General features: G+C 40.6%; 8 protein-coding genes across 12 annotated transcripts; 5 read left to right on the top strand and 3 right to left on the bottom strand.

The window, feature by feature from the left end:
• Nucleotides 1–8,032: 8,032 nt before the first annotated feature.
• On the bottom strand, nt 8,033–52,270 carry slc20a2 (solute carrier family 20 member 2). Of its 4 annotated transcripts, none has more exons than XM_040155351.1 (12): nt 52,123–52,270; nt 51,432–51,703; nt 24,881–25,459; nt 21,760–21,900; nt 20,971–21,056; nt 19,627–19,723; nt 19,276–19,395; nt 17,614–17,847; nt 16,647–17,283; nt 16,189–16,374; nt 11,252–11,336; nt 8,033–8,262 (listed from the first exon to the last, which is right to left on the bottom strand). In XM_040155351.1, the coding sequence occupies exons 3-12, from the start codon at nt 25,167–25,169 to the stop codon at nt 8,098–8,100; spliced, it is 2,040 nt and encodes a 679-aa protein (XP_040011285.1). In that variant the 5' UTR covers nt 25,170–25,459; nt 51,432–51,703; nt 52,123–52,270; the 3' UTR covers nt 8,033–8,097. The 4 variants fall into 4 exon arrangements, with proteins under 4 accessions (XP_040011285.1, XP_040011282.1, XP_040011283.1 ...); XM_040155348.1 differs by lacking the exon at nt 11,252–11,336 and adding an exon at nt 13,067–13,151 and having other exon boundaries at nt 52,123–52,269; XM_040155349.1 differs by lacking the exons at nt 11,252–11,336; nt 51,432–51,703; nt 52,123–52,270 and adding exons at nt 13,067–13,151; nt 51,290–51,402.
• Nucleotides 52,271–58,433: 6,163 nt separating this feature from the next.
• On the top strand, nt 58,434–72,136 carry mthfd2l (methylenetetrahydrofolate dehydrogenase (NADP+ dependent) 2 like). 2 transcript variants are annotated; one of them, XM_040155519.1, is made up of 8 exons: nt 58,434–58,604; nt 60,358–60,542; nt 60,739–60,861; nt 61,765–61,917; nt 64,155–64,262; nt 68,908–69,000; nt 71,165–71,290; nt 71,656–72,136. In XM_040155519.1, the coding sequence occupies exons 1-8, from the start codon at nt 58,462–58,464 to the stop codon at nt 71,769–71,771; spliced, it is 1,047 nt and encodes a 348-aa protein (XP_040011453.1). In that variant the 5' UTR covers nt 58,434–58,461; the 3' UTR covers nt 71,772–72,136. The 2 variants fall into 2 exon arrangements, with proteins under 2 accessions (XP_040011453.1, XP_040011454.1); XM_040155520.1 differs by lacking the exon at nt 58,434–58,604 and adding an exon at nt 59,136–59,235.
• Nucleotides 72,137–73,837: 1,701 nt separating this feature from the next.
• Nucleotides 73,838–75,740, top strand: epgn (epithelial mitogen homolog (mouse)). Its single transcript, XM_040156107.1, has 5 exons — nt 73,838–73,965; nt 74,306–74,437; nt 74,642–74,762; nt 74,944–75,096; nt 75,637–75,740. Exons 1-5 carry the CDS (start codon nt 73,932–73,934, stop codon nt 75,689–75,691), a joined length of 495 nt encoding a protein of 164 aa, XP_040012041.1. The 5' UTR covers nt 73,838–73,931; the 3' UTR covers nt 75,692–75,740.
• A 1,644-nt stretch (nt 75,741–77,384) lies between these two features.
• Nucleotides 77,385–86,849, top strand: LOC120805450 (proepiregulin-like). The gene is made up of 5 exons (XM_040155688.1): nt 77,385–77,607; nt 82,037–82,120; nt 83,695–83,821; nt 83,930–84,076; nt 85,840–86,849. The coding sequence occupies exons 1-5, from the start codon at nt 77,568–77,570 to the stop codon at nt 85,970–85,972; spliced, it is 531 nt and encodes a 176-aa protein (XP_040011622.1). The 5' UTR covers nt 77,385–77,567; the 3' UTR covers nt 85,973–86,849.
• A 5,660-nt stretch (nt 86,850–92,509) lies between these two features.
• Nucleotides 92,510–100,047, top strand: areg (amphiregulin). Its single transcript, XM_040156106.1, has 6 exons — nt 92,510–92,639; nt 93,532–93,708; nt 94,098–94,326; nt 94,742–94,912; nt 96,671–96,784; nt 99,958–100,047. Exons 1-5 carry the CDS (start codon nt 92,603–92,605, stop codon nt 96,762–96,764), a joined length of 708 nt encoding a protein of 235 aa, XP_040012040.1. The 5' UTR covers nt 92,510–92,602; the 3' UTR covers nt 96,765–96,784; nt 99,958–100,047.
• Nucleotides 100,048–106,479: 6,432 nt separating this feature from the next.
• LOC120805272 (granzyme A-like) lies at nt 106,480–109,632 on the bottom strand. Its single transcript, XM_040155368.1, has 5 exons — nt 109,413–109,632; nt 109,139–109,280; nt 107,814–107,952; nt 106,793–107,068; nt 106,480–106,707 (listed from the first exon to the last, which is right to left on the bottom strand). Exons 1-5 carry the CDS (start codon nt 109,474–109,476, stop codon nt 106,549–106,551), a joined length of 780 nt encoding a protein of 259 aa, XP_040011302.1. The 5' UTR covers nt 109,477–109,632; the 3' UTR covers nt 106,480–106,548.
• A 1,472-nt stretch (nt 109,633–111,104) lies between these two features.
• LOC120804917 (cell division cycle 20.3, cofactor of APC complex-like) lies at nt 111,105–123,041 on the bottom strand. Its single transcript, XM_040154647.1, has 12 exons — nt 123,030–123,041; nt 122,694–122,756; nt 122,384–122,600; nt 121,377–121,480; nt 120,789–120,840; nt 119,972–120,088; nt 118,545–118,756; nt 118,295–118,389; nt 117,784–118,012; nt 116,617–116,742; nt 116,405–116,528; nt 111,105–111,663 (listed from the first exon to the last, which is right to left on the bottom strand). Exons 1-12 carry the CDS (start codon nt 123,039–123,041, stop codon nt 111,419–111,421), a joined length of 1,596 nt encoding a protein of 531 aa, XP_040010581.1. The 3' UTR covers nt 111,105–111,418.
• Nucleotides 123,042–123,486: 445 nt separating this feature from the next.
• Nucleotides 123,487–125,947, top strand: gpx8 (glutathione peroxidase 8 (putative)). The gene is made up of 3 exons (XM_040155369.1): nt 123,487–123,834; nt 124,004–124,265; nt 125,354–125,947. The coding sequence occupies exons 1-3, from the start codon at nt 123,628–123,630 to the stop codon at nt 125,515–125,517; spliced, it is 633 nt and encodes a 210-aa protein (XP_040011303.1). The 5' UTR covers nt 123,487–123,627; the 3' UTR covers nt 125,518–125,947.
• The last annotated feature ends 5,369 nt before the right edge of the window (nt 125,948–131,316 follow it).

Genomic DNA, 131,316 nt, shown 5'->3' with positions numbered 1-131,316 from the left:
ACGGGATGTTCTCATGAAACCGAAGGAGACGACAGAACCTGGGATTTACCTGTGTGCCGTAGCAGAAGAAAAAGGTGCAGTTTCATTTCGGCTGGACTTTAAAAACATGATTCTCAGTCTTCGTTGATTTTGCCAAAAGGCACCTGACATCTGGATGGATAGATTTTAACTGGAATCCTGCTGCTTTTAGCAACATGCCTGCTCACCTAAGGAAGTGGTTCAGATTATCGACGCGTGAGAAAAAATCTGTTTTAAATGGTTGTGAATGTCACTCAATAACAGAGGGGTTGATATACTTACATTTGCTACATAGGACAAATTACATCGAATGATTAAAGTTCAAAAAGACATTGAAGATGGCGGAGGAGGACGTCAGGAAAACTACTGTATTAGTCGGAATGAAAACACAAGCTTCTCCCTGTTTAAGTTTTTTTGTTTTTCTTTAACCAATTTATATCTTAAAAAGAAGCTGTTTTGAAAGTAACTATAAACCGCGAGCTGGGTTTAAACAGACATCCAGCCTGATCCCCGATGAGACTTTTAATTGTGTGCAGGAGCCACACTTCATCACAGCTGAAGGACTTTCTGTTGTCAATTAAGATGAACCACAAATAAAGAAGTCAAGATGAACAGACGCCTTTCACAACGCATGACCAATGTCTCTATTACTGAAAAACTGCAAATCCCTGACTGCAGGGAGGTAACCCTTTCCATTTCTTGCTGGTTACTGATTAAACCAACATGAAATGGAAAACCATTTACCCCACTTAATGTAAAATGGTGTCACCCGCCATGCCTCAGCGTCAGACCCACATTTTTCAGCGTTGCTGTAGAGACTTCATAAATTAAACCCAGCACAGACAGCCGCAGTGCTGGGAACTTGAGGTGCAATCGGTGCCAAGTCACTGAATTATCATCGGAGCTCAAAACCCTAAATAACAGTGGCCTGAAAGAGATCTGGCAGATTCTTTCTGGTCTTCAAAGAGGTCGGTTGCTGTAGGAAACCAAATGCATGCAAAGTGGGAGGAAATGAGCAGAGACACAACCGCAACACTGAATGTCTTGGGGCACAATAAATTGCAGATATATGGTTACAAAACCACAAATGAAGTTAATATCAGATGTCTTAAAAGACTATACGTTAACAAGCACGATTAAAGAATATCTATATGTTTCAATATATATTAGATTATATATATATTATATATATATCCCAAATGATATAGAATTTTTTGAGGCTGATGCGAATATTGATATTTCACGGACTTAAAAAATGTAGTAATGATATATCGGCCAGTATTCATTTTCTTAACAACCCATAACATAAATAAACGTACTAGGCAGGAGATTTAACAGTTGAAAATAAACTTGTCGCTACTGTCTTTTGAACAAACTACATAAAATGGTGTTTTATACACCCACGGGATAAATCTGCAATGAGCTAATATCGGCCGATACATGTCGGCCTGTTCGATTTATCAGTCGGGCTCTTGTCAAGAGGAGGTGGGGGTTAATATACAGCAGCTGCCAACGAAACATTTAGTAGCCAAGTAAAAGGGATATATCTCCCACCAATTATCTTTACATTGGCGTGAACCTCCAATTAAAGCTGATACTTGGCACTTTAATGTCGTATCCACTACTTTGTTTCAAATTGAATGCGCTGAAGCTCAGAGCCTGAAGAAAGAAAAAAAAAAAAGTAACCGTCCAAATACTTAGGGTCTGTATTACCCGTCCCCAGGACTGTAGACCTGGACCCTCCCTGTACATACTGTATGTTGGGGGGAGGAAAAAAAAAAGTACCAATGTGGTCGTTTAAACAAAATTCAAAAAGTGGAGCAGAAGTAGGCTCTATAAGAAAGCTAGGAGCTCAATACATTCTGTGTTGAAACGTATCAGTTTGAGCAGGATTTTTAGGGATTATCCTTCATGCTGTTCTACCCGGTTTGCTGGACAACACCTTCGTTTACGTGACCATTATCATTGCTGCAGATTTAGTGGAAGGTAAGTGGACCCACGATATCTGTAATGTTGATGCGTGGCTATGTTATATCACCTTGCTGCACCTGTACAGCGTATATGTTTAAAGTATGTGATAAAACAATTGCAAGGTGATCACAAACATACACGAAAAAAAAAAGAAAAAAAAGATTAACAGTTTCAAGAGTTCCCAGCTGGGTATAAGCCTCTTGTCTTCAACTCACACACATCTTTCCAAAAGAAAGACACGACTCATTGGAATTTAGGTATTCTTTGTAATTTTAATTCCCATAATTTAGTTTAAATGCAGACATTTTTTCACTAAAATCTTAAATAAAACATTACAGTACGTTATATGCAAATCAGAAGAGCTTTAAGATTTTGTAGAAGCAGGCTACAGTTTCTTTTGATTTTTTTTATTCAGGTATTATTATTTTTTTCTGTTACTTTTGAAGGACCGGACAGTTAAATAGCAGTAAACAGTAAAAAGACAACACAGCGCTGTAAAGCCTGCAGGCCAGCCAAGGAGCACATTCTATTACAAAACAGACCGGAAAACTAGAGACAGCACGCCACATCCGGATGAGGGTCTGAACTGATGCCCCCCTCCACCTCTGCGAGGTGGTGCCAGTTCCACACACACACACACACACACACACACACACACAGGGGAGGGGCGCTATCCCACCAGGGCGGGTGGAGCTACAGGACCACAGAGTGACAGCGATGGAGTCGCAACCTTCACATGAAGCAGCTTGTATTGCACATTCAGGGAGAAAGAAATGGCACATTCTGTCTCTCTAGTTTCTCTCTACATAAAATGTCGCAGAGCAGCTGTGATGCAGAAGAAGCACAGCAGCTCCCTCAATGGCAATTACACCAGTCGTTGATTTATACGGATCAGTTGAAATGGTCTGGTCTAAGAAAATGCTGTTCCTCTCTACGGGGAGGGAAAGAGTCAGACTACGCCATCTAGTGGCCGCGCTCATACCTAACCAATTTTTAAGAAAAGATTATTGCTAATTCAGACCTGCAGAGTCATAAGAACTACTGGCTCTTGGGATGCAGGTCTATAATTGATAAGGTAAATCAGACTCAATAAGGTCTGACTCATTCAAAGGCCCTGAAAACATTGTCTCCATGAACTTTCTGCTAAAGCTAAAACACAAAAGTGTTCTGTATTTGTGTTTCTGTCTCTGCTCTCTCACTCAAAAACGGAGATGTGGAGTAAACAGCACCCACACAGTTCTGATAAAGCAGCTCGGCAGAGTTTTCCAGTGTTCAACACGTTTTTTTTTTGTTTTTTTTAAATGGATTTGAAACAAAGTTCTCAGGGGCATTAACATCGGAATTTCATTGCTGCCTCGATATCTCCCCCGTAGCCCTTGCTGTTTTAAATAAAATTTTGGAGCCAAATTTTGCGAGTTTGAGACATTTCTGTCAAAAGGCGCTCAACGAGACCACCAGAGGGCGATTTTTCACTTTCCCTCCCCATCTTGAGCAGTGCATCCCTTTTGGCCTATCAGGGCTGAGAATGCAGGGGAAAAAACCAAAAGTGACAGTGTGAATTACAAAGGGGGCCCAAGGAGCGTGGTGGTGATGCACAAACCAGATATCTGAAGCTTGCTGGCCGACTTCACTCCATTCACAAATTAACCTCATTCCCCAACACGAGGAGAGCGGATTCAGTCTCATCTCACTGTTTACTTCAACTTACACAAGGGCAACAAACGTCTGCAGGCCTCGGTCAGATAATGCACCTGGCCCAAGAGAGTTTCTGTTTTCTAAAAAAGCCAAAAATATGACTGCGGTTTTCTGTCCGTATTCTAAGAATGGGGTTTCTACTTCTGTTTTAGACTTCAACAGCTAAACACTTATGTTATTTTAACCATGATTAGAGGTTTTTTTTTTTCTTTTTTTTTTTAAAAGCATTCAGCAATAACAGCTACTACCATGAGGTTTTAACTGCACCCTTATGGTTAAGACTCAAAAGAAAAACAAAAAAAACCCCCCACACATTAAGAACTGAAGGCTCGTGGAACATTTTTACGTGTTTACTGACTGTTAATTACGGCTCTGTGCGGATGACTCTTTCCATCAAGTCAGCGGTGGATTTTGCAGCGTTTTAAGTTTACAGCGGCTGGGCTTAACTTCAAGCAAAAGTGATTCCTCAATTAAAGCGGGACTATGTATCTTTTGAAAGAAGAAATAAAAAAAATCTTCCTCTTACAGATAGCACGTTGAGTTCTTAAGCAATAAAACACACTCCTCTTGCTCAACTCAGTGCACTCAGGGGGTTTGCTGCCACAGCCTGACTTGGTCTGGTATGACCAGTAGCCTGTAGTGGCCAATGCTAGCTAATGTTGGCAAACCTTAGATAGGTTTTGCCGTGTGACGGACTCCTTTCTTCTTGTGCTTCTGTTACAGTATGCTTTTGCACATTTACCATTATCTCGTAGTCGTCACTTGTGGCCACGGTTGCCGCTGTTCAGCGATTAGAAGTTAGCGGTTACGTTGGCTGGCTTTAAGGACAGTGGGGAAAAGTCTGATCCTCTACAAGCTCTAGATCTTTGATGTTCTGGGAAACAAGGCTGGACCTCTTGTGCATCATGATTTTAAAAAAAAATCCAGGCACCCTTACTATAAAAGAGTACAAAGAGAATTTGAACATATCTGCTCCATGCAGCCCCCTGTGTAACACACAGCCTGGCAGAGTGAAAGGGTATGAGCTTCAAGAGTGGTAACCTGCCAAAACAAGGAACAAATGTCCTCACAGTCCAGTTTTTCCTGGACCAAGTTTGGGGATTTTCGTCTCTCAACTACACAGATTTTGCTTCTGGATTTCGCCTTCGGCGAGCAGTTGTCCTGGTTTTAGCAAGATGCTGTCCTGCTCTCACAGCCCATGATCAAAGCAGTAGGGAAACAAAATTACAAAGCATTTTCATCTAAAATTCAAAAATAAAAATGGTAATTTAAAAATCTGATCTACTCGCAACCGACACGTCAATCTACATGTTAGGAGAACACACTGGGCTCAGAGGGAGCGTGGCACGTGGCACCAGCAAGGCGAGACACCCTGTAATAAGACCGTCTCTCATTATCACTGTGAACTAGGCCCCGTTTTACCAATCTCCCCATCGACCCAAGAGTGTGTCCTCCGAAGTGTCCGGAAGCTCACCCAGGTTAAAACTCAGATATGGTAGAAAAATATATAGTCTTGATGAGATTTCTCTAGTTAGTCTCTTCATTACTGAATTGCACCCATACATGTAGTGTTAACGTATTGTAGTAGCAGTGTAAAGTGACGGGGATCATGATTAGCACTACTACCACTACAACAAAAAACAAAAAAAACAGGTCACTGCGTGCACACTTGCTCTTGCTCTCTCTCTCTCTAGACACTTCTGGTTATTTTTTTTTTACTTGCACTTTAAAATTCATGGTTAATAGTTTGTCTTTCATTGGCATCATTAGGCAAAAGTTTTTTTTTTTTCCCCCCCAGATACTCTACAATATGGTTACGATGTAAACACCACAGTACTTAATTATTTTACGGTATCTGTACAAAGTAAAACACAATGTTACAAGGCAAGTGGCTACTTAAGCATAGATTTGTTCATGAGGAAAAAAAAACAAAAAACAAAAAAACAATTAGGAAACACACCACAAGAAGAAAAAGAACTTGCAACACCTGGCATTGAGTTTGTTCAAATAAAAAAAGCTTTAGACTTTGTTCATCTACAGGTCAGGTGACCCTGTTAAAAAGCTGGTGATGATCAGTACTATCCCCCCTGATACCATCTCATTCAAACATAATGATCCGAAGACAAGAGTCTCGTGATATTTTTGTGACATGAGCGGCCTTAAAACCCCGGCCGGGCTTCGATTCAGCCCCCAACTTGACCCCATGATGTCTAGCTAACCTTTAGCACTTGTATTGAAACCCAGGTGATCAATAGACTAAATGCTTCTACACTTCAAACAACAGCCAGCCCATTTTGAGGAGCTACAAGTGTGGCTGGGGTTGAATCCCCCTCTCCTTCCACCTGTGTATAACTGGCTGAGCTATAATACAACAGTTTCAGTTTTTAGCGTTTCATATGACACATAATCGCTGTCTGACACGACAAGGCTTTAACGTTCGGAGGCATCTTGAGAGACATACCTCAGATTTGTCACATGATGGATATGAGAATGAGGTTCAGGGCTACTGAAACAGATAAGACGTGAAAATCTGATCGGAAAACAGGGCGGAAGATCTGAAATGACCTGAACATGGACAGTGCAGAGGTCCATCGTTGGCAGGGAGCCTTCAATATGAGGAAATTACTCCAGTAACTGAGCTCTATGTATGAAAATAAAGGCATAAAGATGCAGATATGTGAACATTTTATGGGACCATGTCAGTGTGTATTTGTCTCTGTTCAGTTTTAGTGTTTTGGCCTCTGCCACACCTAAACCTCATTACTCTACTTTAAATTGGCATGCCGACATGGCGACAACACAGCTTACTTTGGCATGGCGCCGCTCTCAAAAGAGCGACCTCCCTCGAAATATCGCCATCCGAAACCCACCCCAACACTTTCCTCAAGGGAGAAAACCTTTAACTAAAGAACTTTCTGTCAACACTGGTGAATTCACTGACGTGATAAAACCAAAAGGAACTGAACATCTCCAGATTTCCCTGTTGAGAATGGGTTCGATTAATTACTTTAAATTTAAATACTGTTTTCCCATCAATATACTTCTGCCAACCGCCGAAAAACAGCAGCCTGTCAAGTGTGTGTTCATGAGTGTGGTGTGTGCTCTACTGTGAGCCTCCGGGATGAAACACACTGTATAATATGACATCATGAAGAGGTGAAGAGAGCCCCCCCCCCCTTACGACATTAAATACAAACCATGATCCCCCACCCCACCCCCAAACTCTTTAAGGACAGTATTTACAGTACAAATTACAGTATAATACATCACTAAAAAATATGAGATTCATCTCTAAAGACATACAGGAGCTTTTTTGACAAAAATCAACTCTTTAGCAAATCAGGTTTCTATGGTACCATGTGGAAAATAAAAAAAGCAGAGTGACAGTCTCACTACCCCTCTCTGAGGCATCCTTTCCATTTGGCCCCAGTTGTACCTGGCTAGCATGTTAACAGTGAGATGATGGATGGATGGGTTGGTTGACCACACGCACATCTTTTCTTCTTCTTTTTTTTTTTTTTTTTTTTAAACTTTAAAGCAAGCTGCAATACAACAAATCACATTCAATCTAATACAACTATATGTACAGGGTTTTTTTTCTGGCATTTTGGAATAATAATAATAATAATAATAATAATAATAATAATAATAATAAGCACTTGACCAACTATGCTACCTGGGATTGCAGGCAGAAGGATATAGTTTTACTGCAGGCATGTTTGTCAGCGTAGGTCAGCAGAATTCACTGTTTTTTGACCATTTTTAGTCATGTGCTGTCTGTATTTTTTAATTCATGATTTTTTTTTAATGAAAGACAGTAAGTGACTGCCACAGTTTCTCCAACAACAAAAAATTTGTTAGAAGTTTTTGAACTCACTATCGTCATGTCATATATGTCAGCAGATTGTTGAATGAAGTGAAACAAGCTGGTTACACACTTCCTTATGCATAAAAAAGAGAGAATAAAAAAAAGTTTCTCCAACAACCGAATTCTTGTTAGAAGTTACTGGAAATCTCACTATCCTTGTCATATGTACAGCAGATGAGTGACAAGCTGGCACGTGAACAAACTGGTTACACAAAAAAAAAAAAAAAAAAAAAAAAAAAAAAAAAAAAAAAAAAAAAAAAAAAAAAAAAAAAGATCTGGACTATGGCAGGGAGCATGGAGCCAAACACTCCTCCAACCACACACACACCAACACACATCCACTCTACAACTCCTCCCTCCTCTCCTCTCTCTCTTCTCCCTTCTCTCTTCCCTTCACCCTTGCCCTTTTCCTTTTCCTTTCTTTTTTTTCCTTCCTTCCTCTATCTTACCCACCGACACTTTTTGTGATTTTTTTTTTTCTCTCTCTCTCTCTCTCTCTCTCTGACTCTCTCTCCTCCTCTCTTCTCCCTCCCAGCAGGGTGCCCTCAGACAAAGGGCAGGATGCCGTAGACGAACAGGGCCATGATGGCAGCGCTGAACAGGCCGGCCACTGGCACCGTGACAAACCACGCCAGGAAGATGTTTCTGAAGAGGCGCCAGTCCACCGCCTTCTGGGAGCGGATCCAACCCACGGCCACGACCGAGCCCACCTGGAGGCCGCAGCCGGAAGGGAAGAAAAGAAAAACAAATCAGCAGCAGAAATGTTTAAAGTGGTAAAGCCAAAAGACACTGAAGAGCTGCAGGTTGTCCAGGCTTTCCTTATGATGGAGGGTTTTCAGGAGGAACTGATCATTTCAGGCATCTGTTTCCCTGTCCAGTTTGCATGTTATGTTAAGCCATTATTTGTCTGTCTAGCTTTAATGGACCTGACAGCTGAGAACAGCAGCTGGCGAATTAAACTGCCAATGGAGACTGGTGGAAATGATACAGTATGTTTGTGGCCTCTGGTTTTGCCATTGAGGGTGGTGGAGGAAGTACTCAGATTCTTTACTTTTATTAAGTAAAAGAATCAATATCACAGTATAAAAACTTTTTTCAGAGCATTATAATAAACTATATATGTTGTATTATTGGAGGGCTATTACTGAAGGATAAACTGTGTGACTGAAATTAAAAATTTTATATAGTTTTTTGGTAGTCTCATCTATAAAAATGATCAGATCCTATCATAGCTCACGTTTTATGTGCAAACCAGCTAGTAAGTGTAGCTGTCAGACAAATGTTTTGGAGTAAAAAGTACAATATTTCCCTCGGCTCAAAGTGTTTAGTAGCAGAAAACTGATAGATTCAAGTACCAAAGGTCAAAATTGATCATTAGTACCGTACCTGAGTGAAAGTACTTAGTTACATTCCACTAGTGATAATAGTTGAGCTGACCAATAAGACACACAGGTAGGGGAGCAGAAGGTGTTAACACCCGATATTAGCATCTGAACAGAAAAGCCTGTACACAGCCTTCAGCACTTCAAGACCAGTTCGGTCCAAAATGTCTATGTTAGTTAGAGCAAGCCGATAATAATAGTTATCATGATCTAAAATCCATTTGTGGGTGTGGAAGTCTGAAATTGGCAGGTCTAGTGTACCAAAAATCCTATATTTTCAGTTCTATTAGGCTGTAATTCTTAAAAAAAAAAAAAAAAAAAAAGCTAATTGAGATTTTTTTTTAAAAGTTTTCTTAGATAACGCAACTATATCTGCAAATGTCAGACTTCCACTAATGTATTCTTCACTCACCTTTATTAAAAGAAATCGAAACAGAATACGACTGAATGAGAATTAATTTTGGAGAAGACTCAAACACATTTCGGACACCTCAGTGTTTTGGAGCGGCTAGTGCAGCGACTGGTTTCAGCTCTGTTGACAGTACAGGTGGGCGGGAATTAGACCACGTTTGCCTGCTCTTGTACGGCCAGAGAAACACGATACACCTTCTGTCACACTCTCAAATAATTGTGGCAGGTCAGGTCAACAGAGACCAGTCATGTTTGTAGTCGACAGGTCAGTCTTACTAAAGGTTACACTAGTGCTAGACAACACAAAACACATCTTGTGGTGAGAAGATTCTTCTCAAGTAGGCTGAAAGTTACTTTGTAGTCTAAAATTTCTCAGATCGGATTCTCCTTCCTTTGGATAATTAGCAATATTCTAAAAGCAGCTTTTTGAAAAGCAGAGCCTGTGTGGAAGAATATCTAAAATTTGGTGGCAATGATGTTTGTTTCCAGCTATCTGTAGTATATCAGGCATGCAGCAACGCGGCCTGAGCTAAGTGTGACCTCAGTGCATATGCTGCTGACTGCATGCAGAGCTTTTGAAACAACGAGTCACTGTACATGATCACACCATAGCGCCCCACACATCAGGGCTGGGCATCAATTCAGTTTAACCCCTGTAGAAGTTAAAAAGAAGAAGAAGAAAAAAAAGAAAAGCCAAATGCATAAAGAAAATGGACACTTTGCACTGACTGAACTGAGACAAAACCAAATGGATGCCCGTTGCTTCTCATTCAAAACACACACACTCTCACAGCCATCTGGGAGATGTGGACAGATGTTGTTGGCTGCTTTGTGACAACTTCAGCGTCACTTTTAACAATCCTTAAATTGAGAAAGAAAAAAAAAGGCCTTAGAATGAAAAGCTGTATTGCAAGTTCAATAAAATACTTGCTTCGTCCAACAACGTCTGTGGATCCCCCAGACCCAATCACTAAATCAGTCAAATCACCACCATGACTGTACACCTCTAAGAATCAGTAGATTTAGCATTTTGGCATAGCAGCTGATTATCCAAGGTTTTAGGGAAGAGACAAGGGTGTTTGTAGGTGAGAAATGTAAGGTATGGATGGCGATGTTGATGTTTAGACAAATTGATCATCAGTAATTAAATGCCAGTTTTGAGTCTTGTGCAGTTTCCCTTAAGCAGACTCGACATTTTTTTGAAGTATTTATCTAAATCAAAAACACACGGTTGCTTTTTATGTTACTTTTAAGTTTTCACTGATACAGCCATTATCCACTAAAATCCTATCCCATGTTTAGACTTAATGTGTTCCCCCACCCTCCCCCAATACAGGCTACCAGTCTGAGGGTAAAACTGGAGGCTGCACAGTTAAAGGAACAGTTTAATATTTTCCCATACTGTTCCCCAAACTATTCCTTTTAAAATCTTTGCTATTGTTGCCGGAACAAAAATTCAAGTTTGACCTTTCCATAATCAAAATTCCGTTCCACTGAGAAAAAGATAAGTCTGACTAAAGAAAAATTTGATACTTTTGATTGAATTAACAAAAGGGAATGTGGACATTTAGATTGAGATCTAGCAACAACAAAAAATGGAAATTAAAAAAAGGAAAATATCAGATGATAAATTCTCACGAGCCTCTCTACTTTTCAAAAACACTTGTGACACACTGCTCTATATCTATTAAGCTTGCATTGAGCTTCCTCAAATTTTTCTACAAAGCTCCCGTTACGGGCAAACTTGGGAGACTTTGCTGCCGGAGGAAAACTGCAAGAGAGGTCAAAACTTCAACTGCGGGAGTTGTGATTGACTTCTGCGATTGAGTAAAGCTACAGGTAAAGCGATGAAGTGGAGCTTTGGGAGGGCTCTCTAGCACAGCTTCACTACCAATGACTCCAATACCTTGCAGTGGGTGGAGCTTATTGGGATGCCCACATTTGATGCAACAAGCACTGTTAGCGCACTCATTACTTCAATGCAAAATCCGCTGTGAAGACAGATGAGTGGAGAGACACAGAGAAAGATGGAGAGGGAGAGGTAAAAAAAAAAGTGGAAAACAAGTGTGACAGGTTGGTGGTGGGGGGGAAGAGTCTGCTTGCAGCCAAGCACAGGAGGGTGGAGGATCCACATACCAAACCATGCCAGTGCTGACAGGGCAAAATGGAAGAGAGTTGGTGGAAATGAAACAGAGGATGAGACACCATGTTGATGTGGAGGGGGCAGGGTTGGGGCTGGAGGGGTCCGCTATGTCTTCCAGCCTGGATCCGATGCTCCTGAAAAGAACAGGGGAGCGGGGCTGCACACTGCTGCCTGGGGATGTCTGTAGCGGGCTGGACACGGCTTGAACGGTTTGTCTTTTTATGCGGTGAAAAGACCAATTGTGGATTGATAGTAGTGATTGCCAGATGCAGGGAGTTCGATGATAATTCTGGTTTATGACACTTGGGGTCTTATTTTCATAGTTTTGGTAATCATTCATGATAATAATGCTATTGTACTCACCAAGTCCATTGCTAGGATTGGAAAAATTGTGACATTGCACGAGTGAGAGGTTCTTCAACCAAAGAAATTTCTCCTTTATTAATGCCCTAACCCCACTTAAAAATCATGTTTAGTTTCTTTCCTTGATAGAGATCTGATGCTTTATGATAAATATTGCTAGACACATATGGATAGATAACAATACTTTGTTTTAAATATGTTCCATCTCAACTAAAAGGCACACTGCACTTTACTGGCTTATCTTCGATTGTTATTCCATTGCATATTTTTAGGAGAATATAATTATAGTAATAACTGTAAATAAAAACATAAATTATTTTTTGTTTTGTATTTTCAGCCCCGAGTAGTGCCTGCAGAGCTTCCACTTAGGTTGCCGTACAGCCCCAACATCGCTAGCAGTACGGTACAAAAAGATAATTGTTTACCTGAGAGGCAAAAATTGGGAACCAAAAAAAAAAAAGAAAAAAAAGAAAAAAGTAAAGTCACTCTCTACTGCTTGTAGAGCTTACTGCTATTTGCGCGCAGTAAGAATTGAAGGCGATTCAGATTAGTGTGTCAAAATTTTACCCAGGACCTTGTTTCTCTCTGGATTTTGGCAGGATTTGGACAGTCCGAGGACACAGTTTACAGAGACTGTAGTCAGGAAATCTAACTGACACTGTAAAAGCAGTGGGAAAACAATTATACTTTGAAAAGTAAGTTGGACATGTTCCTCCCATGTTCCCAGTGGAAATTACACCTTCACTTGTTTACAACATGCCTGATTACGGGACCACTGTTGTTTCTTGCCCCGTCTGACTTTGTTGTAAGCAATGTCGCCATGTTGCCCGATTCCAGCAGTTACTTGAATTAGTACAATGTTATCATAACTGAGAAATGATGGCCAAAAAGTTGTAATAAACCGGAACTATCCCTTTCTGCCACAAGAATCTGAACATAGCTGTCTCTGCTGATATACATTTTATCAGGGCATTCTTCTTCCGACTCGGAAAAAGAGATGGACACAGATTGACCGACAAAAGTGGTCATGATAATGTGGATAACAGATGGAAAATCCACAGACATTAACTGATTGAAAAAAAAGTGAAACTTTTGAACCGAAGTGGTGTGCGTGATTCCAGCCCGGTGCCCTGGGAGGCAGTGTGAGCTCCCCGTCCCCCCAAGAGATGCCTGGAGGGGAGTTGAGAGACCAGATCGAGGTCCACTCAGTCATACCTTGCAGTGTGTGGTACTGACAGGGATTCCGATATTGGAAGCCAACACGACTGTGAGTGCAGAAGCCAGTTCAATAGTGAATCCACTGTGGAGTAGGGAGGGGAGAGGAGGGGAGAGGAAGGGAGGGGGGGCAAAGAGACATTCTTCATTGCAATGTGTGGGACATGCTGCTGGTGGCACGGCATTCCAGCATCCACATTAATTACAGCAGGTAATTCAACAGCTGTTCAAAGTATGCATAACACACAGACACAAAGGACTAAGGTACAGTAATCTCACTTTATCGCTCTCCGAAACACACACACACACACACACACACACACACACACACACACACACACACACACACACACACACACTTTGGGTCCTAAATGTTGGTAGATAATTCCTAAAGACAGAGTAAAGAGTATGGCTGCATGTGTACGAAGACAGGGTGTTGTGTGAGTGTTTCTGTATTGCCTTGTGCTGAGTAGGAGACACTTTGTCTGAAGCCAAGTCCTGTTTCCAGAACATTATTCACACTTGGACACCAGACCAGTGGGTGCACTGGAAGAGAAAAACCATTCCCAAGAAAATGTCTCCAAGAGACAGAAAAATCAAGACAAACTGGATGAGGGAGAAAGCAACTTGAAACTTAATCACTAGCTAGTACTTCTTTCATTGAAGTTACACACTGAATAAAAAAAAATTAGCAGCCAGAAAAATTTTCGGGAGCGCTAACCTGAACATAACCTGAACCCACCTGTTAATGGGCGCTCACCTTAAGTGTGTGTGTAGAAATATTTCAGACTGCATAGGTGTGGGATTAAGATGACCATGTGATTGCAATGTAGCCGGTTCAAGTCTGGTCGGGGGACCTTTGTTGCATGTCATCCCCAATCTCTCTCCCTCTACTCATTTCCCGTCAGCTCTCCACTGAATGCTCTCTAGCATATGCAAAAGAAAAGGCCCAAAAAATAATGTCTAACTTTCATAGAGCTGTGAAACCTGCTCCGTGTGATCAGAAATCAAGATTTAATTCCAGCTCTTGATTTTCAAATAGTTTTTTTTCACAGCAGACATTTTGAATTGTCAGAGAAGGAGAAAAGCAGAGTTGTTCATCACAAAGAGACAGGACTGTTTGTGTTTCTCAATGTCCCACTAAAGCAGTTTTTACTGCTGTGATACAATGTACTGTTCAAGTGTTCACTGTGCCCTGTAAACTAGGCCATACACACACAACTACAACTACACGCACATACACACTTTCCTGTCCTTGTCCCAAATAAACTTCTTTGTCAGACTGATGCATGGAAACAGAAACTAGAGGAAAGAGAGCCCTTAGAAAGTGAAGCAGAGAAAATTTGTCTTTGAGTCCTGGAAAAAAAAAAAAACTAAGCTGGTGTTAGAAAGACTGATTAAGAAAGAAAGAAGGCACACAGGGAGAAAAGGGTGAAAAAAAGAGGAGAAATGAGGAGAGAGGGAAAAATAAGTAGATGGGAGTGAGCGTGAGAACGATTGCAGGGTTTTGGGGAAGAAAGGAAGATTTAGAGGTGAGACGCCTTCAAAAAGAGGACAAAAAATTGCAGTGAGGAGAGGAAAATGAGGAATGAGGAAAAGGAAGAAGCGAGGGAAGAAGAGGGTAAACCGCAAAAACACAGATTTACAGGAAAGAGCAGGAAGGGATATGAAAAGGAGGATGACAGACAGGGAAAAGATAAGTACAAGAGGAGTCAGGCTGGCGTCTCTCCCTTCGGTTGGAGAAGAGAGGCCATGGTTCCCACTGTGGCTTTGCCCCTCCCTCACCCCTCTTGCTCTACTGCTCTTCATCCAGAATGCCAAACAACTTTCTGTTACCCTGTGTGATGTTCCTGCCAGGCAACAGAGCACACACACACGAAAAATTTGCTGGAGCATTTAGACCTTATCATGCATGTATGCTCACACACATACAGTACATTCACGGCACAACGACCTGCAGGCACGGAGCCTGGCTTCCTTAAGCTGACACGATACACACAAACATCCCCAAGGTATGCACGCACATGCACGTGCACTCACGCACACACACACACACACACACACAAACTCTTCAGCTACTGCGTGGGAAGATGAGAGGACAGCGAGAGAAAGAGAGAGAGAGCGAAAGAGAGATATTGATTTCAAGGACAGAGGAGCAGGAGCAATTGGTTAAGAATGCATGATGTCCATTACTTAGGTTGTGGGACGAGGTGAGCCCTAGTGCTTTATGTGTTGTGGTTATTTATTCATAATTATTATGTAATAAGTGAAAGGGCAGAGAAAAAAAATAGAAAAACAAATGTTTGACTGCATTTGTTTGTTTTAAAAAGGACAAAAAATATCTTTTCATTTTTGTATTGTCCTTAATAAACTCAAAAAAAATTCATTCAAATGTACAAATTTTTCCATTAAAGTCGAAGAATCACAATCGTTCAGGATGCTGTCTTGATTAGAAAATAATAATATAACTGGCTTCCATATATATTCCTCTACAGATGTAACCAACATAGAAGAGAGTGAAAAAACGACATTGTACTTGTATGTTGTTTGCGTAGTAGAAATGCATTTTGCCTGCAGCAGTGGCTCTGTTTGGGAAGTAGAGAGTGGTTAACCAGAGCACGCTCGAGACAAATGTCCTTTACTGTGTTGTTTACTGTGCCTGTGAACACGGAGCACTTGAGGCAACAGAGCAGGTACTCTATTGTGTGATTGTGTTGGGTTAGGTGTATGAACTCTACTGTCAGCGCAGTGGGGATTTCCGAGTGTGAGCTGAGTTACAATTACTCGTTCAATAATATTTAATAGCCTTATTAAATACATTCTGCGCGTGCATTCTAATACGGCCGTGTGCTGTGTGTAAGTACTCACCAAGGAAGCTGAAGCCCCGGAGGGACTTGTGTGTGTCAGCATGTTGGCACTCTTTGGAGTAAGTGAAACTGAGCATGTTGGAGAGTTCACCTTTGCCACAAATACTCCTCTTCTCTCTTTCAAAACACACTCATCCACATACAGACACACACACACACACACACACACACACACACACACACACACACACACACACACACACACACACACACACACACCCTTCCACTGGCTCTCCCACGCGGTGGCTTTCTCACCTTGAGGGGGTGATGGGAGTCAGGTCCTTGCCCATGGTCTGGATGACGCGTCGGCCCCACACCCACAGGCCAATGCAGATGCCTATACCACCATACAACAGCAGCCAGACGGGAGTCGTAGCATCCTGCATCACACCACCCTGGTCATAGATCATCCACAGCGCTACCAGAGGCCCGATGGCATTACTGCAAAGGTGAGCAAATAGATCATAACCTCATTCAGTTCCTCTTGTCCCTATGCTAGACTGAGACTAAATGATGTCAAAGCAGCACAGTAAAGCTAATTTCTCTATTCGTTGCTACTGAAAAAATTACTTACATGGTACTTACATGTAATTTAATAGGGAAAAAAGCTTCAAGAATAAATAATATATTAGCAGGTATAATCAAAACATATTTTAACCAGTGCACCAGCCATAGACGATGCTATCTGTCATGTAAGCAGCAGGAGGCAGCACCTGACATCGTTGCCTCCGTGGGCAAAGGACCCGAAGCACGCAGTGAGGATCTGCAGGAAGTGAAAAAGCTGGAACACCTCAGGCTTGTCCTTCTCCTCATGATCCTCCTCGGCCAAGTCGTCCAGAGGCACAGGAGCTGGAGCCCCTTCCTCCTCCACCCCCTCCAGCTCCGTGGCCAGCTTCATCTCCACCCCGCCCTCCTCTGCCTCAATTTCAGCCTCCGCAACAGCGTTACAGTACGATGAGTAGCTGTCGTAGCGCACCCTCTTCTTGGAGTAGGACACGCTGTTGCTCCTGCCGCCCCCTTCACCCACCAGCTTTTCACTGTCCTCCCGTGACTCTGTGCGTATGAGCGGCTGGACGGGCATACCGCATATCGCCGCTGTGTAGCAGGTATAGCTGTTGTTGCGGCGCAGCAGACGGTAATTGTTGTCAGCCGGGCCGGCGTTGGAGCCCGAGCGCTCGCTGTCATCCATGCGGCCCAGATGGATTTTGTGAAGCAGGTCTTTATAGAGACCTGAGTCCTTATGTACCGTGTGGTACACCTGGCCATCGCTGCGCATGTGGCCATCGAAGCTGAAGCTGCCGTTAGAGATGGGCGACTTTAGGCAACCATTGGTCATTGAGTGTGTCCGACCTGAAGGAGACAGGATACGAAAATAGGCTGTGGATGATTAAAGTCTCTGATAACCAAAACAGTTGCCAAGTAGTATCCAATCCTTCATTTGCCCGGAGATTTCGTACCCGCTGGCAGACAGAATTGAAAGCAAGGCTTATATAGGGAACCAGTCTAAATGCAGATGGTGTCATTGTTCTATAGCCATTACATTGCACAATCAACATTTACTCCGTAATAATAAGTTAAAGCAAAAAAACCTGTCTATTGCCACTTTAATATCCTGACCTCTCTCTATTGGCACATCTCAAATCAGCGGTTTCAATAATTTCAATAATATTTTAGTTTTACCATACACCCTGCCATTTGGCAGGACGGTGCCTCCATTAGCCAGGTTGGTGAGCTCTCCACTGGAGTCACGGGCGCCCCGTTCACCGCTGCCCCCCGTGAGCGGCAACACAGCCTCATCTGTTCCCTTGGCCCCTGGAAGTTCCTTGAAGACGGGACTCTCCTCCTCCTCTTCAGGTATCTTGTCCAGGCTCTCATCAGAGATCCTGGACAGGGCCTGCTCCTTCTTTAGACGACCTGAAAGAAATCAAGGTGGAAGGTTTAGTTGAGAAAAAAAAGTCCAGGGAAAGACAAAGTATCACCACCGGATAAAAATTTGAACCCTCTTAGCAATTCTGTGTTTACAAGGCCTTATACACTAATTATGAGGAAAATACCACAACTATATTTACATGTCAGACTTACATTCTAATATGTCTGAGGAATGATCATTTACAGTATATCAGCGAAGCATGAAAACAAAAAAATTTTACATAAAAGTTATCTAGATGATTTCCAATTACGGTAAACTGATGAAATCAAGTTAATCACTAATTTGGCACACATAATTTTTTTCAGTATAATTTTTTCATGCATGTTTTTGTTGAAACTACGTTGTTACTCTGCACTAATATCAACAGTGTCAGGTCAGAAAAAGAGAAATCTATGCAGCAACATTCCTCAAGAACAAGTATAGCCGTCAGCTGATCCAAACTAATCCCAGTGCTGATAGACTTGATGCCCCCTACTCCTCAAAACACCCCTCAGTACAAACGCATAAACAAACTCAGTCATCGCCTGTTTCATTTTTGATGGATGCAGTAATATCCAGATTAGGACCGATAATATCAGCCATAATCCCCGCAGGCATTCAGCAGTCACGACACATTAAGCAACAGGTCGAGCTGGCCTCACTCGTGTGCAGGGTTGAAGGAAAGTTCCAAAAAAAGAATCATTCTATTTACAGCCTCAACATGGATATTATCGCTCAAAAAAAAGCACTCCTTTTTTTGGTTCAAGGTCAATAAATCCAGTTAAAATTAAACTTCTTCAGTTTAACCCCGATTTTTGTTTTCATATCAGCGCAAAACATCTCAGGAATCTCAGACTTGGGTCTTAAGATTGTGCAACTTTGTCTTTGGATTGTTGCAGTAAACAGCAGCTCTTATTTATCCTTCATGACATGAAGATGAATTTACTTTATTTACAGACTGGCTGCCTTGCTAATGTCCACTTCCCAGACATTCCACTTACTGCTCGTTCCCCTGTTTTATTTTCATGTGTCATGGGTTTTATCGCGATGTCGGCCCTGCTGCAGGCTGATTTTCCCATTAGGGAAACAATTCCTGACCTTGATCTGAAAGCTTTCTACACTGTGGGCTATAATCTTAACCCCTTGCGTCTGGCCAAGTAGCTATGCACCCAAAAATCTAAGTGTGTAGGCAAAGCAACTGTAGAACTACACAGAGTTAACAGGGTTTTTTGGTGGCTTTAGTGGCTTTGGCAGAGGCCAATGAGAAAACACATCCGCTGGCATCCAATGTTTGGTCTCAGAGCACAGAGTGTGCAAGCAGAGGCATAAGCTCCGTTGTTAGGCCCGGGTCAGAGCGCTGGGCTTTCCTTTCAGATGGCGTGAGAAAGACTGGACACACACACACACACGCACGCATGCGCACAGGTACCTACTTGCTATTTTCCTCTTCATCCAAGGACACACGAGTATCCAGACCAGAGCTGCACAGACCAGCGACCCGGCTAAAGTTATGAGAAAGATGGCCCACACCGGTAGCATCTCTATCCCAAGCACTGCAACGAATGAAGACACACACAGGTGTAAGAATATAAAATCTTGCAAGTAGTTTTGAAGTGTTCAAATCTACTTATACTCCTGGCACAACTTCAGAAGGAATTTTGAGCAAGCGAACGATATTGGCAATATCACTTTGACTAACATGACAATTTAATCATAGACTTGGTGTCAGACTAAAGAAACAGAGACTAGGTATCTATCAGGATTAACTACCGCCCAGCACTTACATGGGGCTCCAGTGTACATGATGGAAAATGTGTTGATCCCGATGGTGGAGGCATAGAAGAGAGGCAGTGCTCGCAGGCCATTAGGGACAGAGTCGTCCTAAAGCGAAACCACACACGGATGGATTTTTAGTTCAGTTTCTGGTAGGACGATAGACGAGCTAAAACTTATGCTTGATTAATAAGTTATGAGAGTTTTTTAACTTCAGTTGAATTTCATTGTGCTGTGATTATATCCTGTTATTGTTTTACAAAATGCTGCTGATTGACAATTCACGATGGGAAAAAAAAAAATAGAAAGAATTATTGTTTTGGTTTTATATGTGTGAAGAGTTTGGTCTGATGTAATCCATAAACACTGGGACTAATAATAACTATTATAAACTTATTTATTTATAAATATAAATAAAAATGTACACACGTGCACACACACACAATATTATTTATATATATTGACCAAAAATCATGTGTGTGCATCAAGTGCGAACGGGTTCACTTCAGAACTCCAGTAGTAGAAAAGTAAAATACAAAGAAATATGAAATATTTCTGTAGATTGATCACTGATGAGCTGTTGTGATTCATTTATTGTGACTTCAACATTACTTAACATGAGCTGACGCCTAATGAAACACAGTTTACTACTGAGGTCAGCAGTTTAGCTCAGTTGTGTTCTTACACAATGTGTGGTTTAATATTACGAGCAGTTTGATATGATATATGACCCACCTACTGATGTAAAAGCCTCACATCTGAAAACTAAACCCGCAAAATGTGGACTTTACAAAAGTACAAAAACTCAACAAAGCACAGATATAACAGAGAGATCAAGTATTCTGACCTAGCTGATGCAAGCAGCCCGCACAGGCAGAGATGTACTCGTCCTGAATTTGACCCAGCTTTACAGTAACTCTAGACCAAATGACAAATCATCCTATGAGTCAGTCATGCATAATCCTGCAGTCGTGACCTTGGGATGATCCTAGAGCACTTTTTTCTTCCTAGTTTGTCAGAGATTGCCTGTTACGTAACAACAGATCTGTGGGTGTTGCCTAATTCAAAGGATTTTATGTGTGCTGAAGTTCTTTGGACAACTTTGTGTGTACACGTGTATGTTTGTGTCTGAATTCTAGTAACTGAACTCGTTGACAAACAACTCACTCCTTATGCGGAGAATTTGTATTCCAGTAACCAGATTTTAAGGCCTAAAACGCAACCTTTTCTGAGGTTAAAATATTACTAAACCAGAAATAAAATAAAAATATAAATGAGAAACTATGAATTCCATGCGGAGGCACCGTCTCAGAGTGTGGGCGAGTAAGTGCAACTGCACAGTGATGTGAGCCCACCTTGTTCAGGATGAAGTGTCTGATGAGCATGAAGAGGAGTCCAGACATCAGTCCCGAGAGCAAGGGGGAGATGAACCATGATGCCACTGGAGAGGGAGGAGAAAATGTAAATCAGAAAAGAACAACAAAAATCACATATGATACAGTTCATCGGCCATTATGATTTAGTAATATGATTGTCTTTTTTATTCCATTCCACATTTTTACAGCATGGCTCATCTTCTGTTCTTCACTCACCTCCATTAGTAGTTCCCTACACTTCCCAAAACGTTCAGATCCTCTGGAAAAGGTGTTAACATTTTAGATTTACCTGAGGTAATTATATCTACATGTAAGTAGTTGCAATAGCAGGAGTTACCTTCTCTGAGCTTACTCCTTTTTCTTTACAGGCACTTTAAGATGTGTTTTGTGGCTGCATTACATGCTGGACTATCGAGGCTCCTAAAGGGGGAGAAATTGGTATCTCTGCCTCTTCTGAAATAGATTACTTGCTGTGTAAAACGGCCAAGGGAGTCATCCTTACTGGCTGTTATCCTTACTTACGGCTTGTTTTTCACAGAGCTAAAAACCTTTCTGGAGTCAAACTCCACCGTAGCTGTACAGGAAATATCTCAGTGTGGTATTATTTAGTCAGTTTTCAATGGGAAAGTTGCAGTTATGCAAGTATGAACAATATTATGTAAAAACAGTGCACTGTATGTGTATGCTGTGGATATAAAATTAGAAGACATAATGATATAAGCATTGTAAATACACACAATCTGGTATCAAACAACACTTCGTCATTACCAATCTTGACAAGCTGCATCCACTGCACGCCCCTGGTGCCAATGGCCACCATGGAGAAACCGATGGTGGCGCCAACAATGCAGTGAGTCCCAGAGATGGGTAGTTTGAGGAAGGAGGCGATTAGCTGCCAGACTGCCGACCCTGTGATCAAAACAGAGACACAAATCTCAGATGTTTTTCATATTTAATTGGCCACTGTTTTCCATCAAAAATTTAGTTCTGGAAAAAGGGGAAATTCAAGCAATAAACTGGCGAAAACAATACCACATGCATCATTTCATCATTTTTGTGCTCAATTATGTAAAGTAGTGAGACTGTGTTACTGTTTGTGGTTTACTTCACTAAACTGAAGACTTGAAAAAGAAAAAAATCAAACTGTTATGTCAGCAAGACATTTTAATTGAGGGTATGAGTACTGTTTAAAATTGAAAATTACTACTTTGAGTTTGCATTGTTTGTAAAAGTTGGCACAAATGAACCTGTATTTTAAGTTTTAGTCTAGTCTTAAAACTGAAGACATGTTATCCTCCATCCCCACAGACTAGTTTTCAAAAGGCTTTTAAAAAATACCTGCACTAGCATCATGAAAACATCACCATGAAAAGACCTTGGATCGAAAATTGCTAAATGTGATACAGTAATTGCAAAGCTTTTAACATGTGGGATTACGCATCTCTGACAAAGGTATATTTTAAGATTCGCTGAGAGTCTCCAGCAAATATGAACCTGAGGACAGTTGCTGATAATGACAAACAGAGAATAACGGTTCATTTATCAAGACATAAATTTATTTATTGAAACACAAATCCCATCAGGTCTGTTAAAACAATGGTTTCCTGCTGGTACATTTATTTTTATTATTCTTTGGGAACACAGTCCTTTATTTGAATAATAAGTCCTCAGTCTCATTGTCAGGCTTGCCAGGTTTTTTTTTCAAAGCCTTAAATTTGGCACTGACAAGTATATACTGTAGTGTGCTGCATTGTTTCTGAGTACTACTGTGAAACACCATAACCTGCTGGACACAATAGCAGTATTTTCCTGCTGTTATCAAATTAGATCAAGTAGTTAAAAATTCTGTACGAACAATATGGCAGTGAAGAAAGTTTCCTGTTTGATGTTAAGAAAAAAAAACTGTTCAGTGTTTCCACAACATTCACTTTGTGTCGGTCTACCACACCTGAATTTTCAGCGACACGGGAATCCCCTGTGCATGACATTGCCTCATTCATCAGCGTTTCCCAACACTAACGGTCATGAAAATGGCACTGTCTCAACTGGGGCCCCATTGTTTTTTGTTCTGCGGCATTCATTTCCTGAGATAATCTTAAGTTGATGTGTAAAGCTACTAGCAATACTCAACCATTGCTGTCAACAGTTGTGCTTCACTGTAAATGTGTTTTAATGTGAAGGCATTAGACGGTCTATTCAGTGAAGCAACTCATGAAATGCTGCTAGGTCAGCTCTGTTTCCAAAGCCTGACTTTTTAAAAGTACCTCTGCAAAAAGATTTACACATTTTTCACACTGTTATTCAGGAAGTTGCCTTGAAACTTTGCAAAACAAACTTTATAACATTTGTCATAAAGCCGGTAAACAAAAAAAAAGGGGTTTGGAAAACAGCAGCAGATGTTCTTCAGATGAATAATTATGAACATTTACCAACTGGAGTACAAAAAACCAACCCACCCTGCCAGGGTTATGTAATTTAGTCGTTCAGTTTTTGTTTATGAGCAAAAACAGGTGGAGCCGTACACAGGTTAGATGAAGATGTACAGAGGCTTTTTACATATCAGGAAAAGTTCAAAGTTTAAACTTCGGGCAGTGTGACATCAGCATAGACTCTGATCACAGCTGCAAACACTATCTCAGAGCTGTTTGTAAGGACTGGACCAAGAGTAACACACTTTTTTACTTTCAAATGTGTATAGCAGAGGGAATTGTTGAGCCTGCGTCATAATAAATGTTTCATTACAAACGTTCAAGTATGTACATTAATATTCATTAGATATTTCTGATCTTCTTTCCTCTGACTTATGTCATTGTAAATTTCATATTTTTGGATTTTGGACTGTTGGTCAGACAAAACAAGCAATCGGAAGATCTCACCTTGGGCTGAGTAGCTAGATAAGCATCATCCTGGCTCTGCTCTACCATCACGGGTTAGGGATTGATGGTCACTCATCAACACGCGAACTCATGTAACTAATTTCCTCAACAGCATCAACAGCATGTTACCCTGGAGGAAAATGTCACCCTGCAAACCCTGTATCTGTGCAGTGGTATTCACAGAGGTTTCTTTTTGTATGTTTTTAGGGCTACAACTAATAACTGTTTTTATTAGCAGATTAATATATCAATTATTCTTGTAATTAATTGATTGTTTAGTCTATAACATGTCAGAAAAAAAGAGAAAAACATCCATAGTTTCCAGGAGCCCGAGCTGGCATAGTCAAATGTCTCGTTTTTTTCTGGACCACCAGTCCAGAACCCAAAGATATTCAGTTTACAAGATTATAAAACAGAGAAATGCAGCAACGCCTCACATTCAAAACCTGTAAACAGCTACTGTTAAACAGTTTTCTTTGAAAAACAGACATAAACGATACATTTGTTTCCAAAATGATCGATAATTATTTTTCTGCCAATTGACTGATCCCATTGATCAACTAATTGTTTCAGTGGTAATATATTTATCCAATCCGTTTCTCTAAATTGACGGAGCCAAGAAGCACCATTAAGTCACCTGTGAGATGTCGTCAAAAAGTAAAGCCCTTCTCTGAAGTGGACTATGAAACTTTTCTGGCTTTATCTTAAAAGTGTTATAGCGATACCTTTTTGCCTTCCATACGGGGGTGACTTTTACTTTAATGTTCCTCACAGCTTCATTGAGATATTGAGATTGAGAGGACTATTACAGGAAAAGCCATGTTACTAGGCCTGACCTAGTGAGACAGCTGTTGTGACTCTTATGTCAAAGTGACTCAAGTACTTATTCACACATGAGACATGTTAAATTGCCATCGGATCACATCACTGTAAAGGAGTGCATATCTGATAGGGGCTTATGACATCAGAAGTCACTAAACAACTCAGTGGATATAAAAGCTAGTCCAACTTACCGACCATGGCGCTGACCTCCCCTGCCATGAGCACGGGCACCGTGTCGTTGTACAGGCTGACATCTATGATGCCCTTCCGAATCGTCTCACCCACTTTGGCCCCCAGCAGCATTGAGCCCAGTGTCTCAAAGATGGATGCCAGGATACAGGCCTGCCTCAGTGTGACCACACCGGACCCCACTGCTGTACCGAACGAATTGGCCACATCATTGGCGCCCACTGAAAAGGCCAGGATGAAGGCAATGATGAAGCCGACAATGACCATCCACAGATACGAATCCATATCCATCTTGATATGATTTCACCAGACGAAAATCCAAGTGGAGAAAAACAGATAAAAAACTAGCTTAAATATTCTTAAAAAAAAGAAAAAAAAAGAAGTGCTCTGTGCGTTTTTAGCGGAGGACTTGGTAAGCCCGCTCCTTTTCTTCGTCCCCTGGTTGTAAAGAGTTCGAGGGGAGAAGCACAGCCGCTAACTAAGCGTTTGGAGCTCAGTCCAAAGATTGGAGACTAGTGATGGTGGGTGCAGGGAGCATTCCATAGCTTAGTGTTAGGCAGCCTGTCTGCACGTTCCTTCACCTGCAAGCGAAATGAGAGAGAGGAGACACAGGAACAGATTAGTGTCATGAGCCATGATTACTCTTTTCAACAGCAGCTATCATCTGCCAACACCTCCCTGCGACATCCTCAGAAAACCTAAAAACAATGGGGGGGAGGGACTGAGGGAGAGAGAGGAGGAGAGCCTATGAGAGCAGAAGACAAAAGACAGAAAAACAAGGATACGGGATGGATCATGACGACGCAGAGCTGGCTTTGATGAAACAGGGAGAGCACTCCAGTGGGGAAAGCTGAGGACATCTCGGATGGCCGCAATAGGAAATCAGTCTGCACTTCAAAGAAATCAAATCAGACCGTTCAGAGGGCTTGCTGTCAGCGCTGAGACTAAAAAAAGACCACAGTACCCAAAGTGAGATGTGAGCAACGCTCCCAACATTAGAGTGGGCTGTTAACACCTTATCCCCACGCTACAGGGCAGCTGACATTTCTGCCAAACCTGCTTTTATTTCACAGGTTTTGCCTTTGCCACACATCCAGACAGCCTTTGGAGGGAACTTCGGTATTAGACTACTCAACTATCTCAACCACTATCCCCTCCGTGTCAAGCACAGTGATGCTACAAAGTGATAATAAACAGAATTACCAAGGATATTAAATGTTTTACATCACAATACTGTAGCAATTCCTGAAATGTCTGGAAGCAGTTTGACCAAGCTGATCTTATTAAAATACAAATGTTAACCAGGCGGAAGTTCAACGGACAGCGTGGTGGATGCTTGCATGGCAGATTACGTTGCAGTTACCCTTCTCATCTTTGCTCTTTCAGTGGCAGCACGACTGTTACAGCGCTCACTGGGTAACAGTCGAAGGTTCACACGGGTTTTGCAACAGGCTTGTGAGCACGAGTTCAAACAAAATCAGAGGCTTTGCTGCAGTACAAAATCTTAAAAAACTCAGCACATGGGTTTAAGTCCTGACTGCAATGCAGTAAGAACATCGGCAGTTACTGCTGCTCGAGGCGGGAACAGATCACAAAGCTGCACTTCTGGGGGTCAGGTACGTAAACTTATGCTATAGCAGGGGAAACGTAACTTCTCTGTATTCTCTTACATCATTTGTAAAAAAAAATAAATAAATAAATAAATAAAAACATTCTGGTCGACTTTCAGCATTTTACTTTTCAGTGACAATGATAATGGATGTAACATTTAAAAATCTGGGACAGGGACATTCTCAGTTTTGCAGACTTGTTAAATCAATGCAATTCCATGGACCCTGAGGTTCACAATGGTAAAATACGTATTTAATAGGACAGTAAAGCACATGCTTTTACGTAGAACTTGCTGACAAATTTTAGTTGGTGCATTTTTTTTTGTGACACCCGACTTAACTTTGAAACAGACAAAAACTAGTTTGAAGTCTTAATCACCCAGATCTCTATAGATCACAAGGGGACATTTCTACATCAATCTGAACTTCTGTGACATTAACCAATTAAGAGGTAGCCTAAAAAAATAAAGGGATGCCATGATCTGAATGATTTCAGATGTAAATAACTGCACAACTATTAAGTCTACTGAATTCACTCTGATAATAAGCACGATTTTCCTGTGAATGGGTAAGTGATGTTGATATTTACACTCTGTGCAAACAACAGCTCTCTGCCAAACTGCTCTCATATCTAATCACCACAGTACAACATGAAAAACGGGAAAAACATTATACACTGGTGTCTTCATGTTGGAACAATCAATCTACCATGTCTACAACTCTTTTACTACTAAAATGATTTGAGAATACTAAAATGCAAAGGTGAAATGACAATTGCCAACTCTGTTTCTAATCAAATAATCGTTTAAGTCATTTAAGCAAGAATACCTAACATACCCTTGTTACAGGATCTAAGGTGTGAAGATTTGCTGCTCTTCTCTGTCTTAAACTGAATATCTTTCACTTTTGGATGTGGTTGGACAAAACAAGACATTTGAAGACGTCACCTTCAGCTATAGGAGATTTTAACAGGCATCTTTTTTCAAGTTTTGTTAGAAAAAAAAAAAATCAACTGATTAATTAAAAATGAAAATAATCGTTAGTTGCAGTCCCACTAAAATAATTTCTTTAGAGCTGCGGTTGTTAGGTGATCCAGTGACTCCGTCGCAATTCGGGTGTCAGGCTCTAGCGATGCAGTTATTAAGTTCATCTATAAGAAAGTTGATCATATCAGATCCACTAGAACAACGGGCAAACAGCTTCCCATGTCCCCGTTCAAATTCCACAATGCTTATTTACACCGCAACAATGATGACATGCTTTAGAAACGGACAATGAGGCCACCAACACTGAAGCCTCTGGTGGTCCTTGAGAAACCTCTACGCCACAAATGACTTGGTCTGGATTCTTTCTTCTCTTTTCTTTTGTCTATGCCACACAATCAAAGTCATTTCATATGGGTTAATGGCAGCACATTTCCTTCTATGGTTAAGCTAATTGTTAATGGGGAGCATTAAATGTAAACAGCTTGAAGGCCAGACTGGTACATTCTCTCAGCATGAACTCACTGTGCGCTCCTCATCGTGTGGGGGCAGGCAGTTCCTTTCTAAATAGCCTGTGGCTGGTTATGGCTTCCTCCTCCCGACCAAAAGCTCCATCTGGAACAGTTGAGGTTATGTACTGCTATCCCTTTATTCTTTGTCGAACCACAACACGCACATAAAAAGATTCGAACAATTTGTCTCTTGATCAGGACCGTATTGGACCTCCCTGAACAAGGATGTAGTATCTCAAGTGAGTGTTAATAGTTAAAAATCTAAGAAGGAAATCTGATGTTTGTTTGCCTCACAGTAGCTCGAGAGATCGCAGGGCCCAGTTCTATTTTATAGAGAGGGAAACTGAGCTCTGAGGTTGATCTCAAAAGGACTTATTAAAAATTATTTGATACTAATCCCTGAGGAGAAATTCTCTTTTCACCTGCCTCACTCCTGAGAGACATCAGAGTGCGGGATCAGAGCAAAGGATCAGTGCCCCCAGACTTGAAGATTCAGAGTCTCTGACTCAAAGGTTTGAGACTCTTTGGATGAAAAGTCGATAAACTTAAGTCATGAACTTGTGTCCATCAAGTTAATTGCTACTAAAAGGGTAACCAAATTAATAATTCATGATTAAACATAATACAATCCTGTGTAGGATGCCATCCCTATCTGAAGCTTTCTTAAGTGCTTCATGTCACAAATAATTGCCTCTTACAAGTATATTGGTGTATCAGGAACATTAAAGTGCTATTTTATTAAGTCTGCACCAAAATGCGGACATTTAAAGGCTTTTGAGACACTAAAAGTACCTTAAATAGCTTTTTTACTCCTAAATTCTAACCTTTTCATTTGAATCTTTAATGAATAGATCAATAATTTCATTTAACATTCTTTTGTTTGACAACTTGTTCAACACTTTTGAGAAGTGCTCAAAAAATAAAACCTTTAACAGGCAATATACTGAACATCGCAAGAGTTTGAAGGACGGCTGTAACAAGCTGCTGTGTAAATGTTTAATCTGTGGAACACCACCGCCACAAGAAGACCACACAGTCCAACATGAACCTCCACCACGCAGAACCAGAGACCCCACAGAGAAAATGATCCGTGCAATGGTCAAACACGTCACTTGAGAAAGCAGACAGTACATCCTTCAACTGTGTGGACAAGTGTGGGAAGGAGGAGAGGAAAGATGAGCATGAGTGACTCGAGTGTGGGCGCACTCACAAGTACCAGGCGATTTTAATCAGGTCTACAATTTTCTAAACAGGGAAACTCAACATGACAGCTGCAGCTGACACATGGTTAATTTTAAAAACCTCGTCCTACTATAACACGTGAACACTAGATCACATACCCTCACTCCCACTTGTGCACATAAAAACTATTTTCTCCAGAGCTGAAACTTGTACAGTAGAGTCGTCTCGTGGTCACCTGTGGTGTCCTCTTGTTGAGTGCTGTGCTACAGAGGAGATTCAAGCAGTTCCTCAGTCCAATAAGAATTTAAGAGTGAACTACTCTGAGGGGAATGTTTAAAAAAAAAAGAGCATTCAAGAGCATTGTTAGAATTACAGGATGTAGTGGGCGAATGCAGTGAAAGTCAAATAAAAAAAATGACTGCCCGAGGGCCCAGAGATTGATCAGAAAGCCGTGTTGTACACGTCAACCTTTATCCTAACAATCTGTGGAATCCCAAGTTTAATGGCATTTTGAAGAGAAAAGAGCTATTTTGGGGCACCCCTGATTCTGGAGACACAACTCCCATTCATCTCTCCCAGTTAAAATCATCAGAATAAACGATGAACAACTGCATTAGAAAATATCTGGTTCTTGCATAAAAACTTGAAGGTAGAAGCCTGCGTACGTAAAGCCTTTGGGGGAGAGGCGCATTTCAGCAAGAAACATCCACTCACAAAGCTTTAAATTCTGTGCTGTGTGCCTCTAACGGCTTGTGAAAGCTAAAGTTTACAGTTTAAAGAACACCGGCAATACAATCCGTGTCTTGAATCAATTTACTTTTAAACACTGGGTCAATTTCTGATTAATTCAGCAACTATGGCACCGTACTTTGTTCACAAATTTACCAACGAAACGTCTTGAATTCACTACAGCTCTGATTCACACATCGGACTAGCGTCTTCTCCATACCAACGGCAACCAGGGCACATGAATATTGTAGTTATACTGAGAGAGGAACAAGTGTGAGATAAGTAAAACTGATGGCCACAACATAAACCTATATGATCGTGACATTAACCAGGGGAGTCCCATGTTTTTGTGTGAAGTAACAGTGAGGATTTTATTTAAAGAAAAACTGGAATGGGAATGTAGAACAGAAAAGACTTTATACATTGATGTCTACACACACCCAACATTCGGAATACATTATTTGCCAGAGATACAGTTACAGATTCGTGTGCGTGATGGAAGCTATACAGAGCTCATATGAAATGGCCTTCTTGCTAATAGACTGGCAGTATGACCTTCAGTATGTTAGACGAGTCCTCACCATCTCAGGCTACACGGTCAAACCGTGCGAATTATGACTGTTTACATCGCTCCTATGAATGATTCATTGGGACCTTGAAACTGGTAAGAGTTTGGTCCTTTGGAAGCAAAATATAAAATCTTCGTAAATTAATGGTGTAAAATAATAAAAATTATTTAAATATAAGTTTTTTTTCCTGAGGTTATCTTTTAATTTTAACTTTTTATTTGTCCACATCAAGAAGAATCTACTTAACATAAGAACTCCAAAAAAAAAAAAAAAAAAAGCAAAGACATTTAAAATTTCAAGAGTTAACTATCCAACAGACATCTGTAATTTAGGTTTAAGGACTATTACACCCAAAAATATAACTTAGTAACAATCGCTCTGCACTACAAGGACAGAATAGAGTCAAGGCTGCCAATAAGAAAACGAGCAGAGGCAGCAGCAACATAATGCAGATTTACCAGCAGTGATCATTATTGCTCTGTGCTACCTGGGTAAGAACGCACTGTGTGATTATGTTGCTGCTATGCTGGTCACTGGGGTTGCAGAAAAATAAACAGGAGATGAAACAGTAACATGCTGAATTGAATTTGAAAAGTGACAGAAATGGTCATTTAACCAGAGAGGAAAGAATGTGTTTGCTCAATCGAACAATTTAGGAGAGATGTTTGAGATGATGTGCAAGCAATCCTAACACTAAACAGGGAGCGGGCATGCAGGCTGCTTTCACATCCCAACAGAAATAATTTCACGGTTAATTATCATTTCTAGCACAGAACGAAAAAAAGTTGGTTTAAAAAGACCACAGTGGACTTAAAATACTGTTAATGAGTTAATTTCAAAGTGTTTGAGAGCCCTGCTCATATTTATAAGATTGGAAAGAGGCTCATGTTAATGTGATTATATCTGTCTGGAAGTTTCTGGGTCACAACAAGGCTTTTGTTCATTAAAAAGCTAACCAAGCTAAAGTAATGTTAAGCTATGATAAAAGTTTGCCACATGCTGTAGACTGTCAATAGATCAGTCTAGAGTATGTAAAATCCTGCTTCTCTTTTCATCTCAGGTGGATCATTCAGAACGTTCTACGCCAAGTGTGCCACGACCGCTGTCCAAGGTACTGAACCTGGGACCACCAGGGACGCGGGAGCTGTCCAACCAAGGATGATTGCCGTTGTTCACACTTTGATATAAATTATGATACCAGGAGATATCCATGCCAACTTTATGTAAGAAGCATATCTAGCAATATTTTAACTATCATTCATGCACTTTGGACATACTGAACGTACAGGCCGTCACTTTGGATTATACTGCCTGAGTAATTTCAGATGTTTACAACAGTTTTAATTAATATTTTATTATGATATTGCCTTGCTGTTGTGAAAATCCAAATTTACTACAATAATGTAGCCACCACTTATTAGAAAATCCATCCTCCATGAAGGACTGCCAATTCATCTCTTGATGTATTAATGTAAAAGATGGGAGATTGGTAATTGATAGAGAAATGGATAAAATTGCGTTATTATATGTTGTTATCAAGTTTTCCTTTATTGAAGAATATAAGTGTTTGCTAATTTTGCTAATTATTTGTTGTTTATAAAATACAAAATTCACTTTCTGGGGACGGCTGTGGTTCTGGAGGTAGAATGGGTTGTCCATTAAGCATTGGCTGTTCAATCCCTGGCTCTCCCTGTCCCCATAGAGAAGCGTCCTTGAGCAAGACACTGACCCCGAAATTGCTCCCAGTTGGCAAAGCCAGCACCTTGCAGAGATGTGTGCGTCAGAGCCAAACTCTAAAGCCTCAAAAGTAGTGAACCGCTTTATTAGTGCAGTCCATTTACCTTCTCATACTCGGCTTGAAATAAACTGCTGTCCCATCTAAAAAAAAAAATCTACCCTGAATAAAAACACTTGGAAGTGACACAGTCGGCGAGGCGACGTGCTCTTGAGGATTATTACTGGCAGACACAATTTCTTCCCATGGGTGCCAGGTGGCAAACAGTACACACAGACGGTGTAATGAGGGCACTGACAAGACAAAAAAAAAAAAAAAAGAGGTCTTCGTGTTATTTATGCTGGAATATTTAATCATGACGTCTAGAGGACAAATTCAAGATTTTAAAAAGGAAAATGGTTGAATACATGCAGAGAATATAAATTTTTTCGACAGTTAACTGAAATTTCAAATATCCGGCTACATCACAAGCTGAGCAGAGCATTTTACCTGTTACGGTAACATCAGCCTCCAGAGGCATGTGTTGTGTGCCATGACGGTAAAGAGAAACCTGTGTGCAAACTCTTTACTGTGATCACTTCTTTAACTGTTTGCTGTTGTTGCTGTACAATGCTCATTAATCTGCCTGAGATGCCACTGCACCACAGCTGGTGCAAAACACTGTGTCACGAGCTACAGTCTGCATTGACACGCAGCTGCACTATCCAAGCAATGATTCAAACCCCCCCCCTCTCCTCTCATCAGCTAAGCCTTCTTCTTTATGCACATGCTGAAAGGAACTAGAACATAGGAACTAGAACATACATGCAGCGTCAGATAACGACTAACAGCAGCATCCTACCAGTGCTGGCTAATTGTTACACATACAGCATACGCAACTGCAGTCTGTGCCTCCAAGGACACCGTATTCTCACATCTACCAGATGGCTTACTAAGTTAAACGAGAGAGAGACGTGGTTAAGACAAAAAAAATTACGACAAACAGGCCGGAAAGTAGAGGAGCCTCAAAGCCTGGAAATCAACTCCACTCACCGTCATGTCTCTTTACATCGGTGGACGGCGGGAAAGTGGTGGAGATTAATGAATGTCAGAGACAAAATGACAGTATTGGGAAGAAATACAGAGAGAGAAATGGTGGGTTGAAAAAGTAAATAAATAAATAAATAAATAAAAATCGGACCAAAAAAAAGGGGGGGAATGAGCATGTGACTGACGGGAAAAAAAATTATGAGCAGCGAGTGGAAGAGAAGAGCTGATAACAGGAGGAGAGGAGGAGTGACAGGAAGGAGGGAAGGAGAAGGAGAGGTTTAGTGAGAAATCAGCAGGTTGGGATGGTGTTGCAGGAGGGTGAGGGAGAGAGAGAGAGAGAGAGAGAGAGAGAGAGAGAGAGAGAGAGAGACGGCGTAGCCAGCCGGGTCTAGACTTCCTCTTAAAGGAAAGTATCCGCATTCACAGCACATGCCAGCCAATGACAAATGTTGGAGAGGCTGAGGTGTACCTTTGACTGGCTGGCTGTGTGCAGAGAGGACGGACATATGGAGGGGAGGGGAGCCAATGATAACGGAGGAGGATAACCAAAGAGGGGGAGATGAGAAGGAAAGGAGGTGAACCTGTGTGTGGATGTGTTTTACAGCCAGAGAAAAGCATGCAGCCGGATCAAGGGCATTCAGAGCACTAGCCCTCCCTCCGTTGCTCTGGTCACAGCTCAATACAACTTGCAGACAGGTCGATATAATATGCACACTTTGGCACCTAAATACTAGTGCAAGTGTTCAGAAGGAAAGCAACAGTCTGACGAGCTGAGGGAATGAGCTCTGGGTTACACAATAATCTATGATTCTTTTGTTACTGCAAAGAATTCAGTATGATGAAATTAGTTTGGCCAGTTTGGACCATTTTTCTTGGTATCGGGAGCCCATCACAGAAGAGCACACACTATCTCAACACTGGTCATTGGCTACGAGCCACCCATCACTTTCTCTCCCTCTCTCTTTCTGCCACAATTGTCCCTTTCAAACACAGGCTAAACTGTGTGCCTTTATGTGACTTGGTTTCAGAAGGCAGAGAGAGGCTCTCGGCGACACAATGAAGAGTGCGGACCAGCGTCACTGCATGCTCATCGCTGACACAATACAAAGCAGAGTCAGGAGTCCACATCTCTTCAGTAGTTCCCTCAACACTTACTGATAATGCTACAAGAACCTTGGAAAGAGAAAAAAAAAAAAAAAAAATCACAGACTCCCGCAGACCTCTCAACAAGTCTTTCTAGTGGACTAGTCTACGAGAGATAAGGCATGAAAAGCAGATGAGTTGGAGCTTTCTGGAAGGCTTTTTGTTCTAAACTATGATTGAGGCACACTTCTCCGGGCTTCTCAAATGGCTAGGACATCTTTATAAGTTTTTTCAAACTTTGGAAAAACTGACCAGAGATTTGGCTCAACCACAAACTACCTGCCTCACACAAATTCTGTCTTGCACTTTCTTGCTTGACTTCCACACAATCTTTGCACAGTTTTAACCATGTACTTAAAAAAAAACAACACTCATTACTCACGTACACCATTGATGCTAAGGCAATATCTGGGGCAGTTCAGGTCCTGTTCCCTTTGTTCTCACATACTGTGCAAGGACTAGAAAAGGGGCGATAAATTCGTTTGCCCAGTACTGTTCAGAGGTCTGAGCTGGTGTTTGTTTGAGTTCCTGTGGCTTTTTCCTCTATCGTCTCTCACTCATTCTCTCCCCTTCTGTCCCCCAACTGGCCCTGCCCGCTAAAAAGCCTATCTGCGTCAGCTGCACCTGCTGCCTCCGACTCTGTGCTTCACAGCAGGGAGGCGCTGTCTCCAAGAACCCAAACACACACGCGTACACACACTCCATACAGTGTTAGGATCAGTCAGCCTCCATGGGCAGGAGGGAGGTCGCTTAAGAATGACAACAACAACGCGTATGACTGCAAAGAGCATGTCGCTCTCAACACCATCTTCAAAGGCTCCTTACACACACACACACACACACACACACACACGCACACACACACATTTCCATAAATCCTCTCACTCGTTCTATTTTCTCTTCACCGCGATGGCTCTGCATTGCAGCACTAAGTCAGGTTGTCAAGAAGCAAATAAGTGGAAATCCTTCAGACTGCTTCTGGCAGCCATTACAAGCATACAGGCAATCTGTCAAGAATTCATGTGGGCCTGCAGCTAAATCAATAGGTTTTTTCGGTGCACTTTTTTTGGCTGTTTTAGAGATGGGTGACTGAACCTCCTACTGTGTCTGTGCCATCACTAAAGTCCCAAAGCAGCCGTGAAACATCTCACAGCACAATCCCTGCTGCGAGATGAAAGCGAAATCGCCTCTTTACTTCATGCTCTTTAACTAACTGTTTTCCCTTCATAGTTTATTTAGGTTCGTTTATTGTTTTATTCATACATACGGGACAGTGCACATCAAGCAACACTGATTTTGCACCCGCAGAAAGAACTCACGGCATCTGGTGCCTGCATTAGTTTCAAATCCAAGTTCAGGTGTCAAAGGTATACCTACTCATTTATGTTTGGAAACACTGGATTAAAATAGTGCTAATTATATGCTGAAAACTACTGCTTTCATGTAGACTTCAAATTCATGAGAAAGTCTGAATATACTGTAAACATGCTGCTGATGATTTAATAGATTGATGAATGGATTTTGTGTCACTGGCACTCTCTCGCCACCAACGACAAAGATAAACAACAGCCAGTGGTAATATATCACTCAGTGTTAACTATCTAGATAATTTAAGCACAGATTTCTACTTGGTAGTCTTCAGCCCCGATAACATGACCTCAAGCGACATCACTTGAGACACCACGAATGTGATAGTCCTCCCCTAGACCTGTACACGGAATTTGCTGTGTATAATCGGAGCGCTAACCCTTTAAGTATCAAATGGTCTTTTTAACTTAACCCGTTTACCAATTTATTGCCCACTGAATGCATACAACGCTTTTGTCACTATTCATTTTGTCACATTAGGGACAGAGGCCACATACTGTCTATGATATGAAAGACTCTGCCATTCGATCGCCTTCACTCCTCCTCCAGTGGATTTACATGGCAAGCTATCGTCTAAAATCCAGTTCCCAAGGATGACAAAAATCAGAGAAATGTCAGTCTCACACTCCATAGACCACACAACTATCCGAGCCTTTAGCAACACTAAAGCGCGCCATGTTACAACAGCAAACAATCGAGTCCCCCTCTGGCTTTCGGTGTTGAGTAAGCCTTATGTTTAAATACTCTTTTAAGGTCAACTCTCTCTGGTTTCAGCGGAGACTGTACGAGGGTTTGACTCCCTCACCCTGATATGGCAAAGTGACTGAAGCGACTCCTCCCTATCTGAATGTCTGTACAACTGTTTTAAGTAACGGAGACAGGCACACTGTGCTGTTAGTGGTGGTTTCTAAAGGCTCCAAAAAAAACAAAAAAAAACAAACAAAAAAAAAAACAAATAAATAAATAAATAAATAACAAAACAAATTTAGAGCAATACAATGAGAGAAATAAAAGTAAACATGAAACATACAAATGTAATTGATTGCACATTTAAAAGATGTGAAAATTCATGATTTCAACAAGTAGCCTTTTTTTCTTATAAGTCAATTAATACGGGATTTTAAATGATCCTCTAGAAACATCCAGCTGAGCATGCGTGTGCACGTGCACACACGCGCACGCATGCACACACACACAAAATACAAAAAAAAAAAACACTAAGGCCAAAATAGCAGCAACACAAAGGAGGCAGTGCTCAAAATAATGCTTTTAGACTGGCAGAAACTATTAGTCACCTCTGAGAATAAACCATGCTCACACCAGGGATCCTAATTGACCAATCAAAATGTGCCTCAAAGACGAATATAGAGCCAACTACTTTATTACCAACAGTAAGGGGGCCGTTTTTTTTGGCGAGGCTTCACATCATATGACTACTGATACAATTAGGTTTGGTACCTACCAACAATTGTGGCTTTTTAAGGTTGGGTTCCAGCTTTCTTCTCTTTCGGCCATCTGTCTCCATGGTCTTGAGAGTAGGACTCATCTTACCCTTGACCCTCTCTCTGTTTTCCTCTGCTCTCTCGCCCCCTCCCACATTCAGCTTCAGCCAGACATTTCCAGTTGTCTTCCAAGAATCAGCATAGGTACCCAGTAGTGAAACAAGTCCCCTTCACCCCTGTCCTTCCTCTTCTTTACTCCCCTCCCCACTCCTCCCAATCTCCCCTTCTCTTAGGTGTGGAAAGGGAGAAATGTTGATCTGGCTCTGTACTCACAAAGCACCGCCAGAACCTCCAACCTACCTACCTCTTTCTCGACTCCTGTGGCTGGTAATCTACTGTTGGCATGCTTTGTGGTATTAAATTGTGTTACTGGGGCAAAGTGGGTGCAGGTATTAGTGAGTGCTTAAAATGCAGTGCAAAGGGCAAGACACTCAGAGAGAAAGGAGAGGTACCATGATTAATGATGTTTTAGGCTACATCCACTCCAATGGGGATAAATACATCTTGTCTCTGTTTTGGTCTTCCATCCACACTTAATTGTTGACCGACAAATGAAATCATAATCAAAGTGTTCTTCAAAGTGGAGATCTAAAAATTTTTGCTTTTGCAAATGCTGACATATGACTGTCATGTGATTTCATGCACCTGAGCATCACATGACCCATTTGAGAAATTGGCCTAGCCTTAAAAAAGAAAAACAGGGTCTAACAATGGTGGAAACATGTTTGTCGGAAACACCGTAAAGCTCCTAGCTCAAGATATCTGTACATACCCCAGAGGACAGATGTGTTTTTTTCCACAAAAAATATAAACATTAAATAAAAATGATTCATCCCCTTGTAAATCGTCATGTTTTATTGTCTTACCATATTCAAGGAAGTAGATTTAATATGGCTTTTAAAACACTGATTAACAGACAAAGGCTGTTTCCTGTCAAAATAAAAACAGATCTATACAAAGTGATCTGAATAATTTCCAGGTACTCTGCTGTCTATTGTACTTGGTTCATTTTGATGACAAGTCTCTCTCTTTGAAAATGAACACAATGACTGAAAAGAAGTGCTAGCTGTCTGGGAAAGCTCTACATAGTTCTAGCATTCTGTCAGTGGAACAGCACGTGGTAAAAGGTTAAGGAAGGGCACAATTAGACACATAAACAAAGTTTAACAGTATCTGGATTGATGCGAACATGGGATTACTATGTCACAGTATTTACGGTTTGTGGACAGATTTCAGGGGGAAAAAAAAGGAACCAATTCATTGGATGAGGAAAGAGACAAGAGGATACACGAACTGTGGATATTTACTTATTATAATACAGTATGAAGTATGTGTTTGTTTCCATTCACTCTGTGTGTAACTACAGTATAATAGACATTTGTAACCTCCCACAGGTGAGGTTAAAAGATGAGCACGGGGGGGGTTCGGGGGGGAGAGAGAGAGAGAAAGAGAAAGAGAGTGAGAGAGAGAGAGGGAGAATGCTCCCTCCTAAGCTGGATCTAGTGGCCTGTGCCCTCCTGCTTTTAATCCAGGCTTCCAGCACATGACCCAGCTAACAGTATTATGAAGTGCTTTGATTAGACCTGCTGCTGTGCGCACGTAGTGGTAGATGTGGCGGCGGTGTGGGAACATGGGGTCCTGTGCTCTGCCACCTCTTTGCATGAATGCCAGGCCTCTGTACATATGCATGCACAAGCATGACGTTTAACCTCAACATACACAGCGTAGTCAGTGGAAGAAGAGACATGAGGTTGACTGGATTAGGCCTGCAAGTCACTGAGTCAGCGGATTACCCCAGCAGTGTTATTCTAGGTGAAAACTAAGAGTAATGCTCGAAAACATGCTGCTAGTATTAGCTGTGGATGATAGGCCCCAGAATGAGTTGCACTCCAGGAGGGGAATTTCACATGACGACTTCAGCAGTAGGCCTTAATCGCATCAAGTGGGCTTGCAAGGGAGACATTTATTTTCATTTTTACGTGAACTGAAAAAATAAGCACTGAATCCACTTATTTTTTAGTTTGTTATTGATACAAAAAAAAAGCTTTGTCAAAATTAGGGCTTGGTATTAAAAGTCAATACTGAATTGTATCCATATCACCAAATAACAAAAAATGTCAAATAAAAAAAAAAAACGTTAGCACTGAATTTGTGGTCAGATTTCCTGGTTTAAATCTTAATTTAGTGTCTTTTATACTATATTAACACAAAGTTTATCCTCACTAAAGTAAAAGTAGTGTTTTTGTAACTTACAATATCATGAAAAGGGGTGGGAAATGAAGCTGGTGAGATTTGAAAATAATACTGTAGAAAGTAAACTGTTGGGGAATTCAGCACAGCACGCCTTCACCATGGGGGATGAACTGTATGTTGTATTCCTTCTAGGCAGGATATTTCTGTTTGCTCAACAATGAAACCTCAAGCAGAAGCAATGAAGATAAACAACTGAAAACGTCAACACAAATATGAAAAAAAAGGGGAATCTTCCAAGTTGATATTCTCTCTGGCCAATTAAGGGAATTTGCCAGAGAACCCAGATTTAACATCAAGTTGATATTGTATTGTGCAACCGCTGCATTTATTGTAGCTGAAAAAAAATTCTGAACTACAAAAACTCCCGAAAGGTTGATAGAAAGATAGAAACTCAACAGTCTGCAGGGAGGTTCCTGACAACAACAACCTGTGAACAAATTTGTGCACAAACAAAATCCCAGTCTTGAATCCAGGCCTGTCAATTGTGCAAAAAATACTGAATGGCAGGAGAAATAGATTTATGTTATTAAAACTGCTACTACATCCACTGGAGTATGAATGAGTTAATGTGGTTATGCACACTGCATAACCAGTGTTATCTATCACGTTTCCAGGTTGGGTTGCACACTAACAGACTATACTTTTCCACTTTAAGGAGTGGTGCCTATTTTTGCATTTGTGGGGCAAGTTTGCAAATCAGGTTACACCTAGACACACCTTATGGTGCTGTAAAACTAAATCCAGCAGTTTTGTCCTTTGATACTCAACAGAGTCAAAGAAATGAATGTCTATATTATTACTCTAGTTCTGTCCGTCCACTGAAATGCTTGCCTACAAAACACCACAATTTCAGACTACTAGACAAAATGTTTTAAAACAGCTGTTGTACTGATCCCAGAGACAGATATTTTTGGGGACAGCATCATTTGAGGCAGTGTGTGACGTGCTACTTTCTTTGTGTCTGAGTCCTTTCACAGCATGCTCAACGCTGACGGGAACTCATTGTGACAAGTGGTCTACTGGTGTTCCGGTGATGGAGGATAGATGGGGAGGGACGGTGGGTTTGCCTGGATCATCTCTAATCCTGTACGAATAATTCATTTCCTTAAGACTTTTCCACCCATAGCCCTTCTTCATATGCCAATAGATTTTTATATGCATGGGGTACAGTATTTTTACTGCTGCAAATACCATTAAGGTCTAAACACACACCATGCTGCATTTGCCACAGCAAGAAAATACTGCTGTCTCTTTAAGTTTGTCTTACTGCACCTACTGCAAGCTGTAGGCTACAGTTGTTGTCTCCTCATTAAAAACTTGCTGATACACAACTGCCTCTGCTAATGTGATCCAACACTTTAAATATACTTGTATATTTTATTTCTTCCCATGACTTTACACCAACCCAGTCATTGCCGTGGCATGAAACATAGTTCTATTATAGCAGAACTGAATGTGAATAGATCACTTTGTGTCTCCAGCTAGTTGCATCTTCTCTATTTCAAGTTTCAATTTTCCTCTTCATTGCCACACATCAGAACATAATATGCAAGATAAATCTGCATTAGAACAAACAGTAAGCGCTTCAGACTGTGGCAAACAAATCAGCTAGTTTTAGCCTCTTTGTAGACATTAATGGTGATTTTTCCTACTACTATTGTGATGTTGATTTTAATGGCTTTTGTTTTCAATAAATTAAACAAGCCTGCATTTGTGTTTTTACATCAACAAGATATGACTGTACCCGGCATTACCCGAAACTAGCCGTGTTTCTATATTATTAGATACAATTACTGAATAAGACAAATTTAGAGGGGTGTTTGCAGAGGGAAAGCCCGACCTCACGACTGTGGGGCAATACTTGTCCAAAAGGTCACTAGATTTGTCGCTAGGTGCTCTTGTGAAAAAAATGTCACTAAAGGGGTCTGAAAAGTCGGCAAATCTAGTAAAAAAGGCGCTAAGTTAGTAACAGTGCCTGTAAATGCCCACCTGATGTAGCAATAGAAACTACGTGCACCAATTAATTTTGAAAGAGCAATGGCCAATGGGGAGATTCCAACACTCGGCTGCCAAACTAATGGTATAATTTCACCACTCACTCATTCACTCAGTCAATCATGAACATTCACGTGTATAGGGCTGGCCCCTCTGTTGCAGCCCAGCCAAACATATTTATTAAAATAGTACATCAGTGGCATACTTGCCATTAATCAATTATATTCAAATATAAATCATGACATTCAAAATTGCCTTTAAACTGGTTGATAAAAGTTCATTATTAGACCACTTATACTAATGACGACAAACCGCTGGTAAGTCATCTAATGCTGACAGCTCTGCACTTCAGCTGCTCAAGCTAACTTCAACGATAGCTTTACAGGCTGACGGAACACACTGCCTCACATCCCCAAACGCTGGAGGTCTCAAGTCAGAGCTTTTAAGGTGTTGATGTAAAACAATGACATGACTAGGAGATGGCGACATCTCTGTCCATCAACTGTCTGTCACTACAACTGCCCAGCTGCTAGCTATATTTAAAAAAAAAAAAAAAAAAAAAAAAAGGACACACCACTCTGTTGGTCTTTTAAGTACAGCAAGAACCTTCTTAAACATTCACTTTGAAACTTATTCAATTACTGTTAATTATGTAGGTTATAATTAAAATCGCAGTTTAAGATTTGAAAGTTGCACTTAATAGTTAATCGGATGAATAGTTCAGCCCTTCATTTTTTACAAGTCACAAACATAAGTGTTTATGTGTAAAGAGTATGTTGACAGGTTTTGTGACTAGAGTTCATACTGAAGCTGGGTAAGCCTTCTCAGCATTACTGGGGTGGTGGTGGTGGTGGTGGTCACTTACTGTAGAGCCATAGTGCGGCTGGAATGTGTGAAACATTATGAAGATGTCATCACCTGTTCAGCAGAGGGAACCCTGGAGATTTGACGATATTTAATCCTCGTCTCCCATAGTTAACTGAGCTGACATTATCCTGGAAGAGCATCTTTGCTCAAGGATAGGACTGTTCATTCTGTGCACACTCCACTTTCAGTGTTTTCCCTGGGGTTTCTTATAGTACCGAAGTATTTTTGGAGCCAGTGCATTTTCCAGACTCCGTTCCAAAATGGCTCTATGTTTCGACTATCATAGATCTAAGCAGGACCAATTATACAATTTACCAATTATACAATCCTCCACTCAGTTTCAATACCCTGATTAATTCTTAAAAAAGAACAGAATTTCCCTCTAATACTGTGTGAGGCAGTCTCAGCTTGTTAGAGCTTAAGGGCATGATTCAGTGCAATCATCATACCTGATCACAATAGTATTTCCTCAACACTATACAATTACATGTCAAGTAGGTGAAATGAAGGACATAATTTACTTAAAAGTCCTGCAGCTTCCCATACATGACACACTGTTGGACAAATCATTGATTAAAATACCAATTGTGAATAAAATTACTGTTTACAATTCGAATATGTTATGGACCAGTTTGTTAAGTACCAGAGATGTTATATATGTGTTAGATTTCTCTTTAACTGATCACACTGATTGGGAGCTTTGGGGTCAGTGTTGCTTCATTAATTTTTAAAAAATGTAGTCAGAACATCTACTCTACACGGGCAAAACCACCATCCCAGAAACCGTGTACCATGACAGGGTGAGAATGTGTGGAAAAGTTACCTCTACCCCTCTGACCAAATAAGGTAATGGTGCTGATCAGCACCATTACCATAAGAAACCCTGGGTTATCAATACCAGAAGTAAAAATTGCAAGCATGCCAGCAAGGATCTTCAATTACAGTATCAGTAACTGAACAGAGACATACAACGATATCTCTTATATATACACACATTTTTTGATATTTTATCTATATCTCTCTCTCTCTCCACACACACACACACACACACACACACACACACACACACACACACACACACACAAAATTGGTGGCTGATAGGTGTACAGGTGAGCTGATTGTTTGATTTGGGAAGCCAACTGGAACGTCAAATGATATGTCACAGCAACTACGCTAACCCATTGAAGAGCCATTTGGGATGACAAAAATGACAGCGAACTACTGAGAAACGCTGACTTTTAAAAGCAGCCAAACCAGAACTCAGTAAAACTCCACTGCATCAATATCATTTGATCTTTTGACATTCTGTCAGCAGCAATGATGGATGTGTTTCAGCCAAAAGCCCATGTGTTCATTTTGAGTGTGTCAAAGAAAAAATGTGCAAACATTATCTGACAAATTACAGATTTTTTGCAAAAATCTGAAAGTCAAATAAACTGACAGCACACACCTTTGTTTCACTCTTACCTTGAACAGAATCATATGCATTCAATTGCCCGGCACTCCATTGGTCTATCTAGCTTATCACCACCCTGCAAGGTGGCCCCTGGATAGATACCATCAGACTCTGACAAACTGCCCCCACCTTCCAGGCCCGCCTCTTTCCGAGGTGTCACATATCCACCACTTGCTCTCGTTGCTAAAGGCGGTGGGGTGGAGGAATGATTTGGCTAGAAATAGCAGTGTCACATGAGTGTGTGTTCTGACCAGTCAGCCAGCTGCTCATCCTTACATGGAGTCCTGCCCCATCCGTACAATCAAATGAAAATAGGTGGTGAGATTATCAACATAGCAGCATGGACCAGTGCACACATCATTCATCTCTCAGGCTTGTCACACCTTTCACTACACTCTGGTGCACAACTATGAGAGCTGAGTTAAAACGGACACGTGAGCTCACACCTGTTCAAACATCCAGATTTCATAAAAAACTCACAAGAACTTTCACATGTACTTTTCCCATGAGAGAAAATGAAAAACACATGCTTTGTTTGTAGGGTTATGTCTGTACAATTAATTGAGAAAATATTTACACATTGGAAGTTTATTTTCACAGTGAGATCACAAAATTTTGTCCATCATTCTTCAGCAATGTTTGCGTTTTTCCAGATCATGCAGAATTACCAGTCTAAACATTTAAAAAAAAAAAAAAAAAGTCATGATAAACAATAAGTTTTGTCTTATTTTCACCAAACCTCCCCTTCAAGATTAGATTTATATCCACCAGGCACAAAAATGACAAAATCTCATTAACATGACATCATCCCAAATGCCAAAAATAACTTTTCCCATGGTTCTTTCAGAATTTCCTCTAGTGCTTTGCCATCAAACATTTTCCAAAACCTCAAACTGACCACAGGCTTCAGTGGCAAAGTTATGACTCATTTAACTCAAGCAAGCCCTGGGTGCTCCTGGACAAATGTACTTGAATGAGGGGAACAGGAAAATAATGTCCATTCTACCTTCCGTAAATAATACCACAATGCCTCACAGTTCAGCAGTAAGCCCGTCATTAGCATAGTTAACACCAGGCCAGCACACAAACAAGAGACGCTCTGTGTGACAGCGCTTTGATACAGACCCTGCTGCTTACTGAAGGCCACCAGAGACACTACAAAACAGCTCTCATGGCCCGAGTGGAGAGCACAAACCAGGCCAAAATCACACAACGAGTCAGAGAAAGCGATGGAAATAGCATAACTAGTCACACACTAACTAGGGTCATAAATGTTTAATTATTATGTGTAAGAGGGTATGGGTTTCCTTTTTTCATGGGAAGAATCTAGAGGCTGTGTCTTTAAGGAGCCCATAACTTAGAGAATAGAGGTTTTCTTGTATGTGTCCCCCTCCCCAATTTAAGAGAGGGTCCCTTGCTTCAAGGCAATCAAGACGAGGAAAACTAACAGACTCAGTGCTAGCTGTAAGTGCTGTTTTTTGTCAAAAAGACAGAGGAAACCATAAAAAAATGCCACAATCACTCTGTGAAGACATGTCTGTAAAAAAAAAAAAAAAAGCTGAGTATTATGAGCTATTAAGGCTCACTTTTGGGTCAAAGAAGAATGTAGGCCTACGTGACATTGGTAACAGGAGGACAGACAAGCATTACGGGATGGCAGCATCGGTTGTAGGATTCCCACTAGAAAGGACTTCCCTGGAACCAGCTACATACATATACATGTGAACAAACCACAAATATTTCAGTGTACAAATGCAGCCTCAAGTATTTTTGTGCCCAGACAACTTAGATCTGGTTAAATGCTGTAACCAGTGGTTGTAAAGTACTCTAATTAAGAGCTGAAATGGTTTTGATTATCTTCCCAGGCTTTAATGGGGCCCCGACCCTGAAGCAATGCTCAAATTAAATAATCAAGAGACTCACGGAACTGTGATGTCTGAAAAACGGCTGTTTCGGAAGTTTCTTCCATTTGTTCTCAGCTTCTTTCCCCATCACTGACAGCCAGCAGCTTGCTTAATGTGCGCCCTTCCCAGTTTCTTTAACAGCTTTATCAACAGCAACAACAACAACAACAACCCTCTCATGCTGACCTTTCCTGCTCTTTACTGTTCACTGTGCTTTGACCTTTGTTAATAAAAAAATTAAACGACATGTTATCAGCTCCACTTGATCAGTGACATGCTTAAACAGGTTTTCAGCAGTAACAAGGATTAAGCAATGCTGGTACAAACAGGGACACAAACACGGACACGGTCACACACACACACACACACACACACACACACACACAGCATGAAGATTCCCACTCTTTCAGTCCTATCATGTGATGTTGCCATGGAGAAGGAGGGCCCAGATATAACAGTGTGATTGTGCTCTGAGGCCGAGGTGGGCCGATCAGAGAGACAGACTGTTCTCTGACTGTGACACTGCCAGCCCTGGTGCCAACTGCCCTTCCGCCCACAGAGATATAGACACACCCACTGGCAGAAGGGCCAGCCTGCACGGGGCCCTACAGTCATGGAAAACAGAGCAGACTCCAGTGCCTTTTCCATACATTTAATTTTCTCTCTCTCTTTCTTTCCTTCCTATCATGGCGAAACCGACGTAATTTCTTCTTTTTTTTTTGAAGATGTGAATTCACAAAATTCTTTGAAATTCTTAATGCCCTCTACACTTAAAGCTACAGTATGTAACTTTTTCCTAATATTTAGTGTCGTAAAATGATCCAAAACACATCTTCATGATGTTGCTTTCGAAGGCTTCTGTGACCCAGACTAATTGAACAGCCTGGCAGCAGTGTAGAGATATTCCCTTCTAAAGTTTTTGAGCAAAGCTCGCCCTTCTAACCAATCAGAGAAGGCCAAAGTCAGGGGTGGGAGCTCACGGCTGTCAATCAATACGTGAACGCGCTTCTGGTCTGTAACTCCTCTCACAGTGAGGCTTGAACCTAGTTTTAGCTGCTGGAAAATGTCTCTATTGCTGACTCATGGGATCCCGATTCAGCAAACATGACAAGGACATACACCGATCAGAGAGTGGTGTATATAATATAATATATATATATAAAAATAAAACATTAAAACGGTAAGTGGTTTTAATGTTGAAGCTGATCAATGCATTCTATTTCTGTATGTGTCAGAAGATAAGTAACAAAGCACTGCAATGCAGAGCTGAAACGTTTAATCGATTCATGAATTAGTCACTTGACAGAAAATTAATTCGTAATTATTTTGATGAGTGATTAATCTTCAAAGGACCATTCAAGCAAAAATTCCAAACACTGCTTGGTATGAGCATCTCAAATACCATAACTTCTGCTTTTCTTTGTCTTATGGGATATCATGCTGAAAATATTTTGATTTTAGACTGTCTATTTGAACTAAACAAGCAATTTGAATATGTCATCCGGGGCTTTGGGAAATTGTGATGGGCAGTTCTAACCATTCTCTTTTTTAACTGTAAAATGTTCTGTTTAGTAGATGTCTTGATTGCACTTCTTTAATAAATAAATAAATAAATAAATAAACAAACTTTTTCTCTATATCTGCCTCAAAAATCCAGTATCAGCTGGGATATATTTAAAAAAATATTCAGCCAAATATTAGCCATGTTTGCTTGATGTAATTACTTATAAATGCAATACCTGATTTCTTGGCCATTTACGGGCGTCAGGAACAAGTTGTGGACAAACCTCAGACACGTCATCAACCTTTAACCTTTAATATGGAAAACTTGCTAGCAAACCATTGCTTATTTTCACACTCAGCGGTCACTCATTTGGAGTCGTGCTTCTGGACACCTGATAAACTAAAGTCCAATATTCGCTCTTTTTGAGCTCTGTTCTTGGTCTCTACTAACTCCTGAGGGAAATATCTGGCTCTTTAGCTGCTAAATGCTACACTATGTCCACTAGCTAGTCTCTAACTGTGTCTGTCTGCTGTTTGACGCCCAACAGGTAATGTACAGTGGGGTTTTTGGAACTGAACACAGCTGCCTGCTAAGGCTGACAGCAACGCTACAAGAGCAGTGAGAGTAAAAAAAAAAAAAAACAGTAACGCTGCGGGCAACTGAAATGAGCTGAAAGACGCTGAAGGGAGCTGCATATTCCTGTGATCATTCCCTGTAGGTTCATGGCATACAAGTGACCCCTTTCACAATGTCACAATGTTTTTGCATTGTCACTTGACACATTGTTACAAATAAACGTAATATGGCTGCTTTAAACAGTTAATTTAAAATCAAAGTTGTAGATTTTTTTTTTTTTTTTTTTTTTTTTTAATCAAATCAATGAATCCATAAATTGCTTCAGCACTGTTACCATGGTTCTTTAAATCTGGCTTCGGAGTAGACTAGACCTCTGCAATCATATATCACACCTTGTATATCAATCCTACTCCACTGTGTACATACACATATACACAGAAAACAAAGCAAATAGAGTCTTAGAGAAAAAGGTACACCCTGCCTGCATAGAGGGAGGCTGTGAAGTAATATGGTGTGACCTGCCAGCTCATGGAGGACATTCTTGTCACACTGTGAGAAGCCTGAGGGGAATTTAACATTGACCTGGAACTAAAGGTGGAGTCATAGATGGCAGAAAGTTCTCAGAAACTGTAAACAGCTGTTGCACATGCAGTGAGAAAGACGACCTCCCTGAAAACTGGTCTGACACAGCCTTCTCAGCACCTTGTTGAACATGAAAACATTACACAACGCACACATACTTCTGCCATCCGTACAAATGCCTCGTTCCTCCCCTCCTCCACTGACAGCCGGCTTCAACACAACACAGAACTTTCAAAACACAAGCTTAAGCTGTCAGAATTAAATATGCGCTGTTCTGTGTCTGTTATGAGGCATTTGGATTTACGGGTGAGCGTAAAGCAGAGACTCTTGACAGTGTGGTCTAACCTGTAGCTGCACCCTGTCACCACGGAACTTGCCATTTAGCGTGAATAACTCCGCCTCAATTGGGTTTTTTTGGGGTTTTTTTCCCAGAAGGATTACACTCAGACAGGGCAGGTCCATGTACAGTCAAAATATAAACAATCTCTCATTAACGTTTCAGTGCGAATCCACCCCAATTCTACAAGTCAGTGATAGAAAAAATTTAATTAAGGCTCGGTGTAAAGGAGGGCAACGACAGTGAGCTTTTCTGTCTGACGAGACCGCATCACTGCAGAGAGACTTGCTGGGGTTCGGCACAGAACTTTCACTGAAATGTTTCTTGGGAAGTAGGTTTCCCTTGGCAAGTCAGATGGCTTCCAGTGCAAAACAGCAGATTAAAAACTGTGCGAGCGCAAGAACTTTACATTTTTATAAATCCCTGCATGACCATGTTAAAACCTGTGGAGTAAGCTTATGGGCCACTTCTAAGCTGGCCGGCTACTCTTCAAGAGTACAAATACTACTACAAATAGTGTATCTAAGGTAAAAACACGGGTGAAGGGTGTGAGGAGCTGCAAACAAATTGTAGCACTATTTCATTATTACTTAAGGACACTTCTTAGATAGGTGGGTATGTTTTTAAACAAAAGGAGCGATGGGAAAGGATGGAGACACTGTCCTTATCATTGAAGCGACGACAGAAGCCCCAGACTGTGCAACCATGTTCACATAAAGCATAAAGATGTGTAAAAACAGGGAAGTCATTAATGCGCCTATCTTATCACAAAATGCTTTCATATCAGTCTTAAAGCCTTAATGGCCAGACAAGATACAGTAATCAGTGTATTTGGTCGTTCCAGTTTACGAGCCCCTGCAGCGTAAAGGCACTGATGTTACATTTTCTCAGCAGAGTGTGTCTGGTAGAAAACAACTAAAAGAAAACCTGTGAGGTAGTGACAGACCCTGGCATTCTTCCTCTTTCTCACTCTTTCTTATCATAGTATGGAGATCAATCATTAACTCACAAATCTCACTTGGCCACTTGAATTCAATGGACTTCCACTGCCTATGTAAACAACAGGATAAGATGTCTTTAGTGTAGGATGTGTGAAATATAAATAACATAACACGAAGACTGCGTCTGACATACTCTAGTTGAAAGTACTTGTGTTTTACTTGATTAATTCCATTTTATGCTACTCTATACTTCTACTCCACCAGGGAAGTACTGCACATTTTACTCTACACAATTTGACAGCTGTAGTTAATAGTTACTTTATAAATTAATTTTTTTTAACACATCTGCTGTGATCTGCAGATATGTCGAAAAACATACTGATCTTCCAAGTATAATAAATTGTTACAGATTAAATGACCCAACAGTATGTAGTTAAAATAGCTCCACCTCCATCAGCAACAACAGTAAAATAACACACATTAACCAAACAGTAATAATCATTTCACAATAAAATATATTGTAACATGCCACTCACAGGTGCCAGATTTCTACACCGAGCACCCTCACTTTTGAGACTTCAAGTGCATTTTGCTAATTGTACTCACATACTTTAACTTCAGTAATATTTTCACCACAGGACAGTTTCTAATGAAGCATTTCACAGTGCTGTATTTCTGCTTTTACATTGTCCGAATGCTCCCTCCAACGCTCCTGAATTATATCGCAGGACATTCCTTGTATTCTTTCCACCCGCCTGTATGTCAAACTGTGCAAATGTTCCAGTGTGTGTGATTTTTCTAGTGGAAATAGTTATCTGTCACGGTGACAAAGGAAGCGGCTCGCCCTGACAGAGCTGGTGGGGGCCTCAGTAGCGGCAACACGGTGTATGTCACAATAATTGTCTGGCGTGCAATAACAGACACATATCTGCAGGTGAGCAGGTCAAGTTTATTTCCCCTGCGCTTGCACCGAGTGTGCCACAGAAACAGGTAAACAACCCACAGGTGAATATCAAGGTTGACACACCGGCGAAGTGACGATAAAAGACCTGGACCCTTGAGCTCTTGCTGGAGACAGGGGGGCGACCCGAGGCACCTCTGAGATGCCTGGGAGTCAAGCCCCAACTCCTTGCTGTGATTGGGAAACTGGTGCGGTAGCGGTCGCGCATCGCGCATGCCCAGTCGAGCCCTGCTCTGCTCTGCTCTCGAAAAGCTCGACAGAGTGAAATAAACTCGCGTGACGAACGGCCGAAACGGTTAGACTCTCTTTGAAAACGGCGTTCTGGGCCAGGCGCTCGGCTTTTCTCGGCTTTGCCGGTTTCCCCACACCGGTTGAGACCGGCGGACGGGCCACCGGGCAGTGGAACTGAGTCGGTGCTATTGTGATCCTATTATCGGATGTGGAGTCACACGTGTAGCAGCCCCATTCACTCATGTAGTCGCATGCGACCGCTGGCAGCGACGCTACGAGCACACTAAAAACAAAATGTAGCCTCCGGTGGTGGAAGGGCGACGTTTCACGGTGGCGTCTGTCAAAACTACATGAACACAAGTGAGAAGACTGCGCGGTCGTGAGCCGCTGCGGCTGATTTCGGTACACGGACGTTTCTACTTCACGCTGTATTCACACTTACCAGGCCCCGTTCCTCCGCGAATGTGGCCCCGCGCGGACGTCCACCGCAAAGAAATGCGCACGGAATGTGGCTAAACAAGACAGAAACCCCGTCGACGGGCCAAAGACACAGGGGCAGCGTTCGCCAGACAAAATGTACTTACCAACGAAATAAGACACCACAAGGGGGAAGTGTGCTGTTCCGCTCCGCTTCCACGCCTCTATCCTCCGCCTGTGTTTTCTCAGAACCGCTCTCTCCGTGGGCTGCGTCGAAAATGTCACACAGATTCCAGCAGTGGCCGTCGTCCCCCCCCCACGGAATCGATGCCCTCGACTCGACCGACTCAGGCGACCATGTTGCCCTGAATGTCGCCTGCTGCTCTCATCCGGGCGTTTGGCGATTGAGCCGTCGTCTCCACGCCGCTCAGGATGACAGCTTTGGGATTGGGGGGGAAGGAGAGAGAGGGGGGGAGAGGGGGAGAGGGGAGTAGTGGTCAATCTGTTGGGGGCATGGTGACACCATATTGGGGAGGGGGGGGATTTATGCATGTACATTAACATGGATCTTAATTGGAGTTCATATTCAGAATATAGTCGAGTGGTCAGTATATCTTGCAGAACGTGTTTACAGTAGCCTACGGCGGGAATATTTTATATTTGCTTAATATTATTTGCTTTACATCAGCGTTGCTCACATGTGCAGCCGCCCACTCTGAGATAAAGTACATGTTGTTTTCCACGAGGACTATGGAAATAAGAGACTACTGGGTGTGAGTGTGTGTGTGTGTGTGCGTGCGTGTGTTTTGTTTCTATTTTTACGAGCAGAGATGAAAACACACGCTATAATGACTGTACCTTCAGATCTAGTTATGTGCAAACACACTGTCCCGCTGCCTTCCCACGGTCTGCTCTGATTGTGGATTACTTTCGCGGCTGAGACGGAAAGGACCGGTGCCGGGTGGAGGAGTCGGCCTTTGCGAGCCTTTCACTCTGGTGGGAAAATCCGTTATTTATACCGAATATCTCTTGACCTCGCCCTTATTGTACGTCTAAAATGTGGGTTGATCACGGGGTCAACGGTAATGTTTAATCCGTCTAAATATTGCCATCTATTATGGCTGTGGCCACGTGCGCAAGGCATAAACGCGTTACGTAACCGGACGAACCAGTCAACAACAGTGGGCGGGAGACGGGGAGGAGGGGTCGTTTGGAGGGTAATTAAACCAACCTCAGCTTTATGATGTAAATTTACAGTGTATACCGTTGAGAGCAAAAGCAGAGAGTTGGTTAAGTTTCACGGAAATGTTGAATAATTAAAAAAAAAAAAAAATACAAAATACAAATCCCACAGTAATCTCTTGTACCATCTGTTTCCAGTTTCACCTTAGATTTCCCCCAGAATGGCTTCAAAGTTTAATTGAAAAAACAAAAACAAAACAAAACACAGTTTTAAAATTCACATCTGAGAAATAATTTCCCTTTCCAATTGTATAAATCCCGGGGCTTGTTGAGACATGACTCTGCTCCATTCAGCCCGTGGTGGGATGGAACAGCTGACTCTTTCCGACTCTCTATACAGAGTGTCACCCACGCCTAGCTGGGCCTACAGTATTATTCCTCTTTGGACTCAAATGTCATGTAAAATTTCTCAACCTACACAAGGCCACAGCCATAACATATTACCACACTACCCCAAACTGTAATTTAGCCCGTTGGCCACCTCTGTCTACGTACAATCCTGACAACAAATCCAGTGGGGCATTTTTCTTTTATCATAATCCTGCGAAATCTTGTAAGGGCCTGAGAGCAGATTTGCTATAGGGATAGAACTCTTTTAATGCTCCTCCCAGAGAGGTTAAAAAACAGGAGATTATATATTCAGATTTTGTTATTGGGTTTTCAAAAATGTACACGTGATTTCAAAGCCCCAAGTTCCCGCATCCTACCCACCCCGTCCCCTGAAGGACTGGCCAACACTCAAACAAAGGGACTCTGCAATGACTGTACAGAGTTGTGGTAATCAGTTGCCGGTGTTAAGACATTTTAATAGTAGTACAGGAATGATTGATATCGTTTGTGGAATTTATTAATGGAGGCCCAAGTAAAGTATTTAAGCTTCAGCTTCAGAAAAAACCATCACCTTATCTACCCAGGGGCTGCTGTATGAATAGGAGGAGGGCTAGATTTCCAGCTGCGTAGAGTGGGATGTTTTGAAAAAAAAAAGGAACAAGAAGGCCACGGCATCAGCTTGGGCTCGAAAGAGATTCAAATCACTATGTGCCACACTAAAAGCTGCCCACCTTGGCTCTGTGATGGGAAAGGGTTAGAAAATGTTAGCCCTGAATTGGTTCAAACTTGGACAAGACCAAAATGAAGGAATGAGGATTGACGGAGCTTGGTCAGATCAGTGAGAGGTTGGCTCGAACTCTGGATAAAGATGGCAAGACCAAATCCAGAAAGGATGTGAAAAACATGGGATTTGTGACAAATTTTTAAAATATGATTAAACTGTGTCTGACACATGTGGAGGTTGTATGGATCATCTCAGTGGATAATTTCCCAGGTCTCATCTTATGACTAAAGTCGTCCTCCCTTTTTTTAAGATGTTCAAAGAGCAGTGACGCAACAGAATGGAAAACATCAAAACATATACTGTTAACTTGGGCTTAGTATCTACTGTATTTGAATACAGTTGTCCAACCACCTGGTGGGAGTTTGAGAAGGGAAGGCAGGATCTTTTTTCAAAACAAAGTTTTAATTTTAAAGGTACCTGAAAGAATTGGACTGAGGAATGTCAAACTCTCCAAACACCTGGCTAAGAGACATGAAAGTGTTATGTAAAGAGTCAATTCGGTTTATTTTCTTTACTCAGATAAGTAGAAGCCATGTTCAGAAGCTCGTAAATGTAACTTTTTTTTCCCACAGCAGCACTTGTCAACCAAACACTGAAGGATTAACATCTTGTGTCTCAGATGTAGCGTCTGCTCTCTGACAGTCACATAGCAAATATCACAGCTTCACCACAGTTACAGGAAATTGTTCCCCTTTGTTCTTGCTTCCCTGGAGTCTTCTCATTCCATGTCTGGTTCCGTCTGACTGCTGTACAATTCACTGTACTGTGTTGTTGTATTAAACATGTCATACAATTTCAATCACACATGCGTGTTACCGCGTTCTCGGTGACGATCAAATGTTCACTATGATTGTTTTTCATCTGTTTAACTGGAATTCATCGGCAGCATTTTTCTTTTTTTAAAACATGCAACATTTTTTGAGTCATGTAATAAACCTGTGTGTTGGCAAACAGACCATGTATGTAAAAGCCATTAATTAAGTTAACTGTAGCTTAGCTTTTGTCGCACAGGGTAATTCATTCATTCTCTTTTAGTCTCTCGTCCAGGCAGGCCCGGTTGGGTGTGGTGTTTATCAAATTGCTTGAATACACTCCCACCACTCAAACAAACCTTTAACCTAAATGTGTCATGTGTACTATAACTTTACAGCTTCTCAAACTCAACAACTTACTTCCATATTATAGTGATGTGAACAACTAAAACCAAACAACATAATTCAGAATTATGTGATATATACATGTTTTTAAAGTTTTTTTTTGTTCTGAGCTTCATACATAAACACTTCGAATCTTTATTTTATCAGGTGTTTACGAGGCATAAACATTTTCTGTCTTTCAATCTCTTTCTTTACTGCCTTTTCTTTACAAATACCCTTAACTTTCTTTTCTTGAACTTTTTAACATCAACATGCTGAGATCCAGTTACATAACCGGCACTGCTGTGAGACAGATTAGTTAGACCTTACTTGAACGGTTACCATAGTTTAACGTGCTCTATATATCTTGCTTACAATGGTGACTGTAAAGATAGCTAGCTCATATTACACTTACTATCTCACACACTGCATAAATTGAACATTGTTTGTTTTGTTGGCATGATTGCCTTCTCTCCGACACACCTGTTGGTTTACAGGTGTGCCAAGGCAGCCGCTTCTTTAACATGTGATAACCACATACAGTAGTCCTTGTAGGTGAATTTGTAGTAGTAGTTTACACTGAAAACATGAATTTCACAAGTGATTATTTTGTGCATATGTACTCCAAAGCCTCTTGTCTTCTGCCAAAGTTTTTCCAACCTGGTAACATTTTTATCAGTATAATGACAGATCCTTAATAACTCTCTTACACACCTGAATGATCTTTGTGACAGGTGCGTAGATGGAGTAGAAACTTATGAGGAAGAAGACAAAACACCCACACACTGTCTTCACTTGCACTTACACTTACTACAACATTTCGGTCAAAGATACATATAGTATATGAATATAATATCAATATAATGATATCATTATAATGACAAAATGTTCACACTGAGCATATTAAATACTGACATCAATACCTACTTCTCTGAATTTATGTTAATGTTAAGAGAATTAACAGGGAAACAATTTTTTTCCTAATTAAATATTGAAATGAATGAGGATATGAATTCTAGTCCATGCATCAAGCAAGCACTTTCCTTTTAGTTGCATATGAATGGCTGTAGAAGTGACATGTTTTACTCGTGTCGCCATATTGTTTACCCTACCCCTATTTTCTTAATCGGTCTGGTTAAACCAGCAGGCTTTTTGACCACAGTCCTCAGTTCTTTGTCTTTCAGTTTGGACTGTTGAATTATTTCTATACATGTTCTCCAGGGAACTACTGGACATGGAAAACAGCCCACTGTGTAGCTCCCCTCTGGGCCCTTAAGGACTGCAGATGCCCATTATCGGCTCTAGGTGTTCATACCACTATAAACCTATCTTTACACAAGCTAATGCGGGCTAAAGGATCAACATCCAGTCAGATATTTTACATACATGTGATTTGTACATTATATTCTGAGAGGATACCTGATGCTCATTTTCCTCTTCCCGAAACTACAAACATTTTAAACTGACCCTATACAATTCAGTTAATGCAACAAATATTTGCTGCCATCTTGTGGCAAAACAGAACACGGTTGTAACACTCACTGTGAAACAGGAACCCAAATAAAAAAAAATGTATAGTCTAAATGTCACTTAAACGTTACTAGAATTGATATAATCTATACAACAGTACGCATACAAATCCTCCAGTACAAGCCATAGAATTTTATCACATGCTGTGATCATAGCAAAATGTATCTTCAAAGTTTGTTAGTTGTTGTGTATATATACAGTATACACTTACTTAATTAACACACTATATATTGATTGTTTAATCTCTAAAAAACAGTGTAAAAATTAACATTTGTTGTTTTACAGGGGGGTTTTGTGTCTGACTATTTGTAGGCTCGAGTCAGTGACTTCTTGAGGTAAATTGGTGAGTTTTAGAGATGCTGGTAGGTAGATTTTTTTACCTTTGGACAGAGAAAATTAGCTGTTCCCCTGTATTTCTGTTATTTATTTAAAATTTAGCTGACCAGCTGCTGGCAGGAGCTTCCTATTTACCATACAGACATCTAATTTAACTTTCAGCAAGGAAGCGAATAAGCATATTCTCCCAAAGTGTCAAACTATTCCTTTAAGTTTTTTGCTTTTCTTTTTTTTTTTTTTGTATAATGACACTGTGAAAAACTCTAACCTGGGTCCTTTCAGTGATGTCATTCCATGTTTGGATACATCCAGAAAATCCTATTCCAAGGCATCATCTCCCTTACTGTACCACACAAAATGGTATAGAAGCCTCGACAAGCCACATCACCTGAAAAGATGGACAGAGCAGGGTTAACCAAGCAGTTCCAGTTTTCCGTATCATTTCATTAAATATTTTTTTTTTTCACTTGAACTCTGAGTAAATGTGCTTAAATGTATTTGAGCAAGCTGCGTACTTACTGGCATGGCCAGGGTGACCTGTGAGGGTGCCCGAGGGCAAAAACTTGTTCTTAGGCCCCTCTTGACACACACAACACATGGTATTTTCACTATTGCCTCAGGAAGCCAGGAACCAACCAGTACTCTAGAGCTGAAATGATTAGTTGATTAAGCAATTCGATGAATAACAGAAAATTAACTGTGAACAATTTTGATAATTACCAGCCACGACAGCGGGGCTGGTATTGTTTTCACATTATGAGTCTGAGTGTGTGTCATCATGGCAAAATGTGGTCCTGGAGACACCTACTGTAGCGGGAACTACCACAAAGGCGGTTTTGAATACCTGGCAGGGGTTTATATGTCTGTCTGTCTGTGGACTGATTTAGTCACGAAGATACAGTCACGAAACTTTACAGATGTGTAGTTGAGATCAAATTGGAGGCCAAGTTCAAGGATGGAGGCGCCCCAACCCATTACTACTGAGTATTCATTTAATAATCCAGTGATGACGGCTAAGTACTCAGAATGTCAACATGTTGATGGGCATCGCAGCTGGTGCGATCCCATCCCAAGATGGTATCTAGTTGATTAATCAATTTTTAAGCTAAAATGCCAAAACTCCAGTGGTACCAGCTTCTTAAACGCAAATGCTTACAGGTTTCCCCTTGTTTCTAAAGACAGCATTTTTGTGTTTTTGACTGATAGTCAGATACAAAGCAATGCATTCACTTGGACTTCAGGAAATAATGATGGCATTTTAAAAAAAAACTATTTTCTGACATTCTATAGACTGGGCAATCAATCAAATGATTAAACAATATTGCCAGATCTATTGATAATGAAGATAACTGTGGGTGGAAGTCTTAAACTACTTCTATAATCGAATAATACAACCATGCCTGAGGTTTTCTGTGTGTTAATTACTTGACACAGAAAAAAATGGAAGCAATTTGATACAAAAAAAATTGAGCTCCATATACATTAAAACAGTTAATGTTAAACTAGATTTTGACAGAGTACCTCTACAAGAGAGGTTGTTGGATGGCGGACTTGATATTGTACTTCAAGTGGTATAAAGTTCTAACAAATTTATGATTCATCGAAATCATGTAGACCCAAATTATGCGGCACAAACTGGATTGTTTTATTTCATTCAATATAAATAAAGAATAATAAAGGATCTACCACAAACAAGTTAATAAGATGCAGTATATTCAGTATGTGGAGTGTGTACAGTACAGCCTATCATTCATCAGATTTATTGTGTGCATGCCCCCCCTACCCCACGCACACGCACACGCACGACGTACACACGCTCTATGACACACGCACACAAACATGGCGGCCTCTGTATCACCGCTACGCTCCTCCTTCAGGATTTGTAGCCCGTTAACGTTACAACATCACTGCTGCCGGGCCAAACTGCGGATGCACAGAAAATGTGAGAGTCAAAGGAGACACCTACATCAGTCGGCGGCGAGGTAAATGGCAGCACGTTTTAAAAACCGCTGTTTTTTTTTTTTTCTTTTAATGCACGGCATTACTTTGCGGAGGAACGGGTGAGCGACGCTTCTGCTTCACCGGTGAGGGCGTGTGCGCCGTCACGTGTCAGCGGATGGTGACTGACAGTAGGTTTCACCGTTCACGGTAGAGAGGGCAGGTTTAACGGACGGTACCTTCAGCTGGGAGGTCAAGAGCTAGACCGATTGCACCGAAAATGCTGTCAACAAACCAGTCTCAAATACATTACCTAGCTTAAGAACGAACTGCATTCGTGTAAGGTTGGACGCTGATGCTAGAGGACGGTTAGCTGCAGTTAAGCTGTTAACACGTATTACCGGGGCTAATAATTACCGTCTACCGTTGTAACTTATGGTTCTTAACACACAGGTGCCTCAGTAACCGCCACCATTTCAAAAACAACAGCACACATCATCATTTCACTCGGAGGACAGGAGCCGAGTAACGTTTTTTTCGTTGCTCTGGTTACTAGTTTAGGGGTGTGTCAGTTGCCGAGAACGCCGCTAGAGGAGCTCGTTTATTGGTGCACCGTGTGCGCCTGCGTATTGCCTCGCGAATCTACCGCACGGAAAAGAACCGGGGGTTCATTTTGTATGTCATGTTTACGCATTTTAAGCTCTTCGTTTGTCATTTAACGCCGTTTTGGTTAAGGAGCAGGGGTTAGCTCAAATATAGCACATGTCCCCCCCTGGTCGGAACACGACCACAACCATAGATCAATTTACTGTTAGTTGCGGTCGTTTCCATTAGCATGGTCAGATTAACCTCCTAGTAGGCCCCGGACCAAAAATTGGTTCGCAGATTATTTTTCCCCAGTAACCAGAAACAGAAACGAAGTTTCAGTTGATTAAACAGTCACTCGATTGCCAGAAAAAAATAATTGGCAGCAGTTTTGATAATTGATTAATCATTTTCAAGCAAAAATGCCAAAAAAAAATCACTGGTACCAGCTTCTCAAACGTGAATATTTGCTAGTTTATTTCTTTTCTATTACAGTAAAGAAAGCTTGTTTGAGGTTTTTAAAAAAAAAATGCTGGTCAGACAACAAAATCAATTTGAATATGCTAACCTGAATTTCTGGCAATAATGATGTTCATTTTTCATTATTTTGTGACATTTTATTGACAGAAAAATCAATGGGTTATTGAAGATAATAATTTTCAGATGTGCTGATAATGAAGGCAATTTTTGGTTGCAGTCTTGCAGGTCTCTCATGTTTAATAAAACGACCTTGCCCGAGGTTCTTTGTGTGTTACTTACTTGACACAGAAAAACCTTAAGTAGGACTGAGGATGTGTAAGAGTTGATATTGTACTTCAGTGGTGCAAATTTCTCGCAGAATTGCGATTAATCATATTATGTAGACAGAAATTATATTGAGTAAACCTGGGGCTTATGGGGGGCCTTGTTGGTTGCCCCCTTTGCCTACATTGGTAATCGTGCCTTGTTCCATTGCAGCTTCAAAGCTAACATTTTGACATTATTTTGCTTGATGAAAATCAAAATAGTTAGTACTCTCTTAACATTTAACGTTTTCAATGTACTGTGTTTAATAGAGCTGCACATTTACTATCATATATGACTATAATCAAAGACGACTGTTTTTTGTCAATTAACTAATCATATATTTGAAATAATGTGTTAGACATTTTTTGTGTCTGTTTTTCACCCTGTGATGTTGTATGAACTGTCTGTGCGATTTGTTTTCCCTAGGCAAGCTGCTGTGGTGATTTCGGGGATAGAGTTGGCCCGTCAGCTCCACAGAGAAATCCAGCGTGATGTGGAAGAGCTGGTGGCTCAGGGCAACATGAGACCCCACCTAGGGGTGGTCTTAGTGGGGGACGACCCAGCCAGTCGTACCTATGTTAGGAACAAGACCCGGGCAGCCAGCATCCTCGGTCCGATATGAGCATGCACTAATGCATTTCAAATTTTAGGCATGCGTGAACTTACGCTGTAGATGCACATGGATGAACACATTTCTCATAAGCAAAACTAATTTAATGTAGTGTATTTTCACACAACTGCAAACTAACATGCACACAACAACATTTTGAACATGGAGTGTGTGTTTGATGTGTATGTGGTCTCCAGGTATTTCCAGTGATACGGTGGTGCGGCCTAGCTCTGTCTCCCAGGAGGAGCTGCTGGAGCTGATTGACAAGATGAACCGTGACTGGAGGGTCAGCGGCCTGTTGGTGCAGCTGCCACTTCCCGGTAAACACGGGCCACAGCTGCAGATGTGTTTTTGCCACTGATATCAGAGTTACCCAGCGTTCACTGGTCTCTGCAGTTCAATTCGTGGTGATCCCATATAAAGTAATATATATATATAGGAAAGGTTTGGCTTCTTTAATACCAGGTACACAAAGGTCTCATTTGAATTTGCCTGAGGGACACAGGCCTATTGTAGCACGTATCACTGTAAAACAGAGAACTGTAGGTTACTGGACCTGAACAGTTTTACTGACAAACATTAACACACATTTACAATACACAACACATACAATTATTCAAAATAAATGGTACGCAAGTTTCACTTAATCCCTTTTGTTCCTTATCTTGTTTAGAGGATAAGCTATACTCTTTTCAATCTTGTCTTAAATTACTTTTGTCAACTATATTTTCATTAAGTAAAGAGGTGGGGATGTTAAAAGAGTTCAAATAAAATAAGTTTTTTTTTTTTAACCTTTCAAACCTCACGTAAAATTCACATGAAGCCAACATAAAGTGAATTTTAATGTGTTTTGAGAAAGATTATTTTTGACATAAATTATTTATTTATTTTTAACTATTCATTGTTATTTATATTAATATTTATTATTCTGTTTATAACTGGGGATACATCAGCCTATCAAGACTTTCCCCACACATCTTTTTTTGTTTTGTTTTGCATTGTATCATTTCAGTGGCAAAAGTTCTAGCGGAGGTTACGTGGGAATCAAAGCAAGGAAAATATTTATGGGCAGATTGTATCAGGCTAATTGTTGGCGACATTGAAAATATCCCCATACTGTGTGTTTAGAACAGCATGTAGTGCAAGTGAAGAGTGTAGTAACCAAAAAATTAGTCTTGTACGTATAGTCACTGAGTATTTGTCCAACTCCCTCCCTTTGTTAGAGCACATCAATGAGCGAGCAGTGTGTAATGCCATCGCTCCGGAGAAGGATGTGGATGGTTTCCATATTGTGAATATTGGGAAGCTGTGTCTGGACCAGAGATCAATGGTGCCTGCCACACCCGCAGCTGTCTGGGAGATCATCAAAAGAGCAGGTAAACTAACAAAACCTCTTCCTGTTCCAAAAACGTGAGTATAGTTTGAATTTTAAGTGCTAATGTATTGTACCTTGAATTTAACTCAGCCATGTAATTCATAATGAAAAGTCATCCAACCTCAACAAATGAGGACTGATCTTTAGTTACAAAAATTTTAGTCAACTCTGGATGCAAAAGGGAGGAGCAAACACATATGCTCCTGTCTTACCATGCAGGGCCCACTAGATGGTGCATAACAATAATTTTCAAACCTTAAATCTGTTAACTCTGCAAATGTGCTGCACCAGTCAGTCATCCTCATGATCAAGTAAAGGATGTAAACATTCTTCCCATTAAGAACTAGGGCTGAATGTACTGTACCAAATGCAAAAGGCTAGGAAAATAAAGTTTAGTGGATTATTTTTCCCCAAAATATCTCAGTGTAGTATCTAATAACTACTTCAGATATCCTTGTGAAAAATATATTGTTTTATTTATATATATAGTCTGCCTGAATGAAGTGTCAGTAACTTAAAATAAGGCATATCATTCTTCAAATCTATCAGCCAAGGTTACATTTAAAAAAACAAAAAAAAAACAACTCATGATAAGAAAATGAAGGGATTGGAAGCCAGTTGTTTAGAAACAGCAATTCTGTCTATTCCTGTCTGTGTGATGGTTCAATGTGGGATTTAGATTTTGGCTGTACTGGCTGTACATGGAGATGCTACAGGCAGTACTATAGTTATAATATTAGAAAGTTGGCTGCCATGGAAAGTAACCCTTGGTTTGCCAGAAGAGGGTTCTACTGTGCTCAACACCCACTGCTTCAATTATTATGATTATCCTTACTATTAATATATTTAGTTTTATTAGTATTATTATCCACCCTATTATTACAATTATTAGTTTTATCATTAGTCTAGTTGTTATTATACATCTTTATATGGTACATGTACTGTGCTATGTTTTCTTTCCTCCCTCCTCATTGAATTGTTGGTCATGTACAAGCAGAACATGGTACCCACTGCTTGAGACCATGAGAGGGCAGGGTGATGACTGTCAGAGAATTTTTTCAATTCCCATACCAGACATTGTTGAAGCAGCTTAAGATGCTTTCTGCAATGCCTTATGTAGAATTTGATGAGGATGAAGGCAAACATTTTTCTCTCCTCTGTGTCTGCACTACATGGACATTCTGCTGGGCTTTTTGGACAAGAAGGAGTAGATGTAGTTTTGATCATCAGGTTAAGCTCCTTTGTAATGTTTACTCCAGAAAAGCAAATAAATCAGCAAAATATACCTCTCAGCTGTCCATCTGTATGCTCACAATGTTTTAAAGGCTCTTAAGCTCTTCATGCGTGACCACTATAGACAATATGTGTTCCATAGTACTCAAAAGATTTCAGGTTGATCAGGTCCCAAAGGTGAGATATCATTATGACTTTATCCTTCCAGGAAACAATGCAGCCCCCTCCATCATCACAGTGAATAATAAAATAATATTCGCCATGATACCTTTCCAGGGTTTTAAAATCCTGTCTCAGAGGATTAGAGAGCTCTGTGCAGTGTTTTTGAGACTGATAAGCCTTCAAATTCATGGACATGAAGATGCTACTCAAACTGGACTTCCTGGCCTCATTAGTACTTGAAATAACCCAGCCCACCACTGCAGCCCTTTGCATTGTTTAAACGCAGGGCTGTTTTTTAGTCCGAAAGCCTGCTAAGATCACCTGGATTTACTAAATGTGTAACTGATCGAGCATGTTTACTGGGGAAACTTTCAGATATAGTGCTCTACATAGACAGGTTTTTGTAGCTGTGACCATGTAAGAAACATTGTAAGTTGACAACATGTCTGGCCAACATGCATACAGTGGAATCCAAATCAACAAATTTAAACTGAAATATCTGCCTAACACAGACATACCTATCCTCCCACTATTAATCACGTTGATGACTTTTGTCTTTCCTGACAGTGAATGTAGTAATTGTCACATGTGCAATATTGTGGTCCCAGGCTGTGGTGCAGCTGGCCGAATAACCTCCCTCCCACATGCCTGTATGATCAGTCAAAGGTGAAATACTTCCCCGGGCTCTCTGTGTGATATTTTGTTAATTTTCTGTATTTCATTTTTATCAAATGATTTTGCCCCTTGTGTGGGGCAAAATCTTTGTCTAAGCTGAACAGTACAGTCTATCAGACATGACTTATGGAAAATATTCTCCTATATTCTGAAAATGTGTTTTTGCAGGTATTGAGACAGTGGGAAAGAATGTGTTGGTCGCTGGTCGTTCCAAAAATGTTGGAATGCCCATTGCAATGTTGCTGCACACCGATCGCAACCATGAACGCCCCGGAGGTAAGTGCATGTGTGCATGTTTATCTCTGAGTATACAGATGAACCAGCATTGTAATATGATTGGAGTGCTGCTTTTTGTAGGCAAATAATGTTGCACCATCTTGGTTTTCCCAGAAGGACATTTGGTGCCTTGAGGTTTTGTCAGGATGTGATCAGTAAATGAAGGCTTTAATGACTCCTTACCTATGAAATCAGACAATAAATGCTGATGTATGTCCTGCTGGAGGAGTTCAAAAGGGAAAAGATGAGGGATTGTGAAGGAAAAGCACAGGCCGTGACTTCTGGCATTGTGCGCCACAAGAGGACGGATCAACTTTCCTTATAAGGATGTAGGAAGAAGGAGGGGGGTTGGAAAGGCAGTGCATGGAATTTACTGCTTAGATGAAGCAACAGGATATGCTTGACCTGTCAGTATAGTGGTATTACAGGTCAGATTAACACAAAAGTATAAATAACTTAGTAGCAGCTGCCTGCAAACACAAGTTTACTCAAGTTACAATTCTGTCTAATAACTGCCCTTCAATTACAGGCTGATGCTACTAAAAGTAAAGAAATTTCAGCTGTGCAAATATGAGATGTGCCATTGAGGACAGTGTCTCGTATGATACATTAGAAAGATCTTGGGTTCAGTTAAATGTGATAGATGCACATGAGGCCAAGTAATAACCTGATCAATAATGGTCCAGAATTTAAAACACTGCCAACGCTTTGGGTAGTTCCTCTTTTACTCTTCACGCTAAACGGGTTAGCAAGCTAATATTATGTTTTGGTGTTGGATGAGGTTAACTAGTTAGCTCCCCAACAGTTACACGTGGCAGTTACTCGGTATAATTTAGTGTAGTGTCCTTTGCAAATAATTTCTTGAGGACGGATCTTTTGGCTGAGTGAACGAAACTGAATCACTTCCGATCTGATCATCTCTCAGTTCAGTTGATCACTCTGTCAGATGTGAGCGAACGTGCAGGGATATACGGTTTTCTTAGTCAGGGGGAGAGAGAGGGTCATTTGGGGGATACCCAATTGACAAGTACAGTTGGGTATCATTTGCATAGCAATGGGGGTTTATGTAATGTTTCCTAATAATATTGCCAGAAGGAAGCATATATAAGGCAGAATTTAGAATTTAGAATTGGTCCAAGCACAGAACCTTGTGGAACTCCATGTCTAACTTTTGCATACGGGAGAATTCATCGTTAACATGTACAAACTGAAATCGATCTGATAAATAGGACTTAAACCATCCTAGTGAGGTTCCTTTTAATGCCAAGTAAATGTTCCAGTCTCTGTAATAGCACTAAGTACAGCACAGCACTAAAATCTAACAAGATAAGTACAGAGACCTTTGTCTGATACAATTAAAAGGTCATTTGTTACTTTCACCAGTGCTGTCACAGTGCTTGGCGCTTCAATCCTGACTAAAAATCGTCAAATAAACTATTGCTATATATTAGTCACAGAACTGGTGGGTGACATCTTTCTCAAAGATCTTAGTGAAAGGTAATGTTGGATATAGGTCTATAGTTGGCTAAAACACTTGGCTCAAGAGTAAACATTAATTTTTTTGACCTCCAGTTGGTGTAATCCGGTGTTGTTACAGCTGATATGAGTTACCTTCTTACTATATTTACACTCATCCTTAGCCAGCAGTTTTAAATAGCAGTCAGTGTCGCCAACTCTGGCCCCAGGAATACATTTGACTATGGTCGCTGATGTTGCCAACTTCACGTTTCTCAAAACAGAGCTGCCAAAAATCAGAGTTCTTTCTCTGATTGTGTGTCGCTGAGTGAGTAGAACCTGTTCGAAACCTGAACCGGTTGGTGGTGAACCATGGACTTCTGCTTAGGGCTACGCGTCTTGTAGCAATGCTGGGTCGGCTCCTACCGGTTAATGGGCCTGGCTAATTACAGCAGTTAACAATTGGGTTTCCATGGGGCGGAGCCGCTCTTCCAATTCACTGAGCCTCACCTCCAAAACTGCAAATAAACTACATTTATTACATGTACCATAATCCCTAAAGGAGGGAGAGGAATAACTAAATATAAGACACACTGAGCAAGAGAGAACAGGAAAGTGAGAGGCACAATTACATAAAAGTTTAAATGTACAGTTGGTAATTAGCCGCTGTGATGAAGAAAAAGCAAAATTATCAGGGTAGAGGTAGAGCAGCAAAACTCGCTACCACTAACACAAACGCCAGCAACTGGAAATTACACAATATGCAAGTACCGCAGCACAGCAGAGGAAACTAAGCAGGTAAAAAATGTAAATATCCAGAATTATAAACAAAGTTTGGCGTGTTTATCAAAGTGACAGCACTTCCAGTTCTGGAAGCCAAGGATCATGAGGAATATACACCATTCGGCAGTGTTTCAGTTCATTGAGTTGGACTAAACAGTCGGAGCTCCAGTCAAGCACCGAATGATTCAGTGAATGAACCAACCTTTTGAACAAACCTTTTCAATGAATTGATTTTAGTTATTCAGAGTATCTGTCTTCAACTGTAAACCCAACAAGTGAAAGCATATTAAAATATAACCACTTTACATCTTAAAAGATGAACTTGGATTATTAAAGATTTCAGTCCTTATCTGTTTTTTATATCAGATTGTGTCAGTGAACTGAAATTTTGTGCATGTCGGAAGACATTGCTGTGAGGGAGAGAAAGTGAATGTGCACCAACATGAATGACAACAATACAAAGCTGATGAAGCTAAATACAAGTACCTGGTATAACAGTGGTTAATACACACCGAAATGTTGACTCTGCCAAACTTAAAAATATTGAAAAAAAAGACACACACACACAAACACACACACACATACACAGACACACATCCTTGTATAACTATGTTCGTAGGGACCTGTCATTGACATAATGCGTTCCCTAGCCCCTTCCCCTAACCTTAACCATTACAACTGAATGCCTAACCCAAAACCTAACCCTAACAACGTGATTCTCACTGGAACCCTAAAACCCTCAAGCAGCCATTTAAACTTGTGGGGTCCAGCATTTTGCTCCTCACAAAGCTGTCGGACCCCACAAGTATAGTGGGCTCCAGGTTTTTGGACTCCACGAATATATAGTAAAACAAGCCCACACACACACACACACACACAAACGCATGCACGCACACGCACACACACCCAAACACACAGACCCCCCCAGGTATGTGATCTTTAAGTGTGATGTGCTCTGACTTGCCTTTCCCTGCCTCTCATTCTTATCTACCTTGAAGCCCTGTCATGACTATGCACGATGTCCTCCCACATTCTAGAAAAAGATTAGGGTCACTATCTTCATGTTGTTTATCCTCATTGTGCATTGTGCACTACCTAAATCAAATGCCCTTACCCTTAAATCAAATGTCCCTGTCTTCAAGTATCTACAACCAAGTCCAGTTGCCCTCAATTCAGCCCTTCTTGGATAACCATGACCCGGATGGCTGAGAATCTTCACAGACATCTTGGAAGACCATAGCAGGCTCAACAGTAATATAACTACAAGAAAGGAATATTTTAATATTTATTATCATTTAGATGAGCCAAAAAATAAGCCCTCCAGGATTAATATACTCAAAGAGTCAATTCACCCAAATTACATCATTTTTTTCTAACATACCCCTAGTGTTGTGGAGCCATGCAAAAAACGTAGGTTTAACATGCTTAGGTTTTGAGATATCGATCTTGGAAACCTGCCCCACCAACTCGATACAATAGAGGTGAATGGAGTTTAGTTATGACTATTTACTGCAGAGTGAAAATAAAATCTGATTGATCAGTCACTAATAGCTCCTAATGAACTTTTGTGAAAACTGACAGATCAAATAGCAGTTATAGTAAAGCACCAAGATGCATAAATCATAAAGACGTAGAGATTTCATGTAGTCCACTTGTAATATTCATCAGAAGGTTCTTAAAAGTTTAAATTTTATGTTTATGTTACCTAATCTTGAATTTTAGTGTTTTAGTTGAAATAAAGGACTGACTACTTCTGGTACTTTAAAACATGTTTTAATAGTAGTAAATGGTAGTAAAAGAAATGAAAATGAAATGAACTAAATTAAATAGTGGCTAATTCTTTTTTTTTTTTTTTTTTTTTAAACGGCAGCTATTGTATAAACTTGAGCTGGCCAAGTTTAGACAATACTGATTGACAGTCCTTAGTCACTAAATAAGAGGCCTTTTGTTTGTACAGTGCCATTGATCTTTAACCCTGAGGGTTATTATTATGTTTCAGAGAAGTGCAGTAAGGTTTTCTGACGTCAGCAGAAGCAGACTCTTTTTTAGATGAGGCACACCTTAGAAAACACTGAAAAAAAAAAAAACGCCATATCCATCAGAATAACTGTTACAGCCAGCTGTTTTCACAGGGAGTGTTAGGTAGTAAGTAATTCTGAAAGAGACCTTTCATTGGAATCATCCTGTTTAACAATATTTCTGTCGAGCTTTTGAACTATAATTTTTCACTACTTTGAGCACCAGATATAAAATTTAATTTGCCCACATTGTTTCACCCACATGTCTCAAAGGTTTGGCACTTAATACCACAATTATCTGCAGGGTTAGATACCTCTTGAGGTAAGTGAGAAAATATTTTTTGTTTTATATGGGTGAACTGACCCCAAAAAGTCTTGTTTCATCTCAGGTGATGCCACAGTGACCATTGCCCACAGATGCACACCGAGGGAGCAGCTGAAAGAGCTAACGAGCCTGGCTGACATCATTATTGCAGCTGCAGGTAATTACAATCCAGACACAAGGAAGGCACAGTCCTGTCTATTCTTTTACACTTCAAAAACTGATTAATTCAGATTGATGAGTAATACAATATCATACCTAGGGTATCACAACACATCGGCCAGCTTTTGGGATGAATGTTTGGCATTTGTGCTAAACAGAATTCCTTAAACAATCAATCAATTATCAAAATAGTTGCTGATTAAATTTTTTTTGATCAATTAATAAATTATTGTATTGGCAGTCGTTTCGCCTCATGATTTTGGTAGTTGGGACCAATATTAAAATTATGCCCATTGCAAAATCAAGTTTGCATTTACAACACACAGTCTGACTAATAACTGTGTCATTCATCTTTGTTTTCACTTTCAAAGAACTGGAGTAGCTCATACTGTTAACCAGGAGAGTTTAAATGTTTGCTACCACTCCTGTTGTTTTCCTTTGAAAACCTCTCACTTCATTTTTCCATTAACAACAAATTTTCATTATAAATCAAACAAATTCAACTTGAGAGTAAGTGAGTAAGTTACTTTTTATGGTGTTTTTGAAGTGGCTCCAGCCTCAAGTGTACAACCCTTAAACCATTATCAGATGTCTTGTCATTATGTTGGAACTGCCACACAGGGGATTATGTGGCCTGGTAATGCAAGAAGGAGGAAAGATTGTGAAAGTGCTAACCAGCCCTTACTTGAAGTGATCTTGGAATCTAAACAATCAAAATAAAAGTTTCAGTATATTTACCTGTTACTCTGCCCCATATGTGGTGGCAGATTACAGTTTTCTTTTAGAACAATAGTGATCTGTGACAGCTGGAATATGGGGCCGTCAATCAATGCAGAACATAAATATTTGTCGAAAAACTCTTTATCATAATCCCCAGAGGGGTATCAAGTTGTATTCCATTTCCAATAAAAGAACCTTTTTCCTGATGACTGAAAGATTTAGTTTCATCCAATTGTTAGGTTTCAGTTTTGAAAATAAGGAATTGCCTTTACACTGTACTGTGTGATTAAGTGAACCCAGCCATCGTCTTGTTTTCATGTCACTTGGGAAGTAGCACACGTTTCGGTTTAGCGTTGGTCAAAATCAAGTGTGTGTTGAGGATTAAATTGTTGTGGAACTTGATGTAATCCAAGTTAGTGGACAGTTAGACTCAGGGTGTAGATTGGGGGTAGTATGTCACTCCTCCGGTGTCTATGAGCAGTGGTATTTTCTAGCGTTAAACCAGGTACTTAACTGTTATTTGGCCCAGACCTGATCCCATTGTTTTGCAGCTATAATTGCAGTCTGAGGTGTTCAGATTTGGTGGTTATCAAGATAAATATGCAATGCTTAATTGTTCACTTCCTCCTAGACAGTCAGCTGAGGTATCATCTTATTCTGCTCTGCTGCCTTTGAAATTCAAGGTGAAGTGGTAATTGTCCCGACTTTACCCAAAAAACAAGTCATTAAAGGAGATAACAAGTATCACTGCAGAAAGGAAATGACAGCTTGATAACTTAATGGAACCTGCAGCACTTTTATTTTGTTTTTGACCTGGGTCATTTACATTAGTATGGTGGTTTAACCACAACAATTAACATTTCTGAAATTATTTTTGAGGTTTTAAACTTTAATTACAGGCTGTCTGAGTCAAATCAACATTTTCAGCATGGCCAGCAGCAGGAGACCGTCCTTCAACAAAGTGAACGAAGTGTTGGTACATATCCATTCTGCTGAAAAATTAAATGCCCTTGAACATGTGTACCAAGGCTGAGTTACCACGTGGGCAAAGCAGCCAACTGCCTCAGGGCCCCACACCTCCAGGTGCCTCCCAAACCCCGTGGTTCACTGATCTGGCAGTTTTTGTTAATTTGATTAATTGTAACCATGGGAATATGCTGTATTAAAAAACAATGTCAACAGACATGACAAGGGCCGTAGGGTGTGTCTTGCTTTATTATGTGATCTTGAAAAGCTGTTTTGAAGAGGTGCCCTGTGTCAAGATCTAGTTTTAAGAATTTTTTTCAACTGATATTTTGCTTGCATTGTGCTTACAGCATTATAGCACAAAACCTGGGGCCATGTATAATTCTCTAGGAGTAATGTTCACATTTTCCCGGAACAATTAATGAAGAATCATTTCCTCTTCTAACTGTATACCCCTCCTTGGTTTTTGTGCATAGGCGTTCCTGGGCTGATCACAGCAGATATGGTGAAAGCGGGCGCAGCAGTCATTGACGTAGGCATAAACCGTATCCAGGACCCAAACACGGGAAAACTCCGGCTCATTGGTGATGTGGACTTTGAGGGTAAATAATCAAAAAGTTCATTACAATATAAGCTGCACCTTTTTATATAATTTCTAAAACAGCAGTAAAAAAAAAAAAAAACATACTATATTGAATAATATTTTAGTTACTTGTCATTTGTTTTGCGTTTTTATCCCTTTGAAAATATCTGATCGCTGAAAATATATCAATCTTAATGACGCACACTTAACAGGTTTCTGAACGCTGACATATAATTATAGGATTGCCAAGATCCAGACTCAGTTTACCACATGTAATGTTGTTCGACAGAAAGAAAAGGTTTAACATAGACGTACCTGTTAATCTTGGATTTGGAATAAAAAGACTGCTACTTAACTCAGAGTCAACTGTATTACTTGTTGTAGGAGTGAAGGAGAAAGCAGGTGTCATCACTCCTGTTCCTGGAGGCGTCGGTCCGATGACAGTCGCCATGCTGATGAAGAACACTGTGACTGCTGCCAGAAACGCACTGATGCATTAAAGACAGACACAGTATAAAGCAATTCATTTTAATGAGTGCTATACAGAGCAAACAGTATATGCATACATACACACATACATAGATACATCAGTTTATTTAGGTATACACACACACACACACCTCGCTAAACATCTAACACACTTTTATTTAAAAATCCATGATCTCAAGACTCCATACCTGCTGGGAAACTCACTTGATATGTACTTTGTTTATATTGTCGATTTATTCATTTATTTATTTAAGTTATTTATTCCAGAGTTCACTTTTTAAAAATTTAGATTCATATTTTTTCTACTGAAGTCATTTTGGTTCATGTTTGAACATTCCAGATTCACTGGAAAAGGAGTATAAATAAAAAATACCAATGCCATGCCAATACCGCAGTCTTACTTTCCTTCCTTTAGGTTTTTAAAAGGATAGGTTGATATTTTTTTAAGTCTGTCTTGAAACAATACTCACTCACCCATATGGGAGAAAATCCATAGTCCTCGTTCTGTGTAAACGTGCAAAGCTAAACTGAAGCTAATATGCCGCTTCAACAGTCTGGGTTAGACAAATCAAGTGCGTATCTTCCAAAGTTCATCTTTGTGATTCCCAGATGATGTTTACTTGCTGAGTCATTGTGTCGGAGAGACATTTTTAACGCAGAGCGAGGGCTGTGAATTTATTTATTTATTTTTTTTGCTCATCTCTTATGTTAGAATGACTTTAGGGAGAGAATTCGTCCCTTCTGAACCTGTCCTTGAAATCCCTTATGTGAAGGATTTTTAAATATCAGACGTTTACAGCTACTCGTATTGATATCACAGACGCCGATGGGGAACACTTACGCCACGTCCCTCAATGCATCTGACCCAGGCAAACGTGGGAATTGTTACTAATGCCTGTCCGCCCACCTGTTTGGTGCAGACTGACACATCGTGAACACTTTTGGATGGATTGCCACGGGCCCCAGGGAAGAATGCTAATCACAATAAATTGGCTTACAACCAAATACATTTAAAAGTCCGGACAGTCACGTCAGCCTCAGCCGTACCTCTTGTTTCGTGGTAATTAGCCAATGTTAGCATGCTAAGGCGGCAAAATAAGCATGAAGGTCAGCGTGTTGGCGTGGTCGTCACGCTCACCTTGAGATTGAAGGCCAGGTTTAAGTCGCGCGGGATGAAAGGCTGAGATGAGAAAAATTCCCATGTCTACGACTTGCAAGCGTTCTCGCCACCTGGCGACGCAGGAGTTGGTTTTGAGACCAGATCTTTGGGTACCCTGACCACCCGGTAGAAGCGGCTGGTGCAGCGACTACCGGCTCCCGCAAATGCGGTGCAAGTAATGGTCCTTCCAAGCCGGGAGCACCACGGCTGGGAATTAGATCCATGTCGCTGCGGTGCTTCTCGTGCTAAATTCTACCCATTTCTTCCTCTGCCTACGGTACACACAGCGCGGACCTCACTGTCATTACAGTTAAACCTGTCATTTAGTGCGTGAGTGAGCAAAAATCCATATTTACTTATTGGAGAAGGCCTGCTGGTAAACCTGTCTCTACCTTTGGCTGCTAACCGGTAAAGAACGCTGCATTTCATCTTTACAGCGTCCGTCATCTGTGTTTCTACATTTCTTCTCTATACGTCCTCCTGTCACCTGTCATATATTAAGTTAGAGGAAGCCACCAAAAAGAAAAAAGAATAAAACTTCCTTTTGTAATCACACTGTACCTGTGAGGAATTTAGGGCTTTCACAACACCTGTAACTATCAATGAAGCAACCTCTCAAAACTGCAAAGGAGGCATTTAACATGAAACTATCAATCTGCCAAGGGCGTGCGTGGGTTCAGAGACTTCCAAAGAAGAAACAACTTTTAAAGAGCCCCCCACACACACACACACACACACACACACACACACACACTCCGCCACCCAACCGCTATCATCATCAGCCTTCTGACTTTGTCTCTGCACGCAGAATCACTGCAAATAAGGGAAATGATGCAGAGGGCTTTTCGAAAGGAAATGCTTCTCATTTTTCAAAATATCTTTGGTTCCTTTGATTGGCTGTTTAAATCTATTCAGTGGTTGGCAGCGCAGGTATATAAGCTCAGCAGAAACCTGTTGCTGAGCACACTGCTCAGGAAGAAGGACATCAGACACCACACCGCCAGACAACAAGATGTTTACACAAAGACAGACATGCCTGGAGAAGGGTAAGTGTCTAGTTTATTCGGAGGTGTCAAATTTGAGAGGAGAAAGCATTTTTTTAATACTTTGGTTTTTGTTACTACCCCTTGTCCTTGATTATTGCAAAGCAATTGAAATGTGGTGTCTTTGTGATGCAGACCTTTCCATAAAACCAGAAAAAGCTGAAGTTATACCAAATTGCGGGCAGTTTTTCTCAGATTTGTGATGTTGTAGAGTAAAAGAACCACAGTATTTGTAAAGGAAGAATCCGGACTAGAAAAGTGTTGCAGCTCAGGGGATCAAGATAAACTCTTTTCACATTAAGATCTCACCATCTAAATGAATGTTTCCCTCCATGTTTTCCAGCCCTCTTCTCAGCAGTGGCAGCGGTGATTCTCCTGACGGCGGCAGGACAATCTGCGATCCTGGCCGACAGCATCCCGACCACAGCAGCTCCTCTCCTGTCAAATTCATCTCTGACCCCACAGCTCAACGACAGTAAGTGGCTTCGGTGGAGTCTGAGTTTCAGCTTGAAGACGTACGGCGGATTGTGTAGAATTTAATTTCGCACTCTTGCTGATTTAATCATTAGTTGATTAGCACTTCACATATCAGTTGATTAATTAGCGGAACGAATGGGCGCCCGTCCCCCTGTGTTGAAATGTGGTAACTGACTATGATGCTGCTCTTTTCCTCCTGCAGGCAGTGCGGAGGAACCTCGCGTTCTGCACCTGCACAGATCGTGTGGAAGCGAGCACGAGAAGTACTGCGAAAACGGTGGCGAGTGCATGTACCCCCAAGACAGCGACAAACCTTTTTGCATGTAAGATATAAAGTGTCGCTACACACGCACACTCACATTCACGCCCGCTGTAGAGGTGCCCCGTGCATCCTGAACATGTTTTAGTTATGATCAGTAAAAGCTCTGATTCATACCCACATGCACATGTTGGTTCGTGTTCACCTCTGGAATGCACTCTCAGATTTCTCTGTGTGGTCCGCAGCTGCACGTCCTCGTACAGTGGGCCCCGCTGCCTTTTCATCAATGAGCCCACTCGCTCTCGGCCCGAGTTAGAGCAACTGATTGGCATCAGTTTTGGGGTAGTCATGCTCATCTTTACCCTGGCCATCATAATTTACTGCTTTGCCTATAAGAGGTGAGTATCTACTGTGCAGGCTTTTCTTTCTTTCTGTCTTAGTATTAAAGGCATTTAGGAGCAGGGAATTAAAGCCAGAAAACATTTGAGTAAAAAATTTCTATTTATTTCTGTCTTTCAGAGAAATTCTGAAACACAAACTAACAATTTTGACATTTGCATACCATTCCCCAGCCATATTCAAAAGATTAGTTTCATCCAGATCTCTGATATTTAGATTTAGTGAAAATATTGTGCTTTACTCTGGATTTTTTCTTTCTTTTTTTTTTTCTCACTCCCTGGACCCAGCACTCTTTTGTTGCACTTGCCTTTATGAGCCGGTCAGTCAAAGTTTTCTGGGAATCAGTTGTTAAGTCTTTCTGTGTATTCGTATTTACATCCAACAAAATGTTGGATTTCCAGTCTTGTTAATTTGCAGTTTGGTGTATTTACAGTTATAAGATTACAATTTTTGCACTACACATTGTGCCAAAAGCAGTTGTTAGTGCAAAAACTTCCTGAGGTTCTAATACAAATGTTTGTTTGTTTTTTTTTCCCCAGGTGTATAAAATCAGCACCACTAATAAAATCTGCACCATCTGAGACGTCAGTGTGACTCCTACAATATACTGTTCCTCCTCCTCCTCCTCCTCCTCCTCCTAATCATCATCATCATCATCATCATCATCATCATTCTCAGTTCTGACACACAAAGCAATTATGAGACTCTAACAGCTTTCGGTACTTTATAGGACTTTTCATTCGATGTGCATAAAGAAGGCCACTATTCCGTTTGATGTCATCATACAAACACGCAGATGCTGTGAAATGAGGAGATCTGGATGAGGAAAGACTAAACTGTGTCAGACCCGGTCGGGTCTTTTAATATCGATATCAATCATTTCACTATCCTTTAAAGACCGAGGGTTCGAAAATATACCTATTTATTTTAATATAGAAATTAACTTATTGAAAGTGTTGTTTATTTAAAGTTTTGTAATAAATTTCTGAAAATGAATATTTATATGTTGCTTGAATTTCTGTAGATAAAAGGTGAATAAACACACACACAAACCCATCTTATTGGAAACTGATTACTTAGGGAGGTGGAGATTTTGTTAACCATTAATTGATTGGATATCAAGTTGGGAGGCTCAAGAGGCATTTTTATTTTGCCGGGAGCTACGGTAGTTACCATTTTGGAACATATATAAAAAAGAAAAAAAATTGAAAAATTGAATAGCAACGTCGCTGAATGACGTTGAAGTTGAAGTTGAAGTTGAAGTTGCCTCTTGAAATGAAATGAAATCATTTCAGACATACAAGAAAACATTAAAGAAATATAGACACAGAGCACATATCATCCAACAAGGACAACTGAATAAACAAGCAACGAAACAAATGGCAAAGTTTCTATTATAAATTAGATAGATGTAAATATTCTATCAAATAGCAGTCTAAACAGTCCCTCTATAAAGCCACTCAGGATCATTTCAAGTCTTTGTGTTTGAGAAGACCTCCGTGTTTTTAAAATGCTCAACAAGGAAAAAATTTCAAAGTAAAAAAAGTGTTATTAAAGTCCTTTGACATTGTGATACACTACATTATAGAAAAGCTTGTGAATAAAAACTTGAAGGGATATTGCAGGTAGTCGAGGTTAGGTCAGGATTTCCCAAGTTACAGGCTTAAACCATATCCTCCACCTGCGGTGGTGGGAAATGGTTGAGTACATTCACTAAACACCTCTCTCTGATGTTTTTGAAATACTTCTATTTGAATTACTTTACTTGCGACTTTACATACTTCTGCTCCACTACATTTCAGATGGGAACAGTGTAGTGTTTGCTGCGCTGCAGCTATTTTTCAGGTAACTGTATTGCTCTATAGATTTAAGAGAATGCATTGATACGGGTTCACATGAAAATGCTTCTTATATTAAGCCTTTAGTGTTTAACAGTACAACTCTGACATAACCCACTCGGCTGTATTATAACTGCTTTTACTTTTGATACTTTAAGCATATTTGTTGCTGATAATACTTTTATTTGTACTTTTATTGAAGTATGGTTTTGAACTTTTACTTGGAGTGTCTTTACATCGTGGTACAACTTCTTTTTCCTAAGAAGAAACATCTGGATACCTCTTCCACCACTGTTTATCTGTTCTAGGGTAAATTATGAGTGTAAGGGCTGGACTTCCATCTGAATCACCATCAGCTGCAGAAGCAGATCCTCCCTGAGTTTTTTTTTTTTTTTTGCGTTGTCTTCAGGACCCGTCTTTCCATTTGGATCAAAGCGTGGAACTGGCTACATAGCCGGAGCCTCGCCACCACACCCAGAGCGCAGCGCTGAGACCATTGGTTTCCAGTTCGCCTCCGCCAGTGGAGGCATCGCCTGCCCCCTCTAAGAGTTATTTCCGAATCCAGACCTGCTCGTCCTGTACCGGCGCGCCCACCGAGCCTCGATCCTGCCTGCGACCCGAACGGCTCTGAAATGGGGAACGGCGGACCGTCAGCACTCCTCTCGCTTATCGGTAAAGTGTGTGTGTGTGTGTGTGTGTGAGTGTGTGTGACAGTGTGTGTTTTTAGACGTTTGATAGGATGAAGTCGGGGTCACATACTTAGTGTGACACTGTTGTGATCTGACGGCTCGATTAAAACGGCCTTTAAAAAGCCCCTGAAAGCTACTGAACTAAAAAAGTAACTAAGTACATTTGCATCGTTACTAACGTGCAGTCTTGAAGCACGGGCAATTTACTCGAGTATTGACATTTTATGCTGCTGTGTAGCTACTAGTTCCCCCTAGTTACTTTTCTCTGTGCTACATTTCTTTCACAGCGTTAGTTACTCGTTACTTTTCAGATTAAGGTTTTACAAAACACAAGATCAGTTTATTAAAAAAAAAAAGAAAAAAGAAAAAGGCCTTTCCATAGATGAAACTACCCAACAGTATGTAAAGGAGTTAAAATTAGCTCCATCTTGAAATGAAATGAATCTTAAAATGCTACTTAGACAATCATGCTTCAGTGGTAATGATAAAACACCAACAGAGTCCATTTTTTGTTCTGCAAAATGAGCACTTTTACTTTAGATACTTCAAGTACATGTAGATGATTCTACTCCTGTACTTTTAATTAGTCTAAGTCATATTTTGAATGTAGGACTTTTACTTGTGTTTGGAGGATTTGTCCCATGTGGTACTGGTGCTTGAATAAAGGATATGAGTGCTACAACATTATACTTTTACTCAACGGCGTTTTTACGCCATTACATTTGTCAGACAGCCGTAGGCGCTCAATACTTTGCAGCTCGCAGGGGTAGAGGAAGTATTCAGATTCTTTACATAAAAGTAGCAGTAGCACAGTGTAAAAATACTCCAGTACAAGCCGAAATCCTGAATTTTAACAGTGTCCGTAGGAAGTAAGTATTATCAGTAAGATGTACTTAAAGTACCAAAAAGTTAAGGTATTTATTTTGCAGAAAAAGTAGAATAAAGTGGAAATACCCAGCTAAGTGGAAATTCCTGAAAACTAAACGTAAGTGCAGTATCTGGGTAAATGTACCTTGTTATGTTTTACTTTTTGCACCACTGGAAGCTTGAAATTTCCCTTTAAAACATTACCTTTCAAAAAGGTAATGTCAGGTGAAAATATCTCCGAAATGTCATCATTTCTTAACGTACACATCTAATCCTTCATCTGGACTGGACACATGAACGTATCGGCATGTAGGAGATGAAGGTTCTGCACCGGTGTGAATCTCCAGCAGTACCATGCAGAACTGGATCAGCTGCAGCTTCAAAATCCCATAAACCAAGCCTCAGAATTCAATTTTATTTTTTACTCCTGATCCTCAAGTACCTTTTGCTGCTGCTGTTTATTTAAATATTTTTTTACTTTTAATTTTATGAGTACTTGAGTAAATGGGATTCTACCCAGTGAACGCTGACGCCTATGCTGAGCCTGAGGGAGGCGGAAGGATGTTGGCAATGAAACCGTGAATGGAAGATTTATCATTCGAAAACACGTGCAGTCTGATCCGATCTGCAATTTACTTGTTGTTCAGGTTAATTACTATTGCCAAAAAGTTAGATAACAAACTTAGGAAGGAAACGTTATGTTGTAGCTATTATACACCCATTAGCCACAACACTGATGCTGTATTTACACCGTGCAGCCACAAGATTAAAAACCGGTAACTGGTACCCACTCGGCAGAAAAGTGGCCCGGTGACAGACACAGTATATTATAATAGCTGACATCATTAGATTGTTAATAATATTGCAGCTGGTTGAGGCGGTGCTAGCTTTGACTACTTCATATGCAGTGAAGTAGTTTAGTCCGGTGGTTGTATCGTATTTCTCTTTCCTCTGGTCTGTCGTAAAGTAACAGAGAACGAAAGCAATCGAGTAAAGTGCAAGTACCTCAGATCGTACTTAAGAGCAGTACTTCAGTTGATATTCTTAGTTACCTTCCAACACTGCGAGTACCAATAACACTGCAAGTCCCGATAGAAATATGAATGTGACGTTTTTTCATCAGGGATTGTATTGCCTTCTCTGTAATTTTTTTTTTTACAACTAATACAAATCCAAAATAACTTCTATAATCAGTGGTGGAAAGTAACTCGGTACATTCTCTCAAGCACTGTGCTTAAGTACAGTTTTGAGGTACTTGTACTATACCTGAGTATTTCCATTTTATGCTACTTTACAGTATACTTCCACTCCACCACAACTCTACTCCACTCCACTTATCAGACAGTTTTAGTTACTATACTGTAACAAGCTTTTAAAACACAACACATTGTTTAAGATTAAACCAGTGGCTCCCAACCCTTTTGGCTTCTGACGTCTTACAGCTGTGTGTAGTCCGGGTCACACATCAGATGTCTATGAGTTGTTAGCAGCTCCACCAAACAGGGATTTTTTTCCCTCTAGACATCTCACATGGTTTCATTTCAATAAGCGTTCAATTGGCCCAATATCTCACCAAAAATCAAAGATTAGAGGAAAAAGTCCAAAAACTCAAGACAGATTTGTGTATGAGAACTTTTTTTTTCTTCTTCTCTCCTCTCACATGAATCGTCTCACAACCCCTCAGATTTATCTGGTGTCCCTGTATATAAAACTGTACATAAAGCAGTTCAAACCAGCTCCACCTCCAGCAGCTCCAACAGTAACATGCTGTTTACTGATGCTTCAGTATTAATCATCTCATGATGTCAGATATAATAATATATAAGTCAGAGGGAACAAACCAGTACGTTAAAACTTTAACTACATTTTCCTGCTAATACATATGTACTTTTACCTTAGCGGGATTTTTCATGCAGGACTTTTATTCAGGATCCGAATACTTATTCTACCACTGCCTATGATAAACCACCTCAGAGCTTTGTAGTAATTTAGTGCCGCTTTTATTCCTCTCTTTGTTTGTTTTGACTGAGTTGCTGTGACTACTAGTTAATCCATCATGATAACAGTTTTCTACTGATAAGCTTTACTCCTTTTTACTGCTCTCGATCATGTGGGTCACATATAGTAAGTCTGCCGTGGTCCTGCTCACCTTTACCCTTAAAAGACGCAGAGTTTCTTTTTATTTGTATGCATGTATTAACTGACTGTACAAAATGTTGGCATGACAGGCCTCATTCGAGTGAGTTAGTGGCTACCGATGTAAATGATGGAACAGTGGCTTTTTTAGTTATACAGAAAAGTTGCTTTGTCACCACTTACGGCCCAAGTGTACTGTGTACTTTACACCACTCAGCCTCATCAGAAACACCCAACAACCAGCGTGTGTCCTCTCACCGGCAACACGGAAGAAAATGCAGTCGTAACAACAGTTGGGAGCAGCAACCCAGAGGCCAGGGTTTTACAGCGAGTAAAACCAGATCCATAGCCAGCCATAACTAGACACATCTTGCATCCAGAATTATGTGTTTTTCTGTCCTGCCTGCAGGAATGTGGGCGTCTGCAAATGCTGCGTATTATAAAGTTGTGCGGGCTGGTACAGGCATGTGGGCCAGGCAACACGAGCCACACCATATCCTTACCTAGTTGGGCTAGTTTACACAAAAAACTGACAGGGAATCTGACGTTTCTCACCAAAAATGGGTTTTTCCACACCCGTGATTTTTTAATCTCTCCTTAAAGGTAGGTTAGTGTCTCATCCAAACACAGTCAACAAACACAAATCATTTTTGGTTGTCGTGGACTAAATAATCACACTAATAATGTCCTTGCTCACGTTCAATATTATGTTAGAAATGCAAATTCAAAGCAAACGAAATTTGTTCAACGCGTCCTTCTGCATAGGTTCTCTGTTTGCTCATCAAATGAAGGTGTGAGTACAACGAATACAGACCTCTGCAGGGGCAAAACTGCTTCAAACCGTTCCTACTGTTTTATGTTGTGAATTTGAGGTTTTTCCTCATTTTAGATGAAGAACAGTCACATTAATCCACGAGTCCAAAAAGGAATTTTTTCTTGATAGTGATTCCCAAAGTCAATCCGAAGGGTCACAAGATGATTCACGTTATAGGAGAGAAATAAAAACACATTTTTGTACACAAAGCAATGTTTGTTTTTTCTGGCTTTTCTCCATTAATTCTCCCTTTCTTGGGAAATATCGGGTAGTTTTATCTTTTCTGGCCTCCAAAATAATTCAAATTAAACTCCTTGAGAAGGGAAAGTCACTTTTTTAAACTGATCAAAGCTCATAGCTATATATTAAACCTGTGACAAGGGGTCACACGTAGGTTTTGTTTCATTTTAAGGGGACAGAAGCCAAAAAGGTTGGGAACCAGTGCTTTATGGGATTGTTTGAAGTCCGGTAATAAAATATACGTTTGGACGGCACTCTACATAGACGTAACAACAACCTACACAGGGCTGGTAAAACTGTATATTTCTGTGTATGTCCATTGTTACTAATGGGACAAATCTTCCCTGTTCAACAGGTGTCATGCTGCTCTGGCCGTATGTACTTACCAAGAGTGTCTCATCCAGACTGCAAACTGCAGACGGCGCCTCTTTCTCTGCAGGTATTCACCCCGACAACCGCCGTGATTCAGTGTTATTTGCAAACTTCTAGGATAAGAAATCACTTTATTTGTGTAGTACAATAAGTGCAAACATATAATCCCAAGTGTTGTGAATCATATTAAGCTCTTGATAACTGTAGATCATGTCACATGCATTCAGTATCGTGTATTTTGTGAGGCATTTAAGAGGCTTTTCGTTTTAACTCAGTGTTAACCAGTGCAGTTTGTAAGTGTGTGGACATCCACATCATTTTTGCTGTTTTGGCGTCATTAACGGACACGCCGAATTTGAAATGAGGAAATGGCTGCGAGGGTAAAGTGCTGTAGACCTGAAACAATTAGTTAATTCTTCCATCAGTCGATCAACAGAACATCCACTATTTTGATAACTGATTAATCGCTTGAGTCACTTTTCAAGTTCAAATACCAAACATTTGCTGGCGCAACATTCTCCAATCTGAGGATTTGCTGCTTTTCTCTGTTTGGTGTCATTGTAAACTGAATATCTTTGGACTGTTGGTTGGACAAAACAAGACATACAGCCTGAGAGTGTCACCTTCAGCGCTGTGAAATTATATTGAGGATTTTTACAGTTTTCAGACATGGATAAAACAATGAATCGATATAAAGTGAGAAATGACTTTGAAATGGCCGTGAATATAAAGGGATATGTGTTGTGCACTGTTTCCCCCGATACAGCTGTGATGACCCTCAGACACCCTTAAAGCTGAAAGTCAACAGTGTGCTGAAATACAGATCCCAAACAAAGAAAAATATACCGACTCTAAGAGGATAAAATATGTATAAACCAATGCAGCGTGTGGCACGTTTTTCAAACTTTATTTATACAGCCCCTTTCAAAACAAAGTTATAAAGTGCTTTGCGGTGGGGGGAGAAAACATAAAACACTTTGGTTCTACAATGAAAAAAAAACCAGGCAAAGAGAAGTTGAGGTATAGCAAATTAAATCTGATAAAATACAGTACAATAAAATAAATTAGGGCAGCAATTCATATTTTCATTGTAACTTAATCTGCCAAATATTTTCTCGATTAGTCCAGTTTTGTGTATACAGCATCAGAAAACAATGAAAAATGCCCATCACAATATCCCCGGACACAGGGTGAGCTCATCAGATATCTTGCTTCGTCAGACCACCTGTCCAAAACCCATCGTTATTAAATTAACTGTAATGTAAGACCTAGACAAGCAGCAAATGGTCATATCTGACAACCTGGAGCCATCAAATGTTTGGCATTTTTTGCTTGAAAAACGACTTAAACCATTAACCGGCTATCAAAAAAATGGCTGGTTGATTTTCTTTGGTTTGACTAACTGATTAATCGACTAACTGCTGCAGCTCTGAAACAAATGAAACACGACAAAAACGGGAAGATTTAGCGTTTTAAAAGATGTTACCGATTCTGAGAGCCTCAGATCCTAATGAGAGCACCCTTATTCCTGAAAAGAATTAACCTAGTTTAAGCAACAAATAGTTCCACTCAGGGAAAATGATGCAGAGTTGCCTGTGGAAAGGTTTTTTTCTAGCAGCTGTCTTGTTGCTGGTGTTACAGGGCGGGCGGAAGAGCGCCCTCGTGTGGTGAAGCGGTCGACACAGAGCTGCGACGGCACATTTGACAGCTACTGCCTGAACAATGGCCAGTGCATGCTTCTGGTGGACATCAACGAGCACCACTGCAAGTACGGTCCCGTCTGTGTGCGTGTGCGTGTGCGTGTGTGTGTGTGTGTGTGTGTGTGCGTGACCGTTACCTTTAATCATAATGTGTGACTCACCTCTTTGTGTTGCAGGTGTGAGAGGGGCTTTTATGGCCCCAGGTGTGCCAACGCCGAGCTCGTCATACAGCCAATGGCAAAAGAACACATAATTGTCACCGTTTTCTGTGTGAGTCTGCTGATTATTGGTCTGGCCGGAGCGCTGTACTTCTGCTGCAAATGGTATGGCTTTAGTCTGTAATTGAATGTGTGTGTGATTCATACCCGTATATGAACGGATATAGCAACTTTTATTGTTAACGTTGATACCGATGTGGCCTGCTGTTGTCAATACCTGTATTTTGGGGATGTTGCTAGGAATTCTGGGACGCCCGTGGGTAGGCCAACCTCCAGAAATCATTTCATTTCGTTTCATTTCCAATTTTGAACCGGCCTTTTCCTAATGTGGGACACATTGGCTTCGTTGCCGCCTTTGATTCCTTCTGCTCCCACTCTACGCTTCCTGCTGGGCACCCAACCTGCAGAAAGACCCAGTCAACAACAAGCTGGTGAACGTAGAGGAGAATTTAGCAGCTAAGCGTCAGATGTTTCCCTCGCGAGTTGGTAGAGACCGAAAACTGAGCTCAAAAGAGAGCGAGTATTGGACTCTCATTCATTAAGTCGACACAAACGTGACTCCAAGGGAATGAAAATGTTGCTCTGTAACTGCTGGATGTGTAAATAAGCAACTGGTTACTGACAAGTTCACCACATCAATTTGAAAGGCGACGATATGTCAACATTGTGCTTACAGCTTATTTATGCTCCCTCCAAATAAATGAGTTATTTCAGGCTTAACGACAGTTTTTATGTACTTGTACTTTACTGGAATATTTCTATTTTCTGTTCCTTTATACTTCCACTCCACTACGTTTCAGAGGGAAATGTAGTACCTTCTTCTGCAACACATTCAACTGCTGGAGTTACTTTGTAGACTTTTATATGTCGCACACACTGCAAAAATATTCATCTTACCGATTAATATTTATCCATTATTGAGTCCTAAAAGTCTTACTAAAAACTGAATTTCTTAAAACAAGTGAAAAAATCTGCCACTGAGGTGAGATTTTTCTGAATTTTATAGAAAAAGGGGAAGTTTTTCGTGATCCAAAAGCTGTAATCCCATAGCCTGTCTTCTGTCAAGATTCGTATACAAATTACTTCACATCGAAAAACACTAAAAAAACAAGTTAATTTCTGTCAGAAACAGGTTGTTCCAACTAGACTGGCAGATTTCTCATCATAAATAACGTAGTGAGATGGATGTTCTCTGATCAGATCATATATAAAGTGATTAAAATTAGCTCCACCTCGACCAGCTGACATTCAGATGCTGATCACATATTAATGCACAGGTAATGATAATCCATTGGCCTTCTGCAAATGTGGGCCCCTGGTTTTGTTGCCACTTTTGACTCCCCAAGCGTTATGAAAAGAAACTTGCGTTCAAGTTCTTGTTAAATGAAAAATACCTTTATGTTGTCGCCTTCTGTCTTTCATAACAATCCAAATATAACCCAAAAAATAAAATTCTCTACTTGCATTTGCACTCAAACGCTTTTTTCCCCCCCTTTTTTTGCTGACGCATTTTGTTCTTGGTGGAATGCAAATTCAGCTGAATAAAGTGTGATCATAGATTTTTAGGGTGACTCAGACTCAGACCTTTCATCATGAAAAACTTGCAGGTCCACCTTGTATTTCAAATCAAGCCCCTCATGACGTAAAGTCTGGCCCGACATCCTGTTCATGCAGCAACACGTCAAACCACAGAGGATGATTATGATCTCAAAGCCATTTCTTTGGACGTTGAAACTCCACCAACATACAGTTTTGATTATATTAAAGGGGTTTCAAAGGCTTTTTCAAGGATGGTACAACACAAAGCTAATGTGTCTATTAGTGGCTTTTGGACTATAATTAATGATTTGCCGTCTTATTTTTTACAGGTGTAAGAAAAACCGATTCCCACGTCAGCAGAAGCAGCAGGTATCCAAAGGAGTCCAGGCTGTTTACAGTGTTACATACATGCCCACTGCATCTGCAGAAAAGGCAAACCAGGATTGTTCCCCAGTTTTCTAACCGAAACTTTCAACATACGTGATACGCTACATTAATCTGCACTCAGTGGCCGCTTTACTGTACCGCTGTACTGTACGTCACATGGCGTTGGATCACTTTATCAAGCAGGCAGATTGGCACAAAGAGTTGAGGTACAGCCGTTGTTTCAAGCCGCACTGGTAATAATGTTTCAACACCTTCTACCCTCATGTATGAAAAGATGAAAAGTGAGACACACAAAAACAGTTTCAACCCATAGTGAGGGTGGGTCGTGGAAAATTAATGGGAAATAAACAAAGAGGGCAAAGAGTGGACCATTGCCACTGTTGAACATTTCTGATCCCTTGTATGAGCCATGCTTTCAGAAATTCAGGTCCAGATTTTGCTGAGCTTAGCTGACAAAGACCGATCATCATCATCATATTATCATGCTTTAGTTTCTTCAGGTTACAGTCTCTCTCTTGCCAGTTAATGTGAGATCTGATTTCAGGATTTCAGAGAGCTCACCTCTACGATTAGCGAGGTTGTGGATCTTGTAAAGTCTTTTAAATTTGCTTCAGAGACAGAAAAGTATAACTGTTTTAAAATAAAACGGATCAAGTCTTCACCATCTAGCTGCCTTCTCTCTTCTGAATTACTTGCCAAAGTAAAGATTTACACGTTTTTAAGTTACATCTACTATTTCTGCCAGGTTTAGCTTTTATTTATTGTTGCTTTTTTGCCCTCTTTTAGCTATGACAGATATTATTATTACTGCCATTAAACTGGCCACTGAGTGTAACAGTTCTGTGTTTTATTATTTTAAGCTTTGTTTAGTCAGAAAGTATTCTCATTTTGGTAATTTATTATAAAGTATTAATGTATAAACTGGAATATTGTCTGTTTTGGAAGCTCTGTCACAAAAATGAATACAACTTGAATTTTTCACTCCTGTATTGATTTTGTTTTATGTTTCAATGCCTTCAATCATACCTCATTGGTTATTTCTGACTGAAGGGTACAGCTGAGAGTCTTCGCATTCTTCTCAAGTCTCGAAGCAGTTTTCACATTTTTCTTCCATGTGATCGATAGTCAGAAAATATCTCTCTGTACCAACACCTGAAAAAAGAAAAAAGAAAACCCACACAGATAGTAACCAAATGACGGTATATTTTTCACATGACATTTTTGCAATAGCGAAGTGAAATATGTTTAATGAAAATACAAATGAAAGCAAATACATTTCAAGTCTGCAGCTCGTACTCCTTCAGATTTAAGTCACAAGTGTGAATATTATTTAGAATTGTACTAGTACCAAGTACATGTTCATAGGTCTTTTGCCACAGTAATACTTTCAACATGTTGGTCTACTGAGTAACATTTTAACATAAATAAAAGTCAATCATCTGGTAAGAAATATAAGTTTACAAATGCAGGTTACTGGGGGACAGAATGTGTTGTTTCCTTTAGCCAGAGCTTGGCTTAAAGACTCATGGTCTAGCTTCACATATCCTAAAAAGCCTCTATACAGTAGATCTGTTCCACAGCAGACATTAATAATACATTTAACAACAGCTGCATTTGATTCACAGTTCTGGGGCCCTGGTATTGTGCACGCTGGCTCACTGTCACTTAGCGCAACTGAACATCAATAATATTATTATTATTAATGTTCAAGACTTGTGCTTTTCCTGCTATGATAAGTCAAAATCTCAGTATTGAAGATATTGAAGATACATATATATATATATATATATATATATATATATATATATATATATATATAAAATAAGAGTGACACACGGTGGTAGCAGTGGGAAAGGGTAGCGACTGTCATACCTCAACCTAGTGCATCATAACAAAATCTTATAGTTTGTAAAATGATCACAAAAAACAGAAATCAAGAGTTTATTTGGAAGTCACCGGGAAAATAAATCCGGTAAACTCTGATAGGCACATTCCCTTGGATGTTGGTGCATTTGGTAACCATCGTTAACTCTTTTTGTTTGGCCCCAGATGTTTTGTTAGTGGCAGGTTTAGAGGACTTGTAAGCAAACCACTTTACATGCGCTGTCAGATTTGATGAAATGACAGTCACGTGTTTAACACTTTCAATGATTTTGAAAACTTAAACAGCAGGATGTTCTTACTATTGCAAAGCACTTTTTCGACAACAGAGTCACCTTCACTGACCCTTGAATACAATTACATTATGAGGATCAGTGATCCATGATGGTACTTTCTGTTTGTCTTGTTACACAAGAGAGTGGTGCACAGAGACAACATGCAAAGCAAAAAGCATGACAGATACCTTGATCCCTCTGATTAAACACTAATGACACTGTAGAATTATAAAAGGAAAACTATCCTGCTTTAAGACGCTTTATTTTTGTGTTTATCTCTTTTACAGCCCAATTGGCACTTGACTTTACTTTGAGTGCCCCTATATGGCATTTATAAGCGGCATATAAATGTTTATTAAATGATTTAAAGACATTTTATTAAGGTTAATTATTCGTCAACAATTGCAACTTTTTCTATGAATACATATCTTATATTATTACAAACGTGTCTTACTATATTGTCATTATTATTTGGTTATACAGCAACCCCCACTTATGAGTGCACACAGGAGGAGTTAAAAATACATTAATAAATGCTCGTATGTGTTTTCAGTTAAGTTATAGTGTGTTACACACCATTTATTTATGTTAATATACTGCTTATAAATGCTAAATAGGGGCACTTGCATGGTTGCATGGTTATTCTAAGCTTATGTAATGCAAACAAATACCGTGTGTCTGGAGTACGGCAGTCATCATCTGACCCGCTGAGTGCAGTGTTACGTTAATCAATAACACCATTTTAGTCTCTGTACCCTCATTAGTGCTTCAACCAGAGTCAATGAACCATTTTTAACAACCGACTGAAGCCTCATTATATGCTCTGTATGCTAATGAACAGCAGTGATCACACATAAACATTAACTCACCTGCAGACACTGCTCTGTTTAAGGCATATTTAAAAACACATCCGCACGCACTTACACCCACAGAGACCCACAAATAGACCCACTCAGTGGTGTCCATTTTGTTCTAAATGTAAAATTTGTGGATAAACGTATCCAAAGTTCAGGAAAATGCTTCTATAATCTCCACAGTATGCTCTTGATAGGTGACGGTTATTACCAAATTATTGCATAAGTAATAATTAGGTTGCTCATGAACAAGTAGGTTGCTTATGCAGTGAGTAATTGGGTTGGTGGAAGCCCTGCTAAGCTGCATCGTTGCGTGTCTTCTAACAAAACAAAATTTCCACGTGTACCACGTACACGTTTGTTTTCCTGCTCAAAGCTGGTTCATTTTAATTGTTATTTTTGGTAGACTCGCTAGCAGCTTGGCTGTAGGAATGGCAAAGTCAGTCTGTCGATTGGTCCACCACTTTGGTCCAGACTGAAATATCTCAACGACTTGGATGGATTGCCATGAGATTTACAACCATTCATGTTGCCCAGAGGATGAATCCTACCTACTTGACAGGTGAAAACCTGGACTTTTCCTCTAGTGCTTCAGGATAAGTTTCAACTTATCCTGTGAAATATCTCAACATGTACCACATGAATTGGCACAAATTTTTATACAGACATAAGTGTCAATAAGTGTTGGATAGTTTTCGATGAAAACCCGGACAGACATTTGAGTACCCCTCAGGATAAATTGTAATAACTTTGGTGATCCCCTGACCTTTCTTCTAGAACCATCATCATGTCAAAATTTCAAGTTGTCTAATAATTTGGTTTATGATTCCCATCGACCTCGGCTGTACTTTGTGTTTACATGCTAACTGGGAAATGATAGCATGCTTACAAGCCAAACCAAGATGATGAACCTGACAAACATCACCACATTAGCGTGGTGATGTTAGCATTTAGCCAAAAAAAGAGCGAGAACGCCGCACATTCGTAACACTTACCAATGAAAATCAACACAATGAAAATCAATATATACTGCTTTTCTTCAGGACTGTTACGAAAATGAACGATAAAATGATTTGTTCATTTGGCAAACATTCACTTGACTGGCATTTATACCAACTGGGACAGGTACTGAAAATCAGGGCAATCAACTTATGAGTCCACATTATCAAAAACTCAACCAGCACAAACCAGATATATACAACAGCACTTATCTCAAAGCATCACTGTGCCTGAATACAGCCTCACAGAGCTACTAGTGTGTCTGTAGACTCATTTGCAGTTATTCTGTATTTCATGTGGGAAAAAAATCCCCTTTCCAGAAAGGTGGTGGAGGTGGTTTAATCATGACAGCTACTGAGATTGTGTAAAAATGCATGATTCAAAGTTTTATCCAAATAAATACGGCTGTTTTTGTGTGTCAGAAAGTTTTCGCCCTTCATGCTTTTGGCTATACAGCAATGTGTTTACAGTGGGCGGCTGTTATGAGGTGCTTCTCTCCAGGCTTGTGTCAGACTTTCCACACATTCATATCACATATCCGCCGTGCCATTACACATAATCCAAACAATTTAATTCCCGACTGTTATAAACAAAATGTGTCAGGAGCTTCTGGTTGTTGTTGAAGCCGAGGAATGAGATGGAGAAGTTCCCAGCATTCCTTGCAGGCCTCTATTGGATTCCACCAGAGCATGAATGATGGGACAACCTCTGTCTGCAGACACAACAACATACCCTACACACCCTCCTGTGCAGCATCTCCACCCAAGACAGAAGGTCGCCTCTTGTTTACAGTGAACTTAAATAGTTACACTTGCCATCATTTAATCAAAACCACACTAGCTAATTCAGACACATAAAGACACCCTGTTGAACAGTACAAAATATACAAAATAACAGATTTTGTACATTTTAACCAGTGACCGAATAAAAGTATTGATATAAAACAATATATACTTAATAGAAGAAGTTATTCTGCCCGCTGTTAACCATTAAACACACAATTAAAAGATGATTTATCTTGTAAAACCTGACTTATCTCTCAGTGGGAAAAAAAAGCAAAATTCAGAGTTGAATTTGTTCAGGATATCACAGTACCTTTTTTAGACCTTCTGACCATTTGCCCTTATCTGTACATGATACCAATTATCAGTCACACACAATCATAAAAACTTAGTTTATGTTTACTGCCGTCATTGTCTTACCAAGCTTTTCTACTGACCATCTTTGTACCTTGAGTAAAGTGCAGCTGGTCCTGGTTACCATGACTGAAAAAGTTGTGTATCATTGTTGCCAGCTGAGAACCTTGCATCTCTATTTTTTTAGTTGATTTTCATGTTTCCATCTCTTTAAAGGTGCTATATGTAAGTTTTTACTCTCGATACGTAGCCAACATTAGCATTAACAGCTGTTTACGTACCAAGAGTTCAGCCATCATTGCATTTACAAGACAATAGGCTTGGAATAGGCCATAGGGGACAGCACTAGTTCCTCATCCTCTCATGTTGGACGGAGGGGCAGACTGGATGCTACAGTGACTCAATGTTGTGGTATTACGAGACGGGACGGGGGACTAGCTGGTTAGTATGCTAACTTCAGTAGAAAAAAGAAGTAGTATAGAATTAAAACAAGAAGTAACATTTGTGTTGCTTTGCACCGCTGGAGACAGCTCTTGGCGAGTAAAGGCAGGCAATGGCAAAAACTTACATATAGCACCTTTAAGCCTACTAAACGGTCCAAAAATGCTTTGAAAAATCCCCAAATAAACAATAAACAAAATCTGCAATCAACAATTTCCTTTTTCAGTTTCTGGTAAGAAGACACATTGGAGATACAAGATTTTCACCGGGTAAAAGTGCTATGAGAGTGCTAGGGTATGTGTGTGTGTGCGTGTCACTAATAGATTGAGGCTGTAATTATGGTCTTATACGTGACCATAGAGGGAGAAGCGAGGAAGCAATAACAATTAAAGAAGCGGGACCAAATGTTTGTGTGTTTTAATGGTGACGAGAAACAAGTCAGAATACATCAAACTGTTTTGTGTCTCAGTCTCGTTCAGATTAATTATTATCCAACAAAAGCTTCGTCATGTGTGAAAACATGAGGTGCAAAATGTGTTGCCTGAGGCAGATTAATCACAAGACACACACACACAAGTTTGTACAGTTCCCATCTCAACTAACCACATCCCTAACCCTGACCCTGACCTAGACCTTATTCTAACCCTGTCCCTAAAACTAGATCCTAACCCCTCAAACAGCCATTTAAACTTGTGGGGTCCAACATTTTGGTCCCCACGAAGCTGTCAGACAGAGTACAGAGTTTTCAAAACCCATGATGGTTGAAAAAAAAGGATGTCTGTATGTGTGTGTGTGTGTGTGTGTGTGTGACGTTGTACACGTCACACACACACACACACACACACACACACACACACACACACACACACACACACACACAATGCATCTGCTGCTCTCTGTCTCTCTCACACACACACACACACGCACACACCCTTCTTTCTCCTTGGAGTTGAGAGGCAGGCGTTGGTCTATAAAAGCTGCACCCAGTAGAGGTAAAGACAGCAAAGCCCAATCTCTATCAGCAGGGGACAACCAGACACCTAACACTCACACTCAGACACACACTTACAACCAGAGATTTGTGCAGGACTGTCATACACAAAACACTCTTCCCGGGATATGAACCCTCTCAGCCTCACCTGTCTCCTGTGCTTAGGTAAGTCTGGACTTGTTCCTCTATTCTTTGTGTGTTTGTGTGTGTGTGCAGAGCCTGTAAGTCAATGAAATGGAAGGAAGAGAAATATCAAATGGTATGAGGACGGGGTGTTGGGGGGGGGGGCAAGGAGGAAATGTCTCTTCAAGTGAGGACTTGTCAGGCAGGAGAGAGATATTCAGATATTTTAAAGAAAAGAATTTGTTTCAGAAGTGCATCACCTCTGGTTTTCAAGCCAAAACACTGTAAAATAGCACCAGATGCTGCGAAAGGTCAATGGATTTCATATACGTCATTAGTCTTACAGACCAATTCATCATTCATCATTGTTCTTTTCTTGTGGAAATGATGCATTCAGTTGCAGTAATGTTCTGGATGTGGACTGGTTGGACTTGTTTTAATTTTAATACAGCGTGTGTATCTAATTTGAGAGCTCAGATTTCCCTCAACATTTTAAGATGAATGGATGAGTCAGATGTGAATGGGCCAAGATTTTTGAATACAATGCCAATAGAAAGTAACCAAGCAACTTTAGGTTACTGGTGACAATAGAAGAAGAATAAAAGAACTGACTGCCAGTTCATCAGTTTCTAAATTCACGTCCTTTTCCTGATTATTTTTTAAGCAGAAAGGTAAACTTCCCAGATGATTGTTATTCATTTCATTTCTTCATGGCAACAAGTTCTAGTCTGAGTTTGGTTGCTAGCTTTAAAAGAACATTATTTATCTTACCAAATACTGAGTGTAGCTATAAAACACTCACCGCATTAAACTGCATCACACTTTGACCGTAATTGTTCCTTATTGCTTGTCATTTTCATTTTTCGATGTATATTTGATATAATCTCACTCATTATTCTTTTTTTTTTTTGTGGGTGTCCTGTTGGTTTTACAGTAATCTGCTGTTATCTGGGTGCTCAGGGATCTGAGGCCACTGGCTACTCCAGTGAACTAGCCGGAGTAACTGGGGGTCCGGCCTCCGGGGAGGGCCTCCAGAGTTTGCTGAGCGACGATGACGAGCTGGAAATAGATGAACTTTCAGGAGGGGACAATGAAAATGTCAGCCTTCATGGTACGACAAGCAAAACAAACTCTTTTCTTCTTGACCTTGATTTTTTTTTTGTTAATCAAAGGCTGGGTAATTTGGGTTAAATCTAAGTTAATTGAATAATTACATTTGTGATCAGTAAATATATATTTTCTGAATGCAGCAGAGAAGTGAAGAAACCAAATAGGCGGATGATATTCTTCATCTACTGCACACTCTGTTCAGTTGACCAGAAAACGCTGTCACCCAGCCAGGCTACCCTGTACGGATTATCTTTTGTTTAGAGAGTACATGCAAGGCTCAAAATTCATAATGTAAACCCTCTGAACCTACGATGTAGAAACTCTAAGTTGCTACTACAATTATACCATAAACCTTAGTTACAGTATCACCTGCAATCTCTCCTGCTACAGAGTTACATCCCAGTAAAGATGAGAGGAAGAAAAGGAAAGGCAAGGGCAAGAGGAGGAGCAAGCACAAGAGCAAAAGCACGACTCCTTTCAACCCCGAGCACATGGTCTTCACCAACGAATACATGTCGACTCTCAGCACCACAGAGGATCCCTGTACCTCCACCCACCTGGGCTACTGTATTCATGGTTACTGCAAGCACATAGAGGGCCTGCAGGAGCCAGTGTGCATGTGAGTACAGCATTCGGTTGACTTTGGGTTTTTGCACGTGGGTGAATATGAGCTTCATGGTTAGTGAGAGTCAAGTCGATAATAGGATTGAATGAGCTTATCATCAGAATAAATTGCCCGAATATTATTTTTGCTGAACTTTCCCACAGACAAGAACAAAAATTACACGACTACATGTTTAAATTAATATTTCAATTTACCATTTAATCAGAGAGATACTGCTGTCTTTAGTCATTTTAGCTAATGGGCAGATTCGGTACATTTTGCATGTGCGCTTCAAGTTTAAACCTGTTTCAAACATCCAAATAACAGTTTGAGTTCAATATCTGATGCTTTATCTATTACCTTATTCTTCACGATTAATAAAATAAACTTCTTGGCTGATCGGTTTGTTCTGTTAACTCTCACTCTGCAGATGTATGAAGGGTTATGACGGGGAGCGCTGTGGGATCCAAACTCTTGGGACGAGTAAAAACCAGTCCAGTGAGAGCCATGATACTGAGTTGGTGCAGACGGTCTTAGTAATCATTGCTGTGGTCCTGTCAGTCATCAGCTGCACCGCCATCCTGCTCATGACCTGTGCTCAGTGAGTATGCATGCGTCACACAGAGAGACACAACTGCACCACTGCTTTCCGAGGGAGCAGTAGCGTTAGTGGGCGGGAAGCCGGTGAGGGATCATATGGTAAAACTGGTAAAAACTCCTGAAGGACCTCACGGGTCCAAACAAATGTCTTAAAAAAATCATCTGGAGCCTCAAAACTGACAAAACGTAATTGAAGGTTATCAGACAAGTCAGAAATTAATCAGTTGTTTTATTTTACTATTCTATTACTTTTACTAGCTCACTTTATTATTTTCAACTCCTTAGTTTTCCTGGTTTTTGGGGTCTCTGCACCCATTTAATTATTTGTCTATTTCTTAGATTCCCCAAACAGCATTACCCATTCTTGTATAACCGTATCAGCCCCAATTATGAAGGAAGGTGACAAAAGGAAAGACTTCCAAGATCCACCCTGTTTCCCGAAATGATATATCTTTGTTGGGAAGAGAAAAGGCCACACATTTAGAGAAAAATGAAAACTGTGTCCTGACAAAAAAGTGAGTGACAGTGACATATTTGTCCAGAAAAAGCTGGATTCACCAACATTATATGTTTTTATTGTCTCACCAGCTTTTGTATAAAGCATCATGAACCCACGGGCTTGATCGGCATGAGTATGCTGTGTGCAGATTGTGCAGGATCGCTGGGTAACGTAAAAATATTCAAACTTTTAACTCTTGCTGCTTTTTAGAGTTGTGAACCTTTTCAAAAAAGACAACTCAGTTTTCAATGGATTAAGGCTAGGGATCAAAACTCACAACACTCTACGAACCCGATCCCAATATATTGATTATTGGTGTGACCTGCTGCTCTCTTCTCACTTTTCGCAATAGCTGGAACTATAATAAGACAAGAACCGATGCCAGTGGCTTGGAAGTAAATTCGTCTTACTCTTCTTTATCATTTAAAACTCTTATAGGGCAGATTATTGAATTTTTAAGCGAATACGCATCAAGGCAACCATCCACACCCTTGCAAATCCCAACACACATTACAAATCCACACATCCTGCCCAGAAACACTACTTGGCATCCATACACACTGACACATCAGATGGCACATAACACACCCAAACACGCCCACACTATACGGGTAATGCTCACCTTCAGAAGTGGGACTAAATATCCTCTCTATAAGTTTCATGTCTCATTATTACTTTTATTGTAGGCTGGTAGTACAATTTCACTGTATATTACGCCTCAACAATCAATGCATGTATTACCCATACTTTATTTTAAATTACAATCTATTACATACTGCAGTACTGTGAATGATTTACTGTTTAATCGTAAATTCCTTATCAATATGTAACCACAACACAGCAACTGCTTGAATGTGGGACAAAGTCAATAGTCCAACAGAGTGCAAATTTAACCAGCTGCAGTGCAATTAAAGCTTAAAGCCAGTGTGAGCCAGAAATAACTAAGTGGGGAGTTGGAGAGAAAGAAGAACTTATAACTGTGAGAGCGAAACTACCTCCAATTTGAATTCTGATCAGAACAACCAGAAAATCAATAGTTATGTTGAAAAAGGATTAATTTTAATAATCGATACAATTTATGGGCTGTCATCCCTGGGACTGACAGCCAAAACACAATAAAACCACGCCTTGTATTGAGACAGGATCAAAGCTATGTCACTGACTCCGCAGTCCAGCCATTCAAAATAACTCTACTGCAAGCATCTGATAATCACGAGGGCTATACTCGGCTTTTATACTCATGTTGAATGTCTTTTGTAGTTACAGGTCACATAAAAACTACCTGGCATCCTACCTGGGAACTGGGACAGAGCAGGAGAAGTTACAGAAACCTGTCGGTGACATTGTGGTGTGAAGGCGTCAAGTTATGACGAGGTAGGTGTCATGTCATTGACCTTCTGACCGACTTTGACCAATTGTAAATACACTCACAGTACTTCTTTACAGCTCTACAAGTACTCTGAGTTCGTGCTGCATGAAATAAAATTCTGACGCCGTGTCATTTATAAACATCTCAATATCCCCAAACTCGAAAACTTTGGTTGACAGTTCGCTTGCTTCAACCCTGAACAGCGATCGTCCATTCATAGCTTATCAACCACAAAGCTGTCCGTCTTTGGATTTCTCACGTTAGAGTAGTGGGCACGGTGCGATAATCCATGTGTAGAGTTGTGATGGTGGGTTTCTTTTTTTTTTTTTTTAACCATCTTCCAAACAAAAAGTACAATAGCAGAGATGTAAGGATTAAACAGCTGTGTTTGTCTGCTCTAACATAAGCTTCACGCGTCAGCATATCTGGCTGACTAGCTTTATACCTACAGTAGTAAGAGATCATTACTTCAAGGCCAGGGACAATTCATACTACGTTATTTTGCGGGGATGCAGGTTGTGTAACCCCACTCAAAACTAGCACATCCACTGTGTCTAAAATTTCTCTGCTGCGTCCTGCACGCCCCTATATCGGAGTGTAGGCTAACATTTGTAGCTTAGTGCAGCTCTATTGGATTTGCGGAAGTTTACATTCCAGCAACCATAACCAATACTATTTGAGATAGCGTTACATTCAGCAAACACATCAGTTAGTCTTCCCTCTAAAAGTCTTTTCTATTGTAGCGTTAAAAGTGAAAAATAGTCTTTTAGAATACAAACAATAAAGTGTAAATCCAACCTCAGTCTTGCTTGCACAGGTATGTCAGCTAAGCAGCTAAAGCCACCCAGGGGCCCCAAAAACGTCAGGCTTACTCCATATCATTCTGTGTCTACATAATGTTAGTAGTCAAAAGTTTGTTGGAAATTTGCACCACTGCAGAACAGGTCCTCCATCCTCCACCTTGTGGTACCAGGCTTGTAGAGGGACCCTTCTTCAAAATCTAGCTTTAAGACCTGAATTGTTTTAGTTTATTTTTTTGTTCATTTTTTTTTTATAATATATATAATAATATATAATTTTATTATGTTTTTTTTACGTTTTTCTGTATCAAGTAATTAACACACAGAAAACTCAGACAAGGTGGTAATAATCCATCATAGATGTACTATAAGACTGTAACGAACAACTAATTTCATTATCAGTACATCTGACTTTTTTTTTTTTATAATTATTTGTCTATAAAGTATCAGAAAATAATGGAAAAAGCCCTAGTTAACCAATTCAAATAGCTTTTTTTGTCTGAGGTGCAGTCAAAAACCACAAAATGTTGAGTTTACCATGATGGAAAACTGGGAAATTTAAATTTGAAAACCTGGTATGAGTGAATTTTTGGCAATCAACTAGTCAATTAATTGACTAATCGTTTCATCTTTATTTTGCTGGTTGGTGTCTGGGTTTCTGCCAGTGGAGGCCAATAGGGGCCCAACAACAAATTTAAGCCCCGGGACTCCCTACGAGGTTAATCTGGCCATAAACCTTGGTCTTTTAGCATGATATCATTTATGTAGCCATCGTCATGTTCAAACAATATTATGATGCTGTGAAAGGACTCGTAATCAGGCGCTCCTGTCTTTCCTGTGGCGTGCATTTTGGTGATGTATTGCTTCCAAAAGTCTTGCTTAAGTCCTCAGAGGGTGGTGTCTGGCCTCTGCTCACGTGAATCTGGAGCCAAACAGGAAAGAGTGGGCACGGAGAGTGACAGAAGAGCCCGTGCGCTTGTTGTTGTTATTGAATACAGGGAGTTGCATCATGCGAAGAGGAATCCCCACTAGAAAAATTAGTCAGGATTAGCCAGGGGTGTCTTGGCCTGTCCCATCCCGGCACTGCATACCAGCGTAAAGACAAACCGCACTCTCGATCGTACACATTCACCTGTGTGCTGACACACTGACTGTACATGTGATGACCTTGTTGTAGGAGCTTAGTTACTCCACTTACATGTGGTCGGATCTCGCTGAGCAACACACGCACACACGCCCAGACTTCACATGTTTGGACACACGCAGAAATGTAATCCTCACGACTAACAATGCGGCCGCGCAGCATTCTCCACAGCCTGCATGTCTGTCACTTGGTCTGGCTCACACTTGGGCCGCAGCAAAAACCGACATAGTGACAGTTGGAATGATAATCACATTACGCTTATTAGTTGCAGGCTTTAAATAATTCTATTTGTTTTTTTCAAGGATAATTTCCTTTGTTTTGATTTGTTTTCATAGTTTTCATGATAAGATTGTACTCACCAAAGCAGTTGCTGAGATACGGGAAATGATATGGGAGCTGTTAGACAATAGGACAGATTTTAAACAAGCCGACAGTTTATCCAGATTATTAAAACCACTTTATTTGGCATTAAAGCTGGAATGGAGCACACCAAAAACGTTGCTAATAATCTAGCCATTGGATGTACAATACGTCAAAGTTGAAGTCGGTCTGTAAATTGTGATGGATGTTAGATGAACAGTTTGAATAATAATTTTACTGTTTGCCATTAGTTTTTTTTTCCCAATACATTTGGCCAACCAGGGGATTTGTTTAAAACTTGCACGATCATCTGACCATCCATTTTTCTTGCCCTTTTTTACTTCTTTTAAGCAATGTTTCTGCATTCCCAGGTCTCGGATATTAACTTGACGTGTATAATTTTATTATTATCGATAAGAATAATGGCCAAAAATGAGCTGTAATACACTGGAATTATCCTCACGCTGTGTGTGATTTGAAAATTCTCAACTTTGGTGCTGCCCAGTGGTTGCATCGAAAAATGCACCGCGGCAGGCAGAAATACATGCTTCCACGGCGCCACTTAAACCGGACTGTCTCATTTCTCTACAGACACACAAACTTATACATTTACAATAATTTGAAACATGGTATAATCTCATAAAAAAATCTACACATACACTTACTTATTTTACTTTGTGCAGACGATCTTTGCAAAAGCACCCAGAGAGTGCTTTAACGTAATTCTGGATTTTTACTCTAAATGCCTAAACATGTTGTCTGTGTTTTTTTAAAATAACCCCTGCATGGTTTCATTTTTACTTTCAAAATGTTTGTTGTTTCTATGTTTACGTATTTGTTGACCTTTGATTTCTCTCTCTCTATCTCTCCTCAGGCAGCTGCACGATTCCAAGACGAAACAGACCAGAGGAGTCTGAGGATCTGACAAAGAAGTAGAATTGATAGACTGCTTCTTTAGATGCTGTGTAAAAAAACAAAACAAAAAAAAACAGTGCCCAGAACGTGTTAGAATGTAATTTATTTAGTGTGATTATTTATTGCTAACAACTGTATGAGTGTTTGTATGTTGGACTATTGTTATGATGTCTATTATGTGCGAATGCTGAGCATTCGGTCCTTTGATGATCTGTAGGTTTCGGTTTTATTTATTGCACCGCTGTTGTTATAGGTCAGAGAAACGCTCGTCATCTCACTCTGGAAAAGGGATGGAATTTGATCGCCAATAAAGTGTCTGTCTTATTTGAAAGTGCTATTTGTTCATGCGTCTCTGCCCGACTTCTGTGTTTACATTCCCATCTCTGGATGCATCCCAAACCTCAGCAGCCTGCTCACACAAACACCTCAGTCTTTTAGCCAAACACAGATTTCACAGACAAGAATAACTCTGCGAGAGGCTCTCAGGAAACTCTCTGACATCACGGAGGAATTCAGGGAATCATGAGCGCAACACAAAAGCATGAGAGACTGGAAATTCTTCGTACGTGTCTGTGTGACAAGCTGGACCATCGGAAGAATTTTTTCCGCTTCAATGCCTGAGCGTCGGGATATAAACCAACTTATTTTGAGGAAAAACAGGCAGATATATGCTGCACGCTGGCATTAAACCACACTCACAAACACACCAACCGTTGTGTAGCTATGGCACTGGGGTGTGTTCAGCAGCGGAGTGAAGTCCACTTGTTGGCGAATGGGTAGACGGTGTACCGCTGCACAGGTGGACTGGGGAAAGGAAGCTGGGGCGTGTCTGGTCTGAGCTATTCGGGGATTGTCCAGGTAACTTGAAGTTCTCTAACACAAAAGCAAACAAAGAATTGTATATAATTAGGACAAAGGACCCGAGGACAGACTGTGCACGGAGAGGGCAACGGAGTTTCACAAGCACAGGTTTGTTACAGGGTGCAGCGCAAAAGTCAGGAGACACTGATTTTAAAAAAAGGAAGAAAGGAAAATAAAACTTCATAACTGCAAGACGAGGATAACTAGATGTCCAGCTTAATGTTGAGCTTTAATGAGAAGACAAACACATTACTGGCCACCATTTTAATGATCCTGTTTCAAGGTATGTGGTTGACCTCACTTGACTCTGTTTCTTGAACTGGACGGGAGTGATTAACAGAAAATAGTGATCTCCAAAGATAGCTGACAGTTGTCACAAAACTGCATAATTTAGACACGGCATTTATGAAGTCACCAGTCCATATTCTGTTCAAATTCTTACACTTAAGCATCGATGCATATAATAATAATGCATATTTTGGAAAGTCGTTTCCCCTTTTCATTTCACCATAAGTAGCTTTAATGTCTAACTATAAATCCTCTTGTTTGACACTGTCTGACAATATCATATATATTCTGTATCGGCTTGTTTCTGCTCTTCATTTGAGCTGTATGATGTTTATGCATTTTATGGCTGCATCATTATATCAGATGAGAATACTCTAGATGTCTCGTGCAGATGTCAGGTCAAATTTTGAGTTTCCTCAAAATTTGACCCGACATATTTGGCATCTTCGGGAGCTTCTGGATCTCCATTGGTATTTAAAATGAGGTTTTGTAGGTTTGACCAAAGCTTGGCTGCACAGAAAGAGTTTAGAAGATTCGCCATCAGCACATCAGTGGGTTTTACAGTAGGAGGATAGGAAAAATGTCGAAGGTACAAGTTATGAAACCGCAAGAACAAGGGAATAACTTTAAGTCAAGTTTCTGAAACATCAAAATTCTGACTTCACATGTTGATGTTATTATTGAGAGACTGAAATCCAACTAATCTAGTCTGTGAACTCACAATTCAGACTTTATTCCCAGAGGTCGGACTTCATTTTCATAACTCTCAGAAATGTTTTACTCTGAATTGTTTTTAGCTGTCTCTAACTTCCTCCATAGATTGCAGAGAGTCCAAGAGATTTCAATCGAATTTTTGCATTTGACCATGATTCTCATGTTTTAATTTGACAATATAGTCTTCAAAAATCAGCATACAATTTTAGAACCGCACATGCAATTAATTCAAGCAGAAAGCAAACATTTGACCTTCAGAAGTTAAGGCATGGGTATTAACAGCACCATCTGTGATACAAATCAAAAAGCGTTGTCCCCTGTGTTTTCGATTAAAAGACAGGTTAGGATTTTTTTTAAGCCTGTTTTGATGCAATACTCAGATGCCCCTACATACACTGAAACAGTTACTGGTTACTGTGAATGAGCAATTCCTTCTTAGCATGACTACACTGTGACAGATGGGGGAATCAAATTCACAGTCATCATTCCCCGTAAAAACAAATGCAGTTAGCGGTTCAGTCCAAGCTCATACAAGGCTTTAGCGGATTGGGAAGGAATATCTGTTGTTTATTACCTCTGCCAAGGTGCTTATGTTTTCACCCGTGTCTCTTTGCTGGTTTGTTTTTCAGCAGGATTACGCAAAAACTACTGAACCGATTTGCACCAAACTTGACGGAGGGATGGTGCATGGGCCGGGGAAGAACCCATTGAATTTTGGGACGGATCCAGATCATTTACTATGAATTTGAATTTTTTTTTTCTCTGAAGATTGGTGTATGTTGTTTGACACTGGCCATGCCGGAGGTATGGGCTCTACTGAGTCCGAAGCCTCGTATTGGCCACAGCGAAACTTTTTGCACATTATTGCACAGAACAAGGACTGTGGACTCTTTCCCATGTTTCTAACCGTGTAGTCGCCCTACGAAGGGATCGCTTTGTGGCCAGTATGGAAAGGAGGAATGATTCCAGAGAGCCAAAACTCTTTCAACATATATATGCATGTGAGTACTGTATTGTAAGATGTAGACTAGGGATTTTTTGACATTTTGGGACACATATTTACCCACCTTTCTTGCTGCAAGTTAGATGAGAAGATCAATACCACTGTCCTCTCGGTTGTTTTGTGTGGGTATATGTGGCTATATAGGGTGTGATTTAGTGAGCTTTAGAGGTGCTGGTTACCTTTAGACAGAGCCAGGCTAGCTGTTTCCTCGCTTCCAGTTTTTGTGCTGAGTCAACTGAGGCACTAAATCGATGTGTATTTGCCAAAACAGTGCCTTTAAAAGTGTGAACCTTTCCTTTATCTGAAAACAAATGTTGCAAAATGGATGGTTGTCTTCTAATCTTACATCGGAGACAATGTGATACGAGACAGGTATTTGCGCTGTAATTGTCATACAAAGACTCTGACTCACCTGCCAGGATACAACAGTTTCCAGTTACCTTCATAAAACAAGGTTTCATTCTGTGTTTGTGTGCGTGTGTGGCACTGCGTCACTAGTGAGGGAAAGGTGAGGCAAGGTGGGCAACTCATCCGACACACAAAGGTGATGCAAGTCCAGGTAAACATTTACTCTCGCGTGTGTGTGTGTGTGTGTGTTTGTGTGTGTGTTCGTGTGTGAGAGAGAGAGAGAGAGAGAGAGAGACAGTGATCGCCCTGGCAGAAATGGCTATTGAAACATGCCGAAAACATTCATAAACACTCCATTCTTCCATTTCACAAAATAAGTTAATATGGGTGTGGTGTGCTTTGATAGTTTCGGTGGCACTGAGGTGGGCCTGTGAGTTTTTGTGGGTGACCATGGAAACGGAGTAAACACACAGACAGATGGTTGGTCAGTAATAATTCACTTAGAGCTCAAATAAAGGACATGCTGGAATTTCTTGGGTGTGGTAACATTTTTTTTTTTTTGCTTCAACTTTGCAAGGGAGCGGGTTAGGTGCCATGGAAAGTATTTTTTTTTTCTTTTGTTTAAACTTCTTACACAGATTTTATCTTTCAGCAAAATGACACAGGTTGTTGAGCAGATCATTTTTATCCATGCTGGTGGCGTGGCTCTATGGATGGCAACATCCACCACTTCGCGCCAGACTGAAATATCTCAGCAACTATTGGATGGATTGCTGTGAAATTTTCTACAGACATTCATGTTCCCCTCGGGATGAATTCTAGGAACTTTGATCCCTTAACCTTGGCTCTGGTGCGAGCAAAGTTTTGATTTGTCTGGTACTTTGGTTTATGACCAAATACGTGCAAAACTAATGAGTTGGATTGTTGGATTGTGATTAGCACTTATTATAAAATTCTAGCATGCTACAATAAGATTATTTAGCTCAGAGCACTATTGTGCCTAAGTAAAGCCACAATCACACCCGAAATCAGACGCATTTTTGATGCAGACATCAAGGCAGACACTAGATAGAAAGTAATGGAAAGAAATGGAGTGGCTAAAGTAGCTATAGGACTTTTTTTTATCTTAAAAAATGTGATATCATCCGGCTTTTATTGGTGATTAAGGTAAGTAAGTTGCTTTACTGAGTACTTCATTTTTGCTGTAAGAGATTAGGAAAGCACAAAAAATATATTTCTGTTGGACAAAATTATGTTGATTTTTTCATTTTCTTTATATTTTTATCGTGATTTACTCGAAAAATCTTACGTTTACAGGCCTCTTAAAGTTATTCAGATAAAACATAGAAAAAAAACAGTCACTCTTTGGTTGATCTGGCCATAATAAATGCAACCGGTGATGTGATGACAGGGTTCCAAGTAAACACGAATTTGCCTTGGTTTGGACCAAAGTTAGTTTGAAGTTTGCACGACGTCTTTCTCACCCACCTAAACAAAGCAGAGCCAATTCCCCGAATGGATCTGAGCAGGTTATAGCAAATTTGCTTCACCCAGATGTAATGGCAGAGTGTCACGTAGAGCAATGTGTCCCAACCTGGGGGTCAAAAAACACACCTCAAGTGTCGCAAGATGATCAAGGGGAAAGGAAAGCACATGAAACATATTCCTGCTACACAAAATTACGTTCATATTTCCTCCGACCCTTGCTTTTTTATTTTTGAATTACTTGATCATGTTACCTCTTCAGCCATCTGAAAATTATGTGAATAAAACAAAGAAAAAAAATTCAGTCTTTGGCTGATCTGCTCAAACCAATGTAAGCTCTGAAATATTCCTTTGCTCTGGGTCACCACCGATGTAGAGCTATGTTTTTGTACGAGATTTACTTGTATGTTATTTTGTCATTTTTGTCTCAGTTGTTGTTATTAGTTTTATCCGGTCTCACTGTTATTAAGTTAGATGCTGGATGTCACGTGTCCCTTTTTCACTGCAGTATTTTAAAACGTGTAGGTATTCATGCTGCCACAATAGCCAGTGGGGGTCAAAATAAACAGACAGGAAACAGAATTTTTATATTTATCTATGTTAATAACAGAACATGTTTTTTTTTTTTTAAATTAAAGCTCATTTTTACTCTTAGCTGAGTGAAATGATCTTGACTGCAAACTGAGTGAAATATCCTTTCTGTAAATTACTGCACCAACTAACTACAGCAGAGAGCACCACCTAGTGATGTAGTATCTTAAGCAGTAGCAGTTATGTCCCAGGTCATAGAGACCGGGTGTATATTTATGATTAGCAGGCTCAGCTGACTTCTGTGCGACATGACAAAACCACAAGAATTTAAAGCAAGGGGGAAATATTGCAGAGAGACAAACGGGCTGTTGTCACCTCAAAGGAATGAAAGAACAAACGTATTTAAGATAAGGGAGACAAAGAAATTGATGAATAATCCTTCCAGAAATGTTACTGTGCCAACTTTGATAACAATGGCAAATTTCCTTGATATGTATTGACTGCTGATATCTCCTTCAGTGCTACATTTTGCGCGTTTCTTATATGGGGTCTTAACGTATGGAGGGTTGTGGTTCAGAACTTCATGTTCTCTGTGCTGACATTACCATAACCCTCTCAAGCAGGAAACAGTTTTTTCGCATAATGTGCAGATGACCTAAAGAGGAGGAAGAAAGAAAACACAACGTAAAAACTGTTGTGTATTTAATTTGAACACTGATCTCACACAACTTGAGACCAGAGAACTGAAACCCAAACCTGTGACGCAAGAACATTGTGAAATTGGGAGCTACCGTAATGAGAATGCATTTTGAAAGAGACATAGTGGTGCAACTATCAAAAGAAAGCTAAGGAAGACAGAGAGAAAGACAATAATATTTCTGTCTCTTTCTTTCTGACAACAGAAAATATAGATCGGTATATCAATGATGAGGATATGAGATGAGAATTAGGTATGCCCAAGAATTGGCCTTTATGACAAAATCTTCCCACAAGACTTGAGCTGAGGCGTCAGTATCAATTTAAGCTTTTGATGCAGGAAATGGTGAATCAGTCTGGTTAACATATTGAATAATGTCACTTTGTTGTTTGCTTTCATGCCAAGGAGACGGCTCACTGGTTTAGATTTTTTGAAAAATCCCTTTTGCCATGTTTTATTTGAGCAGAAACAGATATCTAGGACATAAACCCCCCTAGTATACACATATACTTCTAATTAGGTCAAAGTGAAAGTAGCAAAAAGAAAAAAAAAACTCCAAAGATAGAAGCGGTTTAATTGGTTAACATGGTTGTAAATATGAAACCAATAACAGTGGGGGCTGATTATATTTCAGACTTCTTCATTGTCTTCTTGATCCAGTTGAGTTGTTTTTGTGATAGAAAAGTGTACACTCCGGGCTTTTTAATCAGGCCACACTTATGTCCGAAAGAAGTGACACCAACCAGCGCTCCACTGCACAACAGGGGGCCTCCTGAATCACCCTACAGAGAGAATAAATATATGACAGCAACTTCTTGGCATTGCAGGCACTGATATGAAGGGTGGCAGTCTGTTTAGTGCACTTACCTGACAGGTATCAGCAGCCTTTTTGCCGTCTGAGCCAGCACATATCATGCCGCTGGTGATAACCGGTCTGTGGTTGTAATATTCAGCAGAGTTGCACGTCACTCTGTCGACCACAGTCACGTTGACGGACATCAGGATGTCTGACATTTGCCGGACGACATTGCTTGTCTTCCCCCATCCGGCCACCAGACAGCTGGTGCCCGCTGCTGGGTCTTTGACGGTTTTACCCAACTTGAGCCATTTCACTGTCTTTGTTTCCTTCACCGATTTGTCAAGCTGAAATTTAAAAAAAAAAAAAAAAAAAGGAACATTACTTATTGATGCCGACTATCTTTACGTTTCCTTTATACATAAATGGATGGCTTACTGGATTGATGGATGGACATAAACATGTTTTCTTGTCTAGCATCCGTCTTGAATACTATTTCCTACCATAAGATTTGAGTAGTATTAAAGTATGTATAATAACAAAAATATAGAACATACAAACTAAAAGGGACATAGTCCACTGTGTGCCTTAAAAGAACAAGATTTTAAAAGTTGATTCTATGCTGCACTGGAAACCAATGAAGGCAGGCGAGCACAGAAATAACATGGCCTCTCTTTCTGGTGCCATTGAGAATTTCAGCAGCTGCTTTTTTGAACAAATGGCAGCTGGTCAAAGAGGCACTAAACATGTAGGAAATCATAGTCATCCAGTCAACAACAAACGGAACGTTTTCCAGTTCATTGGCTGGGAAGAAAGACTTGATTTTGGATATTCTCCAAACTTGTAGGAAACAGAAGATAAGCAGTTAAGATAAGCAACTGCCTGACTGTGCACTGCCAATTATTAGATTTGGAGTAAATGTTCTCTCCCGACTAAACAAACTGAAGAAGCAAATATTTATTTCAAGCAAAAATTCCTCCAAATATTTTTCTAGAAAAACATCTTGAACCACTTTCCCACAGTATGCAGATTGTTGCATCTATGCTTCATCTAGGTGGTAATTCGCTAATGGTGACCATAATGTTACCTTACCTGGAGCAACATGAGGTCGTTGACCTTATCTGCTGTATCATAGTAGGGATGAGGAAAATTCTTCTTAACCTTTCGGACCTGCCTGGAATCTTTTTCCTTTGCTTTGATGGAGTGAACCCCCAGCAACACATTCTTAATGCTGCAATAGAGAAAACACAGTATTGTGTTAGACTACAGTTCACATAACTACAGGTTAACATGCTAGGGTAATGCATCAACTACTGATAAAATGATGTCTGGATCACAATCGCCTATTATATGTACATACTCACGTTCTATGAATAAGGCCAAGATACGGATTTTATTGAGCCTCAGAGAAGCATGTAGACCCACGGCGTTGTGTTTTCAGATTCAGTTGTAAAACTGACTCCCGTGGGTGTGGGCTGAAATAACACTAATTTATTTACTACTTTATTTTCACTTTCCAAGAATTAAATTTATACTGGCAGAATTTTGCATTTTTAGATATGTTTTCATATGCGACAGTAGGGGAATCATCCTCTGACAAGGCACTGTGCAGAAGTACATTTTTCTGCCCCTTTTAGTCTGCTTTTTGTGGCGTGTGCAACAAACAAGAGTCGGCGGAAGAGCATAACATGTCTCAAGGCCTTTGCGTTTTGTAATTTCTTAAAGCGAGTGACATTTGTGGTTGATGGCGATCACCTGTCAGAAGTCTGGTCTTGGTAATCTGACTAGCATCAGAACACTCTTGTTTGGTCATTGTTCCTTTGCTAATCAGATTCTCTACAATGGCTCCACGACCCGCAGAGAAACAACTACATACTGACCTCAAAGCAAATAAATCAGTATAAATATCAGTGTGCAAAGCAGTCTCATCTGCATACGTCATACATGCTTGTGTCCCTGGTTAAGTTTACTTTTGACAAAAGATCAAATATTCAACACCGTCACCTAGAAATTCCATTTATATACAACTAATTTGCAAAAGTAAATGTGTTTTGAAGGAAACTTAATGCTGACCGGATTATATTTTCTATTACCGTGATAAGGAAATGTTAATTATCTGGAGAGCTGCAAAAATGTTGATACTGAATATATGAGTGAAATGTTCACTGACCACGCGTTTAATTTGTTTTTTACCGAGATATCCAATTTTGCCGTACAATATCTGATCATAGTGACCCAGTGCAATGTAACAGTGTGTCGACATTTTTTCTGATGTTTTTCATCAAAACTCTAACTATTGGGAGATTTTAAATAATCGCCGCACAATAACTTTTACACCATCCGTTTAAAATAAACATTAGTTTTAGTGCATATTCTGAGATTTCGTAATTTTGGGAACATACGTATCTTGTTCTTACTTTTTACAGTGGGCAGCAGTGAGGACCCATGATGGATCGATCAGTATCCCCCCACAGGCTGGTGTGTTGGCCTGCAGCAAAGCCATGTAAGGCAGCGAGTGGGGCTGCACCTCTTTCCCACCTATAATCTCAGAGCCATGACCTAAGACAAAAAAATATTCAGACAATTCATTCAACAACAACAACAACAACAACAACAAAAAAGAGGAATGAGCAATCTCTCACAAAGTAAATTGCTCTAATATATATACATATATATATAAAAAATACTCACATGACTGGACAAGGAGGAGGACCGTGCAAGAGAAAAAAACAGCGAAATCCGTCTGGCAGAACATCTTATGTCGCTCTTTGATGTGACGGTGAGATGCACTGAAACCCACCTCGATGCGCACACTTGTCTTTATGTGTTAAGCTCAAAGGATGTGGTCTGACCATGGAAACGCATCAGTCGGCATAATGGACACAAGCATAACCAGAGAACTGGTATGTGCTATCTCTTCATGTAGAAGCCTGTGGTCACTGTTCCTGTCATTAACCGGTCATCATACCCATCTTATTCACAGGTTTTGCGGTTGATGGTTTTTTTTTTTTTTTTTTTTAACATGAAGTAGCTCACACCATCAGGGTGGAGACATGTCAGTGACGGTGGGCCCCAGTACGGAGAGACCAAAAGTGGAGGCTGCTGTTGACCTTTTCAGCTATGCTTGTGAGTGGTTTTTAATCACATCGTGATATGATTCAGAGGAAAGAAAGACTGGCGGAGAAAAAGTGAAACATCTGATGTGAAACCAGGCAGGTGAGGTATTAAGAAATGCAAAAAATAAATACGTAAAACAAAAGCAAATCTCAGAGGGAGGGTTTATTGCTGGAAGAGCTGGATGCTGTATTTTATGTTATCTTAAGTAAATGGTTTAACATTTTGGAAAATATGCCAGTTTGGCCTTTGGCAGAGAGTCAGATGAGAATACCAATTACCACTCTCGCGTCTGTGCCCTAAATATGACGCTCCAGCCAACAGTTGGTTAGCTTAGCTCGCTAGCTTTTTCACGCCAGCCCACTAATTAATGTGTTATATCTTGTTTATTTAATCCGTTAAAAAGACTGAAGTGTAAAACTGGCACATAACGCCCCGTAAAACAGCTAATTGACTTCAGGATAAAACAACAAGATACAATGTGTTAGTTAGTGAGTGTTAGAGGTGCTGGTAGGCACGTTTTTCTATCTTTGGACAGTGCTGGCTGACTCCACTTACTTTCAGTCTTTATACTAATAGAAGTAGCTGCTTGCTGTAGCTTCACATTTATCGCACAGGCATGAGAGTAGTATTAATTAACTCTCTGCCAGAGAGCAGATAAGCGTATTTCCCAAAATGTGGACCATTCGCTTTAAATTTCTTCAGATGCGCCAAAAGGAAAAAAAAGGAATTCATCACGTCAGTTATCTTACAGTGTTAATTTATTCACATGCCACTTTGGTTGCATTAGCAGCCACCAAATAGAGCAACAGGTTGCTTACAGTCAGGGTATCTGCAGGTCTTGAAAAGTCATTAATCATCTTAAATTTGTTAATCCATCCATCCATTTTATCATGGTCACATTCATTAAATTAATTATATCATTAGAATTTATTGTTATACTCTGCTGGAAAGTGTTGAAAAATGTGATATACAGTAATAATAAATAACTCTGGGCCATATTGTCCCTACTGCATTTTAATGTATGTGGTATTAAAAAGCCCTTAAAAAGTCTTGATTTTAACAGAAACGCTGCACAGTACATTTCTATTGTAGAATAAAGCACCCCAAACAAGAACGTCATATAAGATCCTGAATGCACCACAGATCCTAAAGCCTTAGGCACATGAGAACAGCATATGCCAAATAAAATAGCTTGTTCACCCTCATATTTACTGTATACATGTATACATCTGTATGTATATGTGTATATAAGTGTGTATGAAAGTATATGTGGAGACACAGTATGTAGGGGAATTAATGTATATGTGCATATGTATACCTATATAATGTGCATCTGTGTGTTTTTCATGTGAGACACAAACATGCGCAGGTGATGAAAATCAAATATCCACCTTAGACAAAAAACAATATCTACGTATTATGTTAATGTCAGTTATCGTATTTACCAGTTTCTGACTTGTATTAACAATAACGAAACATCACTCACCCTGACAGACAAACACGTGCGGCCCGTCACAGTAGCAAGCCAGCAGCTTCTCGTCTTTCCCCGACATGGTCTCCAAGCTTGCACAGCGGCCTTGCTAATTTCTCCTGTTCACCCGGGTGCAGCCACTGAAGACGCCCCTGCACTGCAGACCAAGCCAAAAGCTGACTTTGTTTGCAAGGGTGCCATCGAGGAGAGCGAAGTATTGCTCTTCCGTGTTGAGGACTGCGAGGTCCGCGTAGTGTCTCTGACAGAACGCCTGGGCTTTGGACCGGGACACGGGTCTCTGGATGAGGAAGTAATGTGAGGAGATCTGACCCACTGCTAAGCCATGGCACACCACTGAGTCAGGGGAGATAACAGAGAGGAAAATGGATGGGTTATCAACAGCTGTGTCTCTGAGCTGATTCCATGGCTGTGCATCCATGAATGGATTACTGAACGGGCCTACCTGTTATTATTGAATATCTGACAACAGAATCCAGTCCAATATTTGTTTTTGTGGATTTTTTCTTTCATAATACAAACTAATATTTTGAATAGTGTGCTGTATTATTTAGTTTAATATCTGTACAGAGGAGTGTCAATGTGTCAGTGTGGACAGGAAGCTTTGGGCAGGAGGCAGACAGCCTCTCTGAATTTCCAATGTGAACTAAATACCGAAGTGCCTGAGAGTTCTGCTTCACCTGCAAACTGTAACTGAAAGAGACGACTAAAGTGATACAAAACTATTACAGGGAGAGAGACACACAAAACGACCATAGAGAGACACAAAATGACCACAAACAGATAAAAATGACCACAAAGGAGCTGCATAAAAACTACATAGAGATGCAAAACAACCACAAAGAGACACGAAATGTTTGGTTTCTCTTTCGGACTGGGGGACTAGCTTACACAGCATGTAGGACAGATGGGGGCCCTTTAACATGTGCCTGCCCAGGGGCCTGTTGTCTCAAAATCTGTCCATAAGAGCACCTCATTCTGTCCTTAGCTATACAGTTGCTGTCAGGCCATGCTCAGTCTGTTGCTGGATAATTTTTTTTTTCCAGCGCCATCATGCTTGGAGTCCAGTGTGAAGTTTCTAGTAACGTACATGCAGGTGGAATTGTGTTTTTCTTCACGTTAAAGTTCCTCAGAAAACAGCAACAGTCTGTCAGGTGTGCTGTGGTATATCATATAGTTCTTACTCAGAAGTAACACATAACTGAAGTAAATTACATCGCCTGTCAGCTGCTACACTTGGCATTACATTGTAGAGGAATTCTCTGAATGATGGAATATAATGACGAATTACAATGATCTTATAAAGTGCAATGTCAAAGCTTGTCCCAAGTTAAAAAATGTTCCGCATTTCACAGGCACTATGCAGCAGAATCCATGTTTTTTCCTTGAAGTTGTGATTTTATTTTTTTCATTCCTTTTCCATCCAACAGTATTTCCATAATTATTATTATTATCATGCAGATTCTCGGCAATATGCAATCCATTCTCTTTCCCTCGGCGGCCTGAAAACTCCCCCTGCTTTCCCTCCCTCCCTCTGAAGTTTATAAAATCGGTTCTCACAGTGGGGTGAGGCACTTTCTGATTATAGAGGTGAACAGAAACAACAGTTTGTGTAATTTTGCAAACCAAGCGTCTGAACAGGCTGAACAACTGTTGGAGATGCTAAAAATACTCTCATGTAGCTCCACCCTGCAGTCTATTTTAAGACCTAGCAGTCTGAATAATGTTAGCTTGAGTGTACTTTGTTACTTTGAAATTCAAATCTGATAATCAGTTGCTAGAACCGTCCGCGGCTTCTAGAAATGCATGATATGTCTACAAAGAAGAGGAAAAATTCAAGGACAATCGAGTGTAAACTCAAATGACACTTAAAACTGGTTTGGATGTGAAAGAGAAGTGTTTACAGGAAGAACAAGTATCTTATCAGAATTATGATTTTTGCACCTCTCATCCCAGTTATACTGTAAATGTAGGGTCTTAGACCTAACTGCGAACCGTGTAAGCGATACCTAGACTCTAAACAGCAGCAGTAAGGATGCACCCTCTTTTGGGAGTTTTTGTTTCGCAAGCTTATCTTTGACCTGATGCACTGTTTTTCTGAGAATCTGGCACTGATGATGAACTACGCTCTCTGTGCTGCTGCCAAGAACGTTTTATAAACTGCACGTTTAGATGATGATCAAGGTAGAAGCAGTTCAGGAGCTCGTGCACCAGATTTTGGGCTGCAGCAGGTAGACACACATAGACACTTGGCAGCTCCTGCAGGCCTCTCAAAGGGTTTTCACGGTTTTCTTTATTGTCATAATTTCAGTTTTGCTTATACGTTATTCAGTCTTGGAATGCACAAGGTCACTTACAGTTAAGATAAAGTACATCCACAGTTTCACTGTAAAAAACAGTCACTACCGAACTCCTAAAACATATATGTGTCACCACAACAATCAAGCTGGAGACCTTTGTTGCATATTGTTCCCCATTTCTCTCTCATCATATACTGTGATCTCTCTACTGTCAATGCTCTAATCAATACCAGCAAATACCTAAAAAAAAAAATCTGCCCGGTTAAATTTTTAAAAAGTCTAAGAGTCTATAGCCCAGGTGGCAGCTCCGTGTTGTGATTTAGTGAGTCTGTACTTGGGCACAGTGGTGCTTTGAACTAAATGCTAACACCAGCATGCTAAACTGCTCATAGTGGCAATGCTAACAAGCTGATGTTTAGCGGGCACAGAAATGTTTACCATGTCCAGTTTGGCCCAATGACGGGGCATAAGGAGAAGTCAGAGGACCTTCAAAGTTATAAAAGCTCATCCTGAATGGGACCTTAATGTGTGTACCAAATTTTATGGCAATCTATCTAGCAGTTGTTGAGACATTCTACCAAAAACCACAAATATCAACCTTATGGTGGCGCTAGAGGGAGCGCCACCAAAGTCGCTAGGATCCATCAACTTGAGGCCATGAATGTCAGAACGAAGAACTTCTTGGCATTGATGACCGACCAACAACCATACCAGTGCTGCCATCCCGAGAGCCACCCTATGGTTTCAAATTCACAACTCAATGTTTGAGTTTTGACGGGCAGCTTACACTAACTAGTTAGCATTTCAGAAGTAGAGACAACTTAAATCACAACTTTGCACTGCAGTCCCATAAGGCACTGGAATGATATGTCATTATCTGTATAATATGCAAGATTAAGAAAGACTTACTGGGCTCGGGACTAAAGACTTGGCGGTATAAAATCAGTGTTTTAGCCAGACCAGGTACTGCATAGTATATTATTCTGCTGAAGGGATGATGCCTCTTGGTGTTCTGTGTTTTCTATTCCACTTATTTGTTTTCTAAAAAAAAGTTGTAATCTAATGCAACCATCAATCTGTAGCTTGATGAAAAGTGTTGTAGTGTAGATTGAGACAGAGATGTCTGAGTTGACAGTCTGAACCTCACATGTTGCACCATTTCATCTACAACTCAGTTTCAGTAAACATGTTAACCATAAGACATATCACATTAGATAAGGGTCTTGGTTTTTTTTTTTTCCCAAAGGAAGTCTTCACCACAGGCACTTTTGCACAAAGTGTTCTTTTAAGTCAAATCTAATCATATACTTGCATGTCAGACATCTTTCAACACAGAGATCTTTCCCAGGATAACTGCTTTCTATTGATGTGTACCTGACTGTTAAATTACTTCCAAAACAAACCCTATCAAATGCACTCTGTTTAGAAAAAAATCGAATCATGGCAGTTCAGGCAAACTCAGCTCACACTCGTGGGAAACACATCATCAGCGAACATTCACATAAGCCTGATAACGTGAGAGCCACAGCATAATCAACCTTCATCTTTAAATTCATTCCCTTTTTATAACAAATTTTAATACACGTATTTGTTTGCAGAATACAGCTCTCTTGTGTTACCACCATATTTCCTGTTTGTTTTTATCCTTATTTGTATTTTTACATTATGGATGGTTTTATATGTCACTGTCATTTTATGCTGTTGTTTTTATGGGTGTGATTATTTTTATGCTCTCTATGCACAGCAAAGTAAAGTGCTATATAAACAAAATCATTATATAATCACAACTATTTTCAAATTTATCTTTTTTACCCTGCACAAAGCCCTTACACTGTGGTGTGTGAACCTTTTTACTGTGCTAGTAGGGTTGAGTTGGTGTTAAACTGGCCTGACAATGTGGTTATTTCAGGGGATGTGACAGGAAATGTGCAGGGTCTACGCGGTGGCATTACCAAGCAAAGTTTAACACAGGTCTGACCAGATGCCGACAACATTCACCATCCATGTTGAATTATGCTGATAATCAAAGCCCCCAGATATGAAAGCACTGGTCCACTCCAGCAGAGAAAATCTGAGTACTGTCAGGGTTTAAGGCCAAGTGCAGGACTCGATGAGAATGACCTGAAAAAAACATCAACAGCATGATTGAACTTTGACGTTTAAATACCTTGTTTCCCTTATAAAACAAATGTGTCTTAATGTTTTTTTCTCACCACTCTTATAAAGCACGATACACGTCATTGTCAGTCCACTTGGAGAAACTACTATCAAAAACTATCAAATAGGTGTACTTTCTTCAAACAATGGCAAAATAACCCCCATTCCAAACAGCCAAGATGAACATAATGTCATACTGAATAATGAAGTGAAACAAATGCCTAAAAATCCCGCCAGAAAAAATGTAATTTGTGTGTCAATTAATAACACAATTGCAAAACATTTGGAACATCGTGAATGTGTTTTAAAGAATGTTTTTGACAGGTAGGTCTTAGGTCTTTTTTTGCCTCCAGAAACTCACAATACTACAGGAAAACGTGACATCTCATCAAACGTAGTGATTTTGTATGTGTTTCATTCGTAGTTTCACATTCACTCGAAGCCCAGGACACAAATGTGTCAGCACAAAATGGCTATTAAATATCTCAGTGACAGAGCTGCAGCAATGGACCAACTGTCACACCTAATATTACTCAGCATGTAAAATGTTGTAGTACGTTTATTCCTACGAGGCTGATGAGAAATTGTTAAATCATCAATCGTATTTCGGGCTCTCTAACCTGTGAGCTGGTAGATTGGGTTGAGGGGGGGGGACTCCCCAGTCCAGCAGATGACTCGGTGATGAGGAAGGCCGTGACCTGTGACCAGATATCTCTTCTTTTCAGCCCATCGTAGAGAACAGATCTGCAATTAGATTCATTACGAGTGGTCCATCCGATATGTATACACGGTAAAAAAAAACAACCTCTGCTGTAATTTGAGGCGTAAGCACCTGTGAGTTTGTGTCGACAGAAGTCACACAAGTCCCTGATTGTATGTCCCAGACTCTCAGCCCTCCATCTTTCCACCCCCCTCCTGTAGCGATCGTCTTTCTCTGCCATGGACACCATCCCATCGCCTGAACACGCAAACACAATGAATACACAAGCGCACACACAATGGTCAGCAGATTGTCTGATTGTTTAAACGGACCAGTGAGTAGCTGCAGGGTCGACTAACAGCATTTCACCAACCAGTATCATGCTGCTTAAGGTTGCACGAGTAGCATGAGTAGTCATCATCAAGTCATACAACAGAACACACATTTGCTTGCACTATGTGAATTTAGTTGTGTCAATCATAGACAACCACACAACATGTCTGCTTCCTGTGGATGATGCAAGTGTGCTTTTGCAAGTAGAGCAAGGGAGACAGATTAGTAACAAGATGCACCACCAGGTCATGTTTTTAGTGGTGGGGCTGTACGGATTGCAATGTCGGCTGGTTGGTCCGCCCGCGTGTCCATCGACCACAATTGGAATATCTTAAAAACAAGTGGATGGATTGCCATGACATTCGGTTCACACATTCATTCCTGCCTCGGGATAATTTGTGTTAACTTTGGCAAACCCCTGACTTTCCATCCAGCACCACCATCGAATTACAATTTGTCCAATACTTTATGACCAAGTACCTTCAAATATTAGCATGGAAACATGCTGAGTTAAGATGGAAACCATGAAAAAACATTGCCTGCTAAACATCAGCATGTTTAAATTGTCATTTTGAGTCTGTTAAAATTGGGATTTCGCTTAAAGCACCACAAAGGACAACCATCTGTAGTATGGCTATAGACTCTTAGTCTTGGTTAAGACAATGCAGCACAACAGAGACCAACTGAGTACTAGCTTCATATCTATAAAAAATAAAACGTATGCACCAAGTTTTCGTGTTTTGTTGTTTTACAGCATTGAGTCAAAGAAGATTTAATGTGGCTTTTCTGACACTGATCAACCGAAAAAGACCCCTTTAAAGTCAAAGTGAAAAGAGATCTGTACAAAGTGATCTAAATTCATTACAAATAAATAAAAATAGATGTAAAGGGGGATGAACACTTTTTATACGCACTGTACCACATCTGAGAGACTTAATTTCAAGTCCCAGTTTCAAGTCCACTGACCTTAACAGCACTGGGCTGTCTCATTGTAGTCACTGGATGTTTTGACCTTGTCAGCCCTGCAATGTCACTATCCCATATACGGAGGAGGCCGTCTGTGGAGCCACTGGCCAGCCAGTCGTCTCCTGGTGACCACTGAAGGCTGCAGATGCCGTCCTTCTGGACGGCTGCGCCTACCAGGGCTGCAGGAGCCCGAGGGTCAAGGTGATGGATACGTCCGAGAACAGAGCCGCTGTTGGATTGTTGACACTGTTATTTCCCACCATAAATACTGCATTTAATAGATACCTTATATTGATGGGAACTATTCTGCGATTCTTATACTTAGAGATAATTCACATACTCTCCTTCTGCTAAGGGATTGATCTAGTACAGATGCAGCCATTGCCCTAAAACAGCTGAGATCTTTTTGTGTCAGTCCTGCTTTAGTGAAGTGTATAAAATTCAAAATGAATGAAATAAGTCCTTTTTCTGTGTAATATAGTGTTCTAACAATCAATACACACACCAGTACCTGCTGAGCAGCTGCTGTTTCCAGGAAAGGGCTCTGACCACAGCAAGGTGTGAAGGTAGACACCTCATATTCTGCTTATTGTCAACATCCCACAACTAAAGAGTCAGAGAGACAGACGCACCACAAACCGTCATCCTGCTGATTCAACTAGCTGCTACATTTCCCCTTTCAAAGGCCCCCTTACCACAGTTTGTGTGAATCAGTTTCCACCCTCTATGTACTCATTTACTTGAAGATCAAAAGCATTTACCTGTATCTCCCCTCGCCTGGTGCCGATGCAGAGAGCTCTGCCATCTCTGCTCCAGCTCAGAGATGAGACGGACTGATGGTATGGACCCCCCGCTTGTGGACTCGGGTTCAAATATCCCACCAGAGCACGAGTTTCTGAATTCCAGAGGTAAACAGAAGAGCCCAGTGCTAATGCAATCATACCATTACAACTGCAGTCGAGAACATTAGTGTCTGAAAGGGAAGAGATGGAAAAGAAACAAGGACTACAGAGGCTATTCTGTGCGTAACGAGTCAAGTGCCGACTGAGTCTTAACTGATTTTACTTTATTGACAGAATGAAACCGGTGTAATTCTATTTATTTTTTGTTAAAACTACCAAAGTATTTGCCGTAGTCAGGAGTTATACTTTGCTGTTGGCTTGCTATGCCACAATAATGTGCTCGCTGATCAAAACAGCAGTACGAGGCATTTTTCAGTGGATTTTTTTAAAAAGTGGGGTCATGTGACCTTATGATGGTCAGATAAACAGATAGTAGGAGCTTCTGACTGGTTTTTCAAATGGTCTCTTAATTTTTTAAATTTTAATTTTAAAAATTGAATTAGATTTTTCATACTTTGTTTACTCAGGTAACTGTTCGGTAATACTTCCTGTATATGTTATTTTCCAACATGAAGCTCTAAATCCGGCTTTAAAGTCTTCTCCACAGTGCCAAATCTAGGGGATAATGCAACATTATGTCTAAAATCACTGGAATTATCTTATAAAATAACCACCATGAGTATACATTTTAATTATACTGTATAATCCCAGTTTATAAAACCAAAAAATCCAAAACAATTATTAGGGACATGACCTCAGTGTCAGCTGTGGCCCTGATTGGCCATTTCTGGTTCACACAAGTTCCTCTACGTTCCAAGGTGATACCTGGATAATATGAGTCAGTTCAAAGTCTGTGTGTTATTAAGGTCCACTTTGAAGAATAAGGCTGGTGATATTCAATTTTCATATTAAGAATAATGTGTCCTACTGTTGCACTTTAGTGACATGTTCTTTCATTGTGCAGAACATGTCACAACAGCACTACAGCAACAACTACAGCAACAAATGTAAGTGTATTCATCCCTGGCTGAAAATAGTCCCCAACAAATAGTATTTACCAAAATCCAAAGTGCTCCAATGTATGAAAATTATTTGGCCTCTTATAAAAATGGAACTATACATTCGTGATCCATTTTTCAAGATTAAAATCTTGAGTAGGAAGAAATGAGCTTGGGTGTGGAGTGCCAAAGACAACATAGGGAGTATTGAGAGACAGACTAACACACCAGTTTTGATCTTTTCATGGGAATTGTTGACAAGCGATTTGTTGTTGAGGCTTTGTTTGTTTTTTTTTTGCCCCCTGGCGTTTTTCAAAGAATAACGCAGGGACTTGTATCTTCTCTTACAGTAGTCGTTCAGCAGTGACGGTGCTGCCAACTTCATCACAGACTTTCCCTGGCCTTTCACAGTAGCTCTGTCCAGAACAGCAAATGGCCGCAAATCATGTCTCCTCTCATTGGAACCTGCAATGGAAAAAATACTATGAACACAAAAAACACAGTCAGGCAAGACACGCACGCAAAGCGTCATATCAGTATTACATCTCTGGTTTACCGTTGATGGTGTCGATTGCATTCATTTTCTCTCAGTGATCTAAAATGAAAGCCCTCTGTTGTGTCATTTAAAAACAAACAAACAAACAAACATAGACATTAAACCATATTAAACACTTGTTACGGTGAATTAGTGGTTATTGACCATATTTACTCACTCACACACACTTCAAAATACACAAATAAATAATAATAAAATAAATAATGGTGAAACCCCAATCTTGTGTGTGTGTGTGTGTGTGTGTGTGTTATGTTTCTTGATAAAAGAGATGTCCTTTGATGGCTTGATTACAGAGACTTAAACAATGATTTATATCGAACTTTCATACCTTATGCTGTTCAAATGTCATTTTTTTTGTACAAAATTTCTCCAAAAGCTCTACAAGACAGAGGTCTTGTTATCCCACTACAGATAATGTAATAATACACAGACCTCCCACACGCTTCCAGCAGTTTCTGTTACACAAAACGTTTCTGCAGATTTTTTTAGCCATTAGTTGTCATTTCCTGGTATGCATCATGCCGTGATGCTCGTCATTTCTGTTTGCATGTGCGTCATGGAGCGCTGTAAGAATTAAGTGAAAGAAAACAATAAAGAAAAATGCTGTACCAGTCTGAGGTGTATCGTCATGCTCTTGACCTGCAGCTCTCCACATCCATCCCTGCAAAAAAATTGAATTATTGTTATTAGATTTAGTATTTTGCATGATGTTACACTGTTATATTATTTTTTTTTTCAATTGAATAATGAGATTTCATCATAAGTTAGCAATAGCAATGATTGTGCACAGTTTTTCTGACAGAGTTAGATACAGAAACTGGGTTATGTTGTTTATCTTAAATGATCCTTCAGCTTTTCTTATTTCACCTCAAGTAATAAAGAAACCACAGATAAAAAAAACAAACACATTTTACACATTTTTGCTTTTACCCACGAATATTTAACTGAAACCTCTAAAGAACCTGAGGAAACCAGATCCTTTGTTGTGTTTCTCCTTTTCTGACTTGTCACACAACACATAACTATTGATATGATCATGCAAGGTAGAAAGACAGCCTGCAGATAGAAGCCAACACCACCTCAAAGTTTTTCATCTCTCAGTACATCCTTTGTTATGTTTGTCTTGTGGGAAAACAACACACACACACACACACACACAGAGATCAAACTGCAGTGGCAGAAGCTCCCTAAACAAACCTGTTCTGGGGCATTTTCTGTGGCAGGTCGTCCCCTGGCAGAGACAGCACGTGTTGCGTTCAGTGGTGTGTCAGTCCCACAGTGGGAGAGGCCTCCCACCAACACTGTCTCAGATTAGAACAGATGTTATCACACACAAAAAATGACACTTACGTCCATCACAAAAGAGTTATGGAGTAAATCTGCTGTGTTTGTATGGTGAGACATCTGGACTTAATGGTAAAGACAGCAAAAAATGGATGCATTGGGGTTTGTGGCTATGGCCCTACGGGGAAATCTAACCTACAGTTCTGTAGTAATGGAGCGCATATAATAATTCTCTGTATTCCAACAACAAAAACAAAAGATGCCAGTGTGGGAGATTAAGCTCATCTTGACAGGGCTACACGAGCCTATGTTCATTTAGCCAAATAAAAATGGATGCATATTTTAGCAATCAGTTCTCAAATGTGGCAATGCAAGAGTTAAGACCCAGATATATATATTTTGAGGGCAACGTGTTACTCTGCAACAGCCCCATCTCAGCAGTGCAACACTAAGAGCTAGGTGTTGTCCACAGTGATCTGAATTGTGGTTGAATCGTCTGAAGCCAGCTGCAGGGCACACTGTGTGCTGACATTTACTGTAAGAGGCCTAAACATTTAGCGAACTTGTAGATGCGTTTTTGTAGCCTCATTGCATTTTTTTTTCATATCAAGCAAAAAAATTATGTAATGCAGTAAAAAGATATGCTGTGTGATAAGCTATTGTCAGGCCTCTTGCATATACAGTATAAGGTAGGTGGGACTTTAGTTAAGTATTCTTGTATGCCCCTTAAAATAAAAAATGTAGTTCAGTTAAAGATGCCTAAATATTTCTGGGAACTACATTTAGTGTGTGTGTGTGTGTGTGTGTGTGTGTGTGTGTGTGTGTGTGTGTGTGTGTGTGTGTGTGTGTGTGTCCGTGTCACAGACAGGCAAGTCTTTCACATCCCTCTATGACTTGGTGTGTTGTTGATATAATAATACCTCGAGGGCTGCCCCGTCGGAGTCTCTGGGCCGGCTCCCGGTGTCCCGGCGGCGAATCCAGCTCCAGCCTCTGGCAGACCGTGTCGAACGCGAAGGCTGGCTCACACCGCCGCCCAGCGGCCACGGGTGTGCTCACGGCAGGCCGCTCTCCGCTGCTCCTCCGGACGATCCGCCTCCTGAAACGCCTGTACGACACGTGACGGGCGTCGCTCTGTCCCTGAGAGGACGAGAAAACGCTGAAGAGATCCGTTAAACAGAAAAGCTGCGGTCGGGCCATCGATAGTCTCAGTGCCCGACAAAAACATAATACCTCAAAAACATCAAAAACCACGTAACTTCGCTTAGGGTCAAGCAGGCAACATGTTGGGCGGAACTTCCGGTGAAAATTTTCAAATCAAAAGCAGTGACATTAAGCTCCGACCCTTCTAGTTTCCCTCTTAAAGATACCGGTCAGTATCTAAAGACATCATGTTAAACTGTACTCAGGCTGCAGCTAACGATTTTTTTTTATTTTTTTTATCAATTAATCTGCTGATTATTTTCTCAATTAATCGAACAAACAGTTTGTCTTTAAATTGTCAGAATATAGTGAAAAAAACCTATTTAAAAATGTATTATTATTATTATTAAATTTATTATTTCCCACATTTATCTCCATATTCTCCAATATTTTATCAGTTCGTGATAAGTGATGTTGATTTTGACACTGTTTATATTTGTATATGGACCCTAGAAGCAATAGCTGCTGTGATACAGGAGCCAATGGGGATCCAAAGAAACAACCAAACTTTTGTGAGTCCCTGTGGACAACCCTGCATCAAATGAGTGACTAAAATTGTGTTTTTAAGTTATTTTCTTTTTGCATAACCACTTTAGTCCTGTTAATGCTTTCTCGCATCATGTTGTATGGGAAGACAGCACAATAGTCACATTGATAGTCTAGTGTTTTCTTTTTTAGTTCAGGCAGAAAGTGGCTTTAATATTAACATTAGATATCTGATTGTTCCTCCAATAAATCTACTATGACCTTTATTGTTGTGTGTACACCCAACGATCACCGTGTTTCAATACTGGTTTTATTTTGGAAAGAATCCGCACTCGGATTCCGGTTTTGTGCTTGTTCTCTGCAGCGGGTTCGACGCAGCTCCCTCCTCCCGGTCCAGCCAAAGACTTTTTTTTTTTTGGCAGGAGCCCGCACCCCCCTCCCTCTCACACCGACCAGGGTTTGTTCTTCCCCCTCCAAGATGGAGGCCTTAGGGGGCTACCCTTCCAAGTCCTCCAACCCAAAAGCTAAAAAGTTGACGGTGCTGCTGAGCATGACAGTCGGCGTGGGGTGTTTGTTCCTCCTGCAGACCCAGCTGGTGAAGCCGAGGAAACCGAGGGATTTTTATTCTTTCGAGGTCAAAGACGTGAGGGGCAGGTCGGTTTCCCTGGAGAAGTACCGAGGGAAAGTAAGTCCACATCACCAGTCACTCCACTTTGAGAAGAAATCTTTGCACGCTTAGTCCGAGTTTTCCACTGTGAGTTGAGTTCGGGTTTCATTGCATAATACGTATTTCTTGTAGCTTTCTCAAAATTAATTTACACCCTGACCCTCCCTCCCCCTCTCCCTCTGTATAGGCGTCTTTGGTTGTAAACGTGGCGAGTCAGAGCGAGCAGACCGCGGCGAACTACATGTCTCTGCAGGAGCTCCACCGGGAACTGGGCACCTCTCACTTCAACGTCCTGGCCTTCCCCTGCGGCCAGTTCGGGGACACCGAGACCGGGGCCAGCAGGGACATCGAGGCTTTCGCCAAGTCCACCTACGGTGTCACTTTCCCTTTCTTCAGCAAGATCAAAGTAATGGGCTCAGAGGCGGACCCTGCCTTCAAATTCCTCACAGGTTGGCACAGAGGCACCGAGCCACATCTGTCTGTCTGTACACCACGTTTTCCAAAATGACGTGACAAAACAAACAAACAAAGAAACACCACCACTATGTTAAAAGTCTATATTTTCCTTTAAATTAAAATGATGACTCCTGTATTTATGGCCGCATTTAGGCAGCTGTCTGCCAGGAAGTACAGACTTTCCCATATGGTTGCAATTAAATCTATATTTTTATGATAAAAGTAATCCTTCAGATTATAAACACATTTTTATTTTAATTCCAGATCCGGAGTCAATAATGTTCCGTTCATAATGAAAGCGGCTCTTTGCATTTGTCAAGCTGTAACCAAGCAAACGTTTGATATTTTACTTCATGAAAACTAAACACTAACTGCACAATTGCGGTTTCTCAGAGGAAAAAAAAATGAAATCGCATACGTCTGCAGGTGAATGGAGAAGGGAATAGAGCCCCACTCTAAAAGTTCGCTTTACTCATTTGTTCCAGAATAGTTAAATTCATATTCAGAGACATGAATTCGAAAGGACACATGGAGAACTAGTCCGAGGTTATTGGAAAGTAAAATCCGGTGCTCATTTCCTACACACCGAGTGGACGTCGTTGACTCATGATTCTGTGTAGTTCTTGCACCCAAATAGGGTTTAAATTTAGGGTTATGCCTGTCAGCGTTTTCTTAAGTGCCTATCTCTGGTGTAAAATAACAGTCAGTTTTTTTATGATACTGAAGCAGCTGCTTATTGTCCATACACGAGTGACGTCAGAGGTTTTTAGAATATTCTCTCATCTGTTTTAAACCATAGTCATATCCAGAGTGCGAAGGTTTTCAGTTAAACCTTCAGACAATATAAATATTTCACCTATCTGACGCTTTGTCATACCGTTTATACTGTGGTAGCTGTCGCTTTAACATCTTTGATTTTTGCATCAATATGATTAGGTATATATAATACATTTATATATTTATACACATAAAATTTATAAGTTGATTTTAAAGAATCTGACCGTCGTCAGAGTTTATGGATCAGGTTAGGCTGTAAGATGCACCGTTAATGACGGTATGGTGAATGTGGTTATTTTTCCAGATTCTGTGCAGAAAATTCCAAAGTGGAACTTCTGGAAGTTTCTGGTGAATCCAGAGGGGAAGGTGGTCCGGTTCTGGCGAGCCGACGAGCCCATGGAGAGCGTCCGACAAGAGGCCACGGCGCTGGTGCGAGAAATCATCCTGAAGAAACGGGTGGAGCTATGATGGGGCCTACGGACAGATACTGGACACGCCGCTGTGCTTTGAGCAGCCAGGAATAACAAGCGGTGGACTATGAACTGTCACAGTGGGCTTGGTTGGGTGATGGCTCGCTCCAGACGCACGCAGGACGAAAAGCGCCACTAAGTCAGAATGTCAGGCTTTGTCTGTGTGTAATAGGGACCATCCTGTGGTTAATAATGACAATGATGAGGAACATTCCTTATGATGACCACTGCTGCAGCTGAAGGATTGTTTAGCCTTTGAAGTGCTGGAGTTTTACTCGTTTAATTTGGCTTAGTCTGTGCCGTGTCTGTACTTTCTAATGTTTAGATTAAAATCTATTTCTTAAGGTGAAGTACAACTGATTTGAGCCCAGCAAATTGTGAAACCTTCCACCCAACAATAAAATGATTTCATAATTATTTGATTTGGACATTTAGCCCGGGACCCTCTATGTTTTAAAAGCAAGAAAAGTGTGTAGAGCTACTTAATTAACTGATAAAGTAATCCACATTTTAAGTTCAGGCTGAGAATGTTGATACCAACTTGCAAGTAATGCAACACAAATGCATGTCGGTGCTGATATTTTCTACATTATAGTTGATTTTTCTGTCTGAAATATTTTAAAGCAGTTATTTTCAGCGTCCTCGGAAAAGGTCACCTCTCGGTCTGAAGATTAAAAAAAACTGGTGAACCGTCGCCAAAAGAAATGCTCTTTTATCAGATGTACAACAGGAGCTCTGAATCGCAAACCCAGCTGTTTTTTAATTGATTTGAAGTGAACGTTAATTGCAGAAGTCCCCCGGGGCTGCTGGTGTGGATTTAAATGGACAGTTGGAGGGCAGCAGCAGGTAAGCTGGCACACACACAATCAACCAGCTAACAAGACACTGCCTACCAGCCACCCACGACAAGAGAGCTGAAAAACAGTGCCGTCTTTGTAATATCAGCTGATATTATCCCTCTAAATGGTTGAGTATCAGCGCCTTGCGACACCAGAAGCTTAAAACATTGAAAACAAATGCCCCCCCTCAAAATAAAGCTAATTTCCAAGCATCTCCCTGGTTGATGTCATTTGGGAATCGGGATGCTTGTGTCTCTGGATCCCTCAACATCTCCTCGAGGCACATGAGTAATAAACACAGAAGTACAGTCAAATGTAACTGTTAAGGTAGCAGAGCAGTGTGAGCTGGCAGAAGAAACGTCAGCTAACATTACACTGCCTCCCAACCAGTCACAGCTCCAAGGGCTCGCCGTGTATGCAAATGCCTGGATTTGACTATGTCGAACTGATGTTGGGCTGAATGTTTTATCGTTGTGTTGAATGTGAAATTTGAAGATTCGTCTTTCGTTACCTGCCAGCTTTATTCCACTGTTGACTTTTTTTTTTTTTTTCCTCTTTTTTTTTCTGCAGGTGGATGAAGGGGGGGGGGGTATGTGGCCACGTCCGCAGCGATTCTTTGAGGTCAGTCGGTAGCAGCAGTGAGGAGTGCAGCTGGCAGCTGTCAATCAGATAGTAGCACAGCCAGCAGCGGTACACTGCCACACTGTCACCACCAGCTCTGAAAGGGGACGGGGACGGGGGGGGGACGGGGTTGCAGACGGTACATGTAACATTAAGGTCAATTTTGTAATGCCTTTTTATTTTTATTTTTTCCTTTTTGATATTTCCCCTCTTACTTTGAAGGGGCCCAGCCTCCTCCTTTCCTACAAAATCTCTGAACGTTTCCCCCATGTTGTCCTGGTCATGAAAACAAACAAACAAACAACCAACCAACCAACCAACCAACAAAACATCCAGTCAAGGTGATGCTCCTCATCATCAGAAATGACTTTCTCACACAGCAAACTACAGCGTAGACAAAAATTGAATTTCTACCCTCAAATATTTCTTCAGCAAGGTGAGGACTGTTGATATACTTTGGTTTAACCATAGCATACAGCAATGTTAAAGCAAGGAGGAGCATTCAGGGGTTGAGAGTTTGAAGCGGTTGCCTGGCAGCAGCAGCAGCAACAGCAGCAGGCCAAAGGTGACAGCAGGGAACTACTATATCTACCTATCAGACCTTTTTTTATATATATATATATATCTATACTTTTGCAAAACCAAAATGCTCACCCGTTCATTTGGACCTGCAGTCGTGAGTTTCAGACGCATCCTCGGTTCCCGTGAATCTATTTCCTTCCCTCTCAGGCTGTTTGAGGAGGCTGACACATGCCGTGCCTGGTGCACCTGTCGTCTCCTCTCCTCCTGGACGGGCTCGGCTCCTAAATACTCTCCCCGGGCGGACGAGGGAGCGGGAAGCACCGTCCTCTGCTCTGCTATTGGCGGTTAGTTGCTTTTTTTCTTTTTTTCTGCCCCCCCGCCCCGCCACTCCTGGTCAGGGATTCCCTCCGCGTCCTGGTTTCTCCTGGAAACAAATAGACACTGTAAAAAAAAAAAAAAAAAAAAAAAAAAAAAAGAGCAACGCGGTAAAGTTTTAAAGGTGGAGGCGGCAGCGTGTTATCAGCCAATAACCCAGACGAGGAGAGACGTTTTTATTTCACAATTGATCAGACTCAGCCCGCGATCTAGCCTGTGTCGTTTGGCTGAAAGAAATGATTCTTCTGAAACCATTAATGATGATGATTAGCTAGTCTTATTATTAAGAAAGGCTAAGGGCGTTAGGTTTATGTAGCACCTTTCAGACACAGGCAATCTTAAGCGAGGAGTAATCAAGTGTTAGAGCATATAAAAGGAAATCAGGAAAATCTTTACTGTTGAATAATTTCTACTTCAATAATAAAAAATGTTGAAATGCAGAAAAATAGACAATAATAATAATGATGATACTATTAGAGAAAAAAACTCAGTGCAAATGACAAAAAAAATAGCAACTGAACTAAAGTTAAGTAAAAGACTAAGGTTTAAGTAAAATATTTTGTTTTTTATTTTGGTTAAGTAAAATACTTTACTTAACAGCTGAAAAGACCAAGTTTTATGCTAAGTATTTTATTTTTTCTTATTTTAGTTGCTAAGTATTTTTTTTCAAACCTAACAGCTAAAATGAAATAGAATAATTAAAAAAATGTCATCATATTTTCACAATAAAAACCAGCAAACACACCGACACCATTAAGATAAAATACGTTAAATATGATCGATATTTTCGGATCAACTCCAGTATCGTCTAACTGCTGTCACGTCAGGAACACACACCTGTACCAGCCCTTCCCCGCGAGCTGCTCTGGCGCTAAGTGGGCGGAATGGCGCGAGCGAGCGAGCGAGCGAGCGCACGTTCTCGCCACCTGCCACTTCCATATGCGCTCGCGCCGGAGAGCACGGGCCTGACACCGCGCGACAGGTGCGTGCTCTCAACGACACGGAACAAAGCGGCCCCGCCAGCGTGCGCCAGCAGGCGGCCGTGCCCCTGTTGCTTACAAATGTTACTCAATATTAAATAAATGTTGATATGGTGATGCTGATGATTAATGATACATTACTGCAGTTTCAGGTGGGCCTTTGTGTTTGTAGCTCCTGATTTGTTTTCTCCTAATCGTACCCGTGTCTCTCCTTTTCCCCATTTCATTCCCCCCGAGTATTTGCTTTAAAATGTACAGAACGCTTTGATAACGTTTCGCTTGCATGAGAAAAAAAAGGCCTAGATACAAATCCTAACTTTGCGTGGGTCATTTTAGGCCCAGAGGCCGGGCCCTCCATCCTCAGCATCCCTCCGCAGGAAAAATGGATGATTTTTTTTTCTTTCTTTCTTTTTTTTTCTCCGCCCTCTTTCCCGCGGGTCCCTGTCTGGTTCGTAGCCTCCATCCAGGTTTGGCTTCAGTCACCTTAGAGACTCATTGTGTCTGTATTTAACTTTCCCCTCCCGCACTGTCCCCCCGCAGTTTGGCGGTAGCTTAGCCGGTCAAAATGTGTCGCAGCCGGCTTAAACAAAGCCCCCCGCCCCCCACCCCCCTTGACTGCTCTCACCGGCGCTGCTGGTCAATGACAAACGGATTTGCTTGCGGTAAAAGTGGCTCAAGGCGCGCCTGGGCGTCGAGCCAAGCTGACGTGAGGGTCTTGGGCGGTTATGTGGGGGGCTGAGGTTTTGACGACAGCGAGCGTCCTCTTTGCTTTACGTTGGCAGCAGGTATTTAAGTTGTGACAGGGCTCTTTCGGTCAACCAGTGGGGTGAGAGGGTGCGAAAGGCGTCTAAATTCTGCAGCACTGCAGAGACATTGCATTTTAATTGTCCTTTTTATCTAAAAAAAAATATATATATATATAGGAGGATATAACTGATATGATTAACAGGTTATCAGCAGGGACAGATTATGAAACAACAGGCCCCCTGGGTACAGGCATGTAGAAGGCCCCCACAGCCACAGATGAAAGAGAACCAAGTCGTGGTCTTCGCATCTCTTTCTAGAACATTTGTGTCTAGTCTTACTCCTCTTGTGCGCCTGTGTCTCTCCGTCAACTTCGTGGTCACTTTGCATCTATTTTTACTGGTTCTGTGTCTCTGTGGTCGTTCTACATCTCTTTTTGGTCGCTTTGCACCCACTTGTACTCACCCCGCATCTCCTTTGAGTCCGTTTGATCGACTCTCCGACAAGAACAGTCAATCCATGGCTCTGGGCCAATAACTTGGCTCATTACTGATAAGCAATAAGCCAAACTACAGGTTGCATAGCCTTATCACTCAGTAAGTCATCTATGTGGTTTCTTGTTCTGACGGTAGGCCATAGACAAAATATCCCCATGACATTTCCCTTCCACAGGCATGTGAAAGACTGTAAATATTTTTATTTCAGCACCATCACAAACAAGGAAATATACATACAATTAGTGCTGTCGAATTGTTGTTTTACAATGATGAACACAATATGAATCTGACTGTGGGCTGGTCTGCAGAGTCTTAAATTCATAATTCCCATGGTTTATTGGTTAACACAAATCCTCCCTTCCCCTCTGTGATGTACCCGTCAATGATCTTAAAAGGAAATGTCAGGTAGACTCCCGTCTCGCTGTCAGGTTCTTCTTACCTTCATTTGTGCTGTGACATCCAGTGTTCGCAGCAGCAGCAGCAGCAGCAGCAGCAGTACTGTAAATTTTTTCCCCCCAGCCCAGGGGGCTGCAGTGCCGCCTTCACTGCTCTAAAGTAAACAGGCTCAGGTTTGGGGGTAGTTTAAACAGGTGTCTGTCCTCTGGACCACTCTGCCTCACACAAGCCCACTTTTTACAGCCAGAGCCCTCCACAGGGGGGCAGAATGAAGATAGCGGACACAGATACCCAAAGGTCAGAAGGTCACATCCTCCTAAGATAAATTAATTTCTTCTTCTTGTTTTGATTTCCTCAGTTTGTGGTTTTTTTTTGTCTTATCCAAGTTTGACAAATGTAAATCTTTGGGACAGATGTGACAGAGCTAACGACAATGTTTTACCACTGGGAAATACTGTTTATAGAGTTTAAGTGCTACCAACCAATAAGTCATGCAATCTGGGACAAAAAAAACAAACCAATTTCCAAAAAGAAGGATATAAACAAGGATGTTGGCTGCCATACATCATGGGCCGGAGCCCCTTCTCTGAGCACACAGTCACTCAGACAGAGACATAAGGGAAGGAAGTCCCTGTTTCTTAAAGAGGGTCATGGGGTCACATTTGTTTCACTGCTCAAACAAGGAAAACTGTTTCTTTCCATTTGTTTGAATTGGCTTGTTTCCACCTATTTGTTTGTTTCCATAATACAAAAACTCTCCAAGTCAGCTTTTTAAAAAAAAACATATCATTTATTCCCAAAGTTGTAAATTCATTTCTGTTTT

The sequence above is a fragment of the Xiphias gladius genome, chromosome 19 (genome assembly GCF_016859285.1).
Source record: "Xiphias gladius isolate SHS-SW01 ecotype Sanya breed wild chromosome 19, ASM1685928v1, whole genome shotgun sequence".
In the NCBI taxonomy this organism is placed as follows: domain Eukaryota; kingdom Metazoa; phylum Chordata; class Actinopteri; order Istiophoriformes; family Xiphiidae; genus Xiphias; species Xiphias gladius.
Note: the sequence above shows the minus strand (reverse complement) of the source record. Positions and strands in the feature narration are given on the sequence as shown.

Coding starts and splice junctions, on each gene's coding strand:
- slc20a2 (XM_040155351.1), bottom strand. CDS start 25,169: ATGGATATGGATTCGTATCTGTGGATGGTCATTGTCGGCTTCATCATT. Junction 11,337..16,188: donor ACTCCCATCACCCCCTCAAG/GTGAGAAAGCCA, acceptor CTGTCTTCACAG/CGGATTTTGCATTGAAGTAA. Junction 8,263..11,251: donor TAAGCTCCACCCACTGCAAG/GTATTGGAGTCA, acceptor TGCGGCCTCCAG/GTGGGCTCGGTCGTGGCCGT.
- mthfd2l (XM_040155519.1), top strand. CDS start 58,462: ATGGCGGCCTCTGTATCACCGCTACGCTCCTCCTTCAGGATTTGTAGC. Junction 60,543..60,738: donor CCGGGCAGCCAGCATCCTCG/GTCCGATATGAG, acceptor TGTGGTCTCCAG/GTATTTCCAGTGATACGGTG. Junction 61,918..64,154: donor GGAGATCATCAAAAGAGCAG/GTAAACTAACAA, acceptor GTGTTTTTGCAG/GTATTGAGACAGTGGGAAAG.
- epgn (XM_040156107.1), top strand. CDS start 73,932: ATGTTTACACAAAGACAGACATGCCTGGAGAAGG. Junction 73,966..74,305: donor ACAGACATGCCTGGAGAAGG/GTAAGTGTCTAG, acceptor CATGTTTTCCAG/CCCTCTTCTCAGCAGTGGCA. Junction 75,097..75,636: donor TACTGCTTTGCCTATAAGAG/GTGAGTATCTAC, acceptor TTTTTTCCCCAG/GTGTATAAAATCAGCACCAC.
- LOC120805450 (XM_040155688.1), top strand. CDS start 77,568: ATGGGGAACGGCGGACCGTCAGCACTCCTCTCGCTTATCG. Junction 77,608..82,036: donor AGCACTCCTCTCGCTTATCG/GTAAAGTGTGTG, acceptor CCTGTTCAACAG/GTGTCATGCTGCTCTGGCCG. Junction 83,822..83,929: donor ATCAACGAGCACCACTGCAA/GTACGGTCCCGT, acceptor TTTGTGTTGCAG/GTGTGAGAGGGGCTTTTATG.
- areg (XM_040156106.1), top strand. CDS start 92,603: ATGAACCCTCTCAGCCTCACCTGTCTCCTGTGCTTAG. Junction 92,640..93,531: donor CACCTGTCTCCTGTGCTTAG/GTAAGTCTGGAC, acceptor TTGGTTTTACAG/TAATCTGCTGTTATCTGGGT. Junction 94,913..96,670: donor CTGCTCATGACCTGTGCTCA/GTGAGTATGCAT, acceptor TGTCTTTTGTAG/TTACAGGTCACATAAAAACT.
- LOC120805272 (XM_040155368.1), bottom strand. CDS start 109,476: ATGTTCTGCCAGACGGATTTCGCTGTTTTTTTCTCTTGCACGGTCCTC. Junction 109,281..109,412: donor CCTCCTCCTTGTCCAGTCAT/GTGAGTATTTTT, acceptor TTTTTGTCTTAG/GTCATGGCTCTGAGATTATA. Junction 107,069..107,813: donor ACGACCTCATGTTGCTCCAG/GTAAGGTAACAT, acceptor TTTAAATTTCAG/CTTGACAAATCGGTGAAGGA.
- LOC120804917 (XM_040154647.1), bottom strand. Junction 118,013..118,294: donor AAACAGCAGCTGCTCAGCAG/GTACTGGTGTGT, acceptor ACAATCCAACAG/CGGCTCTGTTCTCGGACGTA. Junction 111,664..116,404: donor CCCAATCTACCAGCTCACAG/GTTAGAGAGCCC, acceptor CCCCTGACTCAG/TGGTGTGCCATGGCTTAGCA.
- gpx8 (XM_040155369.1), top strand. CDS start 123,628: ATGGAGGCCTTAGGGGGCTACCCTTCCAAGTCCTCCAACCCAAAAGCT. Junction 123,835..124,003: donor TGGAGAAGTACCGAGGGAAA/GTAAGTCCACAT, acceptor CCCTCTGTATAG/GCGTCTTTGGTTGTAAACGT. Junction 124,266..125,353: donor TGCCTTCAAATTCCTCACAG/GTTGGCACAGAG, acceptor TTATTTTTCCAG/ATTCTGTGCAGAAAATTCCA.